General features: G+C 50.4%; 3 protein-coding genes and 1 long non-coding RNA gene across 10 annotated transcripts; 2 read left to right on the plus strand and 2 right to left on the minus strand.

The window, feature by feature from the left end:
* Positions 1-16,654: 16,654 nt before the first annotated feature.
* LOC122890042 lies at positions 16,655-32,827 on the minus strand. 3 transcript variants are annotated; one of them, XR_006381023.1, is made up of 4 exons: positions 32,696-32,827; positions 31,030-31,840; positions 30,131-30,206; positions 16,655-16,838 (listed from the first exon to the last, which is right to left on the minus strand). It is a non-coding gene; the product is annotated as an uncharacterized LOC122890042 (long non-coding RNA). The 3 variants fall into 3 exon arrangements; XR_006381024.1 differs by lacking the exon at positions 32,696-32,827 and having other exon boundaries at positions 31,030-31,470; positions 31,582-32,296; XR_006381022.1 differs by lacking the exon at positions 32,696-32,827 and having other exon boundaries at positions 31,030-32,296.
* Positions 32,828-33,229: 402 nt separating this feature from the next.
* LOC122890043 (zinc finger protein 596-like) lies at positions 33,230-49,795 on the plus strand. 5 transcript variants are annotated; one of them, XM_044225725.1, is made up of 7 exons: positions 33,230-33,259; positions 33,772-33,936; positions 42,614-42,698; positions 44,321-44,447; positions 45,346-45,441; positions 45,895-45,977; positions 46,443-49,795. In XM_044225725.1, exons 3-7 carry the CDS (start codon positions 42,687-42,689, stop codon positions 47,685-47,687), a joined length of 1,563 nt encoding a protein of 520 aa, XP_044081660.1. In that variant the 5' UTR covers positions 33,230-33,259; positions 33,772-33,936; positions 42,614-42,686; the 3' UTR covers positions 47,688-49,795. The 5 variants fall into 5 exon arrangements, with proteins under 5 accessions (XP_044081660.1, XP_044081662.1, XP_044081659.1 ...); XM_044225727.1 differs by having other exon boundaries at positions 33,243-33,259; positions 33,775-33,936; XM_044225724.1 differs by lacking the exon at positions 33,230-33,259 and adding an exon at positions 33,305-33,536.
* Positions 49,796-68,388: 18,593 nt separating this feature from the next.
* On the minus strand, positions 68,389-89,616 carry LOC122890044 (zinc finger protein 431-like). The gene is made up of 6 exons (XM_044225729.1): positions 89,512-89,616; positions 78,914-79,070; positions 78,223-78,349; positions 77,481-77,576; positions 76,630-76,712; positions 68,389-70,686 (listed from the first exon to the last, which is right to left on the minus strand). The coding sequence occupies exons 2-6, from the start codon at positions 79,016-79,018 to the stop codon at positions 69,355-69,357; spliced, it is 1,743 nt and encodes a 580-aa protein (XP_044081664.1). The 5' UTR covers positions 79,019-79,070; positions 89,512-89,616; the 3' UTR covers positions 68,389-69,354.
* On the plus strand, positions 88,858-105,695 carry LOC122890416 (collagen alpha-1(I) chain-like). The gene is made up of 6 exons (XM_044226020.1): positions 88,858-89,948; positions 90,119-91,317; positions 91,586-91,733; positions 103,406-104,450; positions 104,887-105,098; positions 105,515-105,695. The coding sequence occupies exons 1-6, from the start codon at positions 88,858-88,860 to the stop codon at positions 105,693-105,695; spliced, it is 3,876 nt and encodes a 1,291-aa protein (XP_044081955.1).
* The last annotated feature ends 36,261 nt before the right edge of the window (positions 105,696-141,956 follow it).

Raw genomic sequence — 141,956 nt, forward strand, 5'->3', positions numbered from 1 at the left:
CAACACCCCCCTCTCCCCAAGGTCCAGAACTCCAAACAGTTTCATCTCCCTGCTTTAGTCCCCAACACACTCTCCTGAGGGTGGGAGCCACTGAGTAGAAAACTGAGTTCCCAAACATTACCATAGAAGCTTGCTGGCACAGGGCTGTGGCATGGCCCTGCTATGGGTTTGAACCCAGATCAATCTGACCCACAGCGTGAGCTGGCACAGAAGTGAGGAAGTGGTCTATGAGTCCAGCCTTGGAAGTGAGGCCATCATGGATGGGCGCCATGGGGAGAGTTGACAAATTCTTGATGGGCTTCCTGGGAGAGGAAGGCCCTACAGAGGCTGGAGTGGGGTGAGGGGTGCACACTGGGGAGGGCATCCACCAGATTATGCAGGGCTCTCTGGATTTTGGGCAAGGAGTCGGGGATCATTGCAGGTTGCAGGCTTCAGGGGACACAATCCAGGCAGTCTTATCAGAGCCACAGCATTCTAGATTTGGAGGAAGCTTGATGGGCATGTTATTTCCCCCACTCAAGTATGGCTATCCAAGCACCAGCCAGGGGTGAGGAGGTTGCCTCAGTTTCTTCCTGTGTAGAGTGAGGGCTCTGGTGGTCATCTGCCTCCTCCCAGGCCTTGGTGTAATGCCTGGAAGTTCCAGAGATGGCTTCTTGTCAGAGTCGCTGTTCCGTTGAGGTCAATACCCAGAGTGGTCTGAGTGAGGGAACCGAAGGGATGCCCCATCTGCCTAGATCAGCAGGATACTCTTGAACATGGTGCCAGTCTTCACATTCAGGCTGATGGGAAACACCACCAACCAACTGCTGGAAAGAGAGTGGCAGTGAGGAGCTGTGGTGGCAGACCCTGAGACACAAGGCTCGTGTGAGCCCAAGGCTGCCACGGTGTAGTGGAGGCTGAGGAGGGGAAGGTGCTGCCTGAGGCTAAAATGGCACCTGAGGTTTCCAAGGACAACCAGAAGGTCAACTCCAGAATGAGAGGAATTTCAAGACCATCAGAAACAGGGGATTGTTCAGGGCACCCCCATGCCAGCATCTAGTTCAGAGGCTTCTAGAGACTAAGTCTTCTTGGCCCCTTGTGCATGTGGAGTGGGGACCCAGGCCACAGGAAGAGACGTCTATCAGGGAGAAAGGGTAGGGCTGTCACCTTTTCCTGACCATCAGGGACACTGGGACGAAATCCACATTGATCTCTATGTCCACATCGGTCTGGAGGAGCTGGCTGAGTGCATGTGGAGCATGAGGGCAATGTCCCTGCTGCATAAGTAGGGGCTGCATCTGAGCTGCTCACAGGACTTGGAGTCAGGGCTACTCTTGGTCTTGGGTGCTGTGTTGGGTGTCTGGTGGTGGAATTGAAGGGCTGACACAATATTGATCAGACACCCTGGGTGAATGGGTGCTCTTGGGTATCCATGGGTCAAGTGGCAGTGACCCACATGTGGGAAGGTGTGAAGGAAGTGCACAAAAGATAGTTCCAATACAATGTAGGGTTTCCTGCCTATGGACAGTGCTCCTTGGCAAAATTCAGCTATTCTTCTTGTTCCCACAGCACAGTTGCTCAAGGCTGTGATTGATCCATGGGAAGCCCAGTCAGTCTATTGTTGGACATCATACCTTGCAGTAGGAGAGGATCAGCCTGAAATTACAGTCTGGGGGTGGTGTGGAATGCCAGTTGAGGTAGAAATTGCCCAGGTAGCTTGATCTACTCCAGTCCGTAACTGCTAGAGTTACCGTACAGTATAGATAGAATTAACTGTAAAGATAGGTAGTGATAGGTAGAGTTAACCGTAAAGTATAGATTGCTCTAGGCAGTATAGACATTTTAACAATGTTTATTCTTCTGATCCAAGAGCATGAAATCGTCTTCCATCTTTTTGTGTCTTCTTCAATTTCTTTCATGAGTGTTCTGTAGTTCCTCGAGTACAGATCCTTTACCTCATTGGTTAGGTTTATTCCCAGGTATCTTATGGTTCTTGGTGCTAGAGTAATTGGAATCGATTTTCTAATTTCCCTTTCTGTATTTTCATTGTTAGTGTATAAGAAAGCCACTGATTTCTGCACATTGACTTTGTATCCTGCCACGTTGCTGAATTGCTGTATGAGTTCTACTGGTTTGGGGGTGGAGTCTTTTGGGTTTTCCATATAAAGTCATGTCATCTGCAAAGAGAGAGGTTTGACTTCTTCATTGGCAATTTGGATACCATTTATTTCTCTTTGTTGTCTGATTGCTGTTGCTAGGACTTCTAATACTATGTTGAACAAGAGTGCGCATCCTTGTCTTGTTCCTGATCTCAACTGGAAGGCTGCAAGCTCTTTCCCATTGAGGATGATATTTGCTGTGGGTCTTTCATAGATAGATTTTATGAAGTTCAGGAATGTTCCCTGTATCCCTATACTTTGAAGCGTTTTAATCAGGAACGGATGCTGGATTTTGTCAAATGCTTTTTCTGCATCAATTGAGAGGACCATGTGGTTCTTCTCTCTTCTCATACTCGTTTGTTCTATCACATTGATTGATTTGCGAATGTTGAACCATCCTTGTAGCCCAGGGATGAATCCCATCTGGTCATGGTGGATAATCTTTTTAATGTGCCATTGGATCCTGTTGGCTAGGATCTTGTTGAGAATCTTAGCATCCATATTCATCAGCGATATTGGTCTGAAATTTTCCTTTTTGGTAGGGTCTTTGTCTGGTTTGGGCATCAGGGTAATGTTGCCTTCATAGAAAAGGTCTGGAAATTTTCCATCTGCTTCAATTTTTTTTAAAATTTTTCAATTTATTTATTTTCAGAAAAACAGTATTCATTATTTTTTCACCACACCCAATGCTCCATGCAATCCGTCCCCTCTATAATACCCAACACCTGGTACCCCAACCTCCCACCCCCCGGCCACATCAAACCCCTCAGATTGTTTTTCAGAGTCCCTAGTCTCTCGTGATTCACCTCCCCTTCCAACTTACCCCAACTCCCTTCTCCTCTCTAACACCCCTTGTCCTCAATGCTATTTGTTATGCTCCACAAATAAGTGAAACCATATGATAATTGACCCTCTCTGCTTGACTTATTTTGCTCAGCATAATCTCTTCCAGTCCCATCCATGTTGCTACAAAAGTTGGGTATTCATCCTTTCTGATAGAGGCATAATACTCCGTAGTGTGTATGGACCACATCTTCCTTATCCATTCGTCCTTTGAAGGGCATCTTGGTTCTTCCCATAGTTTGGCAACCGTGGCCATTGCTGCTATAAACATTGGGGTACAGATGGCCCTTCTTTTCATGACATCTGTATCCTTGGGGTAAATACCCAGGAGTGCCTGCTTCAATTTTTTGAAACAGCTTCAGAAGAATAGGTGTTATTTCTTCTTTGAAAGATTGGTAGAGGGGCGCCTGGGTGGCTCAGTGGGTTAAGCCGCTGCCTTCGACTCAGGTCATGATCTCAGGGTCCTGGGATCGATTTCCGCATCGGGATCTCTGCCCTGCAGGGAGCCTGCTTCCTCTTCTCCCTCTCTCTGGCTGCCTGTCTGCCTGCTTGTGATCTCTGTCTGTCAAATAAATAAATAAAATCTTTAATAAAAAAAAAAAGTTTGGTAGAATTCCCCAGGGAATCCATCCAGTCCTGGGCTCTTGTTTTTTGGGAGATTTTTGATCACTGCTTTGAACTCATTACTAGATATCAGTCTATTCAGGTTGTCAATTTCTTCCTGGTTCAATTTTGGGACTTTATAGTTTTCCAGGAATGCATCCATTTCATCTAGGTTGCTTAGCTTATTGGCATATAACTGTTGATAATAACTTCCTTTTTTCAAATTTATTTTCAGCATAACAGTATTCATTATTTTTGCACCACACCCAGTGTTCCATGCAATCTGTGCCCTCTATAATACCCACCACCTGGTACCCCAACCTCCCATCCCCCCGCCCCTTCAAAACCCTCAGGTTGTTTTTCAGAGTCCATAGTCTCTCATGATTCACCTCCCCTTCCAATTTACCCCAACTCCCTTCTCCTCTCTAACTCCCCTCGTCCTCCATGCTATTTGTTATGCTCCACAAATAAGTGAAACCAGATGATAATTGACTCTCTCTGCTTGACTTATTTCACTCAGCATAATCTCTTCCAGTCCTGTCCATGTTGCTTCAAAAGTTGGGTATTCATCCTTTCTGATGGAGGCATAATTCTCCAAAGTGTATATGGACCACATCTTCCTTACCCATTCGTCCGTTGAAGGGCATCTTGGTTCTTCCCATAGTTTGGTGACCATGGCCATTGCTGCTATAAATATTGGGGTACAGATGGCCCTCTTTTCACTCCATCTGTATCCTTGAGGTAAATACCCAGGAGTGCAATTGCAGGGTCATAGGGAAGTTCTATTTTTAATTTCTTGAGGAATCTCCACACTGTTCTCCAAAGAGGCTGCACCAACTAGCTATATGTACAAGAATGAAACTCGACCATTCTCTTACACTGTACACAAAGATAAACTCAAATAGGGTAAAAGACCTCAACGTGAGACAGGAATCCATCGGAATCCTAGAGGAGAACATAGGCAGTAATCTCTTCGATATCAGCCAAAGCAACTACTTTCAAGATATGTCTCCAAAGGCAAAGGAAACAAAAGCGAAAATAAACTTTTGGGACTTCATCAAAATCAAAAGCTTCTGCACAGCAAAGGAAACAGTCAACACAAAAAAAAAAAAAAAAGAGGCAACCAATGGAATGGTAGAAAATATTTGCAAATGACAGTACAGACAAAAGGTTGATATCCAGGATCTATAAAGAACTCCTCAAACTCAACACACACAAAACACACAATCATATCAAAAAATGGGTAGAAGATATGAGCAGACACTTCTCCAATGAAGACATACAAATGACTATCAGACACATGAAAAAAAGTTCATCATCACTAGCCCTCAGGGAGATTCAAATTAAAACCACATTGAGATATCACCTTACACCAGTTAGAATGGCCAAAATTAGCAAGACAGGAAACAACATGTGTTGGAGAGGATGTGGAGAAAGGGGAACCCTCTTCCACTGTTGGTGGGAATGCAAGTTGATAATAACTTCTGATGATCGTTTCTACTTCCTTCATGTTAGTTGTGATCTCTATCTTTTCATTCATAATTTTATGAATTTGGGTTTTCTCTCTTTTCTTTTGGATTAGTGTGGCCAATGGTTTATTGATTTTATTGAATCCTTCAAAAAACCAGCTTTTAGTTTAATTGATATGTTCTACTGTATCTCTGGTTTCTACCTCATTGATCTCTGCTCTAATCTTGATTATTTCCCTTCTTATGTGTGGAGTTGGTTTGATTTGTTAATTCTCCAGTTCTTTAAGGTGTAGAGACAGCTGTTGTGTTTTGGATTTTTCAATGTTTTTTTGCGGGAGGCTTTGATGGCTATGTATTTCCCCCTTAGGACCGCCTTTGCTATATCCCATAGGTTTTGGACCAAAGTGTCTTCATTCTCATTGGTTTCCATTAATTGTTAAAGTTCTTCTTTGATCTCCAGGTTGATCCAAGCATTCTTAAGCAAGGTGGTCTTTAGCTTCCAGGTGTCTGAGCTCCTTCTGAACGTATCCTTGTGATTGAGCTCCAGTTTCAAAGCATTGTGATCATACTGCCAGGAGCAATCTATATTTTTAATGCCATTCCAATAAAAATTCCACTGATATTCTTCAAAGAGCTGGAGCAAATTATCTAAAAATTTATATAGAATCAGAAGAGACCCCGAATCGCTAAGGAAATGTTGAAAAACAAAAATAAAACTGGGGGCATCACGTTACCTGATTTCAAGCTTTACTACAAAGCCGTGATCACCAAGACAGCATGGTCCAGGGATGAAAACAGACACATAGGGGCACCTGGGTGGCTCAGTGGGTTAAGCCTCTGCCTTTGGCTCAGGTCATGATCCCAGGGTCCTGGGATCAAGCCCCACATCAGGCTCTCTGCTCAGAAGGGAGCTTGCTTCCCTTCCTCTCTCTGCCTGTCTCTCTGCCTGCTTGTGATCTCTGTCTGTCAAATAAATAAATAAAATCTTTAAAAAAAAAAAAAGACACATAGACCAGTGGAACAGAGTAGAGAGCCCAGATATGGACCTTCAACTATGTTATCTATGGTCAGATAATCCTTGACAAAACAGGAAAAAAATATATAGTGGAAAAAAGACAATCTCTTCAATAAATTGTGCTGGGAAAACTGGACAGCTATATGTAGACAAATGAAACTCAACCATTCTCTTACACCGTATACAAAGATAAATTCAAAATGAATAAAAGACCTCAATGTGAGACAGGAATCCATCAGAACCCTAGAGGAGAACCTCTTTGATATCGGCCACAGCAGCAGCTTTTTTTTTTTTCAGCATAACAGTATTCATTATTTCTTCACCACACCCAGTGCTCCATGCAATCCGTGCCATCTATAATACCCACCACCTGGTACCCCCCTCGCCACTTCAGACCCCTCAGATTGTTTTTCAGAGTCCATAGTCTCTCATGATTCACCTCCCCTTCCAATTTACCCCAACTCCCTTCTCCTCTCTAACTCCCCTTATCCTCCATGCTATTTGTTATGCTCCACAAATAAGTGAAACCAGATGATAATTGACTCTCTCTGCTTGACTTATTTCACTCAGCATAATCTCTTCCAGTCCCGTCCACGTTGCTACAAAAGTTGGGTATTCATCCTTTCTGATGGAGGCATAATACTCCATAGTGTATATGGACCACATCTTCCTTATCCATTCGTCCGTTGAAGGGCATCTTGGTTCTTTCCATAGTTTGGCGACCATGGCCATAAACAATGTTCTGCTATAAACATTGGGGTACAGATGGCCCTTCTTTTCACTACATCTGTATCTTTGGGATAAATACCAGGAGTGCAATTGCAGGGTCATAGGGAAGTTCTATTTTTAATTTCTTGAGGAATCTCCACACTGTTCTCCAAAGAGGCTGCACCAACCTGCATTCCCACCAACAGTGTAAGAGTGTTCCCCTTTCTCCACATCCCCTCCAACACATGTTGTTTCCTGTCTTGCTAATTTTGGCCATTCTAACTAGTGTAAGGTGATATGTCAATGTGGTTTTAATTTATATCTCCCTGAGGGCTAGTGATGATTAACATTTTTTCATGTGTCTGATAGCCATTTGTATGTCTTCATTGGAGAAGTCTCTGTTCATCACTTCTTGGCCTTTTGGCTAAGATCAAGTGTGTGGAGAAGTCTCTGTTCATATCTTCTGCCCATTTTTTGATATGATTGCCTGTTTTGTGTGTGTTGAGTTTGAGCAGTTCATTATAGATCCTGGATATGAACCTTTTGTCTGTATGGTCAAAATGGATAAAAGACCTCAATGTGAGACAGGAATCCATCAGAATCCTAAAGGAGAACATAGGCAGTAATCTCTTCGATATCAGCCAAAGCAACTTCTTTCAAGATACGTCTCCAGAATGGTCGAGTTTCATTCTTCTACATATAGCTGTCCAGTTTTCCCAGCACCATTTATTGAAGAGACTGTCCTTTTTCCACTGTATATTTTTTCCTGTTTTGTCAAAGATTAATTGAGCATAGAGTTGAGGGTCCATATCTGGGCTCTCTACTCTGTTCCACTGGTCTATGTGTCTGTTTTTATGCCAGTACCATGCTGTCTTGGTGATCACAGCTTTGTAATAAAGCTTGAAATCAGGTAAGGTGATGCCACCAGCTTTATTTTAGTTTTTCAACATTTCCTTAGTGATTCGGGGTCTCTTCTGATTCCATACAAATTTTAGGATTATTTGCTCCAGCTCTTTGAAGAATGCTGGTGGAATTTTGATCGGAATGGCATTAAAAGTATAGATTGCTCTAGGCAGTATAGACATTTTAACAATGTTTATTCTTCCGATCCAAGAGCATGGAATGGTCTTCCATTTATTTGTGCTTTCTTCAATTTCTTTCACGAGTGTTCTATAGTTCCTCAAGTACAGATCCTTTACCTCTTTAGTTAGGTTTATTCCCAGGTATCTTATGGTTCTTGGTGCTATAGTAAATGGAATCGATTCTCTAATTTCCCTTTCTGTATTTTCATTGTTAGTGTATAAGAAAGCCACTGATTTCTGCACATTGACTTTGTATCCTGCCACGCTGCTGAATTGCTGTATGAATTCTAGTAGTTTGGGGGTGGAGTCTTTTGGGTTTTCCATATAAAGAATCATGTCATCTGTGAAGAGAGAGAGTTTGACTTCTTCATTACCAATTTGGATACCTTTTATTTCTCTCTGTTGTCTGATTGCTGTTGCTAGGACTTCTAATACTATGTTGAACAAGAGTGGTGAAAGTGGGCATCCTTGTCTTGTTCCTGATCTCAATGGGAAGGCTGGAAGCTTTTTCCCATTGAGGATGATATTTGCTGTGGGTCTTTCATAGATAGATTTGATGAGGTTCAGGAATGTTCCCTCTATCCCTATACTTTGAAGCGTTTTAATCAGGAACATGTGCTGGATTTTGTCAAATGCTTTTTCTGCATCAATTGAGAGGACCATGTGGTTCTTCTCTCTTCTCATATTAATTTGTTGTATCACATTGATTGATTTGCGAATGTTGAACCATCCTTGTAGCCCAGGGATGAATCCCACCTGATCATGGTGGATAATCTTTTTAATGTGCTGTTGGATCCTGTTGGCTAGAATCTTGTTGAGAATCTTAGCATCCATATTCATCAGTGATATTGGTCTGAAATTCTCCTTTTTGGTATGGTCCTTGCCTGGTTTGGGGATCAGCGTAATGCTGGCTTCATAGAAAGAGTCTGGAAGTTTTCCTTCTGCTTCAATTTTTTGAAACAGCTTCAGGAGAATAGGTGTTATTTCTTCTTGGAAGGTTTGGTAGAATTCCCCAGGGAATCCGTCAGGTCCTGGGCTCTTGCTTTTTGGGAGGTTTTTGATCACTGATTCAATCTCGTTATTAGATATCAGTCTATTCAGGTTGTCGATTTCTTCCTGGTTCAATTTTGGTGTTTTATATTTTTCCAGGAATGCATCCATTTCATCTAGGTTGCTAAGCTTATTGGCATATAACTGTTCATAATAACTTCTGATGATTGTTTCTACTTCCTTGGTGTTAGTTGTGATCTCTCCCTTTTCATTCATAATTTTATGAATTTGGGCTTTCTCTCTTTTCTTTTGGATTAGTGTGGCCAGTGGCTTATCAATCTTACTGATTCTTTCAAAAAACCAGCTTCTAGTTTCATTGATACGTTCTACTGTATCTCTGGTTTCTCCCTCATTGATCTCAGCTCTAATCTTGATGATTTCCCTTCTTATGTGTGGAGTTGGCTTGATTTGTTGTTGATCCTCCAGTTCTTTAAGGTGTAGAGACAGCTGGTGTGTTCTGGATTTTTCAATTTTTTTGAGCGAGGCTTGGATGGCTATATATTTTCCCCTTAGGACCGCCTTTGCTGAATCCCATAGGTTTTGGACCGAAGTGTCTTCACCGTACACAAAGATCAACTCAAAATGATAAAAGACCTCAACGTGAGACAGGAATCCATCAGAATCCTAGAGGAGAACATAGGCAGTAATGTCTTTGATATCAGCCACAGCAACGTCTTTCAAGATACGTCTCCAAAGGCAAAGGAAACAAAAGCGAAAATAAACTTCTGGGACTTCATCAAAATCAAAACCTTCTGCACAGCAAAGGAAACAGTCAAAAAAACAAAGAGGCAACCCACGGAATGGGAGAAGATATTTGCAAATGACAGTACAGACAAAAGGTTGATATCCAGGATCTATAATGAACTCCTCAAACTCAACCTACACGAAACAGGCAATCACATCAAAAAATGGGCAGAAGATATGAACAGACACTTCTCCAATCAAGACATACAAATGGCTATCAGAGACATGAAAAAATGCTCATCATCATTAGCCATCAGGGAGATTCAAATTAAAACCACATTGAGATATCACCTTACGCCAGTTAGAATGGCCAAAATTAACAAAACAGGAAACAACATGTGTTGGAGAGGATGTGGAGAAAGGGGAACCCTCTTACACTGTTGGTGGGAATGCAAGTTGGTGCAGCCTCTTTGGAGAACAGTGTGGAGATTCCTCAAGAAATTAAAAATAGAGCTTCCCTATGACCCTGCAATTGCACTCCTGGGTATTTAACCCAAAGACACAGATGTCGTGAAAAGAAGGGCCATCTGTACCCCAATGTTTATAGCAGCAATGGCCACAGTCGCCAAACTATGGAAAGATCCAAGATGCCCTTCAACGGATGAATGGATAAGGAAGATGTGGTCCATATACACTATGGAGTATTATGCCTCCATCAGAAAGGACGAATACCCAACTTTTGTAGCAATATGGACGGTACTGGAAGAGATTATGCTGAGTGAAATAAGTCAAGCAGAGAGAGTCAATTATTGTATGGTTTCACTTATTTGCGGAGCATAACAAATAGCATGGAGGACAAGGGGCATTAGAGAGGAGTAGGGAATTTGGGTAAATTGGAAGGGGAGGTGAACCATGAGAGACTATGGACTCTGAAAAAATTCTGAAGGGTTTGAAGTGGCGGGGGGGTGGGAGCTTGGGGTACCAGGTGGTGGTTATTATAGAAGCCCGGCTTGCATGGAGCACTGGGTGTGGTGAAAAAATAATGAATAATGTTTTTCTGAAAATAAATAAATTGAAAAAAAAAAGAAAAAAAAAGATATGTCTCCAAAGGCAAAGGAAACAAAAGCGAAAATAAACCTTTGGAACTTCATCAAAATCAAAAGCTTCTGCACAGCAAAGGAAACAGTCAAAAAAACAAAGAGGCAACCCACAGAATGGGAGAAGATATTTGGGTATTTACCCTAAAGATACAAACGTAGTGATCCAAAGGGGCACGTGCACCCGAATGTTTATAGCAGTAATGTCCACAATAGCCAAACTATGGAAAGAACCTAGATGTCCATCAACAGATGAATGGATAAAGAAGATGTGGTATATATACACAATGGAATACTATGCAGCTATCAAAAGAAATGAAATCTTGCCATTTGCGACAACATGGATGGAACTAGAGCATATCATGCTTAGCGAAATAAGTCAAGCGGAGAAAGACAACTATCATATGATCTCCCTGATTTGAGGAAGTGGTGATGCAACACGGGGGCTTAAGTGGGTAGGAGAAGAATCCATGAAACAAGATGGGATAGGGAGGGAGACAAACCATAAGTGACTCTTAATCTCATGAAGCAAACTGTGGGTTGCTCGGGGGAGGGGGGTTGGGAGAAAGGGGGTAGGGTTATGAACATTGGGGAGGGTATGTGCTTTTGGGTATATTGGAAGGGGAGGTGAACCATGAGAGACTATGGACTCTGAAAAAAATCTGAAGGGTTTGAAGTGGCGGGGGGGTGGGAGCTTGGGGTACCAGGTGGTGGTTATTATAGAAGGCACGGCTTGCATGGAGCACTGGGTGTGGTGAAAAAATAATGAATAATGTTTTTCTGAAAATAAATAAATTGAAAAAAAAAGAAAAAAAAAGATATGTCTCCAAAGGCAAAGGAAACAAAAGCGAAAATAAACCTTTGGAACTTCATCAAAATCAAAAGCTTCTGCACAGCAAAGGAAACAGTCAAAAAAACAAAGAGGCAACCCACAGAATGGGAGAAGATATTTGGGTATTTACCCTAAAGATACAAACGTAGTGATCCAAAGGGGCACGTGCACCCGAATGTTTATAGCAGTAATGTCCACAATAGCCAAACTATGGAAAGAACCTAGATGTCCATCAACAGATGAATGGATAAAGAAGATGTGGTATATATACACAATGGAATACTATGCAGCTATCAAAAGAAATGAAATCTTGCCATTTGTGACAACATGGATGGAACTAGAGCATATCATGCTTAGCGAAATAAGTCAAGCGGAGAAAGACAACTATCATATGATCTCCCTGATTTGAGGAAGTGGTGATGCAACACGGGGGCTTAAGTGGGTAGGAGAAGAATCCATGAAACAAGATGGGATAGGGAGGGAGACAAACCATAAGTGACTCTTAATCTCATGAAGCAAACTGTGGGTTGCTGGGGGGAGGGGGGTTGGGAGAAAGGGGGTAGGGTTATGAACATTGGGGAGGGTATGTGCTTTTGGGTATATTGGAAGGGGAGGTGAACCATGAGAGACTATGGACTCTGAAAAACAATCTGAGGGGTTTGAAGTGGCGGCGGGGTAGGTTGGGGTACTAGGTGGTGGGTATTATAGAGGGCACGGCTTGCATGGAGCACTGGGTGTGGTGAAAAAATAATACTGTTTTTCTGAAAATAAATAAATTGGAAAATATGGGCAGAAGATATGAGCAGACACTTCTCCAATGAAGACATACAAATGGCTATCAGACACATGAAAAAATGTTCATCATCATTAGCCATCAGGAAGATTCAAATTAAAACCACATTGAGATACCACCTTACACCAGTTAGAATGGCCAAAATTAGCAAGACAGGAAACAACATGTGTTGGAGGGGATGTGGAGAAAGGGGAACACTCTTACACTGTTGGTGGGAATGCAAGTTGGTGCAGCCATTTTGGAGAACAGTATGGAGATTCCTGAAGAAATTAAAAATAGAACTTCCCTATGACCCTGCCATTGCACTCCTGGGTATTTACCCCAAAGATACAGATGGAGTGAAAAGAAGGGCCATTGGTACCCCGATGTTTATAGCAGCAATGGCCACGGTCACCAAACTATGGAAAGAACCAAGATGCCCTTCAACGGACGAATGGGTAAGGAAGATGTGGTCCATATACATTATGGAGTATTATGCCTCCATCAGAAAGGATGAATACCCAACTTTTGTAGCAACATGGATGGGACTGGAAGAGATTATGCTGAGTAAAATAAGCCAAGCAGAGAAAGTCAATTATCATCTGGTTTCACTTATTTGTGGAGCATAACAAATAGCATGGAGGACAAGAGAAGATGGTGAGGAGAAGGGAGTTGAGGGAAATTGGAAGGGAAGGTGAACCATGAGAGACTATGGACTCTGAAAAACAATCTGAGGGTTTTGAAGGGGAGGGGGGTGGGAGGTTTGGGAAACCAGGTGGTGGGTATTGGAGAGGGCACAGATTGCATGGAGCACTGGGTGTGGTGCAAAAACAATGAATACTGTTATGCTGAAAAAATTAAATATTTTTTTAAAAAAAAAGATACCTGGGAATTAACCTAACCAAAGAGCTAAAGTATCTGTACTCGCGGAACTACAGAACACTCATGAAAGAAATTGAAGAAGACACAAAAAGATGGAAGACCATTCCATTTCTACACATTTAAAGAAGATATAACACCATTGCTTCTGAAATTCTGCAAAAAGTACAAGAGAAGAGAACATTCCATGTCACCCTCTAATGCCAGCATTGCTCTGATTCCAAAGACTCACAAAGACCTTACAAGAAAAGACAACTGCAGGCCAAAATCCATTATGAAGAGAGATGCAAAAGTCCTCAACAGAATTCTAGCAAACAGATCCTAGCAGCGCACTGAAAGGACCGAGTGTTATTTACACCAGGTATGCAAATACAATGTAGTTAATTAATGTCATATACCACATCAATAAGAAACATGATCATCTCAGTTGATGTGGGATAACCTTCAACAAAATCCAAACCTTTTCATAGTAAGTGCTCTAAGATTAAGTTTGATAAAGGAGGGGCACCTCGGTGGTTCAGTGGGCTGAGTGTCCATCTCTTGGTTTGGCATCAGGTTGTGATCTCTCCATTGGTGAGACTGAAGTCCAGGGAGGGCTTCAAACTCAGTAGGGAGTCTGTTTGGAAATTCTCTCCCTCTGCCCCTCTCTGCTCTTGAGTTCGTTCTCTCTCTCTCTTTCTCTCAATCTCTCTAAAATAAATGAATCCTTTAAGAATTATGATAAAAGATATTTATGAAAAAACTCATGTGTATCATTCTCAATGGTGAAAGACTTAAAGGAAGAATTTTCTCCTTAAGATGACAAATAAATCAAGGAAGCCCACTTCTACCACTTCATTTCAATGTTGTCATGGAAGTTTGGTCAGAGCAATTAGACAAGAGGCATAATTAAAAGCTCCCAAATGGAAAGGAAGAAGAAAAAGTCTATTTGTATAAGACATAATCTTATATGCAAATAATCCTAAGAATTAAAAAAAAAAATACCTCTATTTTAGATTGTAGTATTTCCTGCAAGGTATAAGCAGAGAAGACCAACACTTAGGAGTCAATGGAACACTACTGATAATCAAGGAATACATATGTGTATGGTCAGCTATTTTCCAACATGGGTACCAAGATCATTCAATGAGGCAAAAACAGTGTCTCCAACAACTGGTGTTGGGAAACCAGATATCCACATACAAAGAGTGAAGTCACAACATACCTTACACTATGAAAAAAAGTTAACTCCAAATGAATCAAAAACTAAATCTAAGAGCGAAAACTCTTAACACTGTAGAAATAAACTAAGAGCACATAGGGTTAAGACTTCATTCTCTTGGATTTGGCAATGGTGTCTCTAATACGGCACCTAACGCACAAGCAACAACAGAAAAAACAGAGACACAGGCCATCATTGTTAAAAACTTCTGTGAATGAAAGGACAATCTCAAAAGACTGTAAAGAAACAAAAAAAGGGGGGATGGGTAGGAAATATTTGCAAATCATAAACCTGGTAAGGTCTTGCATCTACATTATATAAAAAATTCTTACAACTTATGAACATAAACAACCCCATTAAAAATAGTAGGCATTTCTCTAAAGCAGACAGACAGATGGCCTGGTAAGCACATGGGAAAATGGTGATCATTAGATAGCAGGGAAATGCAAGCCAACACCACAATGATGTACTTCCCATGCCTGGGAAATGGTGGGCTATAGTGAATAAATAGAAATAAGAGTCAGAGAGGATTTTGAGCAATAGGACGACCCCTCATACACTGCTGGGGAGACGTAAAATGGTAGAGCCACTGTTGCAAAGCACATAGCAAGTCCTCCAACAATGGTATGTTAAGCATACCATTATCGTTTGCCCCAATTCCACTCTTTATCTAGCCAGAAGAATTGAATACAGGCACTCTAACAAAAGCCTGCACATAAATATTCATAGCAGTGCTATACACAATAACCAAAAGATGGAAACAACCCACATGTCCATGCACAGTTGTATGGATAAACATGAGGTGTGTTCATGTAACAGGATTCATTCAGCCATAACAGAAATGAAGTATTAGTACTTGCTATCACCTGGGTGATCTCTGAAAACATTCTGAGTGGGAGAAACTAGATGCAAAATGCCAATACTATATGATCTCATGGGTATGAAAAATTCACCATAGGTAAATGAGTAGGGACAGCTGCCGGATGCGTCATTGCCAGGGAGCAGAGGAGTGGAGAATGGCTGGTGACGGACTGCTTAGTGTGTGCGGAGTCTCTCTGGGGTGATGGAAAGGTTCCGGAACTGGATACTGATGATGGTTCATAGCATGGAAAATGTAGTTGATGTCAGTGAATTGCACAATTTTGAATGCTTAAAAAGATAAAGTTTATTTTATATTAAGTTTAAAACATAACATACATGTAATCATAAAATGGAAGGAAAAAAAAAAAGGAGTGCCTTCCCCAGAGGGGACAGGAAGACTCTGGTTCTGGAACTGGCACTGGTGATGGCTCGCCAGTGGGAGCAGCGGTGCAGCTGGCGCAGGCTCTGTCCCTGGAGCCAGGGCTGGATCTGGTCTCGCTGTGCACAGCCCACCAGCTCCAGTCCCGCGGTGCGAGGCAGCACTGGCTCCACATGGGGAGTGAGCTGGAGCCATGCGCTGGCTCTATCCCTAGAGCCAGTGACAGAGCCGTCTGTCTGTCTGGGGTGTTACCGCTGGTGGTGCTTGAGCTATTGGTTGCTCGCATGTAGGAACCAGAGCCCCAGTTGCAGCCAGTGTTGACTTTGCAGCTGGCCAGGCTCCAGCTCGGAACTGGTGTGCCAAGGCGAGTTCTGGACTTGTCTCTGACTTGATCTCATTCTAGCTCTGCATCTGTTGCTAGAAAAATCGTTGGAGCTGTCACAGAGCTGGTGGTAGAGGGGCCTCTCTTTTTGGCATTTGCATTTGAGACTAGTATTTTCTGCCTCCAGTTTCAGCACGAGAGCTGCTGCTGGAGTTTTTTCCACCTGAGGAGCTTGTCCCAGAGATACCCAGCCTCCGGAGCTGGTGCAAGGCTCCTGCTGGTGTAGGCTATAACCTTGGAGCTCACGCTAGAGCCAGGGCTGCAGCAGGCTCATCTTCTGAATCTGGCATTGTCTCTAACTCTGCCATTAGCATTGCCACTAGTTCTAGCACCGGAGAAGTCCCGCTGCACTTTCCTCCTGTGTAGAGCATGGGGCTGTGGTATCCCTCTTCCCAGGGATGGACATGCTGCCAGAGTCCCAAATGGGCTCATTCACAAGGAGCCTTTCAAAAGAGATCTGTAGAGGGGTGCCTGGGTGGCTCAGTGGGTTAAGCCTCTGCCTTTGGCCCAGGTCATGATCTCAGGGTCCTGGGATCAAGCCCCACATGGGGCTCTCTGCTCAGTGGGGAGCCTGCTTACCCCTCTCTCTCTCTGCCTGCCTCTCTGCCTACTTATGATCTCTCTTTCTGTCAAATAAATAAAAATAAAAATCTTTTTTTAAAAAAAAAGGTCTGTAGGAGCAGGCAAGATGGTGGAGGACTAGAGGACCCCATTTAAACTGTTCCCCTGAATTTAGCTGGATAGCTATCAAACCATTTTGAACACCCATGAAGTCAGCCTGAGATGTAAGAAACTATCTGGATCTCCAGATCCAGCACTGCTTTTCTGCGCAGAGTCATGAATCTGCAGAGAGATACAGAAGATAAAAAGAAGGGGGAGGGAGACTCCATAAGTCAGCTCCTAGGAAGTGATATAACACCGAATACAAAATCAGAACCTGGGAAATCTGCTCCAGGGAGAGGCATCCCTCCCTGAAAGGGGCTCAGGGGATGAAAAGGCAGAATTCTACGTGGGGCTGTGTGGTCTCAGGTATGGGGGACCACAGACCAAAAGGAGATTCCTGAAAAGGTCAAGGGCCTGAGCAGTGGAGCCGGAAAGCAGCTTATGATCAGCAAGCCTGAGGAGGGACTCTCAGCTCAGATCACCATAAACTGCAAGCCAGGCCAGTCGATAACCACTCTTTCCTTGAACAGCCTGAAAAAGTCTGGAACCTGCAACTGGGTAAAAACTCACAGAGTAGTGGTGGCCAGGAAAGGGCCCAGAGTTGCGCCCAGACTCGATCTAGGAACTTTGGGTGCACATGCAAGCCCCCAACAGCTCCTAGTCTTAGAATCACAAAGGGCAGAGGCTCTCCTGGGCCCCTGGACTACCTCTGAGAGAGTTGCCATGGGCGTGCACCATGGGAGGCTGCGGTCTTCAGTGGCGCGTGCAGAGGTAGAGACTGTTTGTCCTGGAGGTTTATTAAAGAGGGCGGACTGCGAATTTTCTGCTCTGGGCCAGAGGTTGGGCCCAGCCATTTCTGCTCTGCTACTCTGAAGAGGCATGGAAAGCCCTCAGGGAACAAAAGTCACACGGAAGACCTGTTTCTACTGAGCCCATCCCACTGACGGGGGCGGGGGGGGGGGGGGAACAACACACCCAACAACTCTGCACAGGCGGGTTACCTAAGAAACAGTGGCAGGCCCCTCCCCCAGAAGACAGGCTGGAAGAATAAGTGGACGAAAATCCTATGGATCCCACAAGACTGTAAAACCCCAACGCCAGGGGAAAATTGTATATTGAGCTCCAGATGTGGCCTCGTGACTTGTTTTTCAGATAAAGTTCTCCTTTTCTTTCTTTTATTTCCCTTTTCTCATGCTTTTTTCTCTATTGTATTTTTTCTTTTCACTTCAACTAGATGTCTATTATATCAACTCAATATTCATACTTGCTTTTCAACCTGTATCATTCCACACATGTGTTTTTTATAGATATATGCTTCATTTTAGCCCATTTTTCACTCTGTTCCACTTTACCTTTTTATATATACAAGTCTTACCTTCCTAGTAATTTTGGGACATAGTGTCCTCTAACACACATACCAGAATACACACAGGAACAACTGAAAACCCCTTCTTTGTTCACACACAGCACCCCCCCTTTCTCTCCCCACCTTATTAAAATTTTTCTATTTTTTAAGTTTATTCTTCTGTTTCATTTTGGCTTTGTTTTTCAGTGGTGGCTTCTGAGTACTCCTGATTTTGTTAGGGTAAATATTGCTCAGGTTGTGGTTGATATTTTGGACTCTGCTCATTCATTCAACCATCCCTCAACAGAATGACTAGGAGGAGGAACTCTCAACAAAGAAAAGAAACAGAGATAATGTCCTCTGCCACAGAACTAATGGACATGGATTTAAACAAAATGTCAGAGATAGAATTCAGGATAGTAATCATCAACTTAACAGCTAGGCTTAAGAAAACCATTAGTGACAACATAGAATCTCTAAGGGAAGAAATGAGATCTAATCAGGCCACACTTAAAAATGCTACAAATGACATACAGTCTAAACTGGATACTCTCACAGCTAGGGTAAATGAGGCAGAAGAACCAATCAGTGATCTAGAAGATAAGCTGATAGAAGGAAGCTGAGGAAAACAGGGATAGGAAGCTAGTAGCTCATGAAAGCAGAGAGATCAATGATGCCATGAAATGTTCCAGTGTCAGAATTATTGGGACCCTTGAGGGGTGGGGAGGAGAGAGAGAGGACTAGAAGATACACTTGAACAAGTCATAACTGAGAACTTCCCTAATCTGAGAAAGGATACAAGCATTCGTATCCAAGAGGAAGAGAGAACCCCTCCTCAAATCAATAAAAATAGATCAACACCCTGGTAAACAACTGTGAGGCTTGCAAATCTTAGAGTCAAGGAAACTATCCTGAGAGCAGCTAGGAGGAAGAGAGCTTTATATGTGGTGGGAGGAACATCAGAATAACATCAGACCTGTCCACAGAGACCTGGAAAGCCAGAAAGGGCTGGCAGGACATATTCATACTAAATGAAAAGAACATGTGGCCAAGAAGACGTTACACAGAAAGACTCTCATTCAGAATGGATGATAGATAAAGAGCTTCCAGGACAAGCAGAAACGGAATGAATATGTGACCACCAAGAAAGCCCCGCAAGAAATACTAAGGGGGATTCTATAAGTGAAAAGAGACCCCAAGAGTCACATAGACCAGAGATATAGAAAATCTATAGATACAGGGATTTTGCAAGCAATACAATAGCACTAAATTCCTATCTTTCAGTAGTTACTCTGAATGTAAATGGATTGAATGGTCCCATGAAAAGACACAGGGTTGCAGATTGAATTTAAAAAAAAAGAAAAAGAAAAAGCAGGATCCATCCATATGTTGTCTACAAGAGATTCATTTTGAACCCAAGTACAACTCCAGATGGAAAGTAAGGGGATGGAGAACAATTTACCATGCTAATAGACCTCAAAAGAAAGAAGGGGTAGCAATTCTCATATCAGGCAAGCAAGATTTTTAAACGAAAGACTGTAGTAGAAAAAAAAAAAAAGACTGTAGTAGGAAATGTAGAAGAATATTATATCACATTTAAAGGGTTTGTCCAACAAGAAGAGTAAACAGTTGTAAATATGCCCCCAACATGGAAGCAGACAGTTATACAAGCCAATTAATAACCAAAATAAACTTGTTAATAATACATTAATAGTAGGAGACCCAACATTCCACTCATAGCAATGGACAAATCATCCCAGCAGATCATCAAAGAAATAAGGCTTTGAATGACACACAGGACCAGATGGACTTCACAGACATATTCAGAGCATTCCATCCTAAAACAAAGAATACTCGTTCTTCTTTTTTTTTTTTTTTAAAGATTTTACTTATTTATTTGACAGACAGAGATCACAAGCAGACAGAGAGGCAGGCAGAGAGAGGGAGAGGAGGAAGCAGGCTCCCCGCAGAGCAGAGAGCCCGATGCGGGACTCGACCCCAGGACCCTGAGATCATGACCTGAGCCGAAGGCAGCGGCCCAACCCACTGAGCCACCCAGGCGCCCCATACTCGTTCTTCTTGAGTGCAAATGGAACTTTCTCCAGAATAGACCACACACTTGGTATCAGGTCTCAACTGATACCAAATGACTGAGATTTTCCCCTGCAGATTTTCAGACCACAATGCTATGAACCTAGAACTCAACCACAAGAAGAAATCTGGAAGGAATTGAAACACTTGGAAGTTAAAGAGTGTCCTGATCAAGAATGATTGGGTCAACAAGGAAATTAAAGAAGAACTTAAAACAATTCATTGAATCTAATGAGAATGAAACCATGTCAGTCCAAAACCTATGGGATATAGCAAAGATAGTCCTAAGAGGGTAATCCAAACTTCTCTCAAAAAATTAGAAAAATTCTGAAGGCATAAGCTAAACTTACACCTAAAGTACCTGGAGAAAGAAGAGCAAACAAGACCTAAACCAAGCTAGAGAAGAGAAATAGTAAAGATCACAGCAGAATCAATGAAATAGATACTACAAAAACAGAACAGAGCAACAAAAGTAGGAACTGGTTCTTTAAAAGAATAAGATCAATAAACCACTGGCCAGATTTATACAAAAGAAAAAGAAAAGGACCAAATTAATAAAATCATGAATGAAAGGGGAAAGATCAGGACTAACACCAAGGAAATAGAAACAATTCATAGAAATTATTACCAGCAACTATATGCCAACAAATAAAGCAATCTAGAAGAAATGGATGCACTCCTGGACACTTATAAACTACCAAGAATGAACCAGGAAGAAACAGACAATCTCAATAGACCATAACCAGTAAGGAGATTGAAGCAGTCATCAAAAACTTCCCAAAAAACAAGAGTCCAGAGCCAGATGGCTTCCAGGGGAATTCTAACCAAACATTTAAAGAAGAAATAATACTTATTCTACTAAAGCTGTTTCAAAAAATAGAAATAAGGGCTCCTGGGTGGCTCAGTGGGTTAAAGCCTCTGCCTTCAGCTCAGGTCATGATCCCAGGGTCCTGGGATTGAGCTCTGCATTGGGCTCTCTGCTTGGCCAGAAGCCTGCTTCCCTTTCTCTCTCTCTCTGCCTGCCTCTTTGCCTGCTTGTGACCTTTGTCTTTCAAATAAAGTCTTTTAAAAAATATAGAAATAGAAGGAAAACTTCCAAGCTCATTCTATGAGGCCAGTATTACTCTAGCCCCAAAACCAGACAAAGACCCCACCAAAAGGAGAATTACAGAGCAATATTCATGATGAACATGGATACAAAAATACTCAACAAGATCCTAGCCAATAGGATCCAACAGTACATTAAAAGGATGATTCACCACAACACGTGGGATTTGTTCCTGGGATGCAAGGGTGGTTCAATATTCAGAAATCAATGTGATAGAACATATCAATAAGAGAAAAGACAAGAACCACATGATCCTCTCAATCAATGCAGAGAAAGCATTTGACAAAATACAGCATCCTTTCCTGATTAAAACTCTTCAGATTGTAGGAATAGAGGGAACATACCTCAATATCATAAAAGCTATCTATGAAAGGCCCACAGAAAATATCACTATTAATAGGGAAAAGCTGAAAGCTTTCCCCTAAGGTCAAATACAAGGATGCCCACTCTCATAACTATTGTTCAATATAGTACTAGAAGTCCTAACCTCAGCAATCAGAAAACAAAAAGAAATATAAGGCATTCAAATCGGCAAAGAAGAAGTCAAACTCTCTCTCTTCCTAGATGACATGATACTTTATGTGGAAAACCCAAAAGACTCCACCCCCAAGTTACTAGAACTCATACAGCAATTCAGCAACATGGGAGGATACAAAATCAATGCACAGAAATCGGCTGTGTTTCTAAACACTAACAATGTGACTGAAGAAAGAGAAATTAAGGAATCAATCTCATTCACAATTGCACCAAAAAAAATTAGATACTTTGGAATAAACCTAGCCAAAGAGGTCAAGGATCTTTACTCTAGAAACTACAGAACTTATAAAAGAAATGGAGGAAGACAAAAAGAGATGGAAAAACATTCCATCCTCATGGGTCAGAAGAATAAACATTGTTAAAATGTCTATGCTGCCCAGAGCAATCTACATTTTCAGTGAAATCCCTATCAAAATATCATTAGCATTTTTCACAGAGCTGGAGCAAACAATCCTAAAATTTTGTATGGAATCAGAAAAGACCCCAAATCACCATGGGAATGTTGAAAAACAAAACAAAACATTGGGAGCATCACACTGTCTGATTTCAAGCTCTATTACAAAGCTGCCATCACCCAACACAACATGGTACTGACACAAAGACAGACATGCAGATCAGTGGAACAGAATAAAGAGCCCAGATATGGACCCTCAACTCTATGGTCAGCTAATCTTCGACAAAGCAGGAAAGAATATTCAGTTGAAAAAAGACAGTCTCTTCAACAAATGGTGCTGGGAAAACTAGACAGCCACATGCAGAAGAATGAAACTGGAACATTCTCTGATAGCACACACAAAGATAAACTCAAATTGGAAGAAAGACCTCATGTGAGACAGGAATCCATCCAAATCCTAGAGGAGAATATGGCACTAACCTGTTCCACATCGGGCACAGTAACTTCAAGACATGTCACTAAAGGCAAGGGCAACAAAAGCAAAAATAAACTATTGGTACTTCATGAGGATAAAAAGCTTCTGCACAGGGGCACCTGGGTGGCTCAGTGGGTTAAAGCCTCTGCCTTCAGCTCAGGTCATGATCCCAGGGTCCTGGGATCGAGCCCCGCATCGGGCTCTCTGCTCAGTGGGGAGCCTGCTTCCTCCTCTCTCTCTGCCTGCCTCTCTGCCTACTTGTGATCTCTGTCAAATAAATGAATAAAATCTTTAAAAAAAAAAAAAAAGCTTCTGCACAGCAAAGGAAACATCAACAAAACTAAATGGCAACCCATGGGATGGGAGAAGATATTTTCAAGTGACATTACAGATAAAGGGCTGGTATCCAGGTCTATGAAGAATTTCTTAGAATTAACACCCCAAAAATAATAATCCAGTGAAGAAACGGACAGAGAAATGGGCAGAAAACATGAACAGACACTTTGCCAAAGAAGACATACAAATGACTAACAGACACATGGAAAAATGTTCATCATCATTAGTCATCAGGGAAATTCAAGTCAAAACCACATTGAGATACCACCTTACACCAGTTAGGTGGGTATTATAGAGGGCATGGATTGCATGGAGCACTGGGTGTGGTGAAAAAATAATGAATACTGTTATGCCAAAAATAAATAAAAAATAAATTAAAAAAAAAAAAAGAAAAAAAAAAGAATGGCCAAAATTGACAAGGCAAGAAACAACAAATGTTGGAAAGGATGTGGAAAAAGGGGAAGCCTCTTACACTGTTGGTGAGGATACAAGTTGGTGGAGCCACTTTGGAAAACAGTATGGAGGTTCCTCAAAAAGTTGAAATTAGAGCTACCCTACAACCCAGCAATTGCACTACTGGGAATTTACCCCAAAGATACAGATGCACGTGCACCCCAATGGTCACAGCAGCAATGTCCACAATAGCCAAACTGTGGGAAAAGCCGAGATGCCCTTCAACAGACAAGTGGATAAGGAAGATGAGGTCCATATACACAATGGAATATTACTCAGCCATCAGAAAGGATGACTAGTACTATACATTGCTGTGGATGGAACTGGAGGGAATTAAGCTAAGTGCAGTAAGTCAAGCAGAGAAAGACAATTATCATATGGTGTCACTCCTACGAGGAACATAAGGAATAGCATGGAGGACCACAGAGGAAGGAAGGGGGGAACTGAAGGGGAAGAAATCAGAGAGGGAGACAAACCATGAGAGACTCTGGACTCCGGGAAACAAACTGAGGGTCTCAGAAGGAAGGGGTGAGGAGATGCGGTGACTGGGTGATGGGCATTAAGGAAGGCATGTGTGGGACGAGCACCGGGTGTTCTGTGCAACTAATGAATCCCTGAGCACTACATCTGAAACTAATGATGTGGTATTGCTTGGCTAACTGAATTTAAATTTTTAAAAAACTGAAAAAAGGGTGGGGGGGTGACAACGCCCAGTGCACCAGTGTCTCCTGCACACACAGAGTTGGGCCCCCCCTCCTGGGGGCCGGGAGGAGGTTGTGACCAGGGCAATGTGCTCCTGGGCATTTAATCTCTGTGCTCTGTTTCGTGACCTGGATGATGGCTTTGTAATTACCATTTTCTATTTCCATATACACAAAATAATTTGTAATACGTAAAGTGTAAAGATCTTTACTTTTAAAAAAGGTGTTCTTCCCAACAAACTAGCAGAAGTAGCATGGTTTCTACCAGGAAAATCCTAATGCGGGGCCGCTTCAAGCCCCAGGCCGGAGGCAGAACCCCCTCCCTGAGGGACGCAGAGCAGCGACGCCCAGGACGAAGCCCCCATGCGCTGAACCCCGGGCTCAGGACTCAGAGAGCGCGGCCAGGGGCCGAGCTTCTCGTCACTCCCTACACCACGCTGCTGCCCTGGTCGCTGGCGCACAGCTCAGCGCCGTGCACCCTTGGAAGAGAAAGAAGGGCTGCTCCGGTCCACAGCCCTTCTGCTGGGGGGCGAGGGGAGCAGTGCGGGCCGGTCAGGGCGCCTGGTCAGACGTGCCAGCCCCGCTCCCAGCTCCCCAAGCGCTTTGTTTCCCACCCAGCCCCTGCAGGGACGCCGACTTCACACGCCATACACCTGCCTCACTGGAACACGAACCTCAGGGCCCGGCCGCACCCTCACGAGTGGCCAACATTCCCACAGTGATTGCAGAAACCCCCAGCCCCGGAACCACAGACACGTGGCCGTCTGGGTCTGGCTTCTCGCCCGGGCACCATGTTTTCACCGTCCCCCACCCGCAGGCCAGTGTCCCACCTTCACTCCCGTGTCCAGCCCAATCGTGTTCACCCCGCGTGCTTCCACCGCAGTAACTGTGACTCACAGCCGCAGGGCACATGGCGGGCGGAGTAACCTGCACTGTGGTCAGACCCGGGGGGATGCCCTGCCCCACCAGAGGCCCAAGAGGAAGGCTGTGCTGGCCAAGCAGGGGCGGGGGCTCAGCGCCTGCGGTCTCCTGTGGAACCAGCTTGCTGCAGAGCATCCTGTGGGAGCTGCTCCCCACGGCCACGCAGGGGACACGGAACCATCTGAGACCCCTCCCCCACCAGTCACGCAGGGGTCACAGAACCATCCCCCTCGACACGCAAGGAACGTGGAGCCATCCACCCCCCACCCCCCCCCGCCGCCTCACAAGGAATGTGGAACCTTCTGAGACCCCCACCATGCAGGAGACAGCACCACCCACCACGCGGGGCACAGGGAACCCTCCACCGGCCCACCCCTCACCACACAGGGACCATGAACAGTCTGCTCCCCCACCCCCACCCCCAGGGACCACAGCTTCTGGAGGCTCCAGGGATCCCCTGGGCGTGGCGGTGCCTCTTCCATCACTGTCTGTCTTTACACGGCTTTTCCCGTGTCTATGTCCCTCTTCTTTCTATAAGGACACAAGTCACGCAGGATTAGGGACGCTCTAATGGCTCCTATTACCTGCTTATAACTGCAAAGGTCCTTCCGAATGAGGTCCTGAGGTCTCTCTCTGGGGATACAACTTACCCTCCACACTGAGATAAACTTGCTCTAAAAGAAAGCCAGTTCTACGTAAATGAGTCCTAGAAAAGGCTCTAGCCTGCCCGATCTATTTAAGAACCGTTAAGAGCTTAAGGTCCAGCAGGCCCACATGTGAAAGGCCTCCAGGAGTGTCTGCTGGTTTCCTCTTGGCCTGCTGGAATCCAGCCAGCTCCCCCAGACCCACATATCCCCAGTCCAGACACCTTACTCCCCCCAATTCTTTCAAAGGTGGCAGCTTGAAACTGGCTGGAGAAAGACGCCTTTTGGACAGCATGCTTGATGGGGACAGGGAGTACCTAACAGCCAAGGCTCTGAGAGGTCTGTTGTCTGGTGGGTCCCCCAACAGACTTGCCGAGGGTGGGGGTGCGGACTCACCAGATTCCTCCAGCTCTATCCTCAGAGCAAGATTCAATGATGAACATGAGGCAGATGCTTCCTACCTACTCACAACACCTGCCTGGCCCCTTGGGCTCAGGATCCCCTACATTGTGCAATTCTCACAGTGCCCCCGACTTCTACTGCACCCCACCTCCTGGCCACTGAGGGCAGTGGGGCCAGCCAGGGCCCTCCAGGCTTCTGGGCCTCCAGTGGATCTCAAACCACCTGAAGACCCTCCAGGGCAGAGGGCACCCTCCCCCACAAAGTGTTTCTGAGTCAACAACAGTCCCAGGCTGTGTACCTGATGGCACCCCAGGGCTACCAGGAATCAAGGTTCCCAGACATGCCTTCGCAAAGTACCCCGACAGCCACACGGGCACTGTTTGGCCAAAGCAGTCCATGTTCCTCCAGCTTTACCTTGGGGGGGCAGGGAGGATGCAGGGAACAGGCTCCTTTGTGTAACAGAGCTGGGAATTAGGGAGAGGACTTGGAGAGCCCAACACCCATGCACAAGAGCCAACCCCGCTGCACACGTGCCCTCTGCTAGTCCCTGGCTCCCTGCATCTGCATGCTGAGCCTCACCTTGACCTGCGCTGAGGAGACCGGGTGTCTCTCTGCCTGCAGAACTCTGCTCAAATCTCCACCACAACAGAGCCTCCTGGGCAGAGGGAGCCCACCCCTGAGAATGTTTCCGAGGAGACAGTATAAAAGTGGGAGCAGGGGCGCCTGGGTGGCTCAGTAGGTTAAGCCTCTGCCTTCGGCTCAGGTCATGATCTCAGGGTCCTGGGATCAAGCCTGAAATCAGGCTCTCTGCTCAGCGGGGAGCCTGCTTCCCCCCTCCCACTACGCCCCCCACCGCCTTTTTCTGCCTACTTGTGATCTGTCAAATAAATAAAATCTTTAAAAAATAAAAACAAAAAAAAATAAAAATAAAAACAAAAAACAGAGTGGAAGCACTCAGTCCCCATCGAGCCTGCCTGCCTACCTGACGGGATCGCCGGCTTTACGAGCAATCCAGGCTCCGGGGTCTTTTGTAAAAGATACACCAGCCATGCTGCCTCCAGACCAGAGCTGACAAGGGTGTGCCACTGCTTCCAGCTCGGCCTCCAGTGGCAATGTGCACCTCTGTGTCAGCCAAGACTTTCACTGAGACTGACTTCAGGGACCCACAGAGTAGATACACCTGGGGCACGGCCTCCTCCTACAACTGCCCTGCTCCAGGACCCTGGCACCCTGACCTGCACCCTGCCAGCCCACCAGCCCACCATGGCCTCCTGTCCTGTGGGGCTCCAGGTCGACTCCAGAGCATCAGAATGGCATCGGAAGCCCACATGAAAACAGTCTCAAGTGGCAGGTTGCCCCTCCCCAGGTGGACTGGCTGCTTGAGGGGTCCCAGGTTTCTCCAGCAAAGATGAAGTGCCTCTCTGGAGGGCAGCCTGAGCATCCCCCAGTCTCTCCTTGTAAAGGCAGCCCCGACTGCTCCAGCTCGGCATTCAGGGGTGGTACGTGCAGTTGTGTAGAACAGAGCTTGGCTTCTGCAGATGCCACAGCCCACCAGGAGCTTGTAGCCACACCTAGGCGCTACTCATGGCTGTTTCTCAAGATCCAAGCCATCCTGGGCCCATGGCAGCCACATCTGTGCAGTCAGCCCCCACTACTGGCCTCCAACTGTGCATGCGCATTTGCTAGTTGCCAAGACACCTTGCCAATCGGGCCCATGGTAGCCTACTAAGGTCCAAAGCACGTTCTGGGGCCAGAGTTCTACGTACAGTTTCCTGTTCCAAGTCCAGGCCTCCCCTCGGCCTGAGCAGCCTTTGAGTGTGCAGTCAGCCCTCCTCATTCACCTACCCACCCCCACAACCTTGTTGGCCCCTCGTGGAACACTGGGCTCAGGCCAGTGCCCCACACTGCACCACCCCAGGGCAGAGGGCGGTTACACCCTGAAATTCTTTCAAAGGCAGCAGCTTCAGACTGGATTCAAACAGATCCCTTTTGAAACTAGGGGCTTCTTGAGTCCCTGGGCTTCTCAAACAGAGCTCCCTGGGGTCTGTGCTGAGGTCAGAGGGGTCCATCTGAAGCGTGCTCCGGGGCCCAAGATCGCGCCTTCCCTCCTATCTGCCTTTTCAGTTCCTTGTGTTCCCTCAGGCCTGGGCTGCCTGGTCAGACACCTCTCAGCCAGCCTCTGGCGATGCATACCCAGTGGGTCCCTGACAATTGGGCTCAGCCTGTGGGTGCCTGGTGCCCCCTCCTTGTTACCTAACTTTTGTCTGTTGGTAACCTTGTGGGCTGTGGGGCTCAGCTTTGGCTCCCAAACCTACATATCACCACAGTCAAGACTGGTTTCTCCCCTTCAAATTAAAACCACATTGAGATACCACCTTACACCAGTTAGAATGGCCAAAATTAGCAAGACAGGAAACAACATGTGTTGGAGGGGATGTGGAGAAAGGGGAACCCTCTTCCACTGTTGGTGGGAATGCAAGTTGGTGCAGCCACTTTGGAGAACAGTGTGGAGATTCCTCAAGAAATTAAAAATAGAACTTCCCGGGCGCCTGGGTGGCTCAGTGGGTTAAGCCGCTGCCTTCGGCTCAGGTCATGATCTCAGGGTCCTGGGATCGAGTCCCGCATCGGGCTCTCTGCTCGGCGGGGAGCCTGCTTCCTCCTCTCTGCCTGCCTCTCTGCCTACTTGTGATCCCTCTCTCTGTCAAATGAATAAATAAAATCTTTTAAAATTAAAAAAAAAAAAAAATAGAACTTCCCTATGACCCTGCCATTGCACTCCTGGGCATTTACCCCAAAGATACAGATGGAGTGAAAAGAAGGGCCATCTGTACCCCAATGTTTATAGCAGCAATGGCCACGGTCGCCAAACTGTGGAAAGAACCAAGGTGCCCTTCAACGGATGAATGGATAAGGAAGATGTGGTCCATATACACTATGGAGTATTATGCCTCCATCAGAAAGGATGAATACCCAACTTCCATAGCAACATGGACGGGACTGGAAGAGATGATGCTGAGTGAAATAAGTCAAGCAGAGAGAGTCAATTATCCTATGGTTTCACTTATTTGTGGAGCATAACAAATAGCATGGAGGACGAGGGGAGTTAGAGAGAAGGGAGTTGGGGGAAATTGGAAGGGGAGGTGAACCATGAGAGACTATGGACTCTGAAAAACAATCTGAGGGTTTTGAAAAGGCGGAGGGTGGGAGGTTGGGGAACCAGGTGGTGGGTATTATAGAGGGCACGGATTGCATGGAGCACTGGGTGTGGTGCAAAAACAATGAATACTGTTATGCTGAAAAGAAATATAAATAAATAAAATCTTTAAAAAAAAAGAGAGTGGTTTCTCCCTGAAATGCTTTCAAACATTGGCAGCTTGAACTCGATGGCCCCCTGGGCCCAGGGATCCTTCAACACCCAAGGCTCCCAGAGGTCTGTTTGGAAGGTCCCCAGAACATCCCACACCACCCCACCAGATTCCTCCAGCTCTGCCCTTAAGGCAAACACGTTCAGTAATCCTGATGACTGACATGAGGCAGATACTGCCTGCTCCTCGTGGGCCGCTATCACACGCTGCCTTGTGCCCACGCTGCTGGCCATGCTGTGGTTTGTGGCTCACGGGTGCCGAGTCCAGCTCCTCTTTCACCGCGTGAGGGCAGTGGGGCCGGGCCAGGCCTCCAGGTTACTGGCGCCGTGATTCACTCCGGAACCACCCCAACACCATCCCAGACAGGAGCCCTCCCATTCTGAAGTATTTCTGAGGTGCCAATCCTCACCCCCCCAGAAGGGGTACCCATGGGGTTACCAGGAATCCAATCTCCTAACTGTCTTGGTGAAGAATACCCCAGCAGCCACGCAGTCCTGTGCAGAAAAGCAGTGCATGTATTTACAGCATTTCACTGCATGAAATATGTGCATTTTTCTAATACAGGAACATAATTTAGGCAGATGTAGCGGCCAAAACTGAAAAACTTCCACCACATTAAGAGTCCACCTCTGTGCGTATAACCTCCAGGTAGCAGGAAACTTTCTGACAGGGCAGCTCTCAACTGGCGACAATCACTCACCCTGCAAACTGGCCACACCATGGGCTCCCAGGTGCTGCATTCGGCCAGCTCCCCAGTCAGTGGGCAGGCCCTGACCCTGCAGAGAAATCCACGTTTTCCAGGTCTGCCCCAAGGAAAGAGAGACCCAACTATGCAGGTTAAGGCTTAGAAAAAGGCAGATGCCATCAATCCCCCGACAATGTCCTCCTGTCACCCAGCTTGGCCAGACACTGCCCAGTTCCAGGTCCCAACCTCACCCCACCTTCCTCACCTGCCCACGCACAGTCAGAATCCAGTCCAGTCGGGGGGGGGGGGGCACCCAGCCACATGGAAGTCTAGCCCACCCCACCCACTGGCAGAGCCTTCAGGGTGCAGGGCCGCACTCCCGGGGTCCTCGTACAGCTTCATCCGACACTAAGGACTGTCGGCCCCTCTGGTACTGCCTACCTCTAGGGGCGCCAGGGCTTCCTCAGCAATCAGAACTTCCCAACTGTGGGCGCCTGGGTGGCTCACTGGGTTGAGCCTCTGCCTTTGGCTCAGGTCATGACCTCAGGGTCCTAGGATCCGCTCCCACATTGGGCTCTCTGCTCAGTGGGGAGCCTGCTTCCCCCTTTGTCTCTGCCTGCTTCTCTGCCTACTTGTGATCTCTGTCCCTCTGTCAAATAAATAAATAAAATCTTTAAAAAAAAAAAAAAGACTTCCCAGCTCTATCTCCTGGGAGGTCTCCTGAAAGTGCTATTTGGCCAGAAGCAGCAAATGTCCCCTCTCTTCCAAGGTGAACGATTCAGTTCTTCATGTTTCTAGCCAGAAAATTTACTCAAGGTTTTTATCAATAATATCAATTAGTATAATGCGAAGTTAAAGCAACCCAGTAACTCCAACCCCTCTAGATTATTCCCACCTAAAGAACATTACATTACCAGTGTTGCATCTGGGGGGACTCAGTCTGTTGGGCATCTGACTCCTGGCTCCAGCTCAGGTCACGATCTCAGGGTAGGATCTGCCCACATTCGGCTCCGCACTCAGATGGGAATCTGCTTGAGACTGTCTCCCTCACCCCCTGCTCACACTCTTTCATTCTCTAAAATGAATAAGTAAATCTTTGAAGAAAAGAAAAAGAACGAACATTACCAGCACGCTTCAACAACTGGAATGAACATCAAGCCCGTCACCGCTAGCTGAGGAGGTCGGGATATCAGTGAGAACTCACGCAACACGCCCATAAGGTGCTGAGAAGCTGGACCGGCACAGAGGTCCTGGGCGGGGACCGAGCGCCAGTTGCCAGACAACACGCGGCTCTTCCCACAGAGCTCTGAATCCTGCTGACTACAACAGGAAATGCTGATGCAAAGCAAACACACCTGAGAAGAAAGAGAGTTTCACTCCAGCTGACCAGGAAACGTGCTCTTAACAGAAAACGTGCTCCAGAGCATTATAAACTTTTCACATCTTGTAAAAACTCAAAAGCTTACAGGTTAACATACTGGCAGGAATCATGAGTTTTAGGGTTAGGGTTAGCATGTAGGAATGCAGGGGGCATTGATGGGCATCTCAAGGACAAGTCGGTTTTCCCTTAGGTGTGACTCTTCACAAATCAGATGTACAATGTGCGTGGAGGGGCCGTCAACCCGGTTCACGGTTTGAACGAAGTCTGTGCAGGCTCTGCTGGCTCAGAATCTGAATCCACTTCCTTTGTACACCAGCCTTCCACATGGCGGATTTACTTCGTGCCTCAGAGAGGAAGAGGAAAATCTGGGTGTCCTTCTGGCATGGGCTGTCTCTTAAGTAATTCTTACTTAAAACAACCAATGTCACTGTACATTTCGGAGAGCCTGTCCTCAGGCCCCACAGTATCCGGGCAGTCCTTACTCTGCACGAACCCACAATCCCGGACGGACTTCAGCAAGAAACCTATCAGGTCACTCTTCTCACCAACCCTAAACCTCACGTTTCCTCCTAGTAACTTGCTGCCACGAACTCCACTCTGCTCCCCGGTGTGAGTTACCACTCGGCGCACCGCATCTCAGTGGAGCACAACCACCCGCCGTCCACGGCAACACTGCGAGGTCCCTACACCCACCGCAGAAACAGCCCCACACCCTGAGCACTGCGCTTTAACACGTCTCCTGGTTTTTGTTTTTGTTTTTTAATTTATTTATTTTCAGCGTAACAGAATCCATTGTTTTTGCACCACACCCAGTGCTCCATGCAATCCGTGCCCTCTCTGATACCCACCACCTGGTACCCCGACCTCCCACGCCCCGCCCCTTCAAAACCCTCAGATTGTTTTTCAGAGTCCATAGTCTCTCATGGTTCACCTCTCCCTCCAATTTCCAACTCCCTTCTCCTCTGCATCTCCCCGTGTCCTCCATGATATTTGTTATGCTCCACACATAAGTGATCATTGACTCTGCCTGGTTTTTTCCTAAAACTCCGAGAGCCCGGCCGCCCGCCGCCCCGCGGCCGCCCCCGCCGGGCCGCCGCGCCCCGCCGGCCCAGACAACGGGGGCCGCGCTCACACCTGTCACCCCAACCGGGGCGCGTCTGCGCACGCGGGGCACGAGGCCGCGCGCCTCCCGGTCTCACCTGGAAGCGCCCCCAACAGCTGCCGGGCGCAGGGGAGCGGCGGCCGGCTCCCGCGGACACCGAGCAGCCGCCAACCGACCCGAGCGGCCAGCCGGCCGGCGCGCGCCACCGACCGTGGGGCCGACCGGAAAGTCTGCGGCCGCCTCTTCCTACCTCCCGACGCACCCGGCCCCGGCCCCGCCCCACGCCGGCCGCGCCCCGGCCCCGCCCCACGCCGGCGTCCCGGCTCGCCACGCGCCGGCGTCCCGGCCCCGCCCCTTCGCCGGAGACCCGTCCCGGCTCCGCCTAGTCCTCCCTCGGGCCCCGCCCCTGCGCTGTGGCCGCGGTCTGCCGCGCTGGCGATCCCCAGACCCCACGCTGGCCGCGCCCCGGCCCCGCCCCTCCGCGGCCACTCGTCCCCGCTCACCCTGGCTCTGCCACGTCCCGGGAGGGCCGCGCCCGCTGTACCGGCCCCGCCCCACGCTGGAAGCTCTCCCGCACGGCCCCGCCCCACCTTGGCCCCGCCCCACACGTAATTTCCTACTAACCCGGAAGAGGATTTCCGGAAGCGAAGGTCCTGGTCTGGTGAGTGGATTGTGGTCTTTGAGGTTTAAACCCGGGCTCCTCGGCTCCTTCCTGGCTCCGTTCTCCACGCCCCGGGACCGAGGACTCCTGCGGGCGCCCCAGGCCCCGCAACCGCCCGTCAGACCCGCGGGGAGTCGCCGGGCCCTGCGCTCCCTGGGCCGGTAGTCCGTGTCTGTTTGCAGTCGAAGGCGCCCCCGAGGCCTCCACAGAATCCTCCCCGATGCCGCCGCCGTCGTCCTCCGGCGGCCGGGGGTCCGTCCCCGCCTCGGGGAGGCCCGTGAGTCCCCGCCGCGGGGGGAGAGCGGGCCCGGGTCCCCGCGCCCCAGACCTGCCCCAGGGCTGCGTGTGCCGGCGTGTTCGCGTGCCGGGTCCCACTGGGAAGGGAGCGCCTCCGTCCCGGAGAGCGGCGCGGGGTGTCGGCAGGGTGAGGAGGAAGGACCGGGAAGGGACGGCGGGCTCCCCGCGCAGTGGCGTGCAGGCCGGGCGGGGTGGTCACGGAGGACTCCCGACAGGAGCAGCGGACGTGAGGGAGGAAGTGGCCCGGGGAACACAGGCCAGCATGTGAGGGCAGAGCAGCGCGGGAACACGGACAGTCGGGTGAGACCGGCCAGCGCTGGCGCCGGGCAATGCAAGGGACGTGGCTGTGAAGTCGTAAGTTGCTCTGCTGGTTAAATCAGGTAAGTCACATTCAGACGAGAGTTCACGGTACTTTTCCTGTCTTTATTACATACGGAAGTGTTTCTTGTTGGTTAGCAAATAATTCTACAGCGTTTCCGTGCGCAGCTACAGCGTTTCCGTGCGTCACTACAGCGTTTCCGTGCCCCGCTACAGCGTTTCCGTGCGTCACTACAGCGTTTCCGTGCGCAGCTACAGCGTTTCCGTGTGCAGCTAGTGTTTCCGTGCGCAGCTACAGCGTTTCCGTGCGTCACTACAGTGTTTTCGTGCGCCGCTACAGCGTTTCCACGCCCCGCTACAGCGTTTCCGTGCGCCGCTACAGCGTTTCGGTGCGCAGCTAGTGTTTCGGTGCGCAGCTACAGCTACAGCGTTTCCGTGCCCGCTACAGCGTTTCCGTGCGCCGCTACAGTGTTTCCGTGTGCAGCTAGTGTTTCCGTGCATCACTACAGTGTTTCCGTGCGTCACTACAGCGTTTCCGTGCGCAGCTACAGCGTTTCTGTGTGCAGCTAGTGTTTCCGTGCGTCACTACAGTGTTTCCGTGCGTCACTACAGCGTTTCCGTGCGCAGCTACAGCGTTTCTGTGTGCAGCTAGTGTTTCCGTGCGTCACTACAGCGTTTCCGTGCGCAGCTAGTGTTTCCGTGCACCGCTACAGCGTTTCCGTGCGTGGCTACAGCGTTTCCGTGCGCCGCTACAGCGTTTCGGTGCGCAGCTAGTGTTTCGGTGCACAGCTACAGCGTTTCCGTGCGTCACTACAGTGTTTCCGTGCCCCGCTACAGCGTTTCCATGCCTCGCTACAGCGTTTCCGTGCGCCGCTACAGTGTTTCTGTGTGCAGCTAGTGTTTCCGTGCGCTGCTACAGCGTTTCCGTGCGTCACTACAGCGTTTCCGTGCGCAGCTAGTGTTTCCGTGAGCAGCTACAGCGTTTCCGTGCGCCGCTACAGCGTTTCCGTGCGTCGCTACAGCGTTTCCGTGCCCCGCTACAGCGTTTCCGTGCGCCGCTACAGTGTTTCCGTGTGCAGCTAGTGTTTCCGTGCATCACTACAGTGTTTCCGTGCGTCACTACAGCGTTTCCGTGCGCAGCTACAGCGTTTCTATGTGCAGCTAGTGTTTCCGTGCGTCACTACAGCGTTTCCGTGCGCAGCTAGTGTTTCCGTGCACCGCTACAGCGTTTCCGTGCGCGGCTACAGCGTTTCCGTGTGCAGCTACAGCGTTTCTGTGTGCAGCTAGTGTTTCGGTGCACCGCTACAGTGTTTCCGTGCGCAGCTAGTGTTTCCGTGCACCGCTACAGCGTTTCTGTGCCCAGCTAGTGTTTCCATGCGCAGCTACAGCGTTTCCGTGCGCAGCTACAGCGTTTCTGTGTGCAGCTACAGCGTTTCCGTGCGCAGCTACAGTGTTTCCGTGTGCAGCTAGTGTTTCCGTGCGTCACTACAGCGTTTCCATGCACAGCTACAGCGTTTCTGTGTGCAGCTAATGTTTCCGTGCACATCTACAGCATTTCTGCGTGCAGCTAGTGTTTCCGTGCGCAGCTACAGCGTTTCTGTGCGCAGCTAGTGTTTCCGTGCGCAGCTACAGCATTTCCGTGCGCAGCTACAACGTTTCTGTGCGCAGCTAGTGTTTCCATGTGCAGCTACAGCGTTTCTGTGCCCAGCTAGTGTTTCCATGCGCAGCTAGAGTGTTTCGGTGTGCAGCTACAGCGTTTCTGTGTGCAGCTACAGCATTTCCGTGCGCAGCTACAGCGTTTCCGTGCGCAGCTACAGTGTTTCCATGTGTAGCTAGTGTTTCCGTGCGTCACTACAGCGTTTCCATGCACAGCTACAGCGTTTCTGTGTGCAGCTAATGTTTCCGTGCACATCTACAGCATTTCTGTGTGCAGCTAGTGTTTCCGTGCGCAGCTACAGCGTTTCTGTGCGCAGCTAGTGTTTCCGTGCGCAGCTACAGCATTTCCGTGCACAGCTACAACGTTTCTGTGCGTAGATAGTGTTTCCATGCGCAGCTACAGCGTTTCTGTGTGCAGCTAGCGTTTCCGTGTGCAGCTACAGCGTTTCCGTGCGCAGCTAGTGTTTCCGTGGGCAGCTACAGCGTTTCCGTGCGCAGCTACAGTGTTTCTGTATGCAGCTAGTGTTTCCGTGCGTCACTACAGCGTTTCCGTGCACAGCTACAGCGTTTCTGTGTGCAGCTAGTGTTTCCATGCCTCGCTACAGTGTTTCCGTGTGCAGCTACAGCGTTTCCGTGAGCAGCTAGTGTTTCCGTGCTCAGCTATAGCGTTTCCGTATGCAGCTAGTGTTTCCGGGCGCCGCTACAGCATTTCCGTGTGCAGCTACAGCGTTTCCGTGCTTAGCTAGTGTTTCTGTGCGCCGCTACAGTGTTTCCGTGCAGAGTTACAGCGTTTCCGTGTGCAGCTACAGCATTTCTGAGTGCAGCTACAGCGTTTCTGTGCGCAGCTACAGCGTTTCCGTGCGCAGCTACAGCATTTCCGTGTGCAGCTACAGCGTTTCTGTGTGCAGTTACAGAGTTTCCGTGCGCAGCTAGTGTTTCCGTGCGCAGCTACAGCGTTTCTGTGCGCAGCTAGCGTTTCCGTGTGCAGCTACAGCGTTTCCGTGCGCAGCTAGTGTTTACGTGTGCAGCTACAGCGTTTCCGTGCGCAGCTACAGCGTTTCCGTGCTTGGCTAGTGTTTCTGTGCGCCGCTCCAGTGTTTCTGTGTGCAGCTACAGCGTTTCTGTGCGCAGCTACAGCGTTTCCGTGCGCAGTTAGTGTTTCCGTGTGCAACTACAGCGTTTCCGTGTGCAGCTACAGCGTTTGTGTGCAATTACAGCGTTTCCGTGCACAGCTAGTGTTTCCGTGCACAGCTACAGCATTTCCGTGTGCAGCTACAGCGTTTCTGAGTGCAGCTACAGCGTTTCTGTGTGCAGTTACAGCGTTTCCGTGCGCAGATAGTGTTTCCATGCACAGCTACAGCGTTTCCATGTGCAGCTACAGTGTTTCCGTGGGCAGCTGCAGCGCTTCTGTGTGCAGCTGCAGTGTTTCTGTGGGCCGCTACAGTGTTCCGTGTGCAGCACTTGGATATATTGAGGACTCATGTCTTCAAATTCAAAACCAGGTTTAAACAGGTAGTCTAATATTCAACACCTTCCTTTTTTTTTTTTATGTGGTTTTAAAGATTTTATTTATTTAGACAGAGCCCCCACCAGCAGGGGCAAGGGGCAGAAGAAGAGGGAGAAGCAGACTCTCCCATGAGCGGAGAGCCCCATGCAGGCATTCAGTCCCAGGACCCTGAGATCATGATCTGAGCGGAAGGCAGAGAGGCGTAACAGACTGAACCACTCAGGCGCCCCAACAGTACATTTTTTGATGTATTGATATGATGTTCTGGAGAAAAGGGAAATTAAAAGCTTTTAATCAGTGTGAGTAAAACCATGAAGTAGAGAAGTTGCTGCTGCTCAGGAGGCTGGAATATGGTCTGGAACCTTCAGCGGCAGGGGTGAAAAGGGCAGGCCTTGTCACTATTGAACACAACTCCAATGCATGCATAAGGCCAATGCAATGATAGTTTATTCTCCCCAGGCCTCTCCTTCTGTCATCTCTGCCTAACCCAAACACCCACACACAAAGCACAAGACCTTTGGGAAAGGAAAGACCAAGAATTTTTTAAATAAGCACAGAACAAACATCTCTCCAACGGGAAGGTAAACCTTGGTTTTGGGACGGGGGGATAATGAGCAGTGAGTGTTAATAGATGGGAGAGAGCCTGGGAGCACAGAGACAGGAGGAGAACTCCACATCCTCCCTTAGTAATCCTGTATTCAACCTATACCACAAGAGACTGCAAGGATTGTGACTTGAAAGGGAGGGTCACACAGACTCCCATTCCCCTGAATGCCAGGTGACAGGTGGGCCTCAGCAGGAATCGGGCATTGTGAAGCACAGAGCAGACACTTGTTCTTCTCCATCTGCAAGTTTATCATTCCTCTTCCCTGGTACTTTAGTAGACCACAGAGGACCACCTACTCCGCATGCTGATTTCCTCCCCACAGTTTCTTCAAAATCCTGAATGGCACATTTTCCAAACTAGGAGAAAGATGATGATGATGGTGATTCAGGAATGGCTCTTTCTCTGGAAAAGTTCACTTATCTGTTGATTATTCTGCTTCCTAAATTGCTGTTTTGGGGACATACTAATCTCTGACTCTCAGGTAGCCTGCCTAACACATTTCCTTATTTACCCATGGCTTTTCCTCTGTACTCTCCAAACTCCAGACCAATTCCATCTGTCTGTGATTAGAGACAAGGACTGGGTACTACAGTCTCGGTGAGGTTTGCCAGTAAGTATTGTATAAGGACTAAATCTGGATGTACCATTAGCTCTTTACACACAAGGATTAAAATGAATTAATCTCAGCAATACCTGAACAATCCTGGAAAAGAATACCAATAAGGGGAGATTTGTTATACCTGGTTGTATAATGAACTTGAAGCTTAACAAAGTGAATGTGTGCATTTGAGCTAAAAATATTAGGAATTTGCAATAGAAGGAAGAGATCACAAGCTGATAGCCAGGACAAATTGAGGCATTTCAACTTATGGTGTTTTATTCACTGGTTGCTATTTAAGATCAACCTAAATGCCAAACATAAAGAGAATTTTAACATTGTTCACAGTACCTTGATCCCAACGCGCCTTTACTGTTGATAGATTATAAGGAATACAGCCCTCCGCAGGCTTCTGAGGGTCCCTACAGTCTGGGTAAGTCAAGAGTTTGCTGGACCTGGAGAGGGCACCTTTCATGTTATGATAGATTCTGGCCTGATGGCTCCCCGAAATTGCAAAGAAATCTTTACCCATGACCAACTCATGAAGTTTCCCCCTGCAAGAGCCAGGAATTCATTATGTGCATACAACATGTAGATTTGGATGAAATGACAACTCTGTATTTCCATTTTCTAATTACTTAAAAGAGACTGAATGTATTTTATTTTTTTAGAGTTACTAAATGTAATGTTACTAAATGTTTTTCTAATTCCTTTTTCATGTGCATTTACATACTTTTTTTTTTATTTTGTAGTTTAATCATACATGCACAGAGACCTACTTTGTTCTTACAATGTTTATGCACTGAACCAAAATCCTTTTTTCATGCCCTTTCCTTTGTACTTTTCCTGTGGAAGGAAGGCATCACCTATTTCACATTAAAAAATATCATATTCAGGGGCACCTGGGTGGCTCAGTCATTGGGCGGCTGCCTTCAGCTCAGGTCATGATCCCAGGGTCCTGGGTTCGAGCCCCGCATTGGGCTCCCTCCTCAGTAGGGGGCCTGCTTCTCCCTCTTCCACTCCTGCTGCTTATGTTCTCTCTCTCGCTGTGTCTCTGTCAAATAAATAAAATCTTTTTTAAAAATCATTCCATTTACTTCTAATATTGTATCATTGAACATTGCTTTATCTTAACTACTTAAGTTGTGTTAAAGCTTCAGGTAATGTATCTTCATAGGTAATTTGACCTACCTTCATTTTTTTCTGTTCCAAATTGTTTTGGCTGTACTGTTACCCAAAATCAAAATTGACACAAAATTGACTTTTAAGGTAATTCTCAGTTTTTATATGAAATACTATGTGCTACTTTTAAATTTGGATTGTACCAAATTTCTATAGTCACTGAGGTTTTTATGCCTCAGTGTCTTCTAGCTTAAGAATTGGTCTGGTAGGCTTTATTCTTGTCATTTTATGTCCTCAAAAAGTTCATAAAACATTTTTACATGGTTCTACATGATGATTTTAAATGGGAGCCATAATAGTTTGTTGTTGTAAGAAGAGACTTTTTTTTAAAGTGATTGCTTATTTTTTAATTACTGTAACTAAATATATTGACTTGAGCATATTAAGCATAGATCTGTCCGCTTCTAAAAATATTCATACTAGGTCTGATCATTAAAAAGCATTCTCTTGTTCTTTGGGATTTGAAGTCCTCTCTTCTGAGGACGACTGCAGTTCCAGGTCTTTGAGTCTGTATCTGTGTTTCCTTTCTGTTTCTCTTTGTCCTGACTCACGTGTACCAGGCCGTGATGGGTAGGGGCAGCCCTGGCCAGCCCCTTCTTCTCAGCCTTTTCATGAGTGGAACTGCTGCTTTGTCTGCTGCTGAGTATGTTTGCTGACATCTTCTTGATTAGCAAGAAGTATTCCCTATTATTTGACATGAATTTTAAAGATTCTCAATTATTTTGAAAGGTCAAATGTTTTTCTAATGATCCATTGATGTGATCTAATTATTGTGGTATTTAAAATTATTTCAGGGCTTCCTGGCAGCTTGGGTCATGATCCCAGCATCCAGGGATACACAGTAGAAATTCCATGACTGTGAGAGAGTGAGGGTGGGAAGAGGAATGGGAGTTGTTTAATGCTTTAGAAGATGCACAGAGTTCTGGAGACAGATGGTGGCAATGAGTGCACACTATGAATGTATTGACATCACTGGACTGTACACTTTATAGTGACGAGGGTGGAGGATGCCCGGTTGTGTCAGTCAGTGGAGCATGTGAGTCTTGATCTCAGGGCACGATGGGTGTAGAGATTACTTGAAAAATAAAATCTTTTAAAAAAAGAAAAAAAAAGATTAGGATGGTAAATGTTACATTGTGTGTATTTTGCCATAATAAAATAAAATGGAAAATACCCTCTTTATAGTAAAATCAATGCTTACAGTGATCACTCACTCTGGAAAGAATCTGTCAAAAAGAAAAATAAGGAGTAATCTGTTAAGTTAGATAATTCATTTACTTAGTAGGAAAACTCATTTTTTGGAAAAAGAGGACAGAAATAAGAATGTGTGAGTTCAAAGGCATGAAGGTTTGAAATATTTAAGGAGCATGGAAGATTCATTAGTTACCAAACAGGAATGGTGTTGCCGGATACATTTGGAAGCCACTGCGAGTTGTGACTTGACGTATACAGGAGGGTCTGTGTCTTGGTCCTCAACTGTTGCCACATACGGTCATGGGATAAGCAAGTATGTGGAGTCACCTTCCATTGGACCCTTGATCAGCAGATAAAGTAAAAAGACATAAATAGCATTAGCCTGGGTAAATACCTATGGTGATGAATAACTGAATTAAACTGGGCAGTAAAAAATGAGGCAGGCTGGAGGCTGATGTCTGGGAATTGGGGCAGTGTGGTGGTTCTCACACCATACAGAATGTGGACGCAGGAACAAATTCTTGAAAAAGCAAGGACAGTAGGTTGTAAACACAGGGTGGGGTCTGTTATGGTTAATGTTAGGGGTACTATTCCGGGCGAAATGTAGGTATGATGTGTAATCCCTAAAATTTGAGAGTGGGAGAAAGGCAAAGGAAAATTCAGATTCTGCCTGTAACACTGTTCTGATGGCCGCTTACGTGAATGTATGTGCCGGTGTGCATGGAGGTTGTCATGTTACTGGAGTTTCCGGAACCTCTCCGACGATGGCATTTCTTAAATTAGTAACAGAACCATAATTATTAGCAGAATCCTTTTGAGGAAGAAACAAGTTATGTTTATCTCCCAAGCACAGAATCACATAAAATAAAACTTTATCTTTTCTTGACATGAGATACAAATGGGTAAGTTAAATCTGCTTCTATTTATGACTCGTTATTATTACTTGTCCATGAAATACACTTACTTCCTATGGGTGTCTTAGGGGAGGAGTTAAAATTTATAAATGCTTTCACAGACAAATACAAAAAATCAAACATCGAAATTCAGGGAAGTTTCAGCTAATGCAGATTTCAGTGAACAATTTTCTAAAACTTCAGCTGGAGTAAATAAACGTCCTCTTAAAATCCTTTCATTCTTTAATTTCTGGAAGTACTACCCCATAAAGATTGTTAGACATGAGTTCTGCTGTAACCCACATATTCCTGCAATTTTCTGATGCAGGGGATTTTAAGGGGTAAATTTGTAAGGTGGGTGCCTTTGACCCTCAAAATGAAGTAAGTCACTTAACTGGCTAATCTTACCATTAAATGCATTCTCTTTTTTTTTTTTTTAAGATTATTTATTCATTGAAGAGAGCATGAGCAGGGGGAGGGGCAGAAGGAGAAGGAGGAGCAGACTCCCCACTGAGCATGGAGGTGATGTGGGGTTTGATCCCAGGACGCTGGGATGATGACCTGAGCCAAAGTCAGATGCCCAACCAACTGAGGCACCCAGTCACCCCCATAAAATTCATACTTAACGATCTTGCTTCATAACCAAAAACCCAGTCAGAACAAATCTAAAGGCCAGTGTTGGTGGAGACAATGATGGATGATATATGTATCCAGAGGGCTGGACAGGGAAGTATAGGGATGGAGTTGAGACACCAGAGAGCTGAGGAGTTAGGGAAACTGCTAATAAACAAGCTAATACCTAAGTCTGGGAAATTTCACAGTGCTTCTGCATGTGGCAGGTGCAAGATATCCTGGAATTGGAATTGGAGGGAACTGGCTCTTCACATTCTTCCTAAACTGAGGGCATTGCTTTCGGTCTCCAAGCAGTAGTAGAGCCTTACCTTTGGAGAGCCGACCTCTTCTCCCTGTTTCCTTTGGAGCGCATTGCATGTTTCTCTCCGGTCTGCTGGGGATCACTTCCAGGTGGAGTGGGTCTTCGTAACAAATGGGTATGGACATTGTGGGCAGCTATAGTTTAATTGGCTCCTTTCTCATTCCTCAGCTTTGCCTCCCGTTGCTGAGAGACTGTGTATGAGTGAAAACCCAGAAGACACTTGGCAACTGAGCTACTAAGAATGGACTCACAAGTGAGTAGGGAGTTATTCTTCCTACTGAAATAGCGTGTCTGTTGCCATCACATGGACATAAATCCCACAGGCATTCATGTTCTGAGTACACTCAAGTTTTTCAAGCTTTCCAAGAACTGTGGAATGGTCATGTTTGGTCAAGGACTCATCATGTGGTAATCTTTTTCCCAATGTTATGTTGAGATATCTCAGGTTCAGTTAATGCCCTACATTTTCAGGAGACATGAGAGAAGTTTTTCTTCATAGCCATCCCATGCCCTAGTTGTCACCAAAAATGTACTTGTTAACCATTTTATTAACTGTAGTGGGCTTAGGATTCAGGTCAGTATAGGTGATAGAGATGAAAAAGGAGCATAACTTTACAGTCCAGTAGAAAGGCAGATGTTACCACATGTGAGCTCTGTCAATGCAGTATTATATGTGCCAGGGCGGGGGGGGGGAGGTTGTTGCTGATTAATACTGAGGGAAAATGAATGACGGTCATGCCAGAGAAGCCAAGGAGGAGCCCTCCTTTCTTTCCCCCAATTTAAACCTCTTAAAAGTTTTGATAGAATGTGTTTGTACTTTTTGAAACTTACAAAAGAGAAAACTAAAAGTCATTACTTCCTTTGTCCCAAATCCTGATTTTTTTCGCCCTCTTTATAATTTCCCTTAGTTCAAATTTGGTAACTGGAAACAATGTATAGGGCGTATTGTTTTCTTAACTTTGAGTATAATTCAGGAAAAGGAATATAGGAGGTAAAATGAAACCCAAGGACCCCTGGGAATTTTCGATGAGCTGAAGAGACAGGAACAGTAAAGTGGCTTTAAGCATACGTGAACCGAGAGATGAGATAAAGAAAAGCATGATGATAACAGATCCCTGGAGGGCCTCAGGCAATAGGAGGGGTCCAGACACTACTATCCTTCCTTAGGGAAGTCTCAGCCTCTGGCTCACGCTTATGAACCATTTGTCCTTATGCTTTATAATGAACTATTTAGCTTTATGCTTTATAATGAACACCTGTTATGTGAAGATTAAAGGATGTGCTGCTGATTTCATATCCTGTGTGGATTCTGTTCAGTTTTACAGAATTATGGACACTGTTTCAATACTCTGGTAGTTAATGGATAGTAAAACTAGAAGTTGCATTTAAATGTTTGCTGTTAGCATTTACTATATCATTGGATCTTTAAGAACTCATAAAAGGTCATTACAACATATCATAGATGATGAAACTGAGATCATATAGGGGAATAATATTGTACTTTAAAAGTGGCAGGTTGTGTCATGAGTCCATAGATTTACTTGAAATTGGTGGAAAATAGTGTTTTAGTTTTAAGTGTTCCAGAGAGACTATTATACTCATGATCTGGAAGTCTCACTTACAAGTTTATTGCAAAACCCACAGGTTAGATCACACCTCATTCTATATCTCTGTAATGAAATGTATGTATTATGAATGTGTCTGGGTATATGTGAAAGTTAGATGTCCAGGTGTGCACTGAAGATGACTGAACCCAGCATTCTGTTTGAGTTTTCTGTACGTGCAGCCCCCACTTCCTTAGTGCCGTTGTCTGTACCTTCTGCCCCTGAATATTGGCAGGGATGGTCCTGTCTGAAAACATCCATAATCTTCTAGGAATCAGTGACGTTTGAGGATGTAGCTGTAGACTTTACTCAGGAAGAGTGGACCCTGCTGGACAGGTCCCAGAGAAAACTCTTCAGAGATGTGATGCTGGAGAACATCAGTCACCTGGTCTCAATTGGTGAGTCTCTTAGTGTTACTATGTATGTATATTTCTATTCACTCATTCACTCAACAGCTTTGTGGCTAAGACTCCTCATTTCTCACTGAAAACTGTCCTTCTTACAACTCACAACAAACTTCACATTGTACTTTGATTTGTCATCCCACTAGAATGTAATTTTCTTCACACAGTTTCATGTCTTTCTTGCTGCTCAATCTCCACAACACCCAAACAGTGGTGGGAATTCATTATTTTTGAATTGGTAAGTAAATACATTGACTTTTTAAAAAAAAAATTTTTTTCTGGTGGGGACTGATCAGACCATGGTATTTAAAAAAAAAAAAAACCAGGAGCACCTGAGTAGCACAGCTGGTTAAGTGTCCAACTCTGTTTCAGGTCAGGCATGAGCTCAAGAGTCGTGGAATTGAACAATAAAGTGGCTCCATGCTCAGTGCAGAAACTGCTTAAGTTTCTCTCGCCCTTTTCCCCTCCCCACCCTGGGTCTCTCTAAAATAAATAAATCTTAAGTAAAAAAAAAAAAAAAAAACAGATAGGTGGTTTTCCATGCAGAATCTAGATTTTTCTGGTGGAGTTTTATTTATTGGGTTCATTTAGGATATAATATTCAAACACTGTGAGAACTTACATCTTCTCACTGTGTTAAAATATTGAAGATTGCACAGTTGGTCTCTGAACTTAGTTAGGCATCAGTAATGACAGGTCCTTAAAGTCTTTGGGAAAGGTCAAGAGTTAACCTTCTGTTGGTGAAGAACTACCTATGTTGTTTTCAACATACTCTTACCAGAGAGGACTTTCAGAGGTTACCTCATTCTTTCCCATTAGTTGGCCCTACATTGATGATCATGCCATGTCCTACACAGAAGTCAAAATTCAATGCTCTTTTTTCTATGAACAGGCAGACAGCTCTACAAATCTGAAACGATTTCCCACTTGGAACCAGGAGAGCACCTTTCAAAAGAAGGGCTAGGTTTGCTGCAATGCCAGAGTCTGGGTGAGCTACCTTAAGAGCTACTAAGTGAGTGAGTAGGCCCTAAGAATCATCAGATGAAACTTAGCTGCTTTTTAAAAAGATAGACAATATGATAGGGGGACATTTTTTTAGATATTGTCATTATATTTAACAGGCGTCAATTTCTGTTCTGTCTTTGGGAAGGTAATAGTTATGTACTATTGAAGTTAAAATACACCAGATGTCCCTTTCCATGATTTTCTTCTGTGAAGATTTTCCCTCTCTTTTCCTCCCCAGCTTGCCATCTCCATCTTTTTCTCATCTTTCAGTCCTGAAAATGTCAACTGTTGATGTCCTCTGTGTTTCTTCTCCTTAATTTGACATTCTTTCCCATCTCTGTGTCAGTATTCAAAACATATTCCATGAGCATTTAGTGTCTTCAGCATCTTAATTCTGTCAATGTCACTATTGCAATTTTTTCCCCAATCATTTCAGATAGGGAAGATGATCTTAAAAAACAAGAAATTATATTCATGCAACATATCTGCAAGAAGGACACAGCATTAGTCACTGCAATGGTAAGCCTCAAGGGGATGAACCTGTGCTTTGAGAGATGTGGGTATTGAATAAGGAAGGAATTGGGCACCATTAACCAATCATAATTTAAGCTGGAATCAAGGGTTTTCACAGCAAGAAGTTTTGGTTAGTTTGATTTTAGGGAAGAAATTAATCTGAAGTCAAAACCATAACCTGAGGTCTTGTAAACAGCTACATGGTCATAACTTACATACCTAACATTTGAAACACAGTATTGTTTTGAAACATTGTCTTTAATCAGATATCTCTGCATTTGGGCTGTTAAAAAAAAGAAAATTTCTGTGCTTGCTGGAGAGGAATACATACATGTTTATGTAACTAATGTAGACAGTGTTGTAGGACTCTGTCCCTGAATGATGTCTATAGAATTTATATGTAGACGAAGGAAGGAAGGAATAAATTTGAGGAACTTTTTCAACAGTCTCTCATTTCCTTTTGAATAACAGAGATCTCACACTCAGGAGAATCCTTTTGAATGCAATGATTTTGGAGAAAATTTAACTGAAATACTAACATGGACTCAGTATGTGGTACTTAAAATGGGAAAGAATCCCCGTATCAGCAAAGAATGTGGAAAAGACAGCAGTTGTTCCCCATCATTTAATACACGTAAGCAGAGTCACAGTGCAAGTAAATCACTTGAATGTCATCAGCGTGGGAATGCCTTTATTCAAAGCTCTGCCCATAGACAAACCAATACTACTCAGAATGGAGAGAAAACATTTGAATGTCATGAATGTGGGAAAGCCTTTGGAAAAAGTTCTAACCTGAGGCGACATGAGATGATTCACACTGGAGTGAAACCACATGGATGTCATCTGTGTGGGAAGGCCTTCACTCATTGTTCTGACCTTAGAAAACATGAGAGAACTCACACTGGAGAGAAATCATATGAATGTCATCTGTGTGGGAAAGCCTTCAGTAAGAGTTATAACCTTCGGCGACACGAGAGGATTCACACGAGGAAAAAACCCCATGAATGCCATCTATGTGGGAAAGCCTTCACTCACTGTTCTGACCTTAACAAACATGAAAGAACTCACTTTGGAGAGAAACCGTATGGATGCCATCTATGTGGGAAGACATTCAATAAAACTTCGTACCTTCGACAACATGAGCGAACTCATAATGGAGAGAAACCGTATGAGTGTCATCTCTGTGGAAAGGCATTCACTCACTGTTCTCACCTTAGAAAACACGAGAGAACTCACACTGGAGAGAAACCCTACGAATGTCATCTATGTGGGAAAGCTTTCACTGAATCTTCTGTCCTTAGACGACATGAGAGAACCCACACTGGAGAGAAACCGTATGAATGTCACCTCTGTTGGAAAGCCTTTACTGATTCTTCTGTCCTTAAAAGACATGAGAGAACTCACACTGGAGAAAAACCATACGAATGTCCCCTATGTGGGAAAGCTTTCAATCACTCTTCTGTCCTTAGACGACATGAGAGAACGCACACTGGTGAGAAACCGTACAAATGCAGTGTATGTGGGAAAGCCTTCAACAGAAGCTATAATTTTAGACTGCATAAGAGAATCCACACTGGAGAGAAACCATATAAATGTTATGTATGTGGGAAAGCCTTCAGTAAATATTTTAACCTTAGACAACATGAGAAAATACATGTAAAAATAATCAGTGTAGACGATTCACCACCTATAGCTTCAAACTATAAACACTCTTGAGGGCTCAAACACTCAAAAACACTAGGTTTATAATCGGTGTGGGAGAGCATTTTTCCATCCTTATTACTTTACTCAACTGAAGGTAATCCCAAGTGAAGAGAATCTGCATGTGGGTCACCAAACCTTCACAGAATGGACTGACATGGAAGAATATAAATGGAGTATGGAAGAATTTTCACCCACAGTTCTGTCGAACAAAATGGAGAAGTGGCATGTCAGAGAAAACAGGTCTGTAATTAATGCAGAAATACTTTCCTTCATCCTTTAAATAAGCAAATTGTGCAGCAGAGTCTCTAGACCTGTAATCACCATGCACTCATTCATTCAGCAACACATCTGGCATGCAGAAGTCTGCTAAAACAAATAAGGGGGAAAAAAACATTCCTAGGAAGACAGGAGAATTTTGTTGCCAAAGGGCTGTGTTCCATGAGAACTAGGACATAATAAGCATTGAGGACATTTGGAGTATCCTGTGTGCAGAAAGCCTAAATTACCTGACCTAACAGTAATGTCTGTAGTGACAAAGCACTCCCTCTACTAATGGCAAACACCAGTTTGGCACAGCTGAAAGCAGCAGCAGAAGAGACAAGACTGCCCTTTTCCCCGTCATAGCAGCCACCAATGCACAACTCACCCAACTGAGGAGACCTCTGCATCCCAGGTCCCCCCCTCAAAAGGCAAATGCAGAAAGATGGGAGACACCAGGTAACAGGCCAAGTCGCTGATCCTACTCACTTGAACAGGCTTAGGCATCCTTGTTCACACATGGCAAAAAAGAGAATACAGATGCTTATAATTAATTGAGTGAGGATGCAATGCCCTTTTCAATCCGTTTCAACTGTCTCCTTTGGTTTGAAGAAATCATTGTTGTGTTTATTGATGCTTCCTCACCCGAATTTGCTTGCTGTGTTTAAAGTCTTAAAGTGACCTGTGAACATCACCAACAGAACAGTGCTTCCCAAACCTAGAACTATTGAGTTTCTCCATCTTCTTGTGTTTCTTATAACTTCTGTTTTGTATAGTAATATTACACATTTTCCTCCTAACTCCAAAGATACATGAGAATTTGTTCCATCACCTTTCCTGCTGCTTTGCAAAGATGTTTTTGTATTTTTTAACTTTGCACAGTCTTAAAAAGAGGAGGAGACTTACGTTGATGTGGTTTTACCCAGATGAGTTTATTCTCTTCAAGTGAGGAAACATCACTTCTTCCATCCAGGAGCTGAAATATGCTCGGGCTAGGCAGCAGTTTTGATTTCGCTCAAGACATTAATGTCTTCCAGGTTGTTCCTCTAGATTTATGAAGACAACTCCCAAAATACTATAAACTGAGAAGACAAAATGCTTTTCCTCCTTATCCCCACCTAAAAACCTATGGGGAAAAGGATCCCAGGATTGGAGATTCTCTATTTTTCTATCAGCCTATCTCCATCTACTTGCCATTTCCTCATAGTGTTTTTTTGCCCATGATTTTCAGTGTCTATACAAAGCAAATTCCCAGACTTGTGGAAATCGGATGGTCTCTTCATGGTTCTTACAGTCCTCTCTGATTTCACAAATCTCTGAATTTAAAACAGTACAATTTTTATTTGATTGAATCTTTAATTTCCTGTTGTCTGTCTTGTCTCTACTCAACAACTTATCTGGAAGCAGAAGCCTCAGTATTTCACTTAAACCAATTTCCAGTTGATTTTGTTTCAGTCAGGACAAGCTGCCTACTTCTCCGGACTGTCCTTCTGTGGTGTTCATTTCCAGGTGCTTCAGTAGAAGAAACCGGTGTGAATATGATGACCACATCGGCGGGCTTCTCTCCTCAGGTCATGTCATGTCACCCAGAGAGGCTACACTGTGGTGCCGCTGGGCAGTTGCTTGCGTCCTTCATGAAGGGTTCACTGCTGCCACTAGTTAGTTGGTACAATGCAAGCTACTCAGGGCCAAAACAGAAATAATTCACCTAGACATACTTCAGACCAAAGAATGATTTATCTCTAGGTTTAATGCATAATATATGTGTCAGGATTTTAAAAACAGTAACTATTTATATAAGAAAAAAAATCACAGTTTACAAGTTGGAATCACATTAAAAGTCTGATACCTTCTCATGGGAATCTGGTTTGGTTATCTGTACTTTCCTAATTTAGTTTCTTGGTACTGTGTTTATGTCAAACCCCCATTATGTCAACCATACAAACCAGTGGGACCGCCTTCTGATGGAGGTCCAGCACAGGGCTGGAGCAAATGGAAGATCGCTGGAGACCAGGCACATTAAAAAGGGTAAGAGTAACAGTCTCACTTTACCTGGATCCCCATTCCCCAAAAAGGGCGCGCCTTAGTGCCATGAGAAAGCATTCTGGCCCACATTCTTTCCCACAGGGAAAGGGAGAGCATCTGAGTGAGTGACCTCTAGCCAAAGAAACCCAGGTCTTTTCTGCACTCCCTACAATACCGGGGTGAGCTACATAACCTGGGGCTGGGAATCCCGTGAAAAGGTCTTACAGGGTATCAAAGACGTGGATCCTACTAACTCCACTGCAGACTACACGGCCCCTCAGAAACCCCCCAGTGCTCAGTGCACATCACCCACACATCTCCAAACCTGGCGCTCAGCTCCTGGAGTGCACTCCCAACTGCATCCAGACTGAGGCCTTGCAGCTGGCTAGAGCATGCAGACAGCACTGGCCCCACTCTGTAGGACTGGGAGTCAAACAGGAGCACTTGGCAGCACACTAGGGAAAGCAAAAAGAAGGCTGTGAGCATGTGGCCCAGCCTTGCAGCATTAAGAGAAGGCCTGCAATCAGGAATTCCACACCCCCCAAGAGGAGACCTGAGTTCGGAGCAGGACCACACATAGAAAAGGTATGAGAAACGATACAGCAAATACAAGATTTGAAAGAACATAGATGTGCATGGGTGGCTCGGTCGGTTAAGCCTGTGCCTTCAGCTCAGGTCATGATCACAGGGTGCTGGAATGGAGCCCGGCATCGGAGGCGTCAGGCTCTCTGCTCATCAAGGAGTGTTTCTTACTCTCCCTCTGCCTGCCTGTGCTCACTCTCACTCTCTCGGACAAATACATAACAAATCTTTTTTATAAATAACAAAATAAGCATTTAATGTAGTTAGATAGCTAAATTCAGAATACTGCAATCCTATTTTATGGTGATACATTAACCACTTACTTCCAGCAGCAAGATTGAGAGAGAAAAGTACTGAGAATAACTATAGCTACCATAATTTTTAAAAGACACAATGTGAAAAACATCAAAAATGTAAAACATAAGGGGAGTCAAGTTGCTTATCAGCTTACATTAGACTGTCACATCTAGATGTTTTATGGAAGTCTCCAGTGACCACAGAGCAACAGTTGACACACAGAAGATACAAAGACAGGATCAAAGCACAGCACTACAGAAAACCATCAACACCCACAGACAGTTCTCTTATCTAGAAGAGAACAAATGAGATGGCATCAGTAAACCCGTCCAGCAGTCACCAAAGATGTGGGCGGACTAAACTCTGTAACAGAAAGGCAGAGTGGGTAGCTGCACTAAAAGCAATACCCAAACAAAGAACACCATCAGAAGACGCACTTCAGCTTTAAAGACACATACAGGGGTGCCTGCCACGCTCCGTCGTTGGGCATTGCCTTCGGCTCAGGTCATGATCCCAGGGTGCTGGAATCGAGCCCCCATCGGGCTCTCTGCTCAGCAGGGAGACTACTTCCCCCTCTCTCTCTGCCTGCCTCTCTGCCCACTTGTGATGTCTGTTAAATAAATAAAATCTTAAAGAAAAATATTGGTGGGAAAAATAGAGAACACAAGCAAGGAGAGTGGGTAAGGGAGAAGGAGATGCAGATTCTCCACAAAGTAAGGAGCCCAATGCGGGCCTCGATACCAGGTCCCTGAGATCACCCAGTGAACCACCCAGACACCCCTTAATCTCATTTTTAAAAAGCAGTTGTAGAGTAAAACCCATCCCATCATGTAGATTTCTACATTCTCTCACTTTATTCCAAGTAACTAATATTTTGAGGCCAGATCCACACAGGCTCACTTTGTAGGGCTGGAATGCATTATGAAGTCAGGGAGATCAAATTTTCCATTACCAACCTTATTTTCCAGTGATTCCTGCACATTAACTAGTCCTTACCCAGAGAGAATTGACAGGGCATCCTGCTTTGGTCCCCAGGAAATCCTGCTACCCTACCTCACTGAAACCGTAGTACTCACCCCATCTCCAATCCCTACCTGCACATGAAGTCCAACAACTCAACCCCAAATGGAAATGCTTCACAAGTCTGATGTCCGTGGTTCATAGATGGGATCTATCTAGAGATGGAAGAGGACTCAGAAAACACCGTGAGGGACAGTGAGCACGTGTTAGGTAGGATAGTTGAGAGCTAAACATTAGTCTAAAATCGCATTTCAGGAGGGAGAGGACATAACAACCAACAGAATAACTCTTCTTCTAAGGAAGAGGGATTCCTGACTCCTGCTCATCTTCCTGTCTGAGCTTCCTTCCAAGGCAACTCACTCCTGAGTGTTGAGACTATGCCTTTCAGAGCTTGGAATCAACGTACCTTCCTGTGCCACAGCCATACACATCAGGAGTCCTCTTTCTACTGAAACACGGGGACACCACCCACAGAAACTCCAGCACTGTGCTGTGTGGCTGGAGGTTTCTGGGATTTGTCCCGCATAACCTTCCACCCCGACCCGCACGAGCGCAGGCAGGCTCAACAGTGTTGTGTGTGAGACTCATGCGGCAGGAGTGACCTCGGGAGCCTGGCTAGTGGCCCTCAACTGGCCTCCAGGTCAGAACGGGCCCTTCTGGTCTGGACGCCAAGAGCTGGAAGTCTTGCCTCCCACCCCCTCCTGCTCCAGGCTGGGCCGGGCCCCCGGAACGGACCCCGGGACGAGGCAAACACACACAGCCCGGGCTCCTGGAAGAGGCAGAGACGTGGTAACACAAAATGCAGCTCACTCCAAACTGCGCGGAGGCAGACAAACGTTTAACTCCAGACCCCGTCATCTGCCCTAGAACTACGGCCCCTGTGAGGATGCTCAGTGGGAAGTCCCTCCTGAGGGGAGGACGCCCTGCCCGGGCCTCTCCTTCGGGACTGCAGCCGGGCTGTCTCCACGGGGCTTCGCCAGCCGCCGAGGCTGGGTGTTCTAAGCCCCCCGAGTAGATGTGACTCGGCCTCGTGCTCCCTCACTGCTTACTCCTGCCCTCCTCTGTGTGCGGATCTTCCTTTTCTTCTTTCGGTTCCTAATAGATTTTTACAGCATCAATGCAGTGTTTTTTCACCCTTTGAAGCGGAGAGTTCAGCTGCCGTGAATCTTTACTTCAGAACTCACAGTGACAATAAACTTCAACACAGAGACCCAGAGTTCGTTTTTCTGTTTCTTCAGAAAGTCTTCCTATCCTAGTGACACCCACACGTCACTCGGCACAGTGGGTATGTGACTGAAATCAGACGCTCAAGACGCTGCTAGTGCCTGCAGAGCACTGATCTCCCGGAAGGTGGGCAGAGACTCATTTCTCCTGCTCTGGAACTTCCCAGTATCCCACCCACTCCTGGTTCCTTAACTCCCTCTGCATTCTTCTTTTCCTTCCCTAAGCTCACGACACATCACTGGGTGCCCCTCTCCTTGGAAGAGACACCTATGGTCTGTGCTTAGTGTAAACAGTCTCGGTCCTCACCTGCCCACCGCCCTGGAACCCCGTTCATGTGCGGGGACAGGCACGGAGGTCAGCAGAAGCCGGCAGGCTGCAACCACCAGCACCCTCACGGGACAGGCTTCCCCTTCCCACCCTACCTGCAAAGATCACAGGCCAGATTTCATACTCCTCAGCAGCTTCTCTATCATGGTTTTCGTCATAATGATCTCAAGCAGTGAACTTTTCTCAGACACCACATTAGACTCTCAGAAAACAGGAAGTTAAGAACCAGTTACCAGTACTGGAAACCATGAAGGATGGCCACGTGTGTGAAGAGCTCTATGTGGTGTGTTCATCATCAAGGGCTTTGTCCCGACAAAACACGAGTTACCATTCAGCGCGTCCCTGAACGTTCGCTGAGAAGGGATAAAGGGAGCACAGACGTAGTCAAAACTTGAGTTTACAGCCCACAAAGTTAAAAGATCACATAAAGAAAATCCATTACTACACAAACTGGTTAAACTAAACTTTATTGCTCCCAAAGTAAAAAAAACTCTCCTTAACAAATGTACACTGAAACAGGGAAAATTATTAAGTTCCAAAGAATATTTTCAGAATACAGCCAAGAGTAGAAAACTACGGCGTCTTCATAATCCGGGTACGACACTATACAGGGAGAAGATAAAACACAAACTACGAGGACTCCGGTGTCTACACTTCTCGCACCTGCCCCTCCTCCATCTTTCTGGTTGTCCTTTTCTGCACCCCCCACGTGTACACGGAGCCGCTCCCCGTACCCCCCTCGGCACCCCTCCCGCAGGTGCACACGGAACCCGTCCTCCCTCTGCACCCCTCCCGCAGATGCACACGAACCCGTCCTCCCTCTGCACCCCTCCCGCAGGTGCACACGGAACCCGTCCCCCCCCCTCTGCACCCCTCCCGCAGGTGCACACGGAACCGTCCCCCCTCTGCACCCCTCCCGCAGGTGCACACGGAACCCGTCCCCCCTCTGCACCCCTCCCGCAGGTGCACTAGGAACCGTCCTCCCTCTGCACCCCTCCCGCAGGTGCACTAGGAACCGTCCCCCCTCTGCACTCCTCCCGCAGGTGCACACGAACCCGTCCCCCCTCTGCACCCCTCCCGCAGGTGCACACGGAACCGTTCCCGCCCCGCGCCCACCTGGGCTCTTGCAGGGACCGAATCCGGACGGCCCCCGAGGGAATCGCTGCCCGGCGGAACGTAAACAAAACCTGGCAGGCAGAGCCCGCAGGGCCTCCGGACGGAGGGCAGGGGGTGTCCCGGGCAGAGCCGGCCTCCCCGCCCAGCTCCGGGCTCTGGGGCAACCCAGGGGCGCACCCCGACCGCGCAGCGCGGCTGTGCACACGCCGGAACGTCCGGCTCGCAGGCGGGGGCGGTGCTTCCAGACAGCGCTTCCGGGTCGCGCGGAGGCGGGGCCCGGGGAGGGCGGGGCCGGGGAGTCCGCCACCACTTCCGGCCGCCGGGGCGCGTGCGCAGCGGTGTGCGGGACGGCGTCGGTCCTGTGAGGGTCGCGGCGTGAGGCCGGGGACGCCGTAAACGGCGGCGGTTTCCTTCCCGGCCGCCGAGAAAGCGCTGCGGGTGCGGCGGGAGCAGGTGGGCCGCGGTGTGCGGGCCGGGCCGGGCCGTGGGCGCTCCGGGCCATGGAGTCCTTGGAGCCGCCGCATCGGGCCGGCGCGGGAGACCCGCGTCCGCGTCCGCACGAGTGGACGAGCCGCCCCGGGCCGGGCGCGCGCGCCTCCGGCTCTCCGCTTGGGTCCCTGCGCTCGGTCCCGTGGCGGTGCCCTCCGGGTCCGCGGCTCGCCAGGCGGCCGCGTCTGGGGCGTCCGTGCTCCTGCGGGACAGCGGCGGAGCAGCGGTCTCGGCCGCCTCCAGGGCGGGGGTCCCCCCGCTCGCACCGGAGCCGACGCGGGAAGGTCCGAGGTCCGGTGGTCCTCGCGGCTCCAGGGACCCGTGTTCCCAGAGCCCGCGGCTGAACGGACTTCGCACACGTTTCTCCCCCGACCGGGGTCCGGCACACGTCGGTGCCCCCAGCCAGCCTCCAGCCCACCTTCCCCTCGGGCCTCCCGGGCTCACCGGGGCCCACGGCGTCCGTCGCGGTCCCAGACGCGTCCGCTCCCAGCCTGCCGTCGGGGCCGCGAAGCTGCTGGCAGCAGGACGGCGCACGGAAGGGGGTCGGCGGCTTTTCTCTGCTGTCACCAGTTTCGAGAGAACGTCCAGGCGTTCCGCTGAGGAGCTCGTGCCTGAAGAACTGTTCATTTTTCGGGAGAAATCAGCCCAACTCAGCACAGTGCTTAGACAGCAGTCGGGGGACGGCCACTCAGATGGCCTGGGAGAAGGGGCGGCCGGGGGCTCAGTGGGTTGGGCCGCTGCTTTCAGCTCAGGTCCTGGGACGGACGCCCACATCGGGCTCCTGCTCGCTGGGGAGCTGCTGCTGCCGCTGCCGCTGCCGCTGCCTCTGCCTCTGCCTCTGCCTCTCGGTCTCATGAATAAATAAAATCTTTTTTTTTTTTTTTAAGGTGGAACCTCATGGTTCCGTCCCAAACTTCCTGAATTACCATTTCCTGGTGTTGAGACCCGGCGCCCCAGGAGACCTGTAAGCATGTTACGGTTTAAGCAGCAGTTTTTAGCTAAATGATTCTCAATGCTGATTCCTGTTGGGACCCCTTGGGCAGTGTAAGACACACAACTGTCGCAGACTCGAGTGCAGGTGTTCTGGAGGGACACGGCCCGGGTGTGCTCGAACCGTGCGTTCACGCCTCCTGACCTGCTCTCGGGTCTGCATATCCAGCAAGCCGTAGCCCACTCCTCGCCCCCAACCCCATGTTCTAATTGCTCTTTATGTTTGAGCCTAAAATTCTTTCACTCCCTTCGTTGTTAAAAGATCCCAGAAGGGAGAAGAATTTTCTGTGCTTCTCCAGACCCTCTCAGTATTGCCAGAAATGCAGAGCCATGCTAGAGGAAGGAGGCAGGATTTGGACCTTGAGGCCAGGGCTAGTACAAACAGCCTGTGACCCGACAGCACGGAGACTGGGCATCTCCTGGGTCACAGCTGTGGACCTTTTCTTGCTCTGCAGGGGGCAGCTGGCACTTGAGGGACGAAATCCCATCGGGGAAAGGAAGCACCGCTAAGGCAAATGTAGGGAGGGAGGGAGGAGTAGCTACGTGCTCTTCGGAAGGAACCTCCCCCCCCCCCGCCCCCACAGAGCCGGACCCCCGTTCTAGGTGATAGTTGCCATTTTTCCGAGGTTAGAAGATGTAGACGGCATGAGGCCCGGTGATCTCCTCATCTCCAGCTCCATGGCTCATAAATGCTGCCCGTTCCTACCATGTGGACCCCATGTAAACCCTTGGGCACACACAGGCTCCAGTCAGACAGACCACGACGGTGACAACACAGAGCTGGCATCTTGGGCATTGAGCATAGACATCAAAAATGTTTTAAAACTCAACACCTGCTATAAAAATAAAACCTGAACGACTGCTTCCAGTATGAGAAAACAGGACTCTGTGTGGGTGCAGGGCCTTCCAGAATTTAATACACATAAGGTCCACTCCAGAACATTGTTTCTGTGCATATCCTGATGCACTGGGGCTGAATTCTGCCTCAGAGGTTGTGTTTTTAATTAGGCATAGCCCTACCAAGCTCCTTTTTATTCCCAGATAAATAAATCTTTTTTTTTTAAATATTTTATTTGTTAGAGAGCACAGGCAGGCAGAACCAGAGAGAGAAGCAGGCACCCCATGGAGCAAGGCGCCTGATGGGGGACTCGATCCCAGGACATGAGGATCATGACCTGAGCCACCCAGGCGTCCCAGATAAATAAATCTCGAGTAAAACTAATTTACAAAATGTTCTTAAGTGCTTAAAAGTTAACATACCTATATACCACATTTGGGAAAATTTTATTAATATTGAAATAATTTGGGCACCTGGGTGGCTCAGTGGGCTAAGCCTCTGCCTTCGGCTCAGGTCATGATCTCGGGCTCCTAGGATCGAGTCCCCCATCGGGCTCTCTGCTCCATGGGGAGCCTGCCTCTCCCTCTCTCTCTCTCTGTCAAATAAATAAATAAATGAAATCTTTAGAAAAAATGTTTTTTAAAAATATATAATTATTCACAGACCAAATGCAGGTTAATTTTGTAGTATTCTATTTACAGTATAATTTAAAACCTACTCACACAATTTGACTCATTTTTAATAAAAGTCATTAATTTAAAAATAGTTGATAGGGGTGCCTGGGTGGCTCAGTGGGTTAAGCCGCTGCCTTCGGCTCAGGTCATGATCACAGGGTTCTGGGATCGAGCCCCGCATCGGGCTCTCTGCTCAGCAGGGAGCCTGCTTCCTCCTCTCTCTCTCTGCCTGCCTCTCTGCCTACTTGTGATCTCTGTCTGTCAAATAAATAAATAAAATCTTTAAATAAATAAATAAAAAATAAAAATAGTTGATAAGCCAATTTAATAAGTTCCAGGTTCAGTACAGTTTATATTTACGTAACTAAACAGGCTGTGGGTGCACATGTGCGTCATGCGCCATCGGGGACTCCCCATGGGCACACAGGCTGGAGCTGGGACAGCAGCTCTCTGCCTCTCCTTGTGTGGATGCAACAGTCACCTCCACGTCCCATGAGACCTAAGAGTGAGCTTACTCCTGCACGGGGTCATCACTCAAGGGGACAGAGGGACAGTCTGGAGGAACGGAGGGCTCTGCCGTGGAGGAGGGAACCAGAGCTGCCGTGGGACTGGAGCCCCATCCTGCACTGTCTGATGTGGGGCAACCATTCTGAGGGGTGGCCCACAACACAGCCGGGAGCTGAAGGGCAAGGACCAGGGCAGGCACAGACGGCACTGGGTGAGCTCAGTGCCCAGCACCCTGGCTGGCATCCTCCTGTCCCATGGGGCTGCTTCAGGTCCAAGTCCAGTTGCGATGCACAGAAAGTGGAGTCTGGACAGGCTCCAAATTCAGTGTCTGCCCTATGCTGGGTGATCTGGAAGGGACTGGGTCTGGGTCTGGATGGGCACCTGTCAGAGCTGTTGCCCAATGCCTGGAGTCTGAGCTTGGAGTCCCACGCCTGGGTCCCCGTGGCAGTCCGTGGGTTCAGCTTTGAGTTCGTATTATGACACTTGATTGGGGCCTGAGGGATTAGGACAAGGCTCAGGTCATGAGTCTAGGGAGCATCACGGCGGCAGCATTCAGGCCCATCTGCCAGGCAGGTGATGATGAGTGCAGGGTCCCAGCCAGAGTGCTCGGATGCACGACAGCCATCTCTGATCTGACCTGTGTGTGGGATGAGGGGACACTCTCTTCTCATGGGAGACCCTGTAGGGCACATGGATCTCACGGTGGGCTGCTTTTCCAGCAGCTGACTTGTGAGAAGAGAGTCCAGGGTCGATGCTCCCTCGGGTGTGCAGACAAGCGTGGGCCTGACTGGGTGCTGTGGGAGAAGACACCACACCAACATGCACATGCACACGTGTGTATTATGTATGTATGTACGCGAATTGCACAGGAACACACTGTATTTTCCTTCAGTTTTCTTAATGTCAATAATTTCTTTTCTCTGGCTAACTTTGCTGTAAAAATACAATGTGTAACACATAGAAGGTATCAATATGTGACGACTGACTACGTTATTGGTAAGGCTTCCGGGCAACGATAGCCTATTCGTAGCTTGGTTTGGGGGGGAGGTCCAAAGGCATACTTGGATTTCCAACTGGTGATAGATGTGTTGGTTAACTGGACTGTGGGAATCCACCACTATGTATAGGTATGCACATGTATATCAAACTATCATGTTATATAATTTAAGTATATTCCACTGCAATGTGAACTATACCAAAGTAAAACTGAAAAAAATAAAGATTTTTATTTTAAATGTTAATATGTAAAGAAAAAAAATGTTAAAATGTAAAGGCAGGGCACCTGGGTGGCTCAGTTGGTTGGGCGACTGCCTTCGGCTCAGGTCATGATCCCAAAGTCCCAGGATCGAGTCCCGCATCGGGCTCCCAGCTCCATTGGCAGTCTGCTTCTCCCTCTGACTTCACCCCTCTCATGCTTTCTCTCTCTCTCTCTCAAATAAATAAAATCTTTTTAAAAAAATGCAAAGGTATATCATGTGCACATACATTATATATACATATATACCCACACACATACAAGCAAAAGTGTTCAACAATATACAAAAAGAGTAAGACATTAAAACAATGTAGAGATCCTGCCATGAATGAAAGGATCAATCAGTACTTCTTTTTTGAATCAATACTTTTTAAAAATTTTTTATTTTTTATTAACATGTATTATTAGCTCCAGGGGTACAGGTCTGTGAATCATCAGCCTTACACACTTCACAGCACTCCCCATAGCACATACCCTCCCCAATGTCCATAGCCCCACCATCCCATCTCTACCCCCTTCCCCCCGGCCACCCTCAGTTTGTCTTCTGAGATTAAGAGTCTCTTATAGTTTGTCTCCCTCCCAATCCCATCTTGTTTCATTTTTTCCTTCCCTACCCCCCCCCAGACTTCCCATGTTGCCTCTCAACTTCCACATATCAGGGAGATCATATGATAGTTGTCTTTCTCCGCTTGACTTATTTCGCTAAACATGATACCCTCTAGTTCCATCCATGTCGTTGCAAATGGCAAGATTTCATTTCTTTTGATGGCTGCATAGTATTCCATTGTGTATATATACCACATCTTCTTTATCCATTCATCTGTTGATGGACATCTGGGCTCTTTCCATAGTTTGGTTATTGTGGGCATTGCTGCTATAAACATTCCGGTACGTGTGCCCCTTCAGATCACTTCATTTGTATCTTAAGGGTGAATACCCAGTAGTGCGATGCTGGGTCATAGGGTAGCTCTATTTTCAACTTTTTGAGGAATCTCCATGCTGTTTTCCAGAGTGGCTGCACCAGCTTGCATTCTCACCAACAGTGTAGGAGGGTTCCCCTTTCTCTGCATCCTCACCAGCATCTGTCATTTCCTGACTTGTTGATTTTAGCCATTCTGACTGGTGTGAGGTGGGATCTCATTGTGGCTTTGATCTGTATCTCCCTGATGCCGAGTGATGTGGAGCACTTTTTCATGTGTCTGTTGGCCATCCGGATGTCCTCTTTGCAGAAATGTCTATTCATGTCTTCTGCCCATTTCTTGATTGGATTCTTTGTCCTTTGGGTGTTGAGTTTGATAAGTTCTTTATAGATTTTGGATACTAGCCCGTTATCTGATATGTCGTTTGCAAATATCTTCCCCCCTTCTGTCAGTTGTCTTTTTGTTTTGTTGACTGATTCCTTTGCTGTGCAAATCTTTTGATCTTGATGAATTCCCAATAGTTCATTTTTGCCTTTCGTGACGTTCCTAGGAAGAAGGTGCTGTGGTTGAGGTCACAGAGGTTGCTGCCTGTGTTCTCCTCAAGGATTTTGATGGATTTCTTTCTCACATTGAGGTCCTTCATCCATTTTGAGTCTATTTTTGTGTGTAAGAGAATGGTCCACTTTCATTTTTCTGCATGTGGCTGTCCAGTTTTCCCAACACCATTTGTTGAAGAGACTGTCTTTTTTCCATTGGACATTCTTTCCTGCTTTGTCGAAGTTGAATCAGTACTTTTTAAATGACAGTGATTCACCACATTAACACACAGTGAAAATCAATATGACCCTCTCAAGAGGTGAGAGAAACCCAGGGAGCATTTCAGCATCCAGTCATGGTGCACACTCCACATGGACCAGGAAGGGAGGGGAATTCCTTTAATCTGAAAAGTGCATCTACCCAAAAAAAAAAAAAAAAACCCTCAAGCTAAAAGGACACCTAATGGTGAAAGGGAAAAAAGGAAAAAAGAATGCTTTCCTTGAGATCTGGAACTTGGCAAGCATATACCTTCTCACAGCACGGTTACATGGGTGCTATGAGCTTGAGGCCTGGGAAGAGGCAGTGAGCCATGGAGGTGATGGGCAGAACGTATCCTGCATGTGTCACAAGGCTTCATCAGCGTCTGACCCGTGTCTGCAGGCTCCACAGGGTGTCTCCACCACCCAGCCTCGGCCCTCCAGCTGACTCTCCGTTTCTGTTCCTCAGCATGTTTACTACTGGTATTATCATCAATAACAATGTTTCCCTGGGTCGATTTTTAGATTGTCTTTTTCTAAGTCATTATGTTATACTCTCTATTATTTTCTTCCATCTCCTTCCAGCATTTTTGTCCTTTTTTAGTTCCTGAGAAGGACAAAGAGGTGACTGATTTCAGTCCTCCTATTCACACATGTACAGGTAAGTCTATAAATGTGCCCCAAGCGCTGATCTACTTGGGTCCCACGTCCTCCTTCTTGTCTTCTCACCTCCTGTGCCTGGCAGCCGTGTGTGCTCTCCAGAATCGCCATGCCGTATCTTCCACTGTCCAAACCCTGTGCCCACAACCCATGTCTGTCATTGCATATTTCTGATTCCTCTGCTGGGGGTTCTTGCCAGGTCCTCAGAGTCTCCATCCCTTGTGTCTGCTGGGGGCCAGCCCACAGGGTTCGTCGTCCCTTTGACAGCCCCACCATGGAGCCCATGTCACCGTTCCCCAGTGTGCCCACGTAGCCCACAGCAGGAGCTCAGCCGACAGGGGGAGAGAGGTCTGAGATGCCAGGTGTCAGAGCAGCAAAGCATCAAGTCAAGAACGAGAACATGAATCCTATAGTCACGGACTGTGGTGGCACAAGCAAGAACCTTAGCTATAGAAGTTCTCCTTGCCGGACTCCTGCCCCACAGAACGCTGGACAGATAGAACCAACACGAATGTGGGCCTGGGCTCGCTGCTGAGGAAACCCCCAACAGCAGGTAATGACATTTTCATAGACCTTTGGGCTGGAAGGAGAGTGAGAAGCACGAGGGGTAGTAGGGCCCTGAGCACTGTCCGAGCTGGAAATCTGTTTTCCAGGTTTCCCCATCTCTCCACACAAGGGGATCTCAGCAAAACCATCTGGGGAGGACCTCATCGCAAGACTCAGATGAAGAGAAGCACAGACATTTCAGGAAATGCTCTCCTTCCCTGAGGGTTCTTAACACTGAAATCCAAATTTCCAAGTGGCACCATCATTTAATGATGAATGGAGAAATAGGATCCCATGAAGAACATTAGGAGAATGTGTCAAGAGTTAAGAATGTACGCAAGAGCTTACTCTCATGGGCACCTGGGTGGCTCAGTCAGTAGAGCATCTGCTTTTGGCTCAGGTCATGATCCTGGGGTCCTGGGATCAAGTCCCATGTCCGGCTCCCTGCTTCTCCCTCTTCCCCTCCCCACTGATTGTGCTCTCTGTCTCAGATAAATAAATAAAATCTTTTAAAAGAAAAGGATTCATCTTGGATTTATTGTTCTTTCCAGAATAGTAAAAGGATGAATTTGTGTTCTATGTCAAAGAAACAGAAATTAATAGACGGGAACACACACACCACAAAGTTCACAGAGTCCAAGAGAGAGCCTCTCTCTGCTAATGAACTAATTGAAAAAGCAATTCACTTCACCTGTTTGCAAGTATTGCTGTAGTCGGTCTTTCCCAACGCTTCTTACAGAGTGTATACAAGGTCGAGAATAGACCTGTCCATAAACTGGCCCACAACGTACATGCCAGACAAGTATGACACGTAAATAAAAGTAAAATACAAGTAAATACACAAAATACAAGTAAACATTGCACCAGTAAATACTGTAGCATGATCAAGTGACCTTTATGTCAGGATGCAAGTGTGATTCAGATTTACAGTATTCATTAAAACAACCATATTAACAGAAATGAAAACTACATGCTCATGTTTATGCAAATACTATACTGGAAGAATTCTACAGAAATGTGTTTTAATCAAACAAATAATTAAACTCCACGGAACACAACGTCTGTACCCAATACACATGCTCATTGGGCTAAACATCGCCTTGGGGTCCACAAGAAAATTTAGTGTAGGGTAACTGCTAAAACAGGAAATAAGTGAAAACAAAATTACCAGAAGGATAAAATCTTCTATGAAAATAAGATAATTCACGTTGGAGAAGGTATCTTATGAAAAATCATCAGAAATTATTAACAGATCAAGTGAAGTCTGGTGGTGCAACAGGGGTCTTCCTTTATGAGGACAGTCAGTACTGCCACCAAAACTTCAAAAGTAACGGGGGCGCCTGGGTGGCTCAGTCTCAGGTCTTCTGCTCAGGTCATGATCCCAGGGTCCTGGGATTGAGCCCCACATGGGGCTCGTTGCTCAGCGGGGAGTCTGTTCCTCCCCCTGCTTGTGCTCTCTCTTGCTCTCTCAAATAAATAAAATCTTAAAATAGTCACTGCAGATGTCTTCCTGCGGTTGGAAGCAATCCCCCTAAAGCCGTGGGACTGTATTATACCACCTCTCTTGCCGCCCCCACTTCAGAGCCTGCAGTCCTGTTCCAGGGGCCCATCCACCAGCCTGTTTTCACGCGCTCGTGAAGTCTTTCTCCCTCAGGCTGACGGCGTCCACACCGAGCAAGTTCTGCAGGGGTGGAAACGCCTGCAGGTCCTACCACCCCCACATGGGCTTCCTCCTGTGAGGTATCTCAGTTCAGGGAATCCTTTCTGGCCCCACAACTCTCTCAACTTCCATAAATACACCCTTTAAGGGAGTATTTCCTACTGTCACCTCACCTCTGTCTTACCAGGAAGCAGAAGCGCCAATACCTTGCTTGCACGATATTCCACCTTATTCACACTAAGCCCAGAAAGGCTGCCCTTCTCTCCTGGTTCTCCCTCCCGCTGATTTCCAGCTTGCCCCAGTAGAAACCCCAGGGAGGACGAGACATGCTCCCGACCGGACGTCAAACACCTGTTCAAGCATCGACATAATAATGTTCTCAAAGTTCTTTGTATTTTAACCAGGCTTTGCAGCTGCTTTCTATGGGTTGGACCCACAAAATCCTCTCACTAGTGGCAAACTGACATCCTTTTACTTCACATATTTTCAAGCAAAGAATGCTTTAATATTTTTATGTACAAAACACTTATATCCACGTTTGAAGAGCAACAGGGCTGTTCTGAGCACAAAGCCTTGGACTGACCATCTGGACTCTGCCTTCACCCACTGAGACATCCAGGCGCCCCTTTCTGCATTTTTCCCATTACTCTTCTTGCTGGTGTGTTTGTAGCAAACGCCTAGTAAGAGGATCCACTGGTCTCTTCTACTCTTTGCCAAGAATGAGGTTGCCAGGCTCTGAGGGAGGTCAGCCCGTTTGCCTGCTCTGTCTCATTGATCTCTCCCGCACCTCCTGAGCACAAGATAACCCTAAGATCTAGGAGTAGAAAGTAAAGTGATTTCTTCTCATAGGAAGACTTAGTTCTGACTGCTAGATTTTTGAAGGCTTTGATTGTGCCATTTTAGATGCAAACAAATCATGGAAGATTGCATATTGTGTGGTACTTTTTTTTAATAACATTGATCCCCTCCCCCTCCCCGTCTCTTGAGAGCAGTATAGGCTGAATCTTAAAACTTAACAGTTTACTTTGGGAGGAACAGAACCTCCCTTTCTTTTAAGCTAGATTCTCGGATTCTTTTAGACATCATGGCTCATTAGATTGTCCCCGTCACCCTGACTTGGCACGAGTGAGCTGAGCTCATCCTTACACCGCAGTGTTCTGAGCATGGCTGAAGCATTAAAAACTTAATTATAATGTTTAGTATTTTATAGAGCAAAGTTAATGGAAAGCATTTGGCTAGAGTCTTGAGCCTCTCCCCTCCAAGCCCCAGGCATTCATGTCCACGCCCAAGTGTGAAATGCCTCAAGATCCAGACACACGTGCAGCCAGACTGCCTGTCTGTGTGGCCAGGGAATCTCTTCCCAAGATCTGCACACAGTTGTTCCCTTTTCCCTGGTTTCTATGCCTTTGAGGGGTTGGCCATTTGTCTGCTGAGTGTGGTCAGCGTGGAAGGTGCACATGTGACTGTCAGAACAGACACGTGCCATCAGATCTCGTGTGCGCACATGCTTGTGTTAGGGTTTGTGTGTGCTGAGGGTGTTGTGTCCACTGTGGGATCAGAGCGTGTGATGACTGTTTCAGAGCCCACCGGAGGTGGAAGGCACCAGCTCAGCAGTCCAGCAAAGGCCCACAGAGCACGCCCACGGGGGGGCCTGGGAAAAGTGTGGCTGGCATTGTGGGGTCAGGCCTGTGGGCCTTGCGGGGGCTCTGGAGAAGGGAAGACTAGAATCCAGGATCTAAACTGTTCAGAGATGTGGGAGCTGTGGGCACCAGAATGGGGGCTCTGACAGAACCTTGGACAGAACCTTGGGGGCAGAGTTACTGAAATGTATAGTGGAAATCCTGTAAGTGTGGGGTCTCGCTCTGCAGAGTTGATGATCTGGGGGTCTCATAGGGTCAGTGATCACGCAAACAGCAATTTGAATGCTTCCAAGGGGTCAGGAATGGGCGTGCTTGGGTCAGCCACCAAACCTGTGAGGGACAAACACAGATACCCTCGTGTGGTCTGATACGGGGCCCCTCACCTCAGTGAACACCTCCTCCCACAGGAGAGTGCTTTGCCCTCTGTAGTCACCAAGCCAGGCTGAAGGCCTGTGGGTGCCACTGTTCCTCACTCATAGCCCGTAGAGCCCACACCGGGCAAAAATCCCTGCACCAGGCACGTTTTGTTAAATATCGAATAAGTAGGGGCGTGGATGTGGCCTCCGTTTAGAGGCCAACCCTTGGTTTCGGCTCGGGGCACCATCCCAGCACTGCATCGGGCTCCATGCTCTACTTGTGCCTCTCCCAGCCACACCCCTGCTCACCTGCTCTAAAATAAGGAAATAAAATCTTTAAAAAACAAAAGTAATAATGTCCCCAAATTCAAAAAACCCAACTTCACTACCAGCCTGAGCGACCAGACCATCCCCTCACTGAGGACGTGAATGTCAGATAACTTATTTAGAAAGTGCATGACAAAATCTTCCCCTGGGGCCCTTACTGCCCCTTGGAATGGTCTGCTCTCTACATGGGACGTCCTCTGCAGTAGCTACACTCTGCAAAAACCCTAACATTCAACAGAAAAATTGAGAAAGACATTTGTACATGAAGCGACTATGTATGCAGAAAATCCAACTAAATAAACAAAGTGCTGAGAAATGATTAAACTTACCAAGTTCAGAAAGTTAGTGATAAGTAAATGTAAATTAAAATATAAGCATTTACGAAGGCATGAAAATATACAACCTGGGGGTGACCATGATGAAGCTGTGTGAGCTCCTACAGTGACTTGGGGCACGGTGTTCTCTACCCACTGCAATGACCTACCATCTCAGCTCAGAAATGGGAGATCATGCGTCTCGTTGCTGCTTCACTTTACTATTGTGGGCCCCGAAGTACTGGCAGCCATCTCTGGCAGCCTCGAGATGCCAGAGTGGCTCAGTCGTTAAGCATCTGCCTTCAGATCAGATCATGATCCCAGGGTCCTGGGATGGAGCCCCACATCAGGTACCCCGCTATCGGGAAGCCGGCTTCCCCCCCTGCCCCCCCCCACCTACTAGTGCTCGTTCTAGCTCTCTGTGAAATGAATAAAATCTTTAAAAAAAAAAAAAAAGAAAAAAAGAAAAAAAAAAAAACAGCCTCTCCCCTACACTCTTGTCTGAGGGCTTCATTTCCCCCCTGCTCACATCACCCAGGCCCCATTCCCCCAACAGGCCAGGGACTCAAGGGGGCCCATCTGGTTACTTTGCCCTGGTTGATTCCTTCCCTCACCCTGCCCTGACTCTTCTCCTCTTGCCCTCATGTCCTCTGAACTGGTTTTGCTGGGAACCAACCTCAGCTTCCCCTATTCCAACCCTATGCCTCCACTCAACATGAGCACCTGCTCCCTCCAGCACAGTCCCTTCCCCCTCCCCACCCACCCTACCCTTCCTACCATACCCGCCCACCCCCCACCAGCAAGGTCAGTGCTGTGTCCCTAGGTGCTGTCCTTCACCACAGAGTCCCCTCTGCCCAATGTTCTTTCTCAGTTCCTGTCTAGGGGTCCCATCCCTCTGTGCCCTTGACCTCATCTTGGGTGGGGTATCCAAGCCAAGAATCTAGAAGGGATGAAGGGGAATCCTTTCCCTTCCAAGGTTTGGTGCTCTATGGTGGGGCCTTCTGAGGCACTCACAGAGGGAGCACACTCATTCGGGGGAGGGGGGCTGCCAAAGGGATCCTGAGAACTGGTGACTTCCTACCAAAGTCAGCTCTCCTAAATCTCACCCTGTAGTACCTGTAACTAAGAAAGGAAGGCAAACAACTGCCAACCAGAAAACAAGAGGTTCCACAAGAGACGGGCGAATGTTTACTGGGGGCTAAGGAATTGTGATTTGGGAAGTACAGATCCCAGAGTAACCAGAAGTGTCCCATGTATGAGGTGAAAGCAAAGGGTTTTTATGAGAACTAGAAGGGCAACTACATGACTTGGGCAAAAAAGAAAAGCGCTGTCCACTGGTACTAACAAACATCTGGTCAACCCTGCAGAATCTCTGTGCACTTGAGAAGGGGAGGCGTGCTGCTGCTCACGGATGGGGTGGCGTGCTCAGGAGCCTTCTCAGCCGATGTGTCACTGAGGGCTCGTGTCTTTGTACAGATTTTGTCTGAATGACTTATCGACTGATAAAAGTGTATCTTAAAGTCCCCCTTCTATCACTGTACTACTGTTTCTCCCTTCACATGGGTTTAGGTTTTATATATGAAAGTGGTCACTTTCGAAAGATTGAGTCAAAAGCAAGACAGAGCATGAGCAGCGGGGGAGGGGAAGAGGGAAGAGACTCTCCACTGACCAGGGAGCCTGATGCAGGACTCGATCCCAGGACCCTGGGATCATGACCTGAACCAAAATGAGATGCTTCGCAGACTGTGCCCCCAGGAGCCCCTATAAGTAGGCGTTCCTATACTGGATGCACAAACAGAGGTTATATCCTGCTGCTGAACGGATTCCACTTATTATCAGGCTATACCCTTCATTGTCTCAATAACGCCATTCTAAAATGAAAACAAATGCAGAATTCAGTCACAAACTATCACTCTTTAATTCATCATTATGATCTACATACACGGTTAACAATATGTAGTAATGACACATCATCTTGTGTTGTTTTTTGGTTAATATTTAGTTACTTTCTAGCTGAACCCAGTAATTATTGCTGTGAAAAAAATAGGCCTGACCAACTTAATGTACTTTTTAGCAACAACTTCGCTTCATATGCAGTTCTACGTACTAGTCCCTTAAGGGGGGGGGGGAATCATTGCTTCTTGTCATAAAATTCTGCATTTAGAATTCCCAGATGATGTCACAATCCTACATATGTTTTGTTTCTTACATTTTTATAATAGGCCATTAAGCAAAAAATATAAATTAATGTCTAAACTGTGTGGTTAGACATTCTTGATAGATGTTTTTCCTAATCAGGGATTTCTGATGCAAACTCTAAACTTTCATCGGATTTTAGCAATGGCATATATACAGTGTGAGAAATTGCAAGTTGACTAAGGAATTAAAAATCACTTAAGACTTCCATTCATTCACTATTCTACAGAGTGTGAAACTTCACATGCCTACAATAGTTTTTCTACTAGTAAAGGGTTTTTTTTTTCATGCATATTACAATGAGTAAGCTCCCCAGCATCAATTTTTCTGTTATTCTCCTTGAGCAACATCCTTCTGTAAAGATTTTCCCGCGTACTTTCCCATTCTAGGGAGATTCGATGATCGTTCAGACTGAATTTTCTTGTGCACCCTACAACCACAGATCAGCTAATGTCTCTTGCTCCTTGCCGTTAAATACAGGGTTCCTCCAAATGGAGTTCACTCGTGTTGTGTAAGGATAAATCTAAAATGAAAGCATTTCCATAATGAATATGGCCATAAATTTCCCCCACTTATAAGTTCTCGGATTTGTTTTAGATTAGAGCTGTGGCTGAAGGCTCTTCCATTATTTTTCAGTACATTCTGAATGAGTTCTCTCCTGTCTTCAAAGGCAAGAGCTCGTAACAAAGGCTTTTCCACACAGAGGACATTTATATGGGCTCTCTCCAGTATGAGTTCTCTCAAGTTCTTTAGAACTTTCAACAAAGGCTTTTCCACATAAAGGACATTTATATGGGCTCTCTCCACTATGAGTTCTCTCATGTTCTCTAAGATTAGAGCTTGTAACAAAGGCTTTCCCACACAGAGGACATTTATATGGTTTCTCTCCAGTGTGGGTTCTCTCGTGTTTTCTAAGACAAGAGCTTGTAACAAAGCCCTTCCCACAAAGAGGACACTTATATGGTTTCTCTCCAGTGTGAGTTCTCTCATGTTCTCGAAGACAAGAACTCGTAACAAAGGCTTTTCCACATAGATGACATTTATAAGGTTTCTCTCCAGTATGAGTTCTCTCATGTTCCCTAAGATTAGAGCTTGTAACAAAGGCTTTTTCACATAGAGGACATTTATATGGTTTCTCTCCAGTGTGAGTTCTCTCGTGTTCTCTAAGATTAGAGCTTGTAACAAAGGCTTTTCCACAAAGAAGACATTTATATGGTTTCTCTCCAGTGTGGGTTCTCTCATGTTTTTTAAGACAAGAGCTTGTAATAAATGCTTTTCCACAAAGACGACATTTATACGGTTTCTCTCCAGTGTGAGTTCTCTCGTGTTGTCTAAAACAAGAGCTTTGAACAAAGGCTTTTCCACATAGATGACATTTATATGGTTTCTCTCCAGTGTGAGTTCTCTCGTGTTCTCTAAGATTAGAGCTTGTAACAAAGGCTTTTCCACATAGAAGACATTTATATGGTTTCTCTCCAGTGTGAGTTCTCTCGTGTTGTTTAAGATAAGAACTTTGAACAAAGGCTTTCCCACACAGATGACATTCATAAGGCTTCTGTCCAGAATGAATATGCTTATGTCTAGTTAAAGATGAAAAATATCTGAAGTGACTCCCACACTGATTACAGACAAATGGATTCTCTCCTGTGTGAGTTATCTTATGGGAACGAAGATGTGAGTTTCGACTGAAGTTTTTCCCACACTCATCACATTTATAGGGTTTCTCTCCCGTGTGAATTCTCTGGTGTATGCAAAGCTTCCTTCTATTATGGAAGCATTTATCACATTGATTACATTTATAAGGTTTTGCTTCCATGAAAGTTTTCTGGTGTCTATAAAGGTCGCTTCTATGACTGAAATGTTTTCCACATTCGCTCCATTTATAGGGTCTCTGTCCAGTGTGAGTTAAGACATGTTGAGTCAATGTGTAGGTCTGACTGAAAACTTCATCATACCCAATATGTTCAAAGGGGTTTTCTCCTGGGTGATATTTCGGCTGTTGAGAAAGAGATGAGACTGTTATAGGATTTCTCAGATATATTTATCCACTCAGTTCTCTGAATATGAATTCAGTTCTCTATAAATTCTAGGCTGGCCATTCAGTGATAATCTCCAATTAAAATCTTCCCCAGGTTACTTACATGCACATGGGGTTATTTGACTCCCGCATGTACAAACATTTTTACTGTTGTGTACTGTGTGGCTGGAGGTTTCTGGGGTTTGTCCCGCATAACCTTCCACCCCGACCCGCACGAGCGCAGGCAGGCTCAACAGTGTTGTGTGTGAGACTCATGCGGCAGGAGTGACCTCGGGAGCCTGGCTAGTGGCCCTCAACTGGCCTCCAGGTCAGAACGGGCCCTTCTGGTCTGGACGCCAAGAGCTGGAAGTCTTGCCTCCCACCCCCTCCTGCTCCAGGCTGGGCCGGGCCCCCGGAACGGACCCCGGGACGAGGCAAACACACACAGCCCGGGCTCCTGGAAGAGGCAGAGACGTGGTAACACAAAATGCAGCTCACTCCAAACTGCGCGGAGGCAGACAAACGTTTAACTCCAGACCCCGTCATCTGCCCTAGAACTACGGCCCCTGTGGGGATGCTCAGTGGGAAGTCCCTCCTGAGGGGAGGACGCCCTGCCCGGGCCTCTCCTTCGGGACTGCAGCCGGGCTGTCTCCACGGGGCTTCGCCAGCCGCCGAGGCTGGGTGTTCTAAGCCCCCCGAGTAGATGTGACTCGGCCTCGTGCTCCCTCACTGCTTACTCCTGCCCTCCTCTGTGCGCAGAGCTCCCTTTTCTTCTTTCCGTTTCTAATAGATTTTTACAGCATCAATGCAGTGTTTTTTCACCCTTTGAAGCGGAGAGTTCAGTTGCCCTGAATCTTTTGTGTGGAACATAACTGGTATAGTCGGCAGGACTCGTGACATACCCTTTCTGAGGAAACCTCCACGCTGATGTAGATATTCCTGAATGGGAGGACCCTCGGTTTTTTACTCATTGGCAAAAGAATGGTCTGAGCAGGTCTGTCTTTGTGAACAACGGACGGTAGTTCAAGTCAGCTGAACCAGCACCACTCACAGAATGATGTGTCATTCCTAGCTCGCAGGGGATGGCGTCTGCTAACAGCACACACACAGGGTCACATCGTGATAAGTACCAGGAGGAAAAACTAACATTAGAAAAGGAGCAGATTTACAATCTAGGATGTCTGTGTGTCAACATCAGACTTCCGTTCCTTCTCACCAATCCATACCCACCAGCATGAGGCTGAAAAACCGGCCATATGGATGGCCAGGTAGAAATAAAAGCAAGAGGGACACTGAGAAGTGCACGTAGCTATGGCTTCTGCTGGTTGTGAGTGGGGCCCCGACCCCCGGGACGGCGACATCCGGGATGACGAGGACAGGGATACAGACTGCAGTCATGGTGAGAATCAGGCTCTCTCCGACGGAGCCACCTTAAGCAGCAGGGCATCACCCAGCAGACGCGAGAACAGATACTCTAAGGACTCTGAGAAAAGAATTCCTCCCAAAGAGATGTTCCAAGCACAAGATGCCGCACTAAACAAAGTCTTAAAAGAGGTGGATTCTGAATGCACTGCAACAGCTGCAGCAGTTTCAGAGATTGGACCTGAAGACAGATGGGAGTGAGGGAAACAACCCTGTATCCAGAGAAGTAGGAGATATGTAAAAAAGATGCAAGGAACAGGAATGTAGGTTCTGTTGAAGGTAAAAAAAAAAAAAAAAAAAGGTAAATTTTGTCCTGGATGGGACTGGCTGTTTGGGAGAAAAATGGCTTGGGATAAAATAGGAATGCAAAGTCAAGTCGTAGAAGGTTTCTGCAGGGAGATCTTTGGAACTTTAAGTATGGTAAGGACAGAATAAGTAAATGAGTGGATTTTAAAAGTACAGGGTGAAGATTAAAATTCTGCTTTTCTCTCTGTTCAAAAGACAAAGTTTCTCTAATTATTGGTTTGCACTTGCTAAGAAGATGTAAGTAGTTGTCTTCTTTCTGTCTCCCCAGAAAAACCAGTTTCTGTATTTTGTCTTTATCAGGTCCTAAAGAACCTGTAATCCATTTGGGCATGTGCTTTAAAACTTTCTAGGGTTTTAACGAACTTTCCAAGATTTCAACTGCAGATGAAGTCTTTTTGACCAACGAGGCCGTTTTACTCAGTCAAATGTCAAACAAATGACGTTCAGTCTTAGGTTATGTTGTTTGGGTAAATGCCATGAGTATTCTAGAGATCATGTGCAATCCCTAAAGGTTTAATAGAGGTCAAATAAGCCCATGCTATCTCAGCTGCAATGTGTCACCAACAGGAGGACCTAAAGTAACAGCTCATTTAGTGTCACAAAGTCTTCATGGGTAATGCTAAGACAGCTTTCAAGGTCTCTGGTAACCTGGACCTTTGAGGTTTTACTGGATGGTAAATTGGGATTGAAAGTGTTGCAAGGTCTCTTCCGAACAGGATCGAGTGCTGAAGCGCTGATAACTGGAACAGGCTTGCACTTTTGACTTCTCACTGCAGAGAACTTAAGGCTATTTGACACTTTTGAGCTTAACTGATTCATAAATTTCCCATCCAAAGAATTCTGGTGTGACAGGTTCACAACCGGTTACTACTCAGCGTTTATTGAAGATGCCTACGGAAAGACACTTGGCAATGTGCCAAACACTAAAATTACCATTTCCGTGTCGATGCTCAGTGTGCTCGCCGCCACAGAGCAGACCTTCAGCAAGCAGCTACCTCACGAGCCCTACCGTGGCAGACATAGTTGAGCCTGTGACAGACACCGGACTAGCCCAAGAAGCGCACAAGAAAAGCGGACACTTGGGAAGGCCGGCCACTCACGGGTGGGCGCAGGACTGTGGGATGCCCACCACTCGGGATGCCATGAAAGAAACCGTATTAGAATATCCAACTTGTTGGATTTGGCAAAAGCAAGAAATTCCACAACAGTACAGCACTGCCGATACAGCAGCGAAGACTCCCTGCCCGAATTTGGCAAATGGATTCTGTGGGGCCGTCACCTTGCTTTCGAGGCTGTCCGTGCATCTGTGGGGCAGGACTTACACACTGCTATGCTGTTACTATGCTGGGTATTTGACAGTCGGCCCATCTGCCCATGCCACCCAGAAGAAAACTACCAGGGGCGCCTAGGTGGCTCAGCAGTGAAGCAGCTGCCTGCAGCTCAGGTCATGACCCCAGGGTCCTGGGATCGAGTGGTGCATTGGGCTCTCTGCTCAGCGGGGAGTCTGTTTCTCCCTCTCCCACTCCCCTGGCTTGTGTTCTCTGTCTCACTGTGTATCCCTGTGTCACATCATAAAATCTCTATTTAAAAAAAAAAAAAAAAAAAATTAAAAATAGAACTTCCTTATGACCCTGCAATTGCACTCCTGGGTATTTACCCCAAAGATACAGATGTCGTGAAAAGAAGGGCCATCTGTACCCCAATGTTCATAGCAGCAATGGCCACGGTCGCCAAACTGTGGAAAGAACCAAGATGCCCTTCAACGGACGAATGGGTAAGGAAGATGTGGTCCATATACACTATGGAGTATTATGCCTCCATCAGAAAGGATGAATACCCAACTTCCATAGCAACATGGACGGGACTGGAAGAGATTATGCTGAGTGAAATCAGTCAAGCAGAGAGAGTCAATTATCATAGGGTTTCACTTATTTGCGGAGCATAACAAATAGCATGGAGGACAAGGGGAGTTAGAGAGGAGAAGGGAGTTGGGGGAAATTGGAAGGGGAGGTGAACCATGAGAGACTATGGACTCTGAAAAACAATCTGAGGGTTTTGAAAAGGCGGGGGGTGGGAGGTTGGGGTACCAGGTGGTGGGTATTAGAGAGGGCACAGATTGCATGGAGCACTGGGTGTGGTGCAAAAATGAATAATGTTATGCTAAAAATAAATAAATTTAATTTAAAAATAAATAAATAAATAAGAAAAAAAAGAAAACAAAAAAATCGCAACTATCAAAACCTTGGAGACTGTTCCATTATGATATACCTACTCAAATTCACAATGATAATGGCTCCCACTTAACACCTAATTAATAAAACTTTTGTCCCCCTCCTATGATACTGAATGGATTTACTACTACTACTCGCAGGAAGTTGAACTGATGACACAGATAAACAGATTATTTAAACAACAATTTAAAAAATTAAGGGTGGGGACACCTGGGTGGCTCAGTTGGTTAAGCCATTGCCTTCGGCTCACGTCATGATCCCAGGGAGCTGGGATCGAGTCCCACATCAGGCTCCTTGCTCAGCGGGGAGCCTGCCTGTCTCTCTGCCTACTTGTGCTCTCTCTCTCTCTGACAAATAAATAAAATCTTTTTTTAAAAAAATTGAGCGTGGGTCTTTATCAAAATGGAAGTTATACCTAATGGAGGCTTTAAAAATCCTCAACAATAGACCTACTAGGCAAAATGAGACCCCATTAGGGCAGATGAAGGCCCCTTATGTACAAATAGGCCACATGACAAACTCTTCTAGCCACTATTAATATGCTAGAATATGCAGATGCTAAATTACCTTACAAAGCCACCTGCCAATACTCTCCCTTCTGCTAAGGTTACTGCTCAAGGAGGGGACACTACAGTAACACTCCTGGGCTCTGAGGATAAAACACTCATCATGTTTAGGTTCTATGCTGTCCCATCACCTGGGCTCCAACTGAGGCGATATCCACCAAACCAGGACAGCCATTAACATTGCCCTGCTGGGCCCACTGTTTTCTCCACACAGGACTCGCCTGCTGACGACATGACAGACACGAGAGTTACTCCCAAAAACGTGTCAGATGTCTTCTTCCCCTCCCTGACCAAACTTGTCAAGAAAACTTTCACTGTACTTCCCCTAGTTGTTGGACTGGTTACCCTGTTGAGAAGGGTTCCTAACAGATGCTGTACGCATGTTACATCTACTATACTATTTACATGTTGTCGGACCTGTGGATATATCAGAAGAGCCTTGCAGGTACAGTGTCATATTATGCACGACTCAAGGACCGAATGTATCGTATGGATGGAGGTTTCTGGGATTTGTCCCGCATAACCTTCCCGCACGAGCGCAGGCAGGCTCAACAGTGTTGTGTGTGAGACTCATGCGGCAGGAGTGACCTCGGGAGCCTGGCTAGTGGCCCTCAACTGGCCTCCAGGTCAGAACGGGCCCTTCTGGTCTGGACGCCAAGAGCTGGAAGTCTTGCCTCCCACCCCCTCCTGCTCCAGGCTGGGCCGGGCCCCCGGAACGGACCCCGGGACGAGGCAAACACACACAGCCCGGGCTCCTGGAAGAGGCAGAGACGTGGTAACACAAAATGCAGCTCACTCCAAACTGCGCGGAGGCAGACAAACGTTTAACTCCAGACCCCGTCATCTGCCCTAGAACTACGGCCCCTGTGGGGATGCTCAGTGGGAAGTCCCTCCTGAGGGGAGGACGCCCTGCCCGGGCCTCTCCTTCGGGACTGCAGCCGGGCTGTCTCCACGGGGCTTCGCCAGCCGCCGAGGCTGGGTGTTCTAAGCCCCCCGAGTAGATGTGACTCGGCCTCGTGCTCCCTCACTGCTTACTCCTGCCCTCCTCTGTGTGCGGATCTTCCTTTTCTTCTTTCGGTTCCTAATAGATTTTTACAGCATCAATGCAGTGTTTTTTCCCCTTTGATGCAGAGTTCGGCTGCCGTGAATCTTTTGTTATACAACACCTCGGCAGCATCTTCACTGGAGAGAGGAGTGTTTTTGAAGACATCATGTTTCATGCAAATAAATCATGTCTGCAAAACTATCCTTTCGTGAGAGCCTTTACTGTCTAAATCCAAGCTAATTTCTTTCCCAAACTAAATTTTTTAACCACATTCCCTGACAAGACGTGATTAACTTATCCGACTCCCAGGCCTGCAGCACGGACAGGCACGGTCTGTCCTCAGGAGACTTACTATTATGCCGCAGTCAGATGGGTCCTCCTTGAAGATATCTTGCATAGATATTGTTTCTTCCTTTTTATAGCTGTTTTCTAAGCCTGAAATAATTGAAGACAGGAAGAGATAAACCTAAGGAATATCTTGAGTAGAGGAGAATTAAAGTGTTGAAAACATACAAGACCCAGGTGTGTTTCAAACAGTCACCACTGCATGACCACATAACGTAAAACTGAGAACAATAGTGGTGAATAAACACACAAACTTTAGAATAATTATCAACTAGAAAAAAAACCAAAACACGGAGGACATTGCGAGATGGACAGAAGTGAGTTGGGGAAAACAGGAGGGGGGATACGAACCATGAGAGAATGTGGACTCTGAGAGACAAACTGAGGGTTTTGGAGGGGAAGGGGGTCGGGCGTTGGGTGAGCCTGGTGGTGGGTATTAAGGAGGGCACAGCCTGCATGGAGCACTGGGTGGGCTGCATAAACAATGAATCCTGGAACACACACACACACACACACAAACTAAGTTTAAAAAAATCTCAAAAAAGAAAAATAAATAATGATGGGCTATTGCAGAAAACATGAGTGGAAATCATTACCAAAAAAAAAAAAGGAGAGAGAGAGAGAGAGAAAATCGTGACAAAGACCATAAGGTGAAATTTCACCTCCTATGAGGACAGAACATTCCTTCTCTGAGGTCAAGTCCAAGTACAGAGCAGTAATGACGGACTCCGCTGCCTCAGGACTGCGGCAGCCACTCGGTCTTCTGACGTTCTCATTCGCTCAAGCAAACGTGCGCGTCAGTGAGCGCCTGCTCACTCACTCGCTAGACTTCGCGCAGAGCCCGTGTCCCCGGCTCACCTGGAGTCCAGCCTTGGGCAAATCCTCTGTCGTCCCTCCACAGCTCCCCGCCTTGCTCCCACTGGGAAATCACATCTGCTTGGAAGAACTGACAGCCTAGACCAACGGGAGAATGGTACGTGAATTTAGGAGGAAGGACCGGGTGCGCCCTGTGCAACAGCCCAGAACAGCACCTTCAACACCGACAATGGTTCTCAGCTTGACCACCGCCAGTCAGTCAAGACCTTTGTTTGCGGTCAAGACCCCAGCTCAAAGGGGTGCAGAAGGCTCTGCGTGCGCATCCAGAACGAAATGAATGTTCTCATAGGGCGGCCACCATTATTTCCAAAGGAAGACCATAACATGCACTCCGCTGGAATACACCGTGGCGTTTTATGCGGGAAGTGGTACAAGATGTTTGGTTTTCAACTGGGCTCAAACTTCACCATAGCACCCAGAGCAGAAAATATGTAAGATATTGATTTGTTCATCCAAAAACTATTCACTGTATTCCCAGCATTTTTCTGGGTCTTGGAGAAAGTGCAGGAGAAAGATACACAATTTGAGCCAAGAAGACTATATTCAAATTATTATGTAAAAGACCTGATGAAAATAATTTACAGATTTCATCAAGTCAGAACAGAAGGGCCACAGAGGAGTACGAGTTAGGGCAGAGAGCTGCTGGAGTACGTGGAAGCAGCCCTGCCTACAGGGTTAGCAATCAATACGTGAACACACAATGGACAGACGGCGGCGGACTCACCCACGGACACCAGATGAGTGATGTTCTCCAGCATCACATCAATGTACAGCTTCCTCTGCGACCTGTCCATCAGGGTCCACTCCTCCTGGGTTAAGTCTATGGCTACATCTTTGAAGGTCACGGACTCCTAGAACATGACAGACAGTGTGTTTCAACAGGCCCGTGCTCAGTAATCCACAGGAGAGAACTGTCCATGGGATACTGATGGCAAAGAGGGAGCGGTGTGGATAGGAGGTCAAACTCCACGTGTGGCTCAAACCCCACATGCTCCCGTGCTGATCTGCCTGTGCCTTCCTGACACACTGAGAAACAGACACATACAGTAAGCACAGAACAACTTCATGATCACAGAATCTCGATGGGAGATCACCCGATGATCTCCCAATAAATTGGCGATTCTGACTAGCTCGTTTGCAATGATCACCTCCATTAAACAGCACTGCGAGGCGCGAGGCTGGCTCAGTGAGAAGAAGCGCACGTGACTCTCGATCCTGGGTCAGGTGTGCGAACCCTGGGTTCACAGAGATCGCTAGAAGGACAAATGTATACAGGCTGGGGCTGCAATTTCTACTGAGCTAATGTGCAAACGCTTCTCTCCCTGCCAACAAGGGCCACACAACCGATCAGTCCCTTCCCTACAAACAGGCAGAGACGCATGAAGCCAGGCCCACCACGGGCATACAAAACTCACTTGATCTTTAGAAGAGATCAGAGCAGACAGTATCGTGAGGGGCTCCTGGGGCTGCTCCTCTGGAGGGTGGCCCCACAGTGACGCCTCTGGCAGCGAGCTCTCCATTCTCAACAGCAGCTACCCTCGGATCCGTTCTCTGTGTGTTAATCCTGGTTTTCTGTTCAAAGCAACAGAATCCTCTCTATTAGTTCGGCCTCTCTTGGTCCTTCAAAAAGTGCTTCAGTATTTTAAATGTTATTTTAATTCCTACACATATTCTGCCAAATGCACAGCTAATTTTTTAAAACTACTCCCTAGGCACTGTTCTCAGATTTCCAATTTTAACAAAGTTTAATCACAAAGAGGGAAAGTGAGTGAAAGAGATAAGGGTAGTAGAGAGGATTTTAGTCATCTTTGGAAGCTTCCAAACTTCAAGTATATATTAACCGAACTTTGCGAGTTTAAAATTGAGAAGAAAAAATGATTTCTTCTTTCTTCTCTTACACAGAGGTTTCTTGCATTCTCTGGAAAACAGCGGGAACACCTGTCCCCTCCAGCACCAACTGTGCCCCGCACCACGTTACTAACACTAAGGAGTCACAATTTCCCAACCAAGACCGCACAATGGGTAAGAAAAGAAAATCCTGCCCATCTGTCTTCTGCAAGGACACCGTGAACGGAGAATGAGATACATTCGTGTGAATGTTGCAAAGTAGAGGACTTCCTGATCAATCCCTGACCAAACGCAAGTATCCATGGGTCCTGAGAACAGTTAAATAGAGCCCAGATCCCCAAGCACAGCCCCATGCGCTGAGAAGACTCAGGCCAAGAGAAGCCTTCCCATCCACGGGCAGCAGAGCTTCCTTCCAGAGCAAGACCCCATCTCTACTCACCTGCAGTCGCATTCTCAAGAATTCCGCCACCCCCTCGCCTCCTCTGGAGCTCCAGTCACAGAGAGTACAAGCAATATGCAGGAAAAGCTGAGCAAGGAAAGAGAAGCCAAGAGACTCCAGTCTTACCCACCGGTCCCAGACACCCTGATCATGAATCCCGGAGACCCCTCACGCAACCCCGACTCCCTCTACAAGAGCATGCCATGGGTCCTCAGAGCAGTGGGGGGCTCTCACATCTGCCTGGAGCAAGTGTGACAAGGCTTTGGCTACCACTGCTAGTAAGTAAAATATGAATATTCTTTGCTATTTTCAGACAAGGAATGAAAATCACTCAATTTATAAGTTAACTAGCAAGTTGTTTTTTTTTGTTTTTTGAGGGTTTTTGGTTTTTTTTTTTTTTAAAGATTTTATTTTAGAGAGAAAGACAGCGGGACCAGGAGGGACAGAGGGAGACCCCATGTTGAACACGGAACCCGACCCAGGGCTTGATCCCAGGACTCTGAGATCAGGATCTAGTCTGAAACCAACTGCACCACCCAGGCACCCCGCAGACAAGGAAATGAAAATCACTGAGCTTATAAATTAACCAGCAAGTTTTTCATAGGCTTATTTAATTCCTTTCCTGATCCCCAAACCTAAAAGCCCCTGACTTAGAAAATACAGAAGGCAGGCATTGTATGAGGAAATTTATTTATTCAATCTAACATTTTGGTAAAGTTGTACCTGTAATACTGTCCTACATTTATCAACAGCACAAACACTTCAGCATTTCACAAATCTTGTATTTAAAAATACTGTAAACCTGGGGCACCTGGGTGGCTCAGTGGCTTAATTAAGCCTCTGCCTTCAGCTCGGGTCATGATCTCAAGGTCCTGGGGTCTGCAGGGAGCCTGCCTCCCCCAGCCTCTGTCTACTTGTGATCTCTCTCTCTCTCTGTCCAAAAAAAAAAAAAAAAAAACTTGGGGCGCCTGGGTGGCTCAGTGGGTTAAGCATCTGCCTTCTTCAGCTCAGGTCATGATGCCAGGGTCCTGGGATCAAGCCCCATATCAGGTTCCCTGCTCCTTGGGGAGCCTGCTTCTCTCTCTGCCTCTGTATGTGTGGATCTCTATCTCTCATAAATGAATAAAATCTTTTTTTTTTAAAAAGTCTCTTAAAGAAATAAAAAACATAAAAATTTGTAAACTTTATGGGGCGCCGGGGTGGCTCCATCAGTTAAGCCTCTGCCTTCTGCTCAGGTCATGATCCCAGGGTCCTGGGATGGAGCCCCGCATCGGGCTCCCTGCTCAGTACGGAGTCTCCTTCTGCCTCTGCCTCTCCCCCGGCTTGTGCTTTCTCTCTCTCAAATAAACAAATAAATTCTTTTTTACAAATAAATAAACAAGTTTTGGCAAACTAGATTTGTATCAAAATTTTGTTAGTACTTAACTGTATTTCATGGAAAAATGGTATTACATCGCAAACAAAAGTAGACTTAACTCACCTCCTTATACCTAGACTCCAAAAAATAAGGAAGACAAAATAAAAGTTTAATAAATATGACTCTCTGCTTGGAAATTTACATACATTCATTAACCCTTCAAAGGCTGCTGGCTACAAACTGAATGCCCCCGCCCCCTCCGCCCCACACAAATCCACTCCTCAAAGCCCAACTTCCCAATGCGGTGGTGCCTGGAGGTGGTTTGGAGGCAGTCATGACAGCAGGCCTCCCAGGAAGGAACCGGTGACATTATTAGAGGAACACACCAGAGCTCTCTGCCACGCTGGGACTCGCTGAGCGCCAGGCTTCTCCAAGCCCAGAACTAGGCCGTCACCAAGTCCCAAATCTGCTGACACCTTGGTCTTGGGAGTTTCCAGGCTCCAGTGGAAATAAATGTGTGCTGTCTAAGCCACCTCGTCTGAGGTCTTTGTTACCAGCCGCCCAGAATGACTGAAACATGAACTTCTCTAACAAATGACACGAACGTGGTTTGCTGTTTCGGAAAGCTTTACTAGTGTGACAAACTTACACTGCTAAAGACGGACACAGCTAGCACTTGAATTTGGTCTGTTTCCCCAACTCCAATTTCTACACACGGTGCTCTTCAGGGGTACAAGCCACCCCTAGGTCTGGGCGGGAGCGCCGTGTCAGATCATGGACCAGAGACCCCTGCAGCAATCCCTGCCGGCCCTCCCTTCGGCAGCTGCTCAGAATCACTCCTCCTACCTGCGGGCCCCCTGTAGTCTACCAGCCCTTAATTCCGTCATCTTTCCTGCCCACTTCAAACCCCATGTACTCCCTTCCACATGCATCCACAACAAAATAACGCAGTTTTGTTCCAACTGCGTATGCAAGCCCTGTCCAGTGCCTGGTTACACATGGCTTGTGCTCCGAAATATCAGAGATTGAGACTCCCACTTGGTCAGTTCTGCCTCACACCCCTGATCCAGCCATTTCTTACGTCTAGTTAATGACCGACACCCGAGAACAGACAATAGTCTTATTTCTCAAAATCCAAACATTCAAATACACAGTCTTTTTTTCATACCAGTAACTAATTCTCTGGCAGCGACCAGGTGTGTCCGGACACTCTCTTCCTGGAGTCAACATCAGATCCCACAAAGCCCCCCTCTACGCCAGATGCCAGCCACAAAAGCAGCACTGGCCTATTCACACTTCTGCTGGGAATACCGCGGGCTCAGCAGTTCCCACAACCCTCAATTACCAAATAAGGTTTGGTAATTTTCTAGAATGGCTCTAGAATCTAGGAAAAACTTCACTTAGGCTTACTGGTCTGTTATAGAGAACAAAAACGCGTCGTCAGATGAAAAGGTACATGGGGGAGGTCCCAGAGGGTTCCCAGTGCATTATCCCTGTCCCCGAGGAGGTGGGGTGCACACCCTCCAGCAGGTGGAAGCTTTCGCCAACCTGGAGAGTCTCCCAAACTGGCTGGTTAAGAGTTTATAGAGCTCGACCTCCAGCAAGCTCTCCCATCCCAGAGGCCGCCAGGTGGGCTAGCATCTACAAGCACAAATTTATTCTGAACACGCGCCAGCTTTAGCTTCTTTCGTGCTTCCTCACTGGCCCTGAAAGCCGCCTGCCTGCTGCCCCAGCCCATCCACCAGCTCCCCTGACTGCCGTCTGCTCCCAGCTCCTGGGGCACAAAAGGTTTTGCTTGTCTCGGCAATTTTACACAACTTCTGTTCCCATGAAAAAACTAGTCTCTTAAATTATTCATACTTCCATGAATTTTCCTAAGACTTTGCTCAAATAAATTTTCTTAAGATTTCATTTATTCATTTTGGGGGCTGGGGGGGAGAGCACAAGCAGAGGGAGAAGCAGGTTCCCCAATGAGCAGGGAACCCAACATGGGACTCGATCCCAGGACCCTAGGATCATGACCTGAGCCGAAGGCAGATGGTTAACCAACTGAGCTACCCAGGCGCCCCTGCTCAAAGAAATTAACTAAAATATCAGTATTTTACACAAGCGTTTTCCTAAAGGATATAATAACATCCTTTAGGATTATGTACACAGCTTTTTGTTTTTAATTTCTTTAAATTATCTTTCCTAAATTAGCCTTTAAACATCACACAGTCTTGACAATCCGTCCTTCTTATTCTCTAGTAGAACTACTGTCTGGCAAAAGGTTGATATCCAGGATCTATAATGAACTCCTCAAACTCAACCCACACGAAACAGACAAACACATCAAAAAATGGGCAGAAGATATGAACAGACACTTCTCCAATCAAGAAATACAAATGGCTATCAGACACATGAAAAAATGCTCATCATCATTAGCCCTCAGGGAGATTCAAATTAAAACCACATTGAGATATCACCTTACACCAGTTAGAATGGCCAAAATTAACAAAACAGGAAACAACATGTGTTGGAGAGGATGTGGAGAAAGGGGAACCCTCTTACACTGTTGGTGGGAATGCAAGTTGGTGCAGCCTCTTTGGAGAACAGTGTGGCGATTCCTCAAGAAATTAAAAATAGAGCTTCCCTACGACCCTGCAATTGCACTCCTGGGTATTTACCCCAAAGATACAGATGTCGTGAAAAGAAGGGCCATCTGTACCCCAATGTTTATAGCAGCAATGGCCACAGTCGCCAAACTATGGAAAGAACCAAGATGCCCTTCAACGGATGAGTGGATAAGGAAGATGTGGTCCATATACACTATGGAGTATTATGCCTCCATCAGAAAGGACGAATATCCAACTTTTGTAGCAACATGGACGGGACTGGAAGAGATTATGCTGAGTGAAATCAGTCAAGCAGAGAGAGTCAATTATCATATGGTTTCACTCATTTGTGGAGCATAACCAATAGCATGGAGGACAAGGGGCGTTAGAGAGGAGTAGGGAATTTGGGTAAATTGGAAGGGGAGGTGAACCATGAGAGACTATGGACTCTGAAAAACAGTCTGAGGGGTTTGAAGTGGCAGGGGGGTGGGAGGTTGGGGTACCAGGTGGTGGGTATTATAGAGGGCACAGCTTGCATGGAGCACTGGGTGTGGTGAAAAAATAATGAATACTGTTTTTCTGAAAATAAATAAATTGGGGAAAAAAAAAAAAAGTCTAATATTTTCAGTGTGAAAATAAAGGCCCTTCAAAATTTGTAAAAAAAAAAAAAAAAAAAAAAAAAAAAAAAAAAAGAACTACTGTCTGGCACAAGCCTCGTTCCAAGTTCCCTCCCGCACACGCCTCTCTGCGGGAGAGGTCATCACTGCCGCAAGAACACTGCAGTGTGACTTGGCAGCCAAGACCGCGGCACAGGAGAGAACCCTGGAGACTAAGCACTTCATTACCTTAAATGCTTGCTATAAAAAGAACACTCATTTTTGAGAGTTAGTATTGATTCGCTTTTATATTTGATATAAATTCACAAAGAAAACAAGACAAATCATTTTTTCTGGAATCAAATGCCTGTGCCTAAAACGAAAATATACTGCCTGATAATTTTCTTCAGAAGTAATTTATTCTTTTATATATTAAGGTAGGTCCTAAGGCTTACCAACTTTTTCATTTTATTAAAAAATATTTGAAACACATCCTATTTATGGGAAAATTAACACTGAAAGTATAAATTATTCTTGGAACCTATAATATTTTGAAGCATGTCAAGTATTACAGTCACTAGGATTTCAACAAAACCTTACTTGAAATGGGTGCTGGATGGTCTTTCTCTCTTCCCAGGGGCTAAGGGAAGAGCAGAGTCTGTACAAAGCCTTCATTTGCCTGCATGGAGATGACCAGGAGCGGGGGCTGAGGGCCACTCCCCGGGCCCAGAAGGATACAACGTCTCCCCCCACCCAGGTCTCAACTACAGGCACCTCGCTTGGTGCACCTTGCAGGTAGTTTTTTACAAAGGTGCGTGGTGACGCAACGTTGACTGGCACCATCTTCCCAACAGCACTTGCTCACTTTGTTATCTCTGTGTCACTTGGTAATCCTCACAATGTTTCAAATATTGTCACTAGTGTACTTGTTATTGTGATCTTGATGATACCGTGTGATGTGATGTGATCTTGATGATACGTGTTTTGGGGTGCCATGAGCTGTGCCTGTATCAGATGACTAACTTAATGCTGTGGGGAGCCTGGGGGACTCCGTCAATGAAGCGTCTGCCTTCAGCTTAAAAAAAAAAAAAAAATTACTGTTGTGCATGTTCTGACTGCTCCACTTAGCTGTGTCCCCATCTCTCTCCCTCTCCTTGGGCCTCTATTCTACGAGACACAACAATATTGATCTTAGGCTGATCAATAACTCTACACTGGCTCTTAACTCTTAAGTATTCAAGTGAGGAGTCCCGCATCTCTCACCACATCAAAAGCTAGAAATGATTAAATATAGTGGGAAAGGGCTCCTGTGCCCAACAGTTAGCCGTGTTGTGAATACAAAGAAGTTGTTTTTGAAGGCAATTAAAGGCACTAGTCCAGTGAACACAAGAATAAGAAAGTGAAATGAAACTGATACGGAGAAAGCCTGAGTGGTCTGGACGGAACACATTCCCTTAAGCCAAAGCCTGATCCAGAGCAAGGCCCGAATTCTCAGTTCTGCAAAGGCTGAGGCAGGCGGGGAAGCTGCAGAGGGAAAGTCTGCAGCCTGTGGAGCTTGGCTGGTGGGATTCAGGGAAGCAGGAGACATGAAGGACCAGGTGAGGCCACAGGTGCCCACAGAGACGCTGCAGCAAGTCACCCAGGAGATCCAGCTCAGAGAACTCAGGAAGGCAGCTGCACTCAACAACGGACTGCCAGTGTAGACCAAACAGTCTTCTGTCAGGAGACGACGCCAGAGACAAGTCAATGCCCGGTAACTCTAAGTGGAACCCAGCACGCACGTCCCATTCTGAAAATCCTGGGCCCTTCAGCATCGCGCTCAATCTACTCTGCCTGGGCCCTACACATGGAATGACACGGCCTGGATGACGGTACGTCTGTCTACAACACGGTTCACTGAATATGGTAAACCACCATCAAGGAACTACTGCTCAGAAAAAAGATTCCTTTCAAAATACGACTGCTCATGGACAATGCACCTAGTCACCCAAGAGCTCTGATGGAGACAGACAAGGAGTAACGTGGTTTTCATGCCTAACACAGCATCCACTCTGCAAAACGGCAGGGGAAATGGGGACATAGACATGGGCCCAAGACCCAGAACTTTGATAAATTATAGGGGGTAAAAAGTTTACAAGGATCTCTATAGGAAAAAAAAAAAAAAATCCAGAAAGAGTAGAGTTCCCCCACCCCCTTTAAATTATAGGCTCAGACTGCCTGGGTGGCTCAGGCAGTAAGTGTCTGCCTTAAGATCTCAGGGTCCTGGAATGGAGCCCCCCCACCTGCCAGGCCCCAGTGCCATCAGGCTCCCTACTCAGTGGAGAGTCTGCTTCTCCCTCTGCCTCTGACCCTACCCCCCACCTGTGCTCTCTCATTCTCTGTCTCCAATAAATAAAACCTTTAAAATAATAAATTAAAAAAAAACTGTAGGCACAATTATAAGTTGAAAAAGTATTTGTTGTTAGGGAAGAAACGGTGTAGTGCTGGAAAAGCAATGAAAATGGAAACTGACAAGTGCTGCTGGCAGTCACTCATGAAGAGGACTGGGGAGACCAGTACAGATAAAGAGCACGTGCAAATGTCCTGAGGTGAGGCAAGCCTGACAGGACCATGAACTAGCAAGAGGTATGTGCACTAGAACAGTGAGTCAGACTTACATCCCTCTAGCGACACTTAACAACTGAGGGTTGTTGTTGTTTTATATTTTATTTATTTGTTTGACACAAAGAGAGAGATCACAGTAGGCAGAGAGGCAGGCAGAGAAGAGAGGAGGAAGCAGGCTCCCCACTGAGCAGAGAACCCAACGAGAGGCTCTATACCAGGACCCTGGGATCATTACCTGAGCCGGAGGCTTTAACCCACTAAGCCACCCAGATGCCCCAACAACTGAAGTTTTAATATTACATTTCATTTCTGTTTTGTTCAGTGTTCATGTCTAGCAAACAAATACTAAAATTCATTTGTACATTTTTCTGGCAAACAAGAGACCACATGGAAGCTTCTCTGTAAAAGGAAAATGGACTGAAGAGTTAAGATACACTTGCTGACACAGAGTTCCTTACATCAGTTATATCGGAGAGGCAGAGAGTCAAGAAGGGAGATGCTAATTTTAAAGCATCAAGATTAAAGATATTTGAATTGGGTCTGAGATAGTTCACTTCCTACTGCTGGTTCTTTCTGTTCTTCAAGTTAGCAGTCCAGGAAAATCGGTATTTATCAGATGTGATGTACGCAGTGATCATTTCAGAAAACAGTAAGAGAGTACCAAATCCCTATGTTCTCCCCCGAAGAAACCCACAAAAAAGCCCATACAAAGGCAAAATTCCCATGATTATGTGAAGAAATTCACAACCTCCATGAGACGCGGTATAAGAATAATCTCCCTTACAACAGGCACTGCTTCTGCAGGGTTGCCTCTTCTCCTGCGGAAGGGATGCAAGGAAACAGACTCAGAGACGCCGTGCAGTCTGGTTTGCTCAGACACCCACCTTACGGCCTGTTTGTACAGGGAGTTATGCCACCCATACGGACTCAAGAGGACTCCCAGGCACATAATACATACAAACCTAAATGCAGAGGATGTGATGCAGAAGGTGGCCCTGAGGCTGGATGGGTTACACAGAGTTCTATCCCTTGATGCCTACCCAAGCAGAGAGGGGATGAAGGAAAAGGGAAGGGAGAGTCCAGATGCCAAGACTACTTGATCACCCATGGCATAAAGTCCTGGCTCCTGAGTCAGAGTCCACCTCCCAGCAGGTCTGAGAAGGGTAAGCTGAGCCCAGGGGAATGGAGATTTGGAGACTTGGAGGAGCACTGGGTCCCCCTTGTTTCTAAGGACTCCAGAGTGGCTACTGTTCTATTGCCTAACAGAAAAATATCTTCCAAATTCTCGATTGATTTGAGCTCAAATATTACCATTTTTTAAAAAAAGATTTTACTTATTTATTTGACGGACAGAGATCACAAGTGGGCAGAGAGGCAGGCAGAGAGAGGAGAGGAAGCAGGCTCCCTGCTGAGCAGAGAGCCCGACGCGGGGCTCGATCCCCCGACCCTGGGATCACGACCCGAGCCAAAAGCAGAGGCTTCACCCACTGAGCCCCCCAGGCGCCCTCAAATAGTAGTATTAAATCAACGTAAAAGTTTTGAGAAAGCCACGGGGCGCCTGGTCGTGATCCTGGGGTCCCGCTCAGCGGGAAGCCTGCTTCTCCCTCTCCCACTCCCTCTACGTGTGTTCTCTCTCGCTGACTGTGTCAAGTAAAACACAAAATCTTAATAAAAAAGATTTTTGTGTGAACGCCAGAAGGGCGTCCTCGCTCATAGCCGATCTCTGCGAGGCCGTGCCGCGTGAACAGACGCGATCCGGCGTCCGACTCCCACCGCGCAGGCCCCGGTGTTTCCACGGAAGCCACGAAAGCGGACACGGACTTGCATCCCACGCTGCACTGTACCAAGGCCGCGCAGCAACTCCTGAAGCCCGAATCCCGCCTGCCGACTGCGGCTCCCGCTCCCGGGGCACCTCCCTACAATGGAGGCTCGTGAGGGGCAGCCGCGCGGCGAGCGCGGACCCGGCGGAGGAGCCGGCGCCCCGGGGCCTGACCTTGCACGTGGACGCGACCCCACAACTCGGCGGCGGGGAGGCGGCGCCCGCACCCCGGCCGCGCCGCAGCCAATGAGGAGCCACCACACTTCAAACTCCCGGTTTCCTCCAATGGACTTTTCGTTCACAGCGACCTTCCCAACTTCGCCCTCGCCTCCCGAAATCCCCGGCCTCTCCTTTGTTCCCCGCCGGCTCTGCCCCGGACGGCGATTCCGCCCCACGCCCGCGAGGCGCCCCGCGGGGAACGGCCGGCGGCCCCCTCCGCGGGAACAATGGGGAACAATGAGCCCCGCGCCCGCCGTGCTCGGGGCCGAGGAAGTCCGTCCTCACGCGCGGGACGCCAACGCCACGCGTTTCCTACGCGGCCCCGAACGGAAGCAGACGCGACCGCAGCACCCCGCTTCCCCACACAAAACCCTCCGAGAGCCGCGCCGCGCGCCGACCCCCGCCGCCCCGCGGCCGCCCCCGCCGGGCCGCCGCGCCCCGCCGGCCCAGACAACGGGGGCCGCGCTCACACCTGTCACCCCAACCGGGGCGCGTCTGCGCACGCGGGGCACGAGGCCGCGCGCCTCCCGGTCTCACCTGGAAGCGCCCCCAACAGCTGCCGGGCGCAGGGGAGCGGCGGCCGGCTCCCGCGGACACCGAGCAGCCGCCAACCGACCCGAGCGGCCAGCCGGCCGGCGCGCGCCACCGACCGTGGGGCCGACCGGAAAGTCTGCGGCCGCCTCTTCCTACCTCCCGACGCACCCGGCCCCGGCCCCGCCCCACGCCGGCCGCGCCCCGGCCCCGCCCCACGCCGGCGTCCCGGCTCGCCACGCGCCGGCGTCCCGGCCCCGCCCCACGCCGGCCGCGGCCCCGCTCCTCCGCCGACGTCGCGGCCCGGCTGCGCGCTCGCTCTCCCCAGGCCCCGCCCCACGCTGCCCCCGACCCCGCCCCTCCGCCGACGTCCCAGCCCGGCTCTGCGCTCGCCTTCCCGGGGCCCCGCCCCACGCCGGCCGAGGCCCCGCCCCTCCGCCGACGTCCCGACTTCGCTCTGCGGTCGCCCTCCTCTAGCCCCGCCCCTCCGCTGACGTTCCGTCCCGACTCCGCGCTCGCCGTCTCCAGGCTCCTCCCCACGCCGACCGCACCCCGGCGCCGGCCACGCCCCTCAGCTGACGTTCCGTCCCCGCTTTCCGATTACCCTCCCCAGGCCCCGCCCCACGCCGGCCGTATCCCGGCCCCGGCCCCGCCCCGCCGCTGTGTCCCGCGTCTGCTCCGACATCGCCCTCCCCAAGCCCCGCCCCACGTTGGCCGCGCCCACGCACTGGCCCCGCCCCACGCTGGCCGCGCCACTCTCTAGCCCGATCCCGCCATCGGACCCGCCCCCAGCAGCCCCGCCCGCAGAAGGCTCCGCCCCAAGTCGTAATTTCCTGGCGCCAGAACTTTTCTTGGCGCCAAGGATCCCCTGCGGTGGTGGGTGGGCGTTGGCGTTAGTGGTTCAAAGCCGCGCTCCGCCGCCGCGTCCCCGCCCGGTCCTCTCGGACGCCGCGGGCCCCGTGCCTGCCCGCCCCGCCCGCAGCTCCGCGGCGCCCTTAGACGCCCCGAGGCCGGGCGCTCCGGCGCTGGGGCCGAGCCAGCGTCTGTGCGGCCGGAGTGGCTCGGAGGCCTGCACGCCCGGCCTTCCCGGCGGCCCCGCCCCGCGCCGCGCCCTCCCTCGGGACGCGGGTCCCGGCTCTGCACGCCCCCCCCACCCCGCAGCCCGCTGGCTCCCGGGCCGCCCCGCACCCCCCACCCCCGGCCCCCGGGACTCGGCCCACCCCGGTCCGGTCCTCGCCCGACACCCGCCTCCCCACGGCCGTCCTCCCGCGGCCGGGTCCTGCGTGAGGCTCTCGGGGGCCGCCCGTCCGAAGCCTCCGCCGGCGGGGGCACGACCCCGCCCGCGGACGCCGCGTGCTGCGGGGCCCCAGACCCGGTCCCCGGCCGTACCTGCCCGCGCGATCCCGCCGCAGACTCAGCGGCCGGGCGGCCGGCGTCCGCGCTCCATCTCCGCGCGCCGAGTGGGCGGGGAGACGAGGCGAGCGGCCCAGCGGGAGAGCCGGGGGGCCGCGAGCGAGGCCGACGAGGAGGAGAAGTGGGAGGTGCTACGCGCTGCCGCCGCGGCCCGGCGAGGGCCCTGGGCGAGCCGCGGCGGCCCGGCGGGGAGGGAGGCGGGGCGGCCGCGGGGAGGACGCGGGAGTCGTGCGGCTCCCAGTCCCCGCATCCCTTTCCCCTTTCGGCGGGCTGTGCGGGCCGGCGGGAGGCCTCGGCGCTTTCCCGGCCGCGCTCCGTGCGGGAAGCACGGGTGCTCGCCCGGGACGGTGCGCCGTGTTGTGTGCCCCGCGCGGGAGCTGGGCTTCGCGTTCGGGCCAGGCGGGTGCGGCGGCGCGGGACTCGCTGGCTCCGGCCGACTGCGCGTGGCTTCGCGTTTCTTTGTCCTCGTCGCTCGTGTTGAGGGATGGGCCGGGCTGTCCAGCCGCTCTTGCTCCGGTCCTCGGGGGCCCCGTGCAGCTCGTTCCCGGGCTCTGCTGAGGACGAGGCGGTCTCCCCGCGGTCTCCCCGCGGTCTCCCCGGGGTCTCGGGGCGCGCGGCACGTCCGCGGCCCCCAGGCCGACACCAGCCTCCCGCGCGTCCACGGCAGGCTCCGCCTTGGGCAGCGGCGTCCCCCCGGCTCCGGAGCTGACGGAGGAGGTTCTGCAGCGGATTCGGCACCGCGGACACATGGACGCCCACTCCGGCCTTCCCGGGCGGACGCTGGTGGTCGTGGGTCTCCTGCCCGCAGAGAACTCGTGAAGAGACTCGGGGCAGAGCCGGCCTGGTCCGCGGCTGGTCCGCGGGGCCGAAGGCGGTGCCCGGCTGGACTGAGGCATTGGCCTGTGTCTCCGTGGGCCGGACGCCCTGCGTGTTGTTCTCACTTTTCCCGTTTCCCGCTAGAAAAAGAAGCTAAAATAGAGGATCCAATGGGCTTGGAGGGACACAGCAAGGGTGGAAGGGAGTGAACCGTTACCGCACTTCGTTCTAAGAGGCTAACTGCAGTACGCGCCGTCCACGGTCCATTCTTCCTCTGCACGTGTTTTCCACGTAGTACAATTGCGATGACCTTGTTTCGGTTTTTAGAGTGGAAATAAAATACGAAGTTGATAGGCCTTCAAGAAATGACATCTAAGGGCTCCTGGGTGGCTCAGTGGGTTAAAGCCTCTGCCTTCAGCTCAGTCCCTGATCTCAGGGTCCTGGGATCGAGCCCCACATCCGGCTCAACGGGGAGCCTGTTTCTCTCTCTGCCTGCCTCTCCACCTACTTGTGATCTCTGTCAAATAAATAAAATCTTTTAAAAAAAAGAAAGAAAGAAAAGAAACAATGTCTATGAAGTGCGCACTATGAAAGACCCGCAGGGCAAACTTCTTAGGTTCATAATATGTAAATATTATTTACCATCATGCATTAGAAACGTGTTTGGGGGCAGCAGGAACTCACTTTCATAGGGTTCATGGTTTTTGTCAACTACATCAAGTGAGGCATGGAAACTATCAAGTTTAATGCAGGGGCGCCTACGGGCTCAGTCCATGAGGCGTCTTCCTTTGGTTCGGGTCACGGTCTCAGGGTCCTGTATCAGTCCCACCTAAGGCTCCCTGCTTGGCAAGGAGCCTGTTTCTCCCTCTGCCTGCCTCTCTCCCAGCTTGTGCGCACTCGCTCGCTCGCTCTCTGTCAAATAAATAAATAAAATATTTTTTAAAATTTAATGTAAAAGACTACTTACATGGATTTTGTTTACTTGAGACACCTTTTATGTCTAGTGTAAGTCCTGTTTATATCAAGAAAGATATCTAGAACACATGATCATGTATTTCTGGCATAATCCAACTCATTCCTTGGAGCAATATTAGATTACTATTTACATGTGCTTACTGTTCTAGAATGCTGAAAATAGAAATTAGCAAAATATGACAGGACATGAATATTCATCTGGAAAACAATCTGTCATTCAGAAGCAGTTCCTATTCTGGTTCCTATAAATGTGTTTGTGTATATGTTTTCCAGGGAACCTGGACTTAGGATCCCTTTTTTCCTCTGTCCAAAGCCCTGCCTTGCAGCAAACATTAGGCCTCAGCCCTGTCTGAGGGCTGACTGCCTTGCTGCCCTTTCTGCTTGCTACCCTCATGTCTGGATTTGTGCTCTTTGTCTATAGCAGTTGAGGGACAATGAGAGCAGTCCCTGGGCATCCTCCTCAGTATTCCCCAGCTATTAGGGGATGCCTTGGGGTGGCCTCACTGACTCCCAGGTTCTGGGATGTACTTAGAAAATTCTGGGGACATCTGGACAGCTCAGGTCATGGTCTCAGGGTCCTGGGATCAAGTCCTGTATCAGGCTCCCTGCTCAGCAAAGAGACTGCTTCTCCCTCTGCTGATCCCGATCCCCCTGATCATGCTCTCTCACTCTCTCACTTTCCCTCTCTCTCTCTGACAAATAAATAAAATCTTTATTTTTTAAAAAGATTTTATGTATTTATTTGACAGAGATCACAAGCAGGCAGAGAGGCAGGCAGAGAGAGAGGAGGACGCAGACTCCCTGCTGAGCAGATAGGCCCGATGCGGGGCTTGATCCCAGAGATTATGACCTGAGCCAAAGGCAGACGCTTTAATCCACTGAGCCACCCAGGCACCCCTAAAACCTTTACTTTTTTTTTTTAAAGAAAGGACTTTTTTTTAAAGATTTTATTTATTTCTTTGATAGCGATCACAAGTAGGCAGAAAAGCAGGGGGAAGCAGACTCCCTGCCGAGCAGAGAGCCTGATGCGGGGTTCCATCCCAGGACCCTGGAATCATGACCTGAGCCAAAGGCAGAGGCTTTAATCCACTGAGCCACCCAGGCGCCCCTAAATAAAATCTTAAAAATAAAATTTTAAAAGCAAGAAGGAGAATTCTGCTTCCCCAGCAGGTGGGGACTTCTCTCAAGACTTGTCTACTTGCCCCAGTGGTGTTTGGGCAGTGGGGGTCTTAGGAGATTTGAAATTACTTTGGTGGTCTAAGGATGCCCTTCCAGTACCTTTAAGCAGCCATGAGCCCTCACTGGACCATGGGTATCTTAGAATGTTTTGCAGGGCTCAGGCAGGGCAAGATCCTGTCCTTAAGTCTCCCCTGTAGAAATGGTAGTTCTGGGCATCTGGAAAGGGACTTGAAAATTTCCAGGTACTCATCAGGGGAAATGCCATCGAGGGAGGGAGCGCCTATATGTTTGCATATCTTGGGAATACTGAGTCATCCTATCCAGTAAATCTGACCCTGATTGGATGGGGAAATATTATTTAATATTTTATAACCACAGCAGTGATCACTAATTGCAGCAGTAATTATGATAATGCTGATGAGCATCAGTAATAATAATGAAGGGACGCCTGGGGGGCTCAGTGGGTTGAGCCCTGCCTTGGGCTTGGGTCATGTTCCCAGGGTCCTGGGATCAAGTTCCGTATCAGGCTCCTTGCTCAGCAGGGAGCCTGCCTCTCTCTCTCCTCGCCTCTGCCCGCCTTTGCTTGTGTGCTTTCTCTCTCTCTCTTTCTGACAAATAAATAAATAAAATCTTTAAAAAAAAATAATGATGATGATGCTCTTTATGATGATGGCAATAATTAAAAACCATCAGAAGAACCCTCAGTAAGCAGAACAGAACACGGGCTTCCGGAGTAAATGATCAAGTGCCCAGAGGAGGACTTAAGGAACGCGTGAGTCAGAGTCCCAGTTCTGCCCAGACTTGCTTTTTTTCTCACACGTCACAGGCCATGTTCCAGACAGATTGAAGGTGTGTAGCAGCCCTACAGGGACCAAGTCTGTTGGCAGTATTTTCCCAACAGCATTTACTCACTTTGTGTCTCTGTGTCACATCTGGTAATTCCTGCAATATTTCAAATTTTGTCTTTGGAAGTGGAACCTGAACATGGGACTGAATTGCTGCATTTTCTTTCTTTCTTTCTTTCTCTCTTTCTTTCTCTCTCTCTCTCCTTCTTTTAAATTTATTTATTTGCGGGACGCCTGGGTGGCTCAGGTGGTTAAGCAGCTGCCTTCAGCTCAGGTCATGATCCCAGGGTCCTGGGATCGAGTCCCACATCGGGCTCCTTGCTCGGCAGGGAGCCTGCTTCGCCCTCCCCTCTGCCTGCCATTCTTCTGCCTGTGCTCGCTCTCTCTCCCTCTCTCTGACAAATAAATAAAATCTTTTAAAAATAAATAAATAAATAAATAAATGAATAAATAAATTTATTTGAGAGGGAGAGAGTATGAAAGGGAGAGGGAAAAGCGGGCTCCCCACTGAGCAGGGAGCCCAATACGGGGCTTGACCCCAGGACCCTGAAGTCATGACTGAGCCCCCCAGATGCTCCTAACTGCTGCATTTTCAGGATCAAACTCGAACAGATGAGGGGCTGCTTCTTGTGGATGAGTAAAGGTGACTCCCTGAGCTGGACTCCATTCCTGGCAAAGATGCTGTGAAGACTGTTGAAATTATGACAAAGGATTTAGACCATCACATAAACTCAGTTGATAAGGCAGACCCAGGGTCTAGAGGAACTTTTGGAAGAAGTTCTACTGTGGGCAAGGTTTTATCAAACAGATTCAGAGAAAATCATGAAAAGGAAGAGTCAATCAATGTGGCAAACTTCAGGGGTGCCTGGGTGGCTCAGTGGGTTAAGACCTCTGCCTTCAGCTCAGGTCATGCAAGTGAATACGTTTTACAGTCTGATATGTGAGTGAATGTGGCAAAATTAAAACAGTTCTCTGTTGGGAACTGGGCTGGGCTGCTAAGCATTGGACCACAGATTCTGTGAATTTGTCTCCATCAGCCTTTAAATTTTGCCAAGTTTGTAATGCCACAAAATAAAGCTACAAATTAAGCACTTAGAAATATTAAAAAAAACAAAAGTGATTGATTTTAAGGAGAAAGGGGGTGGGTAGCAGGGGAGGGATGAGGAGAGAAGCAGGTTCCCAGCTGAGCATAGATTTGCAGCATGGGGCTCCATCTCAGGACCCTGAGATTACGACCTGAGCTGAAACCCAGTTGGATGCTTCACCCACTGAGCCCCCCAGGCACTCCTGTTGTCTTATTTTAAGAAACCACCATGCCGCCCCACCTTCAGCAGCCATCAGCACTGAGGCCAGACCCTCCACCAGCAAAGAGGTTAGGACTCGCTGAAAGCTCAGAGGGGAGCATTTATTAGTGATGACGTTTTTATTTTTATTTGTTTAAATGTTTTATTCATTTATTTGACAGACAGAGATCACAAGTAGGCAGAGAGAGTCAGGCAGAGAGAGAGGAGGAAGCAGGCTCCCTGCCGAGGAGAGAGCCCAATGCAGGGCTCGATCCCAGGACCCTGAGACCATGAACTGAGCCCAGGGAAGAGGCTTTACCCACTGAGCCACCCAGGCACCCCTAAGTAATGATGTTTTTAGTGAAAGGCAGTCCCGTTAGGGGTTTTTGACATAATGCTATTGTATACTTAGGAGGCTACAGGATAGTATAAATATGACTTTTCTACACATTGGATAAATGTCCGGGTGGTACAGCAGTCTTGTATGCCACGAACCCCCACCAGCCCTTACCACCAAACCACGCAGTCTGCTTGTCCTGGGCCCAGAGGTCCCAAGACCTGCTGGCAAATGGCCACCCAGAGCCACTAACCTCAGTGATGCAAAGCCAGCAGGCGGACACAGGCTGGTCCTCATCCATCAGCAAAGACTTCACATCTGCGTTTGCCATGCCCTTACCACCACCACGTATGTCCCACTCACCTGGCATCAGTCTGCCCTGGAGAAATCTGTATTTTCTGTCCCGAGACCTGCTTTCTAGTTAGTAAGTTACAATTGATCAAATAACACCAACTATCACACTGGGACACCAGAAGCCTGATACTTAAGTCCACCTAATGGTCATCCCAAAACTGAATGGACGTCAGCCACCAAATTCGGGTGAACACGGTGTCTTTGTAGAGTTAGAATACATCGGCCTGAAAAGCAAAGTTCTCCCTTCTTGGAGCTTACCTTCAGATCTCTTCTACAGCCAAAGCGTTTCTGTAAGTGGTGAGATAGTAAACGTTTTGTGCTTTGCAGGTCTTCGGTCTCTGTGACATGTTACTCATTTTTTCCATAATTGTGCAAAAGCAACCATCAACCATACACAAACAAATGCGTGTGGTTCGCCTCCAGTGTACAAGGACATCGAATTTCATATACAATTTTTATACATCAGAAGTGGGCCTTGGGGCGCCTGGATGGCTCAGTGGGTTAAGCATCTGCCTTGGGCTCAGGTCATAATCTCGGGGTCCTGGGATCCAGCCCCGCATGGGACCCCTGCTCCACGGGGAGCCTGCTTCTCCATCTCCCTCTGCCCCTCCCCCTGCTTGTGCTCTACCTGTCTCTGGCTCTCTCTCAAATGAATAAATAAAAATCTTAAAAGAAAAAAGAGTTTCTTTTGCTATTTTTCAACACTGAGAAATGTAAGACACCTTTTTTTTTTTGAGATTTTATTTCCTTATTTGACAGAGATCACAAGTAGGCAGAGAGGCAGGCAGAAAGAAAGGGGGGAAGCAGGCTCCCCACAGCGCAGAGAGCCCCACGAGCCCGATGCAGGGCTCGACCCCAGGACCCTGGGATCATGACCTGAGCTGAAGGCAGAGACTTTTACCCACTGAGCCACCCAGGCCCCCCTGTAAGACACCTCTTCACTGGCAGAGGGCAAGACTCAGCAAGTGCCGGCTGTTAGGCCCCTGACTTGCCTCATTGTCTCCAGAGCCAACTCTTTCATCCTCAGCAACATTATTTCAGATCCTGCACCCAACCCACTCAACGTGTTTTTCAAGTCTTTTACTGATGCGTTCGTTTTGACATCATGTGTCCTGTGTTCAGAACAGAGCTGAATTCAGAAGGAAAACGTCAGCAGTTTTAGCGGCATGAGCCAAGCGGTTTTCTGGATTTGGTTTTCAGTGGGTTAAGAATTCCTGTGTCCCCCACAGCCCTGGTTCACCTCAGCTGTGCATTTCAGCATCTGCGCAGCTTCCCCTCACGTTGGCTGTCCCAGGTGCATTTATTACTAGATTTTTTTTTGACAGAGTATTTGGTGTGCTCCCGTGTGTGTGTGGGCGGGCGGAGGCAGGGGTCATAGGCAGCCTCCTCTGACCTCCTTGCTCTGCCACATGGAGCCTGCCACATGGCTTAAACCCATGACCCTGAGACCATGACCTGAGCCCAAATCAGGAGTCAGAGGTTTAACGCACTGACCCAACCAGGCAACCCTCTAGCTTGATGATTTTTGTATTTGATTCCCCAGGGAAATCCTATGATCTGGCTTATTGAAATTGTCGATTCAGAATATAGCCAACTCTGAGTAAGCATGCCAAGATCCTTCCGGATTATTCGAAGAAAGGTGTCTTAGGGCAAAGATTCTGCCTTTCCTTAGCTTGCACCCTGCCAATACCCCTGCTGATGATAATCATAACCCTAGGGAAACAGGAGAGGCGGTGAACAAACTCCTCTAAGTACATGACAAGTTACTAATGTCTGGGCTCATGGGATGCGGGCTCCTAGGTTGAGACAAAACACCGTCCCATAGGCCACAGTGACTAGCCGGATGGAGCAGAAGCCCAACCCGAAGGAGGGCATGCGTGAGCTTGGCAGGGCACAAGCCCTAGAGGAGAGGTCTGAAGGGTGGGTAGAGGCTCCCACATTAGTCCCAGATCCTGCACCCAACCAGGGTGCTTTCCCAGACGGGCCTTCTCATGACAGCCAGCAGATTTCAGGGTTCCGCCGGCTGAATGCAGGTGGAGGCAGGAGCCAGACCTGCAGACTGGACGCCCGAGCTGCACCCAGCGCAGAGGTTCAGTCTGGAGCACAGTCACCCCTCAGCACCTGGCTGCCCTTCCCCACCCTCCTCCTCCTCCTTCAATCTAAGTTCAGTTAGTTGACATGTATCATAGAGGTCAGTGACTCATCAGTTGCGGTAGCGCCCAGTGCTCATTCCATCACGTGCCAGTCCCCCAGTTGCCCCACCCCCACCCCCTCCCCTCCAGCCGCCCTCACTTTGTTTCCTACAGTTTAGAGTCTCTTACAGTTTGTCTCCCTCTCTGTTTCATCTTAGTCTTCCTTCCCTCTGGCTGCCCTCTGCCATCCATTCCCCTCAGGCTCGACGTCTTATCTGCATACGGAGCCCAAGGCTCAGGGGTGTTGGCATGTGGCGCAGCACCCGGTGACAAGGACCAGCAGACCCCTTTCCTGGATCTCCCAGAGGACTTCGAACATTAGCAGTTGGCTGGGGCCGGCCTTCTGGCCAGTGGCAGCCTTTCCTGAGACAACAAGGGAACTCAGACTTTCCAGCTCAGACTGGTTCACGATCCCCTCCATTCTGTGTCTCAGTTTTTGGCATTGATGGTTCCTGGGCTCTGAGCACAGCCAGAACATTTTAAAGACCCTTGGACAGGCACTAAAGTTTCCTCCAGCCTTTCCATGAAGTCAGTATGTTTTCTGAGCCCCCAGTTGGCTTAGATACATTTTTGGTGGCTCTTCTTGGCTAAGCGTAATCTCTGGGTATCACAGCTCAACTGCAGAGGATGCCGGGCCCTCAAGGGAGCAGGTTAACTTTTCTAGAGTCACAGGCAAGCCAAAGGCGTCCTTCCTGGTGCCGGCACCCGGGCACCATACCTCAGGATTTCAGGAGTCCTCCTACCAGAGGGAGCAGAGGGTACAGGCGCAGACCCCCAGCCTAGTGTCTTTATAGGTCATTTGAGGAGCCTTTGGCAAGGCTGCTTGGATAAAATACTTGGTGTTTCTCTTATTTTGTTAAATTGAGATATAATGCACGTATTAAATACTCTCCCTTTTTATTTTTTTTATTTCTTAGACTTTATTTATTTATTGGACAGACAGAGAGCACAAGCAGGCAGAGTGGCAGGCAGAGGGAGAGGGATAAGCAGGCTCCCCACCGAGCAAGGACCCTGATGTGAGACTCGATCCCAGGCCCTGGGATCGTGACCTGAGCTGAACACATCGGCTTAACCCACGGAGCCACACGGAGCCACCCTCCCTTCTTTTAAAAAAGATTTTATTTGTTTGACGCAGAGAAAGAGAGACAGTGAGCACAAGCTGGGGGAGAGGCAGGCAGAGGGAGATGCCCACTCCACACTGAACATGGGGCCCAACTCAGGCTCGATCCCAGGACTCTGAGATCATGACCTGAGCCGAAGGCAGACGCTTCACCGTCGGAGCAACCCAGGTACCCCTCAGTTATTGTTAAAAAGTTGTCCCTTGCTCTTGTATTTCCCATAGAATTGCAGATATATTATTATTGTAGAATTACCACAGGTATTATAATTTTTCATGTGTCCCCACTAATCTTTGAAGTCTTTGAAAGGAGGGTAGATGTGTTTTTTTGCATTTCTGTTTTTTTTTTCCATAAATGTCTTATCCCACATCCACAGGAGCAAATGCAGCAACTACTACAAAAGATATTTTCAGTGAATGTTTGTTTTTGCTTGGTTGAATGAATAAAAGACAGATATAGAAGTAGTTCAAGAAGACTCATATAGAGCTCCTAGCTGGCTCAGTTGGTTAAGGGGCTGCCTCAGGATCAGGTCATGATCCTGGAGTCTTGGGATCAAGTCCCACATAGGGCTTCTCTGCTTGGCAGGGAGTCTGCATCCTGATCTTCCCCCTCTCGTGCTTTCTCCTTCTCAAACAAATAAAATCTTAAAAAAAAAAAAAAAAAGAAGAAGCGCTCACATATTTAAGGACTCATATATTTCAATATCAACATTATTTGCAAAGGGTTTGCATATAAACATTCAAGTTACTTTGAGTAGATTAAAACTATCAATAAAGTGGAAATAATATCTGTCGTGTTTTAATAAATGAGAATTTGAATGTTTATGCAATTTATTAGAGTTTATTATTTTCTGAATCTCAGGATTGGTATAAGTGAATTAAATATACATACATTTTACATTGACTAAGGTAGAACATTCTTGTAAAAACATTAGGAATCTGGAATGTGATCTTTTATTTTTTTAAAGATATTTATTTACTTATTTGACAGGGAGGGTGAGAGCCCAAGCAGGGGGTAGGAACAGAGAGAGGGGGAGAGGCAGATTCCTCACTAAGCAGGGAGCCAAATGTGGGGCTGGATCCCAGGACCCTGAAATCATGACCCGAGCCAAAGTCAGATGCTTACCTGACTGAGCCCCTCAGGTGCCCCAGATCTTTATTTATTTTTTTTAATTTTATTATAAGTCCTCTCTACACCCAATGTGCGGCTCAAACGCATGCCTTCAGATACAGTTTCATGCTTGGGCGCCTGGCTGGCTCAGTCAGTAGAGTGTATGACCCTTGTCTATGGGCTGTGAGTTCAAGGCCCACACTGGGTACAGAGATGACTTAAAAAAACAAAACTAAGGGGCGCCTGGTGGCTCAGTGGGTTGAGCCTCTGCCTTCGGCTCAGGTCATGGTCTTGGGGTCCTGGGATCTAGCCCCGCATGTGGCTCTCTGTTCAGCGGGGAGCCTGCTTCACCCTCTCTCTCTGCCTCTCTGCCTCCTTGTGCTTTCTGTCCGTCAAATAAATAAATAAAATCTTAAAAAAAAAAAAAAACCTAAGAAAAAAAATTGCATGCTTTACTGACTGAGCCAGCCAGGTACCCAACTGTGATCTTTATTACAATTTAATGCCAAAGTATTTTTCACCTTGAGAAAACATTTATAAGATTAAAAGAGAAGTTTATAGAGAAAAGTACGTCAAGAAGGAAATCCACCGAGAACCATTTCTAGTATCTGAATGTGTTTCATGTCTTATCCACACAGGTTGTCTGGGACATCAGCATATCCTTAACATGTCCCACATAACTCCTGAACTTCCAGGAGCTCAAGATTTTTATGATTATTCCAAGAATAGCTGACTTTTTCATTTTCTTAAGGAAAAGAAGCTACTTTCTTAGCATGTCAAAAGCATCTGGGAGTTACTGAGCACTGCCCACCTGATGTAGGTGTTGCCGTATGTTTGTCTACACAGCTTAGGAACTCTCCAGTGCAATACAACGTTCTCACGGCTGGCGGTCAGAGAACTCCTGAAGAGTTTAAAAACTTGTGCCATGTCACCTTTGTCTATGAAAACTGGGCTTTACACATCAAACAATGCAGGTTAGTCACGTTACTTACTCCTGCTTCACGTCTGTAGTCAAAATTAGGAGCTACAATTCCATTTTATCGCCCAAACTGTTATTTTTCCCAAGTGTAATTAGCATATATTAATGAAGGATCGCTGAGCACAATGGTCAAGAAAGAATTCTTGAGACATTTTATGGTGCGAAAAGGTGGTCTTACTAAAGCACAGGGACAGGGGCGCCTGGGTGGCTCAGTGGGTTAAAGCCCCTGCCTTCGGCTCAGCTCATGATCCCAGGGTCCTGGGATCGAGCCCTGAGTCGGGCTCTCTGCTCGGCGGGGAGCCTGCTTCTCCCTCTCTCTCTGCCTGCCTCTCTGCCTACTTGTGATCTGTGTCTGTCAAATAAATAAATGAAATCTTTAAAGAAAAAAAAAAAAGCAGAGGGACAGGACCATGGGCAGAACTGAACTGAGCTTGTGAGGGGAGGCCGATTATGTATTATATAAGGTTTTCTATCCTATGGAGGCGAAGGTGGTGTTACGGCTCCGGAAATGGAATCCGTAGGTTCTGGGAGGTCTGGCTACTATTAAGACTGTGTTTTTCTTATAAATCACTTGACTGTTCCAGATTATAGTGGAGTTTCATGTCCTGCATTACTGTAATTGGTGTGTTTACATGTGGGGTCCAGGAGCAAAGGGTGAGGAAGGAATTCTTGAGATGTTTTCAGTGCCCAGAAGGTGGCTTTGATGAAGACGGCAAGCTGAGGACAAAGCAGCAGCTGACCCCCCGGAGGTGGCATCTGCGGGACATTCCTCAGGCACTCCCGCCCCCCCCCCCCGGAAGCTCAGGGAAGGGTCGGTGATTTCCAGGACGCAGTTCTGACCCGAGCCTGACTTCCAGAGACCCACAGCTCCACTTCGGGCAGCCCCGCCGCCCTTCCCTGCAGAGCGACGTGGGAAACGGGCAGAGGGGCTGTGAATGAAGTCAGACGTTCTTGGAACCTGCACCCCACTGACACGCTCTGAGAAACACGCAGAGTGGAACAGTCGTCCCGAAGCTCCACCGTCCCGCCGTCAGGCCCGCTGAGGAGAAAACCATCCTCGGGTCGACCACCACCAGGCTCCCAGCACTTCCTAGGTCCTCGTTAGCGTATCAAAGCCCTTTGGACTGCCTCCCCCGTCCTTCCCTCCCCCAGCTCCCAAGCAATCGGTCCGTCCTCGGACACCGGGGCTGGGGGAGGGAAGAGGCGCTTTATGCCCACGGGTTCTGTCCCTGCGCCTTAATAAAGACACATTTTGCGTGAAAGGAGCCTCCAGAATGTTCTCGGCCGTCACTGGCCCAGGACCGCAGCCGTCCGAAGCCACATCAGTTCCAGCAACGCGGGGCCAGAACGCGTGGCCGGAGAGCTGCCCGGGCCGGGGGCGGAAAGGCCCGGGACGGGTCCGAAGGGACGTGCTGTGCCGACGAGGACGCAGGCTCCGGGCCCGGCTCTCGTCGAGCGCAGGCTGTTCCGCCCCGGCGGAGGCACCGACACGCAGCCCGGGAGCGTCCTCCGGAGCGTCTGTCCTGCCCGCCCGCCCGCAGCGACGCCGACGGCCCCGGAGAAAGCCTTTGCGGGCCTCGAGCGCGCCCCTGCACGTGCTTCCAGCCCCCGCGCCGGCGGAACCCGCTTCCCGCGAGCCGGCGGTCGCGGCCGTCCGGGGCGGACGCGGGCCGGGCCGGAACCCGGGAAGGACGGCTCGGTGCGGGCGGCGGAAGCTCCGCGCGCGGCCCCGGGAATCCCGCCCCCGCCGGGCGAAGGTCACATTCCGGACCCCCCGCAGGCGCCGCCAGAGCCGCCCCCGCCGCCGCGCTCCGCACCCTCCGGCCCTCCGCCCACACCCGCTCCCGACCCCGCTCGCGCCTCCCCTGCGCGTCCCGCCCCCCACCCCGCCGCACCGCAGCCCTCCTCCCCGTTCCCGCCGGGGCCCCCCCGCCCACACCGCGGTCCCGACCCCGCCCGAGACGCCGACTCCCGCTCGCACCCCCGCCCTCCCCCGTCCCCGCCGGGTCCCGCCCCCGCCCGCGCCCTCCGCCCCTCGCGGCACAGGCCCTCCTCCGTCCCCGCGAGGATCCTTCCGCCCACGCCCCGACCCGCCCGCACGGGGAGACCCACGTCCAGCCCCCTGAGCGCCGGGCGGGGAGGAACGAGTCCCGTAAAGCGGCTCCGGGGAGCGCGACGACCCGCCCCGGAGCAAGGCGCCCCCCGCCCCCCGCCGTGGCGGAGACGAGGTAGCTCCCCGCCCCGCCCGCGCAGCGGCCGCCTCCGAAGGCGCATGCGTCTCTCTCGGGCCGGACCCTGGGGGTTCGCGCGCCGCCTGCCGGCCGCCGGCAGCCGCGCAGGAGCTGTGAGCCCTCGTGTGCTCTGGCGCCCCCTCCTGGTCTCTGCGTGCGAGGCGGAACTTCCGGCCTCGGTTTGGAGCGCGGCGCCCCGGGGCCGCCCCCGCAGCGCGCTGAGTCGCGGAGCGTCGGAGCCGGAAGCCGGGCAGGGGGGGTCGGCCGCTGCCTGCGCGCTCGGAGTCGGCCGCCGCAACCTGGACGCTGAAATGGGGTGTTTTCAAAAGATTTTACTTATTGGTTTGACCGAGATCACACGTCGGCAGAGAGGGGGAAGCAGGCCCCCCGCGGAGCAGAGAGCCCGACGCGGGGCTCGATCCCGGGACCCCGAGATCACGACCCAACCGTAGGCAGAGTCTTTAACCCGCGGAGCCCCCCAGGCGCCCCTCGAGGCTCTTAAATGACAATCTTCCGCAATGATGCCGGGGTTCGCTTCATCCCCGCCAGCCCCGGACGCGGCGGGCGCGGACCCGCGTGCACAGCCCGGGCCGAGGGCAGCGCAGTAACCGGGCGTCGGGGACCGCGGCGTCCAGGCAGGTCCCGGCGGAGGACGGGGCGCAGGACTGGAGCGCGGTGGGTCCCCGGAGCGCACGGGGAAGGGGGCCGCGGACACCCCTCCGGGAGCCGCGCCGACACGGTTGGACGGACCGAGGCTCACGGTGCGAACCGTGGCGATTCTGGAAGAAACCGGACGAGAAGATCTACAGGACTGGGGCGCGGGTGGGGGGCTCAGGGCGAAGCCTCTGCCTTCGGCTCAGGTCGTGATCTCGGGGTCCCGGGATCGAGCCCCGCGTCGGGCTCTCTGCTCCGCGGGGGGCCTGCTTCCCCCTCTCTGCCGACGTGTGATCTCGGTCAAACCAATAAGTAAAATCTTTTAATTAACAACCTACAGGACTGCGGAGTTTCATTACAGCCGCAACAGCCAACCCACGCAGGACAAACCTGACAACGTGGATTTTAGTCACAGTAAAAAATGTGGATTTTGTACGGGTCAGTATAAATTTGTGCGAACCCCAGCAACAGCGACCCCTCGGGCCAACCGTGAGCCCCGGGTGGCCCTGGTGCGTCCCTGCAGGTTCCACGCTCCGGAGGACCTGTCCGGGGACAGCGGGGAAGCTGCGCGCGGGAAGCGCCGCACCTCGCTCAAGGCGGGGGCGGGAGAGGGCCGGGCCCCCGGAGGGCACCCGGGAAGGGGCCGGAAGGGACTGGGGGCGGTGTGTGGGGACCAGGACCTGCACGGAGAGTCCCCGCAGTGAGCACCGATCGCGAGAAGGTAGCCAGCGCTCGCGGAAACCCCACCGGGATGCGTGACCAGACGAGATCCAGGCACCGAGCAGCCTGTGGGAGCTAAGGGGGTGCATGTCACAGGGCGTCTGCCCCAGAGCACATGCAAGGTCGGAAGGATGACACCCTCGCAGCCGTTACTCGGAAAGCTCTTCTTTACAAATCCGGGCTGAACTTGCTAGACGAGGCCATCTTATGCGTCTTCCTTTAAAAAAAAAAAATGCAATTATTGCATTCTGAAAGACCAGTTCAGTAAAATCAGGTCATGCAAGAGACAAATGCCCCTCCTCTCACATCAGAGTCACCTCAAGACAGTGAAGCACTCTAGGAATCTTGAGGAACTTTTCAGTCTTTCTGGGTAACCTGCCCCTCACAGGGATAACTGGTGCTCTGCACACTGGACCCAAAGACACCCCTCTCTCTCTCTCTCTCTCTCTCTCTCTCTCACACACACACACACACACACACACACACACACGGCTCCGCCCAAGACTTGCGTAATTAAGTCTTGGCTTCACGTCTCATCTTCAGTATTGTCCTGCAGAACACGGGGTTTCTGGCCTCTCGACTGGTGCTACTTACTGAATTATGTATATGTTACATCTCTTGCAAAGGGAATTTAACGCAGTTAATTGTCATGATTTACATGCAAGATTTCCGAGGCCACCTAGGTTCCTTCCTCCCCAGCACTCCTCAAACGGAACACAGTTCAGGACCCCATGGACCTCATTCTGCTTGCTTTGTTTTCTGTGCGGCTCGTGGAGATCTGCCACGACCAGAGAGCTGGACGCAGCAGGAGACGAGGAAGTGCCCTGCATGTGGTCAGTCACCTCCCGGCGGCCAAAGGGAGGGTTAAGGCTCAGATACTCTGACCCAGCCGTCCACCCCCCATGACTTGGGTTCTGAACCCACTTCTTTCTGGGGGGGTTGTGCCTTGTGTCCACTGATGTCTCGGCTCCCTTCCCTGGTCACTGTGGAGTGTCAGGACTTCTTACCCATGCAATAGTTTTATACACTTTCAAACTTCTGAGGGAAAGTTTTGTGTTTTCCTGAGGCCCCGTCGGGTATGGGAGCCAGAACAAGCAGTGAGAGCTCTGTCTGATCCCAGAGACCACGTCACCCTCTGGGTGTCACCCTCCCCCGGTGTCCTTTGGACCACATGCCAAAGCCTGGCCTCTTCATCCTTTGACCAGCGACCCGAACCCCCGTGGCCCACTGCCAGGGACTCTTACTCTCCTGCTCTGCTGGGAAGCTCCGGTCTCCGAACAGCCTTGCCCTTCTGTGTAATGTCCGGTCTCCTTCCACTTCCCTCCCCTGGCCAAACCTCAGTCTGAGTTCATTCCCCCCTGCATGCTCCCCAAAAGTCCACGTCCCCTCACTGACGAGCCCACCGGCTCCCAGTGGCCGTTGGTGCTGACCTTCAGCGTTCTGCTGGTCCTTTCTCTTGCTTCGGCGGCGACAATCTTGACCCCACGGAAGCAATCAGAGCAGGACTCCCTAGGCCCCCACTCTTCCGGGCCAGCTTCCGATCCCTTCCCTGCTCACCACCCCAGAAGCCTCCAGACTCCACTGTTCACCAAATGCTTTATTGTTCTCTCTTTATCAGGTCATCCCTGTCCACGGATGTGTGGGTCACTCCACCCAGGAGAACCCTGCCGGCCGTTTGTGGGTCCTGCACACCCTGTCAGCAACTGTCCCATAGACGGGCCATTTGTACTTGGTGTCCACCACCCCTTCCAGCAGCTCTGAATCTGCTGGAATCAGCTGCCCCTCCCACAGACAGGGTCTTGGCCTGGGGACCTCCACATCTTGAGTGCGAGGCACAACCAGCATTGGACCTGGCCATCTGTCCGTCGTGTGGGGAAATCCCTTATGTCCCTGGTCTTCGGAACACAGCCTTCTTTGTCTTTGTCCTTTGGCAGCTGGCTCTCCCTGGGGCTCCTGGGGCGTCCCCTGACCTTGGATTTGCGATTCCCACAGTCTCCCCATCCCATAAAGGGGAGCCTGGGCCTGTGACAGGGTTTCTTCCCGTGCGGACTCATTTTCATCCTGTGAAGGAATCTTGCAAGCCTGTGCAGACCCCCCGTCGCCGGGCAGGGCACCGGCTGCTCTCACTGGATTCCTGACCTCGGCCTCTGACCTCTAGCTTGTGATCCAGCAGTGGCAGCAGAGAGCGGCTCTTTAAAAACTGGTCCCACTGTGTCTCCCCTTGACTCAAAACCCTCCTACGGCTTCGGTGTCAGCATCAAAGTGTTAGTGCCCAGGAACCACATGGGCCCTGCAGAACCTGGTCCCAACCACCTGCGGGCGCCCTCCGGGTCTAGCCATCAGTGGGCACCGGGGATGCCCTCTGCACACTTTCCCACGCCTCCCCTCTGCCTGCGAAGTTCCCCTCCTAGTGATGCCGGGTCCGCACCCACGTCCAGGCCTGCAGGCCCCAAGGGGCCGCCAAGGGGTCACCTGCCCCTTCCCAACGCAGGACACTCCCATCACTGCTTTCCTTCACTCGTGGGCACGGAGATTCCTGACACGGTGCACACCTCCTCGTCCATAATCCATCCCCTGACCTCAGCCTGGGCCCATGGGGCTGTGTGCAGTTCGCTGGTCCCGGGATCCCATGCCACACTGAGAGGGGTGCGGGGGAACGCAGGGGAGGACAGAGGCCGGCGCCAGGAAGGACGGCACTTGGCTCTGCAGGGGGGACCCTCTGAGCAGCCAACCAAGGGCTCCCCAAAGCCGCCCACTGGAGGGAAGGAGGCGGTCAGTGCTTCTCCCCTGTGCTTCCGGGGCGCATGAGTGGGGTGATGGGGGCTGGGCAGTGACACCCCCAGGACACTGGCGGGGGCCTGCTTGGGGCGGCTGCCACAGGCCCACTGCATTAGCCAGGCTCTGCGGAGACCAAGAGCCAGGTGGGCCCCCGCGGATAAGCAGGGAGGTTCCTCCCGAGGGACCAGGGAATGCCCTCCACAAGCCACGGGCCCAGCCAAGCCACTGTGGTCCCCAGCCGGATCTAGAGAACCGCCCATCGGGGACCCCATGTCTGAGGGCTCCCGGGAGACACCCTGCTCCTGAAGGCAAATTCGGCCGCCCCCGCCCTCCTGTCCTCCGTGGGCCCTCGGTGGTTGTGGGATGCCAGACTCCATCCTAGTCGCCGGAGCACAGGAACCGCTTTACTCCCCTCCCCGCCCCTGTGCTGGGGTCCCTGTCCGTGTCTGCAGAAGAGGACACTACCTGCTAAGTGACCGGCTCCAGACGATTAGGCTTTTGAGCGTCATCTGTCAGAAACAACACTGGACCCTCTCTCCAAAATTTCTGCTTTTCCCACCTGTGACAGACTCACGCCGGGAACACCACTAGTACGAATCAGCCCTCGTGTCCTGAGTGACTCCGGTGAGGCCCTGGCCCAGCGGAGACACCAGCTCCCTGCTCCGCCCCTGCACGCCTCTGTCCTCACGGTGCGACGCTGGTCCTCCAAGGCTGGGGGACAGCCGGTCCTCCCAGGGCCTCGCAGGGACCGTCCCGAGTTCCTCACACCTGCTGCAACGCCGGGACCTGGAGCGGGCTCAGAACACCCCTGAGCTTGCAGACACCTGGTGCGGAGGTCCTGCTGAAGGACAGGAAGATGCGGTCTGTCCTGTCTGAAGGAATCCGCCCCCTGTAGAATCCGAGGCACAGGATGTCAGGTGTGAGCCGTGGCCCCTGTCCCAGAGGACTTCCATGCACTTGCTTCTGTTTCAGTGTACTTGGTTAGATACTCAGCCTGGAGTTCTCTGGGGTGTTTTGTTTTGTTTTAAAGATTTTATTTATTTATTTATTTGTTGAGAGAGAGAGATCACAAGTAGGCAGAGAGGCAGGCAGAGAGAGAAGCAGGCTCCCCACTGAGCAAGGAGCCCGATGAGGGACTCGATCCCAAGACCCTGAGATCATGACCTGAGGGGAAGGCAGTGGCTTAACCCACTGAGCCACCCAGGCGCCCCTGTTTGTTTGTTTGTTTTTAAAGATTCTATTTATTTATTTGACAGAGAGAGATCACAAGTAGGCAGAGAGGCAGGCAGAGAGAGGAGGAAGCAGGCTCCCCGCTGAGCAGAGAGCCCGATGCGGGGCTTGATTCCCAGGACCCTGGGATCATGACCTGAGTCGAAGGCAGAGACTTAACCCACTGAGCCACCCGGGCTTTGTTTTGTTTTTAATGTGTCCTTGATCTCCCCCTACCTCCCAGGTTTGTTGAAATAATCTTACATTTGTGTGTCAAATTATTCAAAATCTCTTAACATTAGGATATTTTTCTTTCGGAAGAATGTGTATTACATCAGATTAGGCTTTATAATCGTATAGAAAGCAACTATTTCCAAATGAACTCTCAGTAGTGTGGGCTGTTCTCATCATCACTGTCCCTCTGGACTCCGTGTCCCTCCTCCTCAGACCCACGCTGTGGGTCCTGGGGGCAGTGACACTTCCGCCGCCTGGCCTGTCCTCACCGTATGGCTCAGAAGTCCCTCTACTTTCCTGACAAATGTCCAGATCTTCTTTAGCATTTCTACCACCAGAAAAGATTTCCCTCATTTTTGGTCATTTTCCTGGCATTGTGGGAAGGAAAGGAAGTTAAATCTGTTGGCTTATATGAGGATCTTGATTTAAGAACCTTCTAAATGGTATCACTGAAAAAATAAAGGTGCCTGATGGTCTAGAAACGCTTCCTGTGCTGTCGTAGAAACAGGGCTCTGGCGTGAGTAGTTCACTGTGTGCACTGCCAGGACAAGCATGTGTCTTCACGGGAAACACACGCATCTTGAGAACAGGGGCCCGTTGGACACTCTGCTGTGCCTTATGAAAATGCTGTGATTCAGCAGTTGTGCATCTTACGTAAGAATTGTGAGCATATTGTTTAGGCTCTAATAAACCACTCAGAACAAATTTAACCTCAAATTAAAAGGTTTAAATTTTAAAATTTCAAAAATGTATTCTATTTTTTTTTAAAGATTTATTTATTTGACAGAAATCACAAGTAGGCAGAGAGGCAGGCAGAGAGAGGGAAGAAGCAGGCTCCCCGATGAGCAGAGAGCCCGATGTGGGGCTGGATCCCAGGACCCTGAGATCATGACCTGAGCCAGAGGCAGAGGCTTAACCCACTGATGGACCCAGGTGTCCTCCCCTGCCCATTTTTTTTTTAAGATTTTGTTTATCTATTTGAGAGAGAGAGATAACGAGAGAGAGCACAAGCAGGGGGAGCAGCAGATTCCCTGCCGAGCAGGGATCCCGACATGGGACTCAATCCCAGGACACTGAGATCCTGACCTGAGCTGAAGACAGACCTTCACCAACTGAGCCACCCAGGGGCCCAAAAGTGTATTCTATTTTCTAAATTGCTCCAGTGGGTTAAACACGGACACACAGCGGACAAGGGGGAGCTAGAGGAGCCGCAGCTGACACTCGCACTCAGTCATCCCTCCTCTGGCCCTACCTCGTCTTCCCGGAACAACACACACGAGAGACAAGCAGTCGGCCAATGGCAAGCGGGGCCTCCTTCCACAGGGCTGAGTTCTCACTGAGACTTGGCTGCCTCTTCCGGCTCGTCTGTTTCCTTCCCCTTCGTCAAGGCCGTGTGGTAGCAGAACTACAGGCCCGGAAAGGACCGAGCCGCACGAGGCGATCGGCCCTGCGCAGGGATGCTCGTCCGGATCTTCAGCTCCGGCTCTCACGGCAGGCATTAGGAGACAGATCAAGTGTGGACTCTGCTCCTCCTTGTCCTGGCCAACCTGGCAGAACCCCCTCCTGGTTTGAGAATCCCACCTCAGCCCCTTCGTAGGCTGCTGCCTGTAGGGACACCGTCTGTGGGCACACATGTTTGGTTCCAGAACCTTCCCACATTCCAGCCATGGCCCTTGGTCTGCACGACCCTCCACATGACTGAAACGGAACACAGGGATCCTTCCTGGCAGTGCTGTCACCTGTGGGGAAGGAGCGGCGTGCCCAAACACAGTGTTAAACCTGTCGGGCAACAACATGGATGCCCTGTGGTCCCTGTGAAACATCAGTCTGTGCCCCGCCAGCTGCACACGTGTCTGTGTCCCCTGCACCAGGACACATGGCCCCTCCAGTGCAGGGAGGGGGGGATAGATAGCCAAGCTGTGCCTGGCTTGGCCCCATGGACAACCTTATGTGGACTCAGAACTATGGTCACCAGATGTCAAAGCCACGTGAGACGTAGAGACGGGGTCAAGCCCTCACCAAACCACATCCTCCTTTCTCTGCCCCCACCCTCCAGGGGCACGTCTCTGCTGTGGGGTCCCGCCTGCTCTGCTGCTATTTCTGTCTTGACCGCCTTCCGGCTGCCTGGCAGACCGCAAGCGTCTTAGAGCCGGGGGGTGTGTTTGCTTCACAACATGAAGCTGACCGAGCGTACCGTTCAGAGCTCCTGTCCCTTCCCCCCGCTTGTCCCCGTGACTGTCTTGCACATGGTCACACAGCACATGCTGACGTAGAGTGCACAGATTCTATACGCGAGAAAGCAAATGGAGGGGCCACACGAGTTTCGAACCAGGCGGGAGCCACAAATGTAGGTAAAGGAGAGAATATAGGCCTTGTCTTGCCAGCTCCCTTGGACGGCAGGCCATGTCCCAGGCTGTTTTCCTGATGCGGCACCCGGTGGGCCCCGCTCAGCTGTGCTGCGGGGCGAAGGCAGCTCCTCCAGCCGGGTGGGGAACAGCCTCCCCGGCAGCCTGTTCTGCACAGGGGCCTTCATACACTTCCAACGAGAATCCCCCTTCCCACGACTGCCCGGCCAGGCCGGCAAGTTCCTGGCGGAATGGTGGCTTCCTCCCCTGGACAAGGGTGCACGGAGGGATGACAACTCAATTTTGGTAGACGCTTCCAGAATTTCAGAGCCAAATTTGCAGCCCTCACTGTGAGGTTTATCCCTATCCTTACCTACTTTCCCTTCCCTCTTACTTTTTTAAAAAGTTTTTTCATTTTTTTAAGAAAACTCGATGCCCCTCTGGGGCTTGGGCTCACCACCCTGAGATCAAGAGGCCCCCGCTCTCAGCCCCACTCCTTGCCCGCAGGGTGGAGGATGGCGGCTTCGTGCCGGGACGGGGGCCGTGCTCTGTTCCGGTGGCACCGCGAGCCCCGGCGCCCACAGCAAGGAAGGGTCACGTGCCGGGGGCGCGCAGGGGGCCGAGGACTGGACGAGGGCGGCCTCTCCGCTACGCTTCGCTTCGCGTCCTCCGCCCAAGCAGCGCCCCCCGCCCCCGGCCCCCGCGCCACGGCCCCTACCCGCCCCGTCCGGACCCCGCGAAGGTGGCCTGCGCCGCGGCGCCGCGACCTCCGCCACGCGGGGACCCCGAGCTTCCTCACGGGACGGCTCCGTCGGCGAAGGTTCAGAGACAGTAAGGCCTGGAGGGGGACGCGTCGGTTCTGTCGCGACCCCGCAGCGAACCACCGACAGCGACCGCGCCCCGACGGGACCAGTGCGCGGCGCGGCCCCGAGCGCCCCGACATCTCGTCCCCACGGAGGCCCGGCCCGCGCCGACGGCGCCTTCCTCCCGGGAGCGGCCTGGCCCGGCGGCGTCTGGAGGCGGGAAGCGGGGCCGGGAGACGCGCGGGAAGCGCGGGGGCTTCTCCGCTTCCAGCTCCCGCCGGGCGGGGCTGTCGGCGCGCGAAGATGGGGTCCCCCGGGCGGCACAGGTGCGCAGTCAGCGTCCTTCCCCGTCCGGCCCGAGCAGCTCTTCTACCCCAGGAGCCGCCGCAGGCACCACGTGAGAACCGCAGACGGAGCGCCCTGGTCTGCACGTCGGGGCCCTCACACGCATCGGGCAAGCTCTCGGCCCAAGGTGATGGTCCTGGGGGACCTCGGGAGGTGATGAGGTCGTGCGGCGGCGCCCACAGATGGGATTAGGGTCCTCATGAGCAGAGACGGGGTGCTCAGCCCTCTCGTCCTCCGCTCTCTGCCCTGTGAGGTCCCGCGAAGGCGTCTGCAAACACCAGACCTGCCCGCACTTGGGTCTCGGACATGCGGCCTCTGGGACCGTGGGAAAGGGGCTTGTGTAAGCCATCCCGTCCAGCTGGACTAAGACACCTGCCCCTGCGGCCTAGGGGTTTGGGGGAGACAAATACAGCGTAAAAGCTGAGAAAATCTTTGAGCCAGGTGGCAATAACACCAGCCAACCCACGGAGGCTACCTCCAGAGAAGAGCCGATGTCTCTTACTACTCAGGATGGGGACATGCGGGGCTGTCTAGGGATGGCCCCCAACTGATGGCTGCCCACGAGCCCTGGGGAGGCAGCTGGCCCGGATCCAGAAGTGGGGTCAGTGTAGAAGACGCACAGAACCCCAGGAGTTGGTAACTGAAAAAAAGAACGAGACCGTCCGGCTCTCCATTTTTGACAGTTTGGGCAGACAGCCGTCCTCTGGGGGGCCCCAGGTCAGACAACCAGATGCTGCAGCTCCCCTCTCTCCACCGTGACAACCAGAATTCCACGACATCACCCGAGCACCCAGGTCCCCCGCCGCCCCCCGGGTCTGTGACGGCAGCTGGTACCCCACTCTGGGGGCAGTAGGAAATGCAACAGGGACACTTTGGCAGAAAGTCAGATCTGTCTGTGTCTCGTTGGGAGCTGCGGGCGTGGAGCGGTGGGTGTGGCACCGTGTGGGTGGGAGCGTGGGGCCTGCCGGTGTCCCTCCCCCCTGCGGTGTGTTTGTGATTGCTGAGCCCAGGAGAGCCCAGGGGCCACGGAGACTCCTGCAGACAGGACTGTGCATGGTGAGCTCCTGTCATGGCCGGGCTGGTGCTGAGGGTCCTCTGTGCACTTTCCCCGCTGCACCAACGTGTGCAAACCAGCATCGCGCCTGTGTACCCAGGCAGGGACTTCAGTGCAGACGGGTAGAGGTTGTCTCCCCAAAGCACTGAAGGACACAGCCCAGATTCAAGCTCAGGTCTCGTCCTTCCCTGAGGCCGGGCTGTGACCGGGACCTGCACAGGTCCCTGCTGGCGGAGAGGAAGGAGGAAATAAGCCAGAGCAGGCAGAGAGCCCCCGTGGGGGCAGGGGAGGCTGGGGGAGGGCAGGCAGTGGGAGCCCCCCCTCCCAAACAGTGTGATCCAGACAAGCCCGGCAGACTCTGGGACAGGATTCTCATGCGGAGGCCTGCAGACTAGGCCGGTGGGCGGGGGAGGGGAGCGGGTAGAGGTCATTCTGTTGTGGGAAAATGTCCACGCGGTTCCTTCTCAAAGCCAGGTGCTTCTCAGTTGTCAGCTGGGGTCCTGGCAGGCAAGTGCCCCTGGCAAAAGATTCATTTTTCATGCAGACTCCAGGCTTTTCCAAACATTTAAATCTTTCTCCAGCCCTTGGATCATAAGGCCTCATGGCAGGCCTTGGAGAGAGGATCGGTCGGCACAGACGGGGGTCAGGCCAGCAAGGGGAGCTGATCTGCTGCTGTTTACGCAGCAAATTACATTTTCCGAATAATGTCTCCTAGCAGATTAAGCCTGAACAAATCATTCTTTCAGGCCAGTGGGCACTTTAAAGGATTATTAAGTCCGAAGGGGCTCCAGATGGTCCTGCGCTCCAGGTCAGGAGAACACACTCCCCCGGCAGCTGCGCACATCCCAGTCTGGGCTGCGGCGCGGCGGGAAACCAGCACCCAGACGCTCGCCAGCTCCCTAGGCTGGTCCGTCCCCATCTGCTGCCGTGCCTCTTTCTCTGGGCAAGGCAATGAGAGCTTATTTGAGCCAACAGCATGCACTCAGACCAGCAATTTTTGTTTTGTTTCATTTTTTTCTTAAACTCGAAGTAACTGCAGGAGTTTGGGTCTTGGTTTTTCTATAGGAGTCGGACAGTCCAGAGGCTGGTCTTGTGAGCAAGTGCAAACCCGGCCCGTCCACGAAACTAAGCACGTTCCCCAGTGAGGCTCCCTTGGTGTCCAGCATTGCGAGGGTTCAGGAGAGAGCGTGTCCCCGATGGCAACCTCAGGAGGAGGGACAGCCCGCTCCGAGGCGGGTCATGAATCTGGGGGGAGGGGTGTCTGCGAGCAGTCCACGGGCGTTTGGGGTGTTTGCCTCTCAGCTCCCGTGGCACCGGCTGACTCAGCGGGCTTCTGCCCACAGCCCAAGGCCTCCGGCTTCTCACGTTGTTGACAAACGGTCCCAGGATCAGGAAGGCCGCCTGGAGCCCCAGGTGCACTTTCTAACCCCCACACGTGTAAAAGCACTGAAGGGCAATCTGTCCTTGCAGTAGGGAGGCTCTGTACACTTTTTCTCAATAAAAACAAAAAAAGGAAATACTCTCCTGTCGGGAGAGTGTCCATAGAAAGTTGCCCTGGGGTAACCGCAGGGCAGTGCGGAGGGTGGACTGTGGGCCTCAGGGACTGTCCTGGAACCGGAAGGGGCCTTGCAAACAGCTGGGCAAGGCACATCTGTCGCCAGGGAGCGCCTGGCAGCCGGGGCACGGCGGTGAGCAGCCGCGGCGTGTGTGGTCCAGGGCTCCTGAGAGGCAGACCCCGCTCGGGGGAATGGAGAAACGGAGGTCTGTGACCTCCCGAGAAGGGAGGCGGCTGGTTCTCTGCGGTTCAGAGAGAAGCGCAGAAGGCTGCAGGTCTGGGCGTGGGGAGGTGCGGAGCGGCGCGCTGGACCACGCGTCTGGAGCTTGGAGGGACTGACCTCAATCATCCCCAAGGCCACCTGCCTCCATGTGGAGGGTGTGTTGGGCACAGAGGGCATCCGGCCCAGCTGTGAGGACAGGGTGCTTGTCTGGAAGACCCCCAGGGATTCGGCCCCTCCGCTCCTGTTGTGCATGTGGAGGTGTGAACAGGTGCGGAGGAGGGGGAGGGGGACCGGGGAGGAGGGGGAGAAGGGGAGAGGAGGAGGTAGTGGAGGGGGAGGGGAAGCCCCAGCGGAGCTCCCCTCCCACACCCTCACTGTGCATGTTCCTGTGGGACGCCCAGGGGACTGTGGAGGGCGCACGGAGCCAGACGCAGTCCTGGCCTCCACGGAGACACGGGGAGCTGAGCTGTCACCATGAACTCAGTACGGTGCTGTTGACCAGGTCTGGGGATGACCCACCCACCATGACAGGGGCTCTGTCCCCTCGGACCAGCGCCTCACGGTGCCCGCCTCCCTCCTCGAGCCCCCGCTCACCGCCATCCACCGGCTGCCGAACGATTCAGGAGATGAAGCCGCCGTGTTTGCTGTGATGGGTCTGGGAGACTCTGTCCAGTGAGGCCTTGGGCACAGTGGACTGTCCAGCTTGGGGTCGGGACTGCCGTTCCTCCCGCACACCGCAGCTCTGCGCAGCCCGTCCCTTCATGCTCTCACGTGAATCTGCCCGCGGCTTCGTGCCTCTCTGTTTTGTCCTGTGGACATTTACAGGCACGTGCAGAAGTAGAGCATGATTTGCCCATCAGCCAGTGTGGGATGGGCGGTGATGGCGCTCGGAGAGTCTGGTCGGTCCTCACCACCCCTCCCCCCACCCCGTCCCTGCCCCTGGGGCCTCTCAGGGCAATTCCCAGCAGGGCATGATGTCGTCTACCCTGAGATCTCTGAAGGGAGGGAACGCTCTGCAGATGTAATGGCTGCTCTCAGGCGGAGGAACAGGGATTGCTGAGCAAAGTGAGGCACCCAGCAGAGTCCGGCTGAGCTGCCACGGGGCACAAGTGACTGGTGTCCCCTGGGGGCTGAGCCTTAAGGACTTGCAGACTCCTGTTTGCCCCTTGTCAGCCTAACATCACTGGGGCCAGCAGGGCCAGGGAAGGACTATTTGGGAACAGAGAAAGGAACAGCTCACGGGCTTCAGACGCTCCTGGTGTCCCCCTGTTGTCCGGCTCACAGGCCTCAGAGGCCCCTGGGTGTTCCCCTGGGTCTCCAGGTGCTGTGGGAAGGCCACACCTGGCTGGAAGGGTCTCCTGGGCAGTTCAGCCCCCAAAGACACCTTTGTCTCCAAACCAGCCGGCTAGGTCTGGCCGGGAAAGGGAAGCAAAGAGCGTGCTGATATTTCAGGCAGTAAGTTTACGGTGGCATTGTTTCACATCAGCAGAGGGGCAAAATCGTCCTTGATTACTCAGATGTCTCAGAATCAGACTTTTTTGTTCGGTTCGGAGGGTCCCAGCTATGATGAGTTGGTATGTCTGGTGAGTCGCCTGGTCTGACAGTCACGGCCCCATCTCCGACCTCCCCGCAGGGCGCCCTGCTCTCTCCCCAGCGTCTGCCTCTAGTCTCCCACTGACAGCACGCCTGCGGGGTCATTCCGGAGGTCATGCACGGTGCAGGTCATGCACCGCGTCCTGTGTAGACGTGGAAACTGGATGAGACTCAGGTTCCCACGCGATTACTTGCCAAGTGAGGAAAGACAAATGTGGATGGCTGGATGCTCCTTTCTGTTCGTTTGGGGACTCAGGAGGAAGCGGGCTCACCTGTGCTCACTGCCTGTGGGAGCTGGGAGAGACTTGGGGACCCCTGGGGACCCCAACCTGTTACCAGGCCCCGTAACAGACTGAAAGCTTCTGTCTCCAAGTTCTCCCTGGAACCCTGTGTCTGTATGTGTGGGGTCCTTTGGGAAAGGAGGTCCTGAGGCCAGCCAGGCATCGGTCAGTGCCCTTCAAAGGCTGGAGGGCCAGCTCCAGGGGGATCTGACACCCACACAGGCGCCTCCCCTGTGTGAGCGCACGTGTACCCTCGTCTGTGTGACGGTCCTGGAAGCTGGGATCCTGGGTCCTGGGAGGAGGTTCTCTGGTGGCAGGGGGTCAAGTCCCAGGAGTTTCTTGTTGGGGAGGGAGCTTGCGAGTTGCTGCTGTGTGGGGTTTGGGTGCTTCGGAGCTGGGCCTCGAAGCCTTCGAAGCTCTGCCTCCCCGCGCCCTCCGGGTGGCCTCCCAACGCTTCCCGCTACAAGGCCGCCAGCAGCTCAGGGCCCTTTCCCACGCCCCTCATGGATGCCTCCGGCTATGGTGGCTGGACTCAGACCTGCCTGCCCCTGGGGGCTCATGCGAGTGCTCTGCCCTCCCAGTGCAAGGTGGGGATTGTGGGGCGGTGGCCAGTTTTGCTGTCCAGTCCAGTGTGTGTCCGTTTCTGGGAAATAAACGCCACCCACTGCCTCCATCTTCCCTGAATCATCCTTGAACCCAGAATTCCCTCTCTAAAGAGACGTGGCCAAGGTCGAGTAGAGAAAAGATCAGGTGCGTGTCGTGTCCACCTCTCTGCACAGGCTCCACCTGGGATATATTCTTGGGCGTGGGTGGAAAAGCATCACAGGGTCGCCCCTGGCAATCACGCACATGCGGGTTCAGTGCGCCTCCCTGGGCCCCGAGTTCTCTGCAAGTCCGATCTCCAGAGTTTCCGGGCTGCGGGCTACTCTGGGGGTTAGGGAATAATTTCCCGGCCAGAGCTAACGTGGCGCGGAGCGAATGGACCTCTACCCCTGCAGAGTAGGATATGGACATGCAGCCGGGGTCCGCATTCACCACCAAGGGGCCGGAAGCTGGAAAGCAATTTGGAAGGAAACGCATGACGACTTAGGTTTCCATCCTGGCTGTGAAAAGTTACCAACCACAACTGGCTTAAAATGACCAGATTTTTTTCCAGTGCCAGCGATCAGAATCCTGGAATGAGGGCCAGTTGCTCCAGGGGCTCTGGGGAGGGCCTATCCTCACTGCTGTCCACCTTCTAGAGGCGGTGGTGTTCCTCGGCTGGTGCCCCGCCTTCTTCAGAGCCTGTTGTCTCCCTTCTCTGGACTCTGATCCCTTGTACTCGGAGCCTCCTGCCTCCCCCTTACACGGACCCAGTGGTGGCCCTGGGCCAGGCAGATACTGTGGCTCAGCCACCAGGGATCCTGGGAGAGAGCCGGGTGTGTGTGTGTGTGTGTGTGTGAAGCATGGGACTCTGGCCAAGGTGGGGGCCCGGGGTCGGAGCAGAACGCCCTCAGCCTCACTCCTGCATCTGTGGCAGGCACTGAGCACCTTGGCCTTGCCCGTGGCATCGCAGAAGCAGAACTCAGAGGGCATGGTGTGGGCGTGGCAGGCGTGTGGTCCCACAGAGCCGTGGAGCCATGGCACCGGCCTGGCCCGTCCTCCAAGGGGGCCACTTTGGAGCCCCTTCTAATGGGACTGCTGTGTAGGGCAGGGCTCGGGGTAAACAGGCTGCGCTTGGAATAAGGTTTCCGGGTCCGACTGGTCCTTGGGGTCCCCCGGGAGGTGGGAGCTGGTTCCCAACCTTGCTGGTCCTGCTGAGCTGTGGTCTGGGCCACCCACGAGGCCAACTGGAATTTGCCCCGGGGATCATTTCTGTTCAACACTGTTTACTGTTTTCAGCCTGCTTGTCTTACACACAGCTCACAAAATTTTATACAATCTGTTGCTTTATTGCGTCAAGAAGCCACATCGCTTCCTTCACTTGCCGATGTGCACTCCAGGTTCCTCCCTGGCTTCCGTGTCCCGCTAGCTCATTTCTTTCTGGCCGAATCCTTTCCCTTACCTGTCCACCTACGGAAGGACAGATTGGCTACTTCCAACTTTTGGCAATTACGAATAAAGCTGCTGCAAACACTCACTGCAGGTTTTGTGTGGACGTGTTTTCCACCCCTGTGGGTAAATACAAAAGAGCATCATTGCTGGATTGTAAGGTGAAGAGCACATTAAGTTTTGTAAAAAAGCAGCAAACTGTCCACCAAAGTGTCTGCATCGTTCCACACCCTGCCGGCTGCGGGTGGGGACTCCTGTGGCCCACCCCCTCGCCCGCGTGCCGTGTTTGGTGTGGGGGGCTTGGGCTTTTCTCGTGGGGCAGTGGTGTCTCATTGTTGCTTTAATGTGCATTCCCTGATAACTGTGATGCGCAGCATCTTTTCCTATGCTTGTCATCTTTATGAATTTTAATTTAGTTTCCAACGTTCCTAAGGGGAAAAAAAGACGGTTTTTGGTTCGAGTTTTCTGGCAAATTGAAGAGGTAGCGCTTAGGTGTTCACATGGTAGATGGTGTGGCTTGGGAACGAACGTGGGTGTGTGAGACCCCGCAAACATCTGGATAAGGGGTTTCCATAAAGAGCACACTGAGCTCTAAGTATTTTGACTTTAGCTAATCACGAGGGGCTCCCCGAGGTTAGAGAGGTCGCGTGCGCTTGTTTTAACCACAGGCAAAAGGAAGCTTTGGGCAGACTATCCGTAATAAAGAACTGGCGTATTGAGTGAAGTGTGTTCCCTCCCTTTAAAAGAACACCCTGCGTTGAGAAGTAGAAATGGGTGTGTGCGCGCAAGGACACCACTCCTCCAGATTTGTTCAAACTGGTCCAATCTCTGCTTCTTCTTTTTTTGTTGGTTTTAAAAATATTTTACTGATTCGTTTGACAGAGCGAGCAAGAGAGGTGGTGGGGGGGCGCCTGGGTGGCTCAGTAGGTTAAGCCGCTGCCTTCGGCTCGGGTCATGATCTCAGGGTCCCAGGATCGAGCCCCGCATCGGGCTCTCTGCTCAGCAGGGAGCCTGCTTCCCTCTCTCTCTCTGCCTGCCTCTCTGCCTGCTTGTGATTTCTTTCTGTCAAATAAATACATAAAATCTTTAAAAAAAAAAAAAAAAAGAGAGGTAGAGAGGGAGACGCAGGCTCCCCGCCAACAGGGACCGGATGCAGGGCCCCAGCCCAGGACCCTGGGAACCTGACCCCAGCCGCAGGCAGAGGCCTCACTGACTGAGCCCCCAGGCGCCCATCAACACTGTGTCAGTTCAAGTCAAATGCTGGTTTGGAAGGATTTCTGGTGTCACGCGTCATCTCCTGTCTAATGATCCAAGCTGATTGAACTTGAGTAAGAATTCATTTGTTTTTATATCATGTTTCCTTGTTGAAAGAATTTTTTACGAGAAAGAAGGGAAATGCCACCCGTTTCGATATAAAATGTGAAATGGACGGGGCGCCTGGGTGGCTCATTGGCGTCTGACTCTCCCATTTTGCTCAGGCCTGATCTCGGGGGGGTGGGACTGAGCGGGAAGTGGGGCTCCCCCACCGCGGGGTCTGCTCCGGATTCGCTCTCTCCGCGGCAGCAGCGGGAACAGGCCCCGGGCCGGTGTCCACGCAGCTCTGTCCGCCGCCCTCGGCCTCAGACTGTCCCCGGGGGCTGCAGCACGGACGCTTGTCCGACCTGGACGCCGCGCTCCGCGGCCCGGACCTGGCTCAGGACACGGATCCTCGGCGCCCTCCGTGCCCAGCCGTGCCTCCGAGGCCCGCACCCCGGGGAGGACGGAGCCAGGACAAACCCAGTGCTGGAGCGCGCGGAGCCTGCTCTCCCCCGCGGAGCCAGAACCGCGCCGCGAGGACGGACAGGTGGGCGCAGGGCCACGTCGCCGGCGGGGCGCGACCCGAGGAGGAGGGGGCAGGGCGTAGGGGCGGCGAGGGCGCACGGGGACAGGAGGAACGAGCCCGGGTGTGCGCGGGGGTTAGGGAACCGGGAGCCGCAGAGCCCACCCGGGCCCGGACCGACGTCCGCTCTACAAAGTGCGCGCGTCCTTGCGCCGGGGACGCGCAGCAGCACCGCGGGCACCGGACGGAGGTGACAGCAGCCGATGCCGCGCGCAGGGGGTCCCCCCGGGAGCTCGGTCTGCACTCGCCCCCACCCCTGCCCCCTGAGCGGACCCGAGGGGCCGCGGCGCCCGCGCGGGCAGGGGAGGGAGGGGACGCGCTGGCGCAGAGACTCGCCACAGTCCTGCGCGGCGACCGCGGTTGCCGGGGTAACCGAGACGCCGCCAGGCGGGTGCGGTATTCGGACGGGGGCGGGGCGGGGGCTAGTATTGGGGCCTAAAGGCCGTCCGCGGGGAGGTGGGAGGCACAGCCGGGCACAGCAGCGGTCCTGAGCACGGTGGTGTTCACCTTCTAGAAGCAGCTCGGCGCCGGTGTAGACGGTGGGTGCAGGGAGACCCCAGGGGAGCCAGGGGCCGGGGCGCCAACCTCCAGGAACAGAGGACAGGACTTAGACCCGGGGAAGGGGTGGGGGACTGAGAAGTGGTCAGATTTGGGATCTTGGTGAAGGAAGAGTCAACAAGATTTGCTGCTGGACTGAATGTTCCCCCAGAAATCAGATTTACAGAAAGTTCCTAAGGCGAGGGCCTCAGAGGTGGCTGATTTCTCCTGCACCGAGCAGGGGCAGGAAGGCCCCATGATGTCCAGTAGGACGCTGGACCCGGAGCCCAGAGCACCGTGCTGAACCTACAGACGTGGGCCTCAGTCCGCGCAGTGTTGCGATGGATGCAGTCACCCAAGGAGGGACAAGGGTTGAGTGCTGGGGTTCTCCAGTGTGTATGGCTGGAAGAGAGCAAGCGTCCAGCCCAGGGGCCAAGGACACAGAAGGAAAACCAGAGAGGTGTGGTGTCTTGGAAGCCAAGTGGGAAAAAAATTTTAGGGAAAAATAATTTAAAAAATGAATGCTGACAGGTTAGCCAAAGCATCCCAATACCCTGGTGAGGAGGAGGCTATGGGCTGAGGCTGCTGTTGAGTTTTGCCCATGGGAAGTTGGCTGAGACTTTGTCAAGAGTGCTTTCATGCGGGAACCAGGATGGGAGCCTGATTGCTTCCGGAGAGAGCATAGGGGAGTGTGTGCAGTTCTCCCGGAGAGTCTGCAGCAAACAGGAGCAGAAAAGTGAGCAGAGTTTGGAGGGAGGTGTGTGATCTCAGTGAGTAATGCCAGTTTTTTGTTTAATTTCTGCTTTAATTTGGACAGAGATCAGCATGTCTGCATAGAGATGGGTTGACCCAAGAGAAAGAAAACCGTAAAGCCCTGGGGTTAGGGAAAGGCCTGCTGTAGATTCTCTTTAGTAAATGCAGGACTCCGCTCATCACCCCTTCTCCGGGGTTCTCACCGCTCCCTGGTTTGCCGCTCCTTCGAGCTGCTGACGGGGCATCCGCGTAGGCTGTTATCAGACACCGTGCCTCCTTCTCGTGTCCTTACCCAGATGAAATTGGGCTCTTCAGCACCTGGCACAAGCCTGGACGGCAGGGGCCAATCTCAGACACTGACCTCCATGGGCCTCCGCCTCCCTAGCACAGAGCTGTGTCCTGGACCCTACTGCGGGCCTCGGCTCCAGAGTCATTTGGAGGAACATGTCCCTCAATCGTAGGGCATGCGGATCAACTCCGAATTCCCTGTCCGAGGGGAAGGCGGAGCGAGGCCCAGGGCAGACTTCCCAGTGGCAGGCCCCCTCCCTGGTGAGACCTGCTGGCTGGGGTCTGGTTTCCTTAGCCCGACGCTGCCCTGGCTGCATGCAGACCGTGGTCCTTGCACTTGATGCCAAGAGGGTGGCTTGGAAAAGCAAACTCTGGAGAGAAAGTCAAAGTCGACTTCAAAGGAACTGGTGGTCTGTGCAGGTGTTTTTCCCAGCGGACAGCCTCGAGAGGAGCGAAAAGCCTCGACGGCGTCCCGTCTGCAGCTGACTGCCAGGCTATCCACAGAGCCAGCCAGCCACCCAGACCATGTGCCTGGCCCAGCCTCAAGGGGACACTGGATGCTCCTTTCTCTGTGCTTTTGGGGGTTTGAAGGAAGGATGGTCTAATATTAGAGTCAGAAATGGTAAGAAGACGTTTCAACAGCCGGCTTTTTACCTGCTGTTAAACTAGGAAGAGATCCATTGAAGGGAGATGTTTCCAAGAGAAGGAACTAGAGGGCAGGCTGATTCAGGAGGGATTTAAGTAGCATGTCAGAAACAAACAAAAACCAGAGGAAGGCAAACACAAATGGACTTAAAGTGACAGTGACAAGCAGAATGAATGTCCTTCGACATGCCCAAGATTTGAAAATGAAAGCAAGCCGCTCTGCATGTATATGAATTACGTTTGCGTCTTTTGCATCTTGTCTGGCCACATCCCATCTCCGTCCGGCTGTGAGTCCTGGCGTTTCCTCGATGGAGGGGTCTGCAAGGGACACAGCCCTTGAACAGAAGCCTCTGTAATCTGCATGTATCCATGGAAACAACCCAGGAATTCGAATACTAATATTAAAATGAAATTGAATATTAATGAAGCATGTGGCCTTCTTCCCTCTTCTTCCTGCTTTCTAGCCATGTCCCCAGGCACCACCTGCGGTGCTCCAGCACATGCAACACACACGCAGGCACACGACACACACATGTGCACACACAGGCATACCGCACAGCACAACACACATGTACACACACGTATGCACGCACACATGCACACACACAACACACATGCACACACAGGTGCACACACACACTTGCATACATGCAGGAGGCAGGTGCATCCGGATACTATTAGGGCGGCACCCCAGGTGCCAAGCCACTCTGTCCCTCCCGGGGTGATGGGTCAGCCCACACATAAACACCCTTCTGAGTCTGAGGACCCCAGGTTGCAAATCTCACCAAAAATGTGCATCCACACACAGGCACCGAAGTTCAGCCTTTCTACCTCAGCGTCTCTGCTGCTAGAGGTTGGCACGGCACACTCATTTCTAAAAGGCCAAGCTGTGCAGTGTTAGGGACTGAATTAATGTACTTAAGACCCTAACCCTCAAAAACTCAGTAGGGGACTGTGTTTGGAAGGAGGGCCTTTTTTTTTTTTTATTCTGTTTATTTATTTTTTTTAAAGATTTTATTTATTTATTTATTTGGCAGACAGAGATCACAAGTAGGCAGAGAGGCAGGCAGAGAGAGAGGGGGAAGCAGGCTCCCTGCTGCGCAGAGAGCCCAATGTGGGGCTCGATTCCAGGACCCTGGGATCATGACCTGAGCCGAAGGCAGAGGCTTTAACCCACTGAGCCACCCAGGTGCCCCTCTCTTTATTTTTTTAAGAAGATTTTACATGTTTATTTGTCAGAGAGAGAGAAAGAGGGAGGGAACACAAGCAGGGGGAGTGGCAGCAGGTCTCTGGGATCGTGACCTGAGCTGAAGGTAGATGCTTCACCCCCTAAGCCCCCCAGGTGTCCTATGGAAGGGGGGGCTTCAAATGGGTGCTTCGGGTAAACGGAGGCTGCAGGGCCAGTGTCCTAGTAACAGGAGGAGGGGAGGACCCAGGATATACCATGTCTTCAGGGCAGGGAAAGGCCTTGGGAGGAACTGGCCAGGCCCAGAGCTCAGGCTTCCTGCCTGCAGGAGAGAGGGGCGGGTCTTGTTTGTGCCCTGTCTGTGCTCCCCGGTGGCGGCAGGGTCACTCAGATGGGCTGTGAGATCAGAACATCCTTACCGTGTCTTCTGTCCTCAATTTCTACCTTACATTTCAGACTCCCTCCACCCTCCGTGCAGAGAGGGCGAGCAGGCGAGACCGTGCTGAGTGCTCCTGTGAACGGCGGGCAGTCTGTTCTCCTGGCTCCGGGGTCCCCAGGACATGCCGCTTCCCAGTGACTGCCGAGGGCTGCCGCTCCGCCCAAACCTGCCCCCCTGGGCTCTGTGACCGCTGCGTGCTTACGGGGGTTCGGTTTCTCTGGCTCTTCCGTTGGAGTTGTCGTAGCCTAAAAATAAAGCCATCTGTCCACTAGGAAACACACTGGTCACTTTCATCTGCACACAGTCACAAGGAGCCCAGAGGAAATGGGAAAGTGAGTGAGCCTATCGCCGTCGGTGATCGAGGGTTCGTCCCACCATGGGTGTGCTGGCTGGCCCTCAAACTCTTCCCAGAAACGGGGAAGCCGGCATCGTCCTTTGGATTTCCCAGCTGTGGGACCGGCCTGGAGGAGGCCAACAACTTGCAAGGTCATGCAGGGAAGACAGAACAACCCACACTTCCCTGTGCCAGGCACCAGGTCGGTTTTCACCCTTGGCCTGGCAGAGACAGCACATGTCACACATCACACATCTTCCAGCCAGGATGAGTCCTGAAGGTCATCCACAGGCAGGACACGCACACGTGAGCAGGAGGGCCTTGTCGGAGAAGAGAGATGCATGCTGTCACCAGGTGCTGGCAAGCGGGTCCAGCAGACGCCTGTGCGGAAGAGGCTGGGAGTGTGCTGAGGTGTTGGAACCGGTTCTGTAGAAACAACAGGGTGAGGAGGGAGGCCCAGAGTGGTAGATGCGCAGGGCAGGAGTAACCCAGGGTGGGTGGGTGGGCAGGATGGTGAGGATGCCAGTCAGGAAGTCCCAGTAGGAGACAGGCTGTGGCGGAGCACAGCTGGAGGAAGAAGTGCTAGAATGTTCCATGCTCGAAGCCACAGGAAACATGCAGTTGAATCAGGCCCATTTTTAGCAGGTGTCTTAGCAATTATGCAGGTGTCATCCCAGAAAAAAATCAGTTATTTGAAGGGATCTTAGGTGAAAAGACAAAATAGCTCTCATGCCATCATTACCACTGTGGATTTTTTAGGAAGCTCTTTATCCTGCCGTTAGAAAGCTTTTTTCCCCTCGCCCTTGCTTCTGACTCGAAAGCCCCATCTGTGCGGACGGGTTAGGAATGTTTTGTGCAGGGAGAAGAGACGGCATGAATAGGGCCAGTAATTTTGGGGCTGACTGAGCGCTGAAGGCACGGAGATGGCGGTCTGCAGAGGGAAGCTTCTGTACAACCCTAACTGGCTGGTCGGGGGTGTTCAGAACGGAGGCCAGAAACAGCCTGTCGCTGGTGCCATCGGCTGCCACGTGCCCCTTTTCTCAAAAGCTTAGAGAAATAGAGAGGCCTGCAGAGCCCCAAACCATTCTCTTCGGTCTAAGGTGCCTGTGCATGAGACCCAGACCATGCCAGGAGGGAGGGGTTCTGGGACACGAGATGTGCCCGGCTTGAGCCACACAAACAGGTTCCCTGTGTGAGACAGTGACCTTGTGTCCCAGCGTGAGCATGCCAAGAGATGGGCCTCTCACCTGTGCAGCTTCTAGAATAGTCCTCCCCTTTCTGAGCACCTCGGCCGAGGGAGGCCATCCTTGGTCTGGTTGCTGGTGAGCCACGTGAGCCACGTGGACCCCAGGCGTGTGCGGAAGGAGGTGAGGGCCGCCGTCCCTCCGCGGGACACCCGGGCCCGCCCAGCAGCCCATTGCACAGGCGAGGACACAGAGGCCTGTGTGCTCGCAACTGTGATGGCCACCCTCAGCTTGGGGACAATCTGCGTCCGCTTCCCCTCAGGGAAGATGTTCCCGCCACCCTGGTCACGCACCCACTGGGAATGGGGCCCCGTGTGCGTCGGGTGAGTTGGGGCCCAGCTCCTCACCCCGGGGGGACACAGAGACCGCTCAACACCAGCGTCTCCTCCACCCCCATCCTTGCCACACACGTCCCGTGTTCCAGGCGAGTGATCCGGACTCATTCACAAAGATTACTGCCCCCCGAGGTCAAGGCCTCTGCTGACAGGGTGTACGGAATGTCGTTCGTGTTCTTGTGACAGACTCGCGGAGGGCTAGGTGTCTGCCTTCCTCTGCTCACAGGCTGAGGCCCTGCTCACGGTCCCGGAGCGCCTCTTCCTCAACGCCTCCATCCCTGCCCGGACTCAGAGCCGCTGCGCACCGGCCTCCGGCTCTGGGACTGACCCCACCCACGGCCTTCCCTGCTGTCTGGTTCCTGCCGCCGTCCCCATTCCACAGGGAGCACCGCGCTAGAGGGAGAGCCTCGTGTGTCTGGGTGTCGTGCACCATGGCGCTGGCACGGAGTGCGTTTGCTAAGTTTGCTTGTTCTTCTTCCAAGAAAAGAAGGGTTCGGGAGGCACAGGGCTAACGGGTGACATGAGTTAGGAAACGCTGAGTGCAACGATCCTGGTGAACTGGTGGATGGTCCTCTCCCCCTCCCCCGCTTCCTACTTAGACCTGACGACCGTAGGGACACCTGCTTCCTCTGCCTGTCCAGCCTCCCCTTGTTCTCCAAAGCACGAACCTGGGTGACGTCTGCGCATGTGATTGGGACGGGGCTTCCCCTACCTTGTGTTTTAGGGGCGGCACAGACACTAGATCCACCCTAGGAGGGCTCTCCACTTCCTGACCCCGAGAGTGGCTCAAGATGGGCAGCTGAACCTAGCAAGACCAGTATGTGTGATACCCAAATTTGTCAGAATCATTGAGGGAAATCCCCTCTTCTTCTTTTCTTAAAATTTTTTCTTTTTCTAATTTTTAAATAAGATTTTTATTTGTTTATTTGACAGAAAGAGAGATCCCAAGCAGACAGAAAGGCAGGTGGCAGGGCGGGAGCAGGGGAAGCAGGTCCCCTGTCGAGCAGAGAGCCCGATGTGGGGCTCGATCCCAGGACCCTGAGATCATGACCTGAGCCGAAGGCAGAGGCCTTAAACCACTGAGCCACCCAGGTGTCCTTTTTTAAATTTTTATAATTTTTTATTGTATATATGTTAGTCAGCACACAGTACATCATTAGTTTTGATGCAGTGTTCCAAGATTCATTGTTTGTGTGTAACACCCAGTGCTCCATGCAGTCTGTGCCCTCCTTAACACCCACCACCCGGCCAGCCCATCCACTCTCCTCCCTCCCCTCTGAGACCCTCAGTTTGTCTCCCAGACTCCGTAGCCTCTCATGGTTTCGTCTCCCTCTCTGGTTTCCTCCCCTTCATTTTTCTCCTCCTTTTCCTATTGTCCTCCATGCTATTCCTTATGTCCCACAGGTAAGTGAAACCATACGGTAATTGACTCTTTCTGCTTGACTTATTTCACTCAGCACAATCTCCTCCAGTTCCATCCATGTTGGTGCAAATGGTGGGTGTTCATCCCTTCTCATGGCGGAGTCATATTCCATTGTATATATGGAATTCCCTCTTTTTCTGATGTCCTACATGCAAACCGTCACAAGAGCCCCAAGCTTCGGGGGTCATTGTTGCTGCCATGTGAAGAAAACCATCTTGGAAATGAGGCCACGTGAGGCCAAATGAGATCAAAGATGGGGACACATTTCCAGATGATACGGAGCACCTGGATCCAGCCATGCCTGATGCTCACATCTGGACTTTCGGATGACATAGCCTGAGCTGTTTTGAGTTGGGCTTCAGTCTGTTGCAAGATAAGGTGTCCTGACTATTCGCTGATGGGTCTCCCTGTCAGAACAGAATCGCTGCATCAGTAGCGTGCTAATGGCAGATGAGATGCCGAGGGGAGAGAGTGGAGTCCTTGAACCGGGGGGGCAATGACAAAGGAGCTGGCCATGGTCATGGCCCCCTGGGCTCAGGAACCTCTGGGCCTGAGGGTTCTGTTCCTCTTCTGGTTTTGCCCCATGGCCTATTTCAGCTGGGAGAATGCGGAAGGTGCGGTTTCCAGAACAGCAGCTGGTTTGTCTCCTGTTGGCCGTAGCTGGCTGACATTCGGTGCACTGCTGAAACTCAGACCCAGCTGGTACCGTTCTGCAGAGCTGGGACGTCATCCAGACCTCACATGCACAGACATGTGTATGCGCGTATATGCGCATGTATGGGTATGTGTGTTCTAAATCTCTCAGTCTCTTTCTGGATTTCTGTCTCTCTATCTCTGGCTCTGTCTCCATCTCTGTCTCTCTCTCTCCATGTCTATCTCTCTACCTCTGCCTTGATAAAAGGCAATTTCTTTTTTTTTTCAAGTTTATTTTTTTAAAGTCATTTCTATACCCAACGTGGGGCTTGAACTTACAATCCCAATGGAGTGTCACGTGCTCCACCAACGGAGCTGGCCAGGCGCCCCGGAAAGACCGTTTCTTGGTTCCAGATCTCCTTTTGGCCAGTGGTTTGCAATTCCCAAGGCCTGTGGGTACCTGATGTGCCCGTCCAGGCCAAGGGCTCCCTCTGCCTGGCTCTCCCCATACTTTCAATGTAACACGACAGACAAGAAACAGCTCTTTGCTCGGTGAATTATCCTTGGCAGATAAGAGACTTTCTTTCTTTCTTTTTTTAAATTAAGATTTTATTTATTTACTTGACAGAAATCATAAGTAGGCAGAGAGGCAGGCAGAGAGAGAGGAGGAAGCAGGCTCCTCGCTGAGCAGAGAGCCGGATCCGGGGCTCCATCCCAGGACCCTGGGATCATGACCTGAGCCAAAGACAGAGGCCTAACCCACTGAGCCACCCAGGCGCCCCAATGAGAGACTTTCTACAAATTGAAGCCTCCAGGGCTGATACGTGGGTGGAAAAAATCTCATTGCATGTTGTGGAAAGATTAGGAACTCTCACAGAGGGTTGGGAGAGGTGGGGCCCCCCTTAACCTATCCAAGTTGGAGAATGTTCTGGGGAGTAGGGTGTGACAGGGGCCCCGTGCATAGCATGTGCTTTCCGGGGGGCTCCCAGGAAGGGCACCACAGCCCTAGCACCACGACTGAGCACAGCGGGGTCGGGGGTTCATGGATGGGCGCCGGATGGGAAGTCCGGTGGAGAAGGGCGTCCAGGGAGCAGAGTGAACGAGGGGCAGGGGGAGAACGGGAGTGTGGCAAGCCACTCAGCGGCAGCAAGGGGGCAGGCAGTGGGCTCCCCTGCCCTTGGTGGGGGGACAGAATTTGTACCTAAGGGTCATCTGATACGTCACACCGGTCCTCAGCATCCGGCAAAAAGGGGGCAGAGAAGTTTCCAGTGTCGTTCCCGGCTTCCTTCTGATTTCTGGAGAGCCGCATGGGGTACTTTGCCGGCAGGGAAGTTTTTTCCAGATAAATCCTTCGTAGTCAACAGCATGCCGGAGGTCCCCTGCACCCGAGACGGAGTCCCAGATCCAGACCGTGCGTTCCTGCGGGCACAGGAGCGCCGCTCGCTTCCACAGTGCACTTGCCTTGCTGATTCCTGGAGACAAGAGGTCACGAAGCCTTTGTCTTTCTCTCCGAAGCCACGTACGCCTAGAAACCAACATCCCTGAGGGACTAAGACAACTTGCCAGCTCCTCCGGTCATTCCCGGGGGCCCCGAAGAAAAGCGTGCGCCGCCCAGGAAGACGGGACCTGCGGGGGCCGTGGCGGGGGGACTCGGACAGCAGCCTGGGCCAGTTACTGACCAAAGCTTTAGGCAAACAAACTTGTCAGTCAAGGTGCATGGGGACCGTTGACCTCTGACCTAGGAATCTTAGTTTTTAGGAAAGTAGACTAAGAATATTTACACCCAAAGATATTCCTAAGTGTTATCTATAATGAAAGAATTATTGAACACATCTGAGATCCAAATGATGAATTAGTTAAATGTATATAAATGCAGTGAAATGCTACTTGGTCATTAAAATTGTCTCAAAAAAGTTGTATCAACCGGCGGAATGTTGTACAGAGGAGAACGCAGCACTCCAGGCGACACGTAGCCTGGCGACTGCCTCCTCCGGGGACACACGAGCACTGCACAGGGGAAAACCAGGAAAAACCCACAACTCTACACATTTCTAAGTTCCATGTATGGTAGTGTCATGGGTATAGGTTATTTGAATTTTCTTCCTGTACTTTGCTGCATTTTCCCAAATTTTATTGAGACTGTATTACTTTTTTAATCAGATTTTTACTTGAACTCATCACTAACCACTGAAAATTTCAAATTTCCCAACTTAAGCCTGTCATTTTATTGACATCTTCGCATTTGTTTTTCTGTTCTGGTTAACGCAGCTGGGAAAAGTGGGGTTGATCGAACTCTAAAGTCCTTTCTGACAGGACGCTCTGGTACACGTGTACTAGTGAAAACATCACCAGGGTGAGTGAGGCGCCGTTTCAACGTCCACACCGTTGCCATTTCCTTTCGTGATGAGAGCACCTGGCACGGCCCGTCTCAGCACATTCCCACTATCCAATACCGTACTGTTCACGGAGTCGCCGCGCGGTGCACGAGGTCCCCGAACGTGCGTGACAACTGGGACGAGCCCTCCCTGCGCCCCGCCCGGGCCCAGCAACCCCGTCCAGGCTCTGCTTCTGAGCGGCCTCCTCCTCCGGATCCCGCCTGTAAGTGAGAACCGCGGCGTCCTTCTCTGCCCAGCTCGCGTCGCTCACCGTCCTCCTTCCGGTCCTTCCCCGCTGTCGCAGCTGCCGGGATCTCCGTCTTCTGATGTGTGTGTCGCATTTCCTTGATCCACCGACAGACTCAGGCCGTTTCACACCGCGGCTGTTGTGAATAACGCAGCAATGACCGTGCGCGTCCAGGGATCCTTCTGGGTGGGGACCTCATTTCCTCTGGACCAGCCGCGGGAGAGGGACTGCTGGACCACACGGCAGCCCTGTACTGTCTGCCGGACCTCCATGCGGCTCCCCAGGGGGCTGCCCGCTCTCATTCCCACCAGCAGCGTGAGAGGCTCCCCGTCCCCAGCATCCTTCCTTGTATCTTTGACACTAGCCGCGCGGACGGGTGTGGGGGGTGGCTCTGAGCTGCGTTTCCCCGATGGGTGCGATGTTGAGCCTCTTTCATACCTGTTCGTCGTCTGTGTGTTTTCTGTGGAAGAATGTCTGCTTAGATCCACTGCTCATTTTTGAAAAGATGTTATTTATTTATTTGACACACACAGAGCGGCTGTCAGGAGCAAGGAGCAAGGAGGAGACGGTGCTCAAGGAGGGTCTCCCCGGCTGCTCCCCTACGCCATGGTCCTGCCGCTCCCGGCCCGCCCTCCGCGACCACGTGTGCCAACTGTCCATCTGCTCTGTACTCACCTTCCCACCGCCGGTTTTACCCTGGGGGTTATTCCCCTCAGCCCACCCAGACTTCCATCTCTTATCTCCCTGTTCTCCACAGTTTGTCTGCTTCTGCCCTGAAGCCGTGAGCCCCTCTCTGGTCTCCCGGGTGCCACATGTAGGGTCACCCACCCCCAGACTCATCTTCCCTGAGTCCTCACATGGGGAAGGGGCTGGGGGCTCCCTGGGGTCCCTTTCCAAGGCTCTGATCTGACTAACGGGCTCCAGCTTCATGTCCTCCCCTCCCCTCCAAGGCCCTTCCGCCCATCACCGCAGCATGGCCTCTGGAGGACCGACCAACGGCTCATGGCAACGAGTCCGGGAGCCTCTATTTCTTTCTCAGTAGCGTCCAGACTCAGTCCTGTGGTCTGTACCGCTTCCCTGGATGGTTCTCAGCCTGTGGCTGTGAGGCTGAAGGGTTTTCCATCTTGGTCATTGTCTGGAGGAACCTCCATTGAACTGTGTGGCCAGGGACGGTTGGCTGGCTTCTCTGGGCCTCTGTTCCTTGGCCATAAAGCGAGAGGCTCAGACAGGAGCCTCGATGCTCTGCCCTCTGAGCCTCCTTCTGATGTCCTAATGTCACCGAAAACATCGGGCGAGGTGTCCCTTCTGGGAAGGGAAGGAAACAGCAGACCAGGAGGTCGCCTCCGTCCAGGCTTCCCGGTGCAAAGAGGACTACGAGTTCTCACACAGGCGTCCGGTGGCCACGGCAACGGGTGAAGCCCAAAGCGGGGAGAACCTGCTGCAGGAAGAGAAGAGGTGCCCGGAGTCAGGGACAGCAGAGGACTGTCAGGATATGCAGAGCACTTTACCAAGCTCCTTCCTGTGATGGTTTCCAAAAAGGTTTGGCTTTTTCCCCTAATGAGACAATCGTGTTGAGAGAGCTTTACTTTGTTTGGGTTTTGACCCATAATATCTCCCCAAATGAATCAGAATGGTAGAATCAGATATATTGCCAACGAGTTATATGTAAACACCTGGCTTTAAAATTTGCCATGAACAGAAAGCCCTCAGCTGGGCCCGTGTCCGAGTGGACACCCCCTCCAGGCAGGCTTCCCGGAGCTGCACACAGGGTGGTGGGCCGCCCATGGACAGAGACAGAGCAGTGAGGAATGCTGCCGCTCCGGACCCCGTCCCAGGTGCGTGGTGGGCACACGCTCCTGCAGGTAGCAGGGCTTGGGCTCATGGATGTGGGCGAGTAGGGGGAGCCCCTGGGAGCAGAGAGTAGTCGGAGGGGCCCTGGGGTGAGACGATGGTGTTGGCCTCACTTCCAGGTGTGGGATGTGACAGGCAGTGCAGTGCAGCCAACAGTCCTGGTCCACGTCCCTGAAAGTTGCTCCGAACGTCAATCCGCAGTGCTCTCGTGCCGAACCAGAATGGAGGGGACACCGACCCCGGGACCTGACCCCAGTGTGCATGAATGCACACTCCCAGGCTGCCTGCCCAGAATGTACCCCCATCTGTCGACCATACCTCGGGGCGCCTGGGGCTCCGTCGGTGCTGTGTCTGCCTTTGGCTCAGGTCATGGTCCCGGGCTCCTGGGATCCAGCCCGGCTGGGGCTCCTGGGATCCAGCCCGGCTGGGGCTCCCGGGATCCAGCCCGACTGGGGCTCCCGGCTCCGATGGGAGTCTGCCTCTCCCTTTGTCCCTCCCCGTTTGAGCTCCCGCTCTCTCCAATAGATAAACAAAATCTCTAAAAATAATCATAGGTCAAGAAAGCTAGGGAAACCCTTACAAAACAGTTGGTTTTATCTTTAGGTTACTCTTCCCAGGGAGGGCTGCGAGGCTGTCAACCGGGGCCGGGAAGCACCTGCCCTCCTGCCCCCACGGCTCACCCCCCTGCAGGTGCGGCGGCATCGGTCCCAGCTGGTTTCCCGCTCAAGTCCCCTCCGGAGGCCCCTCTGCCTTAGGAGGAGCGCAGCTAGGAGGGCACTGTCCGCGGTGAAACCCTCTGAACACTCGGGCAGGTGTCACAGGAGCGCGCGCAGCCCCCGCTCTGGGACCGCACAGGCCACCGGCTGACCCCGCACACACCCCGCACACACCGCGGTCCTTGCAGTGTGTCACCTGACCCGCCGCGGCGCCGGTGCGGGAAAGATCCTCGGGGAGACTTCACCCCGCGCTTGGCTCTCCCGGGGGCGTCAGCGGACCCTCGGGTCGCCGTTCGTCAGCAGCCGCCGGCCTCGGGCCTCGCCTGCCCTCTCGCCCTCACAGCGCTGCTTCTGGGTAACCCTAACCCTAACCCTGGGGATGGGCCTTCGTGCGCTCGCACCTGCCCCTCCGCACCGGCCGCCGCGCGGGGACCCCGAGAGGACGCCGCACCCCACAGCGGGGACAGATGCTCCGGGGCACAGGGACACCGCCGGAGACGCGCGCGCACGACCAGGGCCCGCTGCCCCGGCCGCTGCCTGACCTCGCCGTGCCCTGGGGCCCTCGCGACACGCGGCGCTCCCGGCGCCAGGGCAGCCCAGGGGGGCTCTGGACGGGTCCGCGCGGCCCCCGAGCGCGGGTGTAGCCCGGCCTCCCGCTCCGACGGCGTCTGCACCACGGCTGGTCACGGCGGGAACGTGTCCCGGCGGCACGTTCGGACGCTCGGGTGCGCAGCCCGCCGACCTGCAGGGAGGGCTCCGGCCGCATCCTCCGCTCGCAGGGCGGTGTGGCTAGTTCACCCGCCGCGCCCCAGGGCCGCGATGGGCCGAGGGTGCCCCGAGCCCCCCCCCCCCCCCAGCAGCCGCAGGTGCGGGCCCTTCCCCACGCAGCCCCGCCGTGCCCGCCCCGACTCTCCCCCGCATCGCGCGTCCGGGGCGCGGGTTCGGTGTCCTCCTCGTCCGCTGGGGACTCCAGGAAGACGCAGGAGGGCCCCTGCGTCTGCGTCTGTTCACGGGACAGCCTGACCCTGGGGGGACTGTCCGGTGAGCACGCACCGGCCCTCCGCCTTACAGCAGCTGTTCCTGCTCGGGGGTCCCTTCTGGGTACAGCGCCGTCTGGTCCCCGGTCTGCTGCGGCCTGGTGGTCCCGCTAGGGTCGCCACACGGTACACTGTCTTCCCGACCAGAACCGAAAGGTTCTTGCGCTGTAGGAGGCGGGGTGGCTGAGCGCAGCACCGGGACCCCCGCACCCGGTGACTCCTGTTATGCCCCAATAATGGGTCCGTGATTAAAGGAGCAAAACTGATACAAAGCGAAGGTCAACCAAAGCTTTATTTCGCGCCAAGCATCAAGAATCAAGCTGACCGGCCAGGGCAGTGCCTCTTACAGAGAGAGCGACCCTGCTCTCCTTTACGGACTAGCTTTTAAGGGCAAGGGCCCTGCGGTTGGGCCTGGCCACGCACAGGTGGCCAATGAGATTGTAACACACAGAGAAAGCTGCACAGTGATGCTAGGTGACCCATTGAATTACAATCTACCCTATAGTAGACATTTGACCCAGCCTATCACCTTGGTCAGAATTGGCGCTCAAAAGGCTCCCAAAGGGCGGGGCCCATACTCCTTGGTAGCTGGGGAGACAGTGTGCAACCCCTCACTGATCAGAAGTCTCCACCTGGCCTGACCCATCCTTGTATCTGTGCTTTGTTACCTGAAGCTGGTTTCCGGGACTTGTTTTTAAGCAAATCCCCTGGGGGAAGGGGAGCAGGGACAGTTTAAGGGTTAAACAACAATGGAATGGAAGCCTCTGGTTAAATAGGTCCTTACATCCTGCACCCCGGGTCCTAACTTTCTCCGCCTCTCCTGGGTCCTGAACACCCTCCCCAACCCACCGCCTCTCGCAGCTGCCAGCCTGTTCTCTACGTGCAGCTGGCCTTTGTGTGCGGAGCCTGCGTGTAAGGGAGATGCTGGGCTCGTCTTTTCCTGACCCATGGCGCCCGCTCACCGCTAACGTCCCGTTGTGCACATCCTGTCCCTTCTCCTGTCCGCGGCGAGGCTGCTTGCAAACCTCGGTACCGGGGATGACGCTGCTGGTGCACACATCTTCTCAGATCCTGTTTCTGTTTTCTCTGGGTAAATGCCCACCAGGGGAGGGATGGATCATACAGTCACTGTCTTCTCAGCCTCTTGAGGACCCTCCATGCTGTTCTCCAGAGTGGCCACACCAGCTCACATCCCCACCAACACTGCCCGAGGGCTGACCTTTCTCTGCACCCTCCTAGCATCTGTCCTCCCCTGAGTTGCTGATTTTAGTCTTTCTGACCGGTGTGAGGGGGTATCTCACCGAGGTTTTGATCTGTGTCTCCCCATAAGGGGTGTTGAGCATCGCTCCGTGTGTCTGTGGACCACGTGTTCTTCGGAGATGTGTCTGTTCAGACCCTCAGGTTTAAATCAGATTGCTTTCTCCCCCCATGGTCGATGGTCGGAGCTGTTTGCCTATGAGCCCCTCCCTGAATAGGTCATTTGCAAATGTTTTCTCCCATGGGGTAGGTCAGGTTTTCATTTTGTTGATGGTTTCCTTTCTTGTGGGAAAGATTTTTATTTCGGTTTTGACCCAATAGTTTATTTTTACTTCTGTTTTCTTTGCTTTGGGGCCAACCCTAAGCTTGCTCTTTATGGAGCCAGCAGGAAACACAGTTCTGTGCCCACTATCAGAGGATGCACGCATACATTTCACTTCTTTCTACTTACAAAGGGCGATTTGGTGACTGGTTCTGCAGCATTATTCTAGCGCTCCTGCTGAGAGTTCTTTTTGTGCTGGTGGTTTTATCCCAGCCTGGGTCTGTGATGACCAACCTTAAAATCCTCACAGCATGCCTTTGGCAAATTGTGGTTGCATATGCGAAGTTTGAATAAAGTGTGTGTGTTTATCAGACATACCAGCAAGATCAGTTCTGGCCCCAGAGCACTTATAGTCTCTCAATCTCATTCTAAAAAGGTGCATTTTCTAAATGAAACAAAGTAAGAGTCTATTTGGGGTCCCTGATCTGCCAGAAGTTTGCTGCTGTGGGGGAAACGGGCTGCCTTCTGGTTCAGGAACAGGGGGGAGCATGTCTGGCCTTGCCGCCCAAGCGACCCCCCGTGAGCGAACACTGAGTGCTTCTTGTTCAGGCAAAAGCAGACCAGATTCTGACCTGCTCCAGCCTGAGAGGCTGATTCAACACTGCTTAGGTCCTGCTGACATCCTGCCTTCTCTTTGCTTTGTTCTTTGATCTCTAAGGCAGCATTGGTGACAATTATTTGCAATTACCTATTTCTTAAATATACACGTAATAATTTAAATTGCAACATGGACGGGACTGGAAGAGATGATGCTGAGTGAAATAAGTCAAGCAGAGAGAGTCAATTATCATATGGTCTTACTTATTTGTGGAGCATAACAAAAATATCATGGAGGACAAGGGGAGTTAGAGAGGAGAAGGAAGTTGGGAGAAATTGGAAGGGGAGGTGAATCATGAGAGACTAGGGACTCTGAAAAACAGTCTGAGGGGTTTGAAGTGGCGGGGGGTGGGAGGTTGGGGTACCAGGTGGTGGGTATTATAGAGGGCACGGATTGCATGGAGCACTGGGTGTGGTGAAAAAATAGTGAATACTGTTTTTCTGAAAATAAATAAATTAATTTATAAAAAAAAATTGCAATGTCTGCTTCTGGGAATCCACTCAAGTACAATTGTATAGGTTATTGTCACTTTAATCATGGATTTATCAAACTGGAAAAAATCGCACTTCATTTAGTCTTAAATTGCTTTTTGATCACTTACCACTAACTTCTCTTGCTTGAAGGCTTACGGACAGGTCAGGGGGTGGGGGGAGAGGAGAGGAGCAGGGGCTGGAGAACCACCAGGTATGGCCAGGTGGCCAGCCTGGTACGGGGCGCCTCCAGGAAAACCTGCATAACGCAGGGCATGGTCCCAGCACACGTTCAGCCTAAACTAAGATTCTCCTAGTTTTAGAATTTGTGGGACCTGAGGATCATCTGTGTTGAATCCCAATGTCCTGTACATCCTGTACGTTACAGATAAGAAAAACAGGACAGAGGCTGGTGTCTGGAGGAAGTTTTGTGGCCGCTGGCAGGCCAGGAAGGAGCCGGGACCCACCACTCCACACCGGCCCTTCCTGAGCCCCGGGGCCTATTGATTCTGCAGCAGTCCCTCGTGGGTGTGTCCTGGGTCGGTCACCACAGAGCTGACGGTCTTTCGTTTGTGACTTAGGAATTTTAAGTGGTAAACAATTTTTTTTAAACGGACGTAATCATTTAATGAGACAGGAAAATCACACGTTATGAAACAGGCTGGTTACAAGTAGGGGTGAATAATGACTTCACTTCTGACAGAAAATGTAGAAGCTCGTGTACAAAACCCCCGAACACACTGAGTTTTTACTCTTGTTCTGTGATTAGAGTCTTCCCTTTGTTTTTGTGTATTTTTTGAGACATGATTATTTCTAAAAAACAAAAACACAAGTTACTGAATGTCTTACATGAAGCGTTCTTAAGTGTCGGGAGTCCAACAGTCAAGGCCTGAATCCAAGGACAGGTCCGGCCAGGGGACAAGGGTCGAGCCCAGACACAGAGGATCACTTTTTTTTTTAAACTACTGGGATGTATTTGTGTTAGGCTGTTTCCTCCACATTGGATGTTCTCAGTGTACTGGCATTTAACAGGAGACTATGAATATTAACTAGCACAACAGCAAAGCAATGCCAGCAACTTTGGTTCCAAACTGATCAAAATGTAATAACCATTTTGTAGTTATAAAATGCACTGGAAATAAAACCTGACATATTAAATACTCTGGAAGTCAGGAGTTCTACCACAAAACCCCACGTGAGGAAACCCCTGTCTTTGCTGCTCTCTTTGGCTGCTGTTCATTCTCAGTCTTCATCATAAACCTATTTTTGTTTCACAGATCTGGAAGGGGCAATGTTTCCTCAAAAAATGCTTTGCCTCCCTGAGTACTCTGCAGAGCTGGAAGGGTTCACCAAAATCCAAACCACTTGGAACAAAGTTGAATGAACTGTGTCATCATTATGTGCCTTTTGCAAAAAGATTTTCACTAAGTTCTTAAAGGGAGAACAGCAGATTATTACCCATATATTGGTGTAAATGAGGCTCAAAAATCTCAGGTTCCCACTGTTTCCAACAAAGGGTGCTTTATTCAAGTATCAATGACAAATAAGCCACACTTTGAGCTCTCACAAAAAATGGGAAAGGTTCACTGCTTTCAAATCTGGCACTTCCAAAAGCCAGCGCCACCATTAATGAAACGTGCTTTCTAGCCACAGAGGCATTTTCAGGGGAGGTCAAGAACGATGGTGAGGGTCCAAGAAACAATCAAAACCAAAAAAAGAAAAGCAAAAAAAACTGAGATCATCTTCCGCACCCCCCACCCCAGGGCACCAGGTCACTGCCTTCTAAGGCAGGCTGCACGGGGTAGTGGACGTCAAGGAGGGCATCAAGGAGTAGTGGGTGTATAGAAGACTGCTGAATCACCAATTCCACCTCTGAAACCAATAATATATTTTGTGTTAATTATTTTATTTTAAATAAAAAAATAAAAAATACCTTGCCCCCCAAAACAATAATTTGGAGGCAAAAGATTTGAAATACTCTGTTGTCCAACAAAATCCAAAGATCCCTCGCATTGCTCTTGAACAACCTAGAAGAACTGAACTCTCTACAGTGCCCATCTCTACTAGTATAACACTTGAAAAAAAGTCCTGCAAAAGCAATCCTATTCATCAAAAGAAAGAAAAATAGGGCGTCAGTGAAGCGTCTGCCTTCAGCTCAGGTCAGGATCCCGGGGTCCTGGGATCGAGTCCTTCATCGGGATCCCTGCTCACTGGAGCCTGCTTCCCCCTCTGCCGCTCCCCCTGCTTGTGTTCCCGCTCTCTCTCTCCCTCTGTCTCCCCCTGACAAAGAGCACAAGCGGGAGCCCCCCAGCAGGCCCACCCGCAGCCACGCAGGCCCAGTCTTCACGCGGCATCTCCCGGACTCCCTTCCCACGGCCCCTGAGCTGACACAAGGGCAACACGCGGATGGGCTCACAGGAGTCTTCATCGGGACCCGACTGAGGTGTGAGAGCCGGTGAGGGAGGCGCTGATGGCAGGAGTGGGACTCGTGAGCCACGGTGTGTTCTGGAGAGGGAGGAGGAGGTCCCTTCCCAGTCCTAGTGGCCAGTCCCTCATTGCACTGGGAACACACGTCCGTTAGCAGCTGGGGCCTGGGCTGTGGTTTGGGGAATTCCCCCAGAGGCTCACGAGAGTCTGGATCTTCTTCTCCACAGTTTTATTAGCTAATAGGCTTTTATGCAGTCTTTCTGCCAAATCAGCAAAGGTTGATTCCATTCTCTAGAACTGGACTCTCAAAATACTGTAATCCTGACCAAAATGGCATTTTCCTCGCGGGCAGCTGGGGGCACAGGATGGGACACATGAGCTACAGCTGGACTTTGTGCCTCGAGTGCAGGGGAAGAGGTCGGGGGAGAAGGAAAGCTGTGGAGAGCTTTCTGCACTAGGATCTCGGGTCAGCAGAGCAAGTCCCCAGCTGGGTAGGACTGTGTGGTGTCTACACCCGCGGCTGGCCAGTGGGCTATTCGGAGCCCCTTAGAGCGGACACATTGGGATTGCGTGTCTCCGTCGGGCCAGCCACACCCCAGCACCGGCCGGTCCCCCACGGGTCAGGGCTGCTGCCGCGGACAGCACGCGGAGGGCCCCCCGCACCCCCACCCAGGAGCTCGCAACACAGTTTCCTCCGGACACAGACTCGCCGCACAAGGCCGGCAGCTCTCGTCTGAGACAGACCCGAGGTCCCGTGGGGCTCCTGTCCGCTGTGTGCTGTGTGGACAGAAGCACCTT

This window comes from Neovison vison, chromosome 11, assembly GCF_020171115.1.
Source record: "Neovison vison isolate M4711 chromosome 11, ASM_NN_V1, whole genome shotgun sequence".
NCBI lineage: Eukaryota > Metazoa > Chordata > Mammalia > Carnivora > Mustelidae > Neogale > Neogale vison.

Bases quoted from the DNA above. Each gene is read 5' to 3' on its own strand.
- LOC122890043 (XM_044225725.1), top strand. The intron at 44,448-45,345 runs GTGAGTCTCTTA...TTCTATGAACAG, and splicing joins CAGTCACCTGGTCTCAATTG to GCAGACAGCTCTACAAATCT. The intron at 45,978-46,442 runs GTAAGCCTCAAG...TTTGAATAACAG, and splicing joins CAGCATTAGTCACTGCAATG to AGATCTCACACTCAGGAGAA.
- LOC122890044 (XM_044225729.1), bottom strand. From the start codon at position 79,018: ATGGAGAGCTCGCTGCCAGAGGCGTCACTGTGGGGCCACCCTCCAGAG. The intron at 78,350-78,913 runs GTGAGTTTTGTA...GTCATGTTCTAG, and splicing joins TGATCTCTTCTAAAGATCAA to GAGTCCGTGACCTTCAAAGA. The intron at 77,577-78,222 runs GTGAGTCCGCCG...CCGTTGGTCTAG, and splicing joins CACTCATCTGGTGTCCGTGG to GCTGTCAGTTCTTCCAAGCA.
- LOC122890416 (XM_044226020.1), top strand. From the start codon at position 88,858: ATGGAGGCTCGTGAGGGGCAGCCGCGCGGCGAGCGCGGACCCGGCGGA. The intron at 91,734-103,405 runs GTGAAGAGACTC...TCACTGGCCCAG, and splicing joins CTCCTGCCCGCAGAGAACTC to GACCGCAGCCGTCCGAAGCC. The intron at 104,451-104,886 runs GTGAGCCCTCGT...CATCCCCGCCAG, and splicing joins CCGGCAGCCGCGCAGGAGCT to CCCCGGACGCGGCGGGCGCG.